Source organism: Mustela putorius, unplaced genomic scaffold (genome assembly GCF_011764305.1).
Source record: "Mustela putorius furo isolate JIRA1106 unplaced genomic scaffold, ASM1176430v1.1 tig00003858_pilon_pilon_pilon, whole genome shotgun sequence".
NCBI lineage: Eukaryota > Metazoa > Chordata > Mammalia > Carnivora > Mustelidae > Mustela > Mustela putorius.
In genome coordinates, this window is record NW_025422010.1 from 5,258,990 (window position 1) to 5,380,885 (window position 121,896).

General features: G+C 38.3%; 2 protein-coding genes across 5 annotated transcripts; one reads left to right on the top strand and one right to left on the bottom strand.

The window, feature by feature from the left end:
* Positions 1-54,789: 54,789 nt before the first annotated feature.
* RNMT (RNA guanine-7 methyltransferase) lies at positions 54,790-85,793 on the bottom strand. The gene is made up of 11 exons (XM_004742649.3): positions 85,710-85,793; positions 82,721-83,182; positions 81,224-81,359; positions 77,607-77,732; positions 74,220-74,335; positions 73,167-73,348; positions 72,499-72,663; positions 69,826-69,943; positions 61,778-61,879; positions 60,018-60,051; positions 54,790-56,573 (listed from the first exon to the last, which is right to left on the bottom strand). The coding sequence occupies exons 2-11, from the start codon at positions 83,138-83,140 to the stop codon at positions 56,536-56,538; spliced, it is 1,437 nt and encodes a 478-aa protein (XP_004742706.1). The 5' UTR covers positions 83,141-83,182; positions 85,710-85,793; the 3' UTR covers positions 54,790-56,535.
* A 68-nt stretch (positions 85,794-85,861) lies between these two features.
* FAM210A (family with sequence similarity 210 member A) lies at positions 85,862-121,523 on the top strand. 4 transcript variants are annotated; one of them, XM_013051370.2, is made up of 5 exons: positions 85,862-86,043; positions 88,246-88,415; positions 110,224-110,740; positions 115,609-115,720; positions 120,153-121,523. In XM_013051370.2, the coding sequence occupies exons 3-5, from the start codon at positions 110,265-110,267 to the stop codon at positions 120,384-120,386; spliced, it is 822 nt and encodes a 273-aa protein (XP_012906824.1). In that variant the 5' UTR covers positions 85,862-86,043; positions 88,246-88,415; positions 110,224-110,264; the 3' UTR covers positions 120,387-121,523. The 4 variants fall into 4 exon arrangements, with proteins under 4 accessions (XP_012906824.1, XP_004742709.1, XP_004742708.1 ...); XM_004742652.2 differs by lacking the exon at positions 88,246-88,415 and having other exon boundaries at positions 85,862-86,115; XM_004742651.3 differs by lacking the exon at positions 88,246-88,415.
* The last annotated feature ends 373 nt before the right edge of the window (positions 121,524-121,896 follow it).

Here is a 121,896-nt window from a genome sequence, read left to right on the forward strand (position 1 = left end):
TAAGGCAGCTTGAGCCTCAGTCACAGTTCCCTTGCCTTTATGCAGCCTGGCAGACCCGCCCCCCTGTTGCCACCTCTTCTGGACCAGAGTCTATGCCGTTGTCTTCCCAGCCTTGGGCTGAGCTACCACCTAGTGGTTAGAGACAGAGAGCATACCCATCCTGACAGCTCTGGCCATTGGGTCGTTGGAGCTCTAGTGACACTTGCATATAACAGTATTCTCCTGCTTGTAGAAAATTCTTCCCCAAAACTGCATTCAAATGTGTTTTCTAGCTGGTTGTTCTAGGCACTGCTTCTTTTCTCTTTCTATTATGCATTCATGAAAATGCTGTCAGATAGTGTGACAGCTCAGCTTCTCCCATCCCTGTTAAGTCCTTCTATCCAGAACAGTCAGTCACTGGTTCCTGGGAAACCAGAGCCTGGGAAGCACTCAACTGTGCCCCTGATACACACCCTCTTGTTGGCTCAAGACTGTCTGCCACTAGAGCAAACTGATTTTCCCCTGCCCGATACCCTGGCTTTTAGCAATAGTTTCTAGAATTCTGCTACCTAAAACACTGACCTCTGCTCCCAGAGGATCTGTATTACACAGCCCAAGAGATAGATGCACAAATGTCTGCCAGGACAAGCTCAGGGTCAAAATGCATGGGGCTGCTTTACTACTGGAGATGTGACTGGGGCTTCACACATGGTCAGACAACCTTTCCAACAAGTGTAAATATGTAAGACCACAAACTAGGTGATCCATGACACTGGTGTCCTGGAGCTATTTTGAGATCCACAGAATGGAATATTGTGAAGAGATTTCTTTTGCTGGGAATAGTGCTTGTGTATGCAAAGGGGATGATTGAGAAGACATAAGAATATTCAAATATTCTCTACTTTTTCCTCATATCTGAGATCAGAGAAGGCTCTGCAGAAGATTCTCATTTCCGAATAATGTGGCAAAACTAGAGATTTCTCTTAAAGATATCTGCACTACAATGTGGCTGTTGTTGATGCTGGCCATATGGTGTATATCTCTAAGCCCCGTGAGCAGATACTATTTTGAGTGCTGTACACAAATTACCTTCTTAGTATTTAAAGAAGCCATAGGAATTCAGTCCTATTAGCATTCCCATTTCACAATGCATTGAAAGGTTCCCAACACTGGAAAGAAGCACAGTTGGGCTTGAATCCTGGCAACCTGAGTCAAGAACCACTTACCACCTTTTTTCTTTCTGATGATAGTGATCCAACAGGTATGAGGTGATATCTCATTGTGGGTTTGATTTTCAGCAAACTCTTACTGTAAGTCATCACTGTGTTGAAGCCCCACATTAAATGTTTCCATAGGTCCAGCTAAGGGGACTTAGAGGCCCATCTTACCTAATGAAACACTGACAGAGCAAGGCACAATTACAGAAAGGTAATCACACCAACACTACCACATTCCTTCCTCAGGTAATGAAGGGAGAATATGGAGTTTGGGATTTGGTGTGGAGTTGGTTTTTTTTTTTTTTAATTTTTTAAAATTTCTTTTCAGTGTAACAGAATTTATTGTTTATGCACCACACCCAGTGCTCCATGCAATGCGTGCCCTCCATAATGCCTACCACATAGCTCCCCTGACCTCCTACTCCCTGCCCCTTCAAAACCCTCAGATTGTTTTTCAGAGTCCATAGTCTCTCATGGTTCACCTCCCCTTCCAATTTCCCTCAACTCCCTTCTCCTCTCCATCTCCCCATGTCCTCTATGTTATTTGTTATGCACCACAATTAAGTGAAACCATATGATAATTGATTCTCCCTGATGGACTTATTTCACTCAGCATAATCTCTTCCAGCCCCATCCATGTTGCTACAAAAGTTGGGTATTCATCCTTTCTGATGGAGGCATAATACTACATAGTGTATATGGACCACATCTTCCTTATCCATCCGTCCGTTGAAGGGCATCTTGGTTCTTTCCACAGTTTGTGACCATGGCCATTACTGCTATAAACATTGGGGTACATATGGCCCTTCTTTTCACTCTATCTGTATCTTTGGGGTAAATACCCAGTAGTGCAATTGCAGGGTCATAGGGAAGCTCTATTTTTAATTTCCTGAGGAATCTTCACACTGTTCTCCAAAGTGGCTGCACCAACTTGCATTCCCACCAACAGTGGAAGAGGGTTCCCCTTTCTCCACATCCTCTCCAACACACGTTGTTTCCTGTCTTGCTAATTTTAATTGGTGTAAGGTGGTGTAAGGTGGTATCTCAGTGTGGTTTTAATTTGACTTTCCCTGATGGCTATTGATGATGAACATTTTTTCATGTGTCTGATAGCCATTTGTAGGTCTTCATTGGAGAAGTATTTGTTCATGTCTTCTGCTCATTTTTTGACATGATTATCTGTTTTGTGTGTGTTGAGTTTAAAAATTTCTTTGTAGATCCTGGATATCAACTTTTGTCTGTACTGTCATTTGTGAATATCTTCTCCCATCCCGTGGGTTGTCTCTTTGTTCTTTTTTGTTTGTTTTTTTACTGTTTCCTTTGCTGTGGAAGCTTTTGTTTTTGATGAAGTCCCAAAAGTTCATCTTTGCTTTTGTTTCCTTTGCCTTTGGAGACATATCTTTAAAGAAGTTGCTGTGGTTGATATCAAAGAGGTTACTACCTATGTTCTCCTCTAGGATTCTGATGGATTCCTGTCTCATGTTGAGGTCTTTTAACCATTTTGAGTTTATCTTTGTGTACAGTGTAAGAGAATGGTCGAGTTTCATTCTTCTACACATAGCTGTCCAATTTGCCCAGCACCATTTATTGAAGAGACTGTCTTTCCCCCCTGTATATTTTTTCCTGCTTTGTCAAAGATTATTTGCCCATAGAGTTGATGGTCCATATCTGGGCTCTCTACTCTGTTTCACTGGTCTATGTGTCTGTTTTTATGCCAGTACCATGCTGTCTTGGTGATCACAGCTTTGTAGTAAAGCTTGAAATCAGGTAATGTGATGTCCCCAGTTTTGTTTTTATTTTTCAACATTTTATTAGCAATTCAGGGTCTCTTCTGATTCCATACAAATTTTAGGCTTATTTGCTCCAGCTCTTTGAAAAATACCATACATTATGTACATTATTGTACATTATGCTTGTAATCATGTCAAAATATTTATGCATTTGGACAAATACTAGGATGAAATAAACAAAAATTAAAATGGGCCAGGGTACTGGGCTCAGAGATTATTTGTTTTTTATTTTCCCAAGTTTTGAAGATATTATTTTCATCATGTCTGATCTGGAGTATGAGGTTTGACCTCAATCAGTGCAAAGTTCCAGTATTACCTCCTGAAGACTTGACAGTGCATACTAAATTCTTCATGACACATCCATATGGTAGAATGCTATACAGAAAGGTTTTTTTGATGTTTTGGAAAAATATATAACCTCAAGGAGAAATATTGATGGCATATGGTTAAATGCATGACCCACAATTTTATCTGGGTAAACACATGATTGATTGATAGATATGGTTGTTGGAGTATATACCAACACTGTTATCTCTGATGAGTTAACAATTCCAAATGAGTTTTATTTCCCCCATGGCTTTTTTTTCTCGAGTTTCTAGGTTTTCTATAATGAATGTATTTTATAGTTGTAATTATATACTATAAATGTTATTTTAAAAATAAAAACGCTGCTGGTCTGACTCCTATCTGACCAAAATTTGCCAGCTTTCACTTTGCTCACCCCAGAAAAACAAGACCTTTCTGACATGATTATTCCTCCTGGATTCTAGTGTTTAACCTCAACTCTGTCTCAGTACAAATGCATTGGACTCTGCTTCAGCTCTAGATCCTCCTTGATTTCTGCTGGCATCAACTCTGAGATTTTCCCCTTGGTTCTGATTTTTCCTAAATTGATTCTTGGGGAGACCCAGTCCACAGAGGACTGACTCAGGTGGCTTTTTACTGCCCTCTCCTGATCATATATGGCACTATCTAGGGTGCCCCATGAAAATCAATCTCAATACATAACCCAGGAATATTAGGCTCTGACAGTTAGGAAGAACAATTCTAAAATTCATATTTTGAGAACCTTCTATTCTACCTTTTTTCTAAAGATTTCATTCATTCATTCATTCATTCATTCTTAAACATACAGAGAGAGCACATGAATGGGGAGGGCAGAGAGGAAGGGAGAAGGAGAAAGAATCAGAAGAAGACTCCATGCTGAGTGCTGAGCTCCAACATGGGGCTCTATCCTGTGACTGGGAGATCATGACCTGAGCCATCCAAGAGTGGGCCTCATGATTTTGCTAATACAAGTCAACAATATAGCGTAGGAATCCACTGAAGGGCTTCTAAGAGAGATTTATAAAAAAGACAGTGTCCTTCCCTTGGGGGGTATCAAGTGTGAATGAAACTCTGGGCTTCAGCATGAAGGTGAGGCCTTCATTGTGTATGGCAGAACAGAGAGATGTAAACAACCTGGGAATTTGATTAGCCTCTGAAATCAACCAACCCTGAACCCATTCTACTTGCTGGACCATTTGTATAGGAGAACACTAATTCCTTGTTCTTAAGCTGCCCTGAACCAAGGTTCCTTTGGATTGAAGTGGAATTTATCATAAATGGAGTAATTTTTTGTCAAGTTGCTAATGCTCCTGTCTTCTTCAAGATGAGCATGATTTTGGGTCACCTAAGTGGCTCAGTCAGTTGAGCATCTGCCTTTGGCTTGGGCTATGATTCCAGGGTCCTGAGATCGAGCCCCTCATTGGGTTGCCTGCTTGGTGGGGAGTTTGCTTCTCTGTCTCCCTCTGCCTGCTGCTCTGCCCGCTTGTGCTTTCTATCACTCTGTCAAATAAGTAAATAAAATCTTTTCTTAAGAAAGGATGAGCATGATTTTATCATTGAGATAGTGCATGATTATGCTGTGAGTGAGCAAAGGCACTCTTTCACAAAAAGGCTGCCATTTGGAATCACAACAGGCCTGTGTAAAAGCTCCTGGGAAGAGTTGATACCCACTCTCTCAGTCAGCACCCACAGCACTTATAGGTTGTGAGTTTTGTTTATAGTGCCTGCTTACCTACAAAACTAGAAAAACAGCAACTTCTGTGATGCTGGCCATTAAGAATCCCAGAAAACTGCTCCCACTTCTAGAATCTTCTGGAGTCTCTGAAATACAAGACTACTCCAGAGGGAAAACTTTCTGAGTGCACTGTTCAGGATGGTTAACAGCACTCCTAGGACATGTTGACCCAGTACAGAGATTGTTAACCATTGCAGCTTCTAACAATGGGTTTCATTTTTTTATTAATTTTTAAAATTTATTTTTAGCGTAACAGTATTCATTGTTTTTGCACCGCACCCAGTACTCCATGCAATCCGTGCCCTCTCCAATACCCACCACCTGATTCCCCCAACCTCCCACCCCCCACCCCTTCAAAACCCTCAGATTGTTTTTTCAGAATCCATAGTTTGTTTCTCTTTCATTTCACTGAGGAACTTGGGGGAAGGAACTTCTCTGAGCTAGCACGTTGATAGCCCAATACTTTCAAACAAAAGCTGAAAAGATAGTGCAGGCTAATAAAAATATATACTGAATCATAATTTTGGAATATATTGAACAGAGTGCCATATCAAATTTCCCATCCCTTAATATGTCACTAAATCAGAGCTAATCTGTATGATGGCTTGGTGCAAATTAGAAAAAGGGGTCTCCTCTGGGCAGATAGTCATACTGACACATAGCTTGGTTATTGGATAATGGCTTTGTGTAAATCAGAAAAAGCCATCCCTTCTGGGAAGATAGCCCCTCATACCCACCAAGGCTGATAGTCAGCTTGAAAAACAGAATGACTTGAACACCGATCTAGTCTCTCAACTATAGCCTTTGTGCAGTGTAATGTTTGTTATAGATGCTCTCTGAGAAGCTTCTTCTTGTTACAAGAAATTGTCTCAAGTATGTCAAGTAGTACAAGGATTCAAATGCCAGGAATCCAGGAAAAGCCAAGCAATTGACCTTAGGTCCTCCTGGCTGGAAATTGGGTGGGATACCCGGATATAGTTCCTTTTGGGTTCCTTTTTTTTTGAAAATTTTTATTTATTTTTTTAAAAATTTCTTTTCACTGTTCCAGAATTCATTCTTTATGGACCACTTCCAGTGCTCCATGCAATACGTGCCCTCCATAATACCCACCACCAGACTCACCCAACCCCCCACCCCACTCCCCTCCAAAACCCTCAGTTTGTTTCTCAGAGTCCACAGTCTCTCAAGTCTCTCCAATTTCCCCCAAATCACTTCTCTCCATCTCCCCATGTCCTCTGTGTTATTCGTTATGCTCCACAAACAAGCAAAACCATATGATAATTGACTCCCTTTGCTTGACTTATTTTACTCAGCATAATCTCCTCCAGTCTCATCCATATTGATACAAAAGTTGGGTATTCATCCTTTCTGATGAATGCATAATAATCCATTGTGTATTTCCATTCATCTGTTGAAAGGCATCTTGGCTGTTTCCACAGTTTGGTGACTGTGGCCATTGCTGCTATGAACATTGGGGTAGAGTTGGCCCTTCCATTCACTATGTCTGTATCTTTGGGGTAAATACCTGTAGTGAGATTGCAGGGTCATAGGGTATTTTTAATTTTTAATTTCTTAAGGAATCTCCACACTGTTTTCCAAAGTGGCTGCACCAACTTGCATTCCCACCAACAGTGCAAGAGTGTTCCCCTTTCTCCACATCCCCTCCAGCACTTGTTGTTTATTTTCTTGTTAATTTTGGCCATTCTAACTGGTGTAAGGCGGTATCTCAATGTGGTTTTGATTTGAAACTCCCTGATGGCTAATGATGATGAACACTTCTTCATTTGTCTGTTAGCCATTTCTATGGCTTCTTTGGAGAAGTGTCTATTCATGTCTTCTGCCCATTTTTTGGCATGATTATCTGTTTTGTGTGTGTTGAGTTTGAGGAGTTCTTTATAGATCTTGGATATCAGCCCTTTGTCTGTAGTGTCATTTGTAAATATCCTCTCCCATTCTATGGGTTGCCTCTTTGTTTTGTTGACTGTTTCCTTTGCTGTGCAGAAGCTTTTGATCTTGATGAAGTCCCAAAAGTTCATTTTCACTTTTGTCTCCTTTGCCTTTGGAGACAAGTCTTGAAAGAAGTTGCTATGGCTGATGTCGAAGAGGTTACTGCCTATGTTCTTCTCAAAGATTTTGAAGATTTCTACCTCACATGAGGTCTTTTATCCACTTCGAGTTTATCTTTGTGTATGGTGTAAGAGAATGATATACCACAATTGTTTACCCATTCACCTACTGAAGAACATCTTGGCTGCTTCCAGATTTTGCCAACTGTTATAAACATTTGTATTTAATTGAGATAAGCACCAGGTGTTTTATGAAAGTATGGAAACACTATATTGTACACCTGAAACAAATATTACATTGTAATATTTGTTATAGATCTTAGATATCAGCCCTTTGTCTGTAGTGTCATTTGTAAATATCCTCTCCCATTCTATGGGTTATTTAAATTGAAATTTAAATAAAAACTTCAAAATAAAAAAATAAACATTTGTGTGAAGGTTTGTGTGTGTGTGTGTGTGGATATGTTTTCAGTTCTTTTGGGTAAATACCTAGGAGTGTTATTGCTGGATTATATTGTAACAATATGTTTAATTTTGTAAGAAACTGCCAAACTATTCTAAAGTGACTGTATTCTTTTGCATTCCCACCAGCAATAAATGAGAGTGCCTGTTGCTTCACATCCTCATCAGCATTTCTTGTTCTCAGTATTTCGGATTTTAGCCATTCTAATAGGCATCTTATAGTTGTTTGCATATGTTGTAACATGTGATTTTGAACATCTTTTTATATACTTACTTGCTATCTATATATCTTCTTAGATGAAATGTCTGTTCAGATATTTTGCCCATTGTGTAGTTGGGATGATTGCTTTATTGTTAAGTTTTAGGAGTTCTCTGCATATTTTTATGAAAGGGTCTTTGTATATTTCAGATACTTTAGATACTAGTCCTTTATCAGACACAAGTTTAGATAATATTTTCTACCAGTCTGTGGCTTGTCTTTTTATTCTTTAATAGTATCCTTTGCAGAGCAGAAAATTTTAATTTTAATGAAGTCCAACTTACGTATTTTTTATGGATCATTCTTTTTGTGTATATTTAAAAATGTACTGTCAGTGGTGCCTGAATGGCTCAGTGGGTTAAAGCCTCTGCCTTTGGCTCAGGTCATGATCCCAGGGTTCTGAGATCAGGCCCTGCATCAGGATCTCTGCTCAGCAGGGAGCCTGCCTCCCCCTCTCTCTCTTCTTGCCTCTCTGCCTACTTGGGATCTATCTGTCAAATAAATAAATAAAATCTTTTTAAAAGTGTATTGTCAAACCCTAGGTCATCTAAATCATCTCCAATATTATCTCCTACAAGTGGTATAAGTTTGCATTTTACACTTAGGCCAATGACATTTTCAGAGTTGATTTTTTTAAAAGGTTTGAATTCAATATTTTTTTTCTTGCATATGGATGTCCAGTTGTTTCTGCAGTATTCTTTGAAAATTTGAAAAGATGATCCTTTTTCCACTGACTTGCTTTTCCTCCATTGTCAAAGATCAGTTGAATATATTCTGTGTAGGTTTATTTCTGGGTCCTTTTTCTTCCTTGTTACACTGATCTATTTGTCTCTTAAAAGGATTAATTTTATGTGTCAATTTGACCAGGCTAAGGGATACCAAGATAGCTGGTATAACATTATATCCAGGTGTATCCATAAGGGTATTTCCAGAAGAGATTAACATTTGAATCCTAGACTTGAGTAAAGAAAATCCACCCTAACAAGTGTGGGTGGGCACCATCCAATCACTGAGGCCCTGAATAGAATGAAAAATGCAGAAGAAGGGTGAATTTGCTCTCTTCTATGAACTCGAACATCCATTTTCTCCTGCCCCTGAACATCAACACTCCTTGTTCTTGAACTTCAGATTCAAGTTAGGATTTACATCATTGGCTATGTAATTTCCACCATACTGTAAATTCTTTCTCAGAAAACTCCAGAGTTAGAGAAAATCAGACAAAACTAGATCCAATTTCAACTTCCAATTGTAAGAAGTCAAATTTTCCCCTTCTTGATAATCTAAATACTGGAGATACCACCCTGACATTTCTTCTTTAACCCTTTCTAGCCTCAAAGAAATCCAGTTTAGGATGTAGGGAGGGAAATTTTTTTTTCATGTAATATTTATTTATTTATTTATTTATTTATTTATTTATTTATTTATATTTTTTGTAAACATATATTTTTATCCCCAGGGGTACAGGTCTGTGAATCACCAGGTTTACACACTTCACAGCACTCACCAAAACACATACCCTCCCCAATGTCCATAATCCCACCCCGTTCTCCCAACCTCCCTCCCCCCAGTAACCCTCAGTTTGTTTTGTGAGATTAAGAGTCACTTATGGTTTGTCTCCCTCCCAATTCCATCTTGTTTCATTGATTCTTCTTCTACCCACTTAAGCCCCCATGTTGCATCACCACTTCCTCATATCAGGGAGATCATATGATAGTTGTCTTTCTCTGCTTGACTTATTTCGCTAAGCATGATACACTCTAGTTCCATCCATGTTGTCGCAAATGGCAAGATTTCATTTCTTCTGATGGCTGCATAGTATTCCATTGTGTATATATACCACATCTTCTTGATCCATTCATCTGTTGATGGACATCTAGGTTCTTTCCATAGTTTGGCTATTGTGGACATTGCTGATATAAACATTCGGGTGCATGTGCCCCTTTGGATCACTACGTTTGTATCTTTAGGGTAAATACCCAGTAGTGCTATTGCTGGGTCATAGGGCAGTTCTATTTTCAACATTTTGAGGAACATCCATGCTGTTTTCCAGAGTGGCTCCATTCCCACCAACAGTGTAGGAGGGTTCCCCTTTCTCCGCATCCTCGCCAGCATCTGTCATTTCCTGACTTGTTGATTTTAGCCATTCTGACTGGTGTGAGGTGATACGTCATTGTGGTTTTGATTTGTATTTCCCTGATGCCGAGTGATATGGAGCACTTTTTCATGTGTCTGTTGGCCATCTGGATGTCTTCTTTGCAGAAATGTCTGTTCATGTCCTCTGCCCATTTCTTGATTGGATTATTTGTTCTTTGGGTGTTGAGTTTCCTAAGTTCTTTATAGATTCTGGACACTAGTCCTTTATCTGATATGTCGTTTGCAAATATCTTCTCCCATTCTGTCAGTTGTCTTTTGATTTTATTAACTATTTCCTTTGCTGTGCAAAAGCTTTTGATCTTGATGAAATCCCAATAGTTCATTTTTGCCCTTGCTTCCCTTGCCTTTGGCGATGTTCCTAGGAAGATGTTCCTGCGGCTGAGGTCGAAGAGGTTGCTGCCTGTGTTCTCCTCAAGGATTTTGATGGATTCCTCTCGCACATTGAGGTCCTTCATCCATTTTGAGTCTATTTTCGTGTGTGGTGTAAGGAAATGGTCCAATTTCATTTTTGTGCAAGTGGCTGTCCTATTTTCCCAGCACCATTTATTGAAGAGGCAGTCTTTTTTCCATTGGACATTCTTTCCTGCTTTGTCGAAGATGAGTTGACCATAGAGTTGAGGGCCTATTTCTGGGCTCTCTATTCTGTTCCATTGATCTATGTGTCTGTTTTTGTGCCAGTACCATGCTGTCTTGATGATGACAGCTTTGTAAAAGAGCTTGAAGTCCGGAATTGTGATGCCACCAACTTTGGCTTTCTTTTTCAATATCCCTTTAGCTATTCGAGGTCTTATCTGGTTCCATATAAATTTTAGAATTATTTGTTCCATTTCTTTGAAAAAGATGGATGGTACTTTGATAGGAATTGCATTAAATGTGTAGATTGCTTTAGGTAGCATAGACATTTTCACAATATTTATTCTTCCAATCCAGGAGCATGGAACATTTTTCCATTTCTTTGTGTCTTCCTCAATTTCTTTCATGAGTACTTTATAGTTTTCTGAGTATAGATTCTGTGTCTCTTTGGTTAGGTTTATTCCTAGGTATCTTATGGTTTTGGATGCAATTGTAAATGGGATTGACTCCTTAATTTCCCTTTCTTCTGTCTTGCTGTTGGTGTAGAGAAATGAAACTGATTTCTGTGCATTGATTTAATATCCTGACACTTTACTGAATTCCTGTACAAGTTCTAGCAGTTTGGGAGTGGAGTCTTTTGGGTTTTCCACATATAGTGTCATATCATCTGCGAAGAGTGATAATTTGACTTCTTCTTTGCCGATTTGGATGCCTTTAGTTTCCTTTTGTCGTCTGATTGCTGAAGCTAGGACCTCTAGTACTATGTTGAATAGCAGTGGTGATAATGGACATCCCTGCCGTGTTCCTGACCTTAGCGGAAAAGCTTTCAGTTTTTCTCCATTGAGAATGATATTTGCGGTGGGTCTTTCATAGATGGCTTTGATGATATTGAGGTATGTGCCCTCTATCCCTACACTTTGAAGAGTTTTGATCAGGAAGGGATGCTGTACTTTGTCAAATGCTTTTTCAGCATCTATTGAGAGTATCATATGGTTCTTGTTCTTTCTTTTATTGATGTGTTGTATCACATTGACTGATTTGCGGATGTTGAACCAACCTTGCAGCCCTGGAATCAATCCCACTTGGTCGTGGTGAATAATCCTTTTAATGTACTGTTGAATCCTATTGGCTAGTATTTTGGTGAGAATTTTCGCATCTGTGTTCATCAAGGATATTGGTCTATAGCTCTCTTTTTTGGTGGGATCCTTGTCTGGTTTTGGGATCAAGGTGATGCTGGCCTCATAAAATGAGTTTGGAAGTTTTCCTTCCATTTCTATTTTTTGGAACAGTTTCAGGAAAATAGGAATTAGTTCTTCTTTAAATGTTTGGTAGAATTCCCCTGGGAAGCCGTCTGGCCCTGGGCTTTTGTTTGTTTGGAGATTTTTAATGACTGTTTCAATCTCCTTGCTGGTTATGGGTCTGTTCAGGCTTTCTATTTCTTCGTGGTTCAGTTGTGGTAGTGTATATGTTTCTAGGAATGCATCCATTTCTTCCATATTGTCAAATGTTGGCGTAGAGTTGTTCATAGTATGTTCTGATAATAGTTTGTATTTCTTTGGTGTTAGTTGTGATCTCTCCTCTTTCATTCATGATTTTATTTATTTGGGACCTTTCTCTTTTCTTTTTGATAAGTCGGGCCAGGGAGTTGTCAATTTTATTAATTCTTTCAAAGAATCAGCTCCTAGTGTCGATGATTTGCTCTATTGGTTTTTTTGTTTGTTTGTTTGTTTCTATTTCATTGATTTCTGCACTGATCTTTATGATTTCTCTTCTCCTGCTGGGCTTAGGGTTTCTTTCTTGTTCTTTCTCCAGCTCCTTTAGGTGTAGGGTTAGGTTGTGTACCTGAGACCTTTCTTGTTTCTTGAGAAAGGCTTGTACTGCTATATATTTTCCTCTCAGGACTGCCATTGTTGTGTTCCACAGATTTTGAACCGTTGTATTTTCATTATCATTTGTTTCCATGATTTTTTTCAATTCTTCTTTAATTTCCCGGTTGACCCATTCATTCTTTAGAAGGATGCTGTTTAGTCTCCATGTATTTGGGTTCTTTCCAAACTTCCTTTTGTGGTTGAGTTCTAGCTTTAGAGCAATGTAGTCTGAAAATATGCAGGGAATGATCCCAATCTTTTGATACCGGTTGAGTCCTGCTTTAGGACCGAGGATGTGATCTATTCTGGAGAATGTTCCATGTGCACTAGAGAAGAATGTGTATTCTGTTGCTTTGGGATGAAATTTCTGAATATATCTGTGATGTCCATCTGGTCCAGTGTGTCGTTTAAGGCCTTTATTTCCTTGCTGATCTTTTGCTTGGATGATCTGTCCATTTCAGTGATGGGAGTGTTAAAGTCCCCTACTATTATTGCATTATTGTTGATGTGTTTCTTTGATTTTGTTATTAATTGGTTTATATAGGTGGCTGCTCCCACGTTGGGGGCATAGATATTTAAAATTGTTAAATCTTCTTGTTGGGCAGACCCTTTGAGTATGATATAGTATCCTTCCTCATCTCTTATTATAGTCTTTGGCTTAAAATCTAATTGATCTGTTATAAGGATTGCCACTCCTGCTTTCTTCTGATGTCCATTAGCATGGTAAATTCTTTTCCACCCCCTCACTTTAAATCTGAAGGTGTCTTCGGGCTTAAAATGAGTTTCTTGGAGGCAACATATAGATGGTTTTTGTTTTTTTATCCATTCTGATACCCTGTGTCTTTTGACAGGGGCATTTAGCCCATTAACATTCAGGGTAACTATTGAGAGATATGAATTTAGTGCCATTGTATTGCGTGTAAGGTGACTGTTACTGTATATTGTCTCTGTTCCTTTCTGATCTACCACTTGTAGGCTCTCTCTTTGCTTAGAGGACCCCTTCAATATTTCCTGTAGAGCTGATTTGGTGTTTGCAAATTCTTTCAGTTTTTGTTTGTCCTGGAAGCTTTTAATCTCTCCTTCTATTTTCAATGATAGCCTAGCTGGATATAGTATTCTTGGCTGCATGTTTTTCTCGTTTAGTGCTCTGAAAATATCATGCCAGCTCTTTCTGGCCTGCCAGGTCTCTGTGGATAAGTCAGCTGCCAATCTAATATTTTTACCATTGTATGTTACAGACTTCTTTTCCCGGGCTGCTTTCAGGATTTTCTCTTTGTCACTAATACTTGTGAATTTTACTACTAGATGACGGGGTGTGGGCCTATTCTTATTGATTTTGAGGGGCGTTCTCTGAACCTCCTGAATTTTGATGCTCTTTCCCTTTGCCATATTGGGGAAATTCTCCCCAATAATTCTCTTCAGTATACCTTCTGCTCCCCTCTCTCTTTCTTCTTCTTCTGGAATCCCAATTATTCTAATGCTGTTTCGTCTTATGGTGTCACTTATCTCTCGAATTCTCCCCTCGTGGTCCAGTAGTTGTTTGTCCCTCTTTTGCTCACCTTCTTTATTCTCTGTCATTTGGTCTTCTATATCACTAATTCTTTCTTCTGCCTCATTTATCCTAGCAGTGAGAGCCTCCACTTTTGATTGCACCTCATTAATAGCTTTTTTGATTTCAACTTGGTTACATTTTAGTTCTTTTATTTCTCCAGAAAGGGCTTTTATATCTCCCAAGAGGGTTTCTCTAATATCTTCCAAGCCTTTTTCAAGCCCGGCTAGAACCTTGAGAATTGTCATTCTGAACTCTAGATCTGACATATTACCAATGTCTGTATTGATTAGGTCCCTAGCCTTCGGTACTGCCTCTTGTTCTTTTTTTTGTGGTGAATTTTTCCGTCTTGTCATTTTGCCCAGATAAGGGTATATGAAGGAGCAAGTAAAATACTAAAAGGGTGGCAACAACCCCAGGAAAATATGCTTTAACCAAATCAGAAGAGATCCCAAATTGTGAGGGGGGAGAAAGGGGATAAAAAGAGGTTCAAAAAGGAAGAAAGAAAAGAAAGAGAAAAAAGAAAAGAAAAGAATTTAAAAAAAAGAAAACGAATAAAGAAAAATATAAAAAAGAAAAATATATATATTAGATAAACTAGTTAAAAAACGTTAAAAAAGAAAAGGGTAAAAATTTTAAAAAAAATTTTACCCAAAGGCGAGAAAAAAGAGAAAAAGAAAAAGAAAAAAATTAAATTAACTGCAAGACTAAAAAAGAAGAAAAAAATCACAGGGTGAAAGCCATGAGTTCCGTGCTTTGCTTTCACCTCCTCTGGAATTCTGCTGCTCTCCTTGGTATTGAAACCGCACTCCTTGGTAGGTGAACTTGGTCTTGGCTGGATTTCTTGTTGATCTTCTGGGGGAGGGGCCTGGTGTAGTGATTCTCAAGTGTCTTTGCCCCAGGCAGAGTTGCACCGCCCTAACCAGGGGCCGGGCTGAGTAATCCGCTCAGGTTTGCTTTCAGGAGCTTTTGTTCCCTGAGCGCTTTCCGTAGAGTTCCGGAGGACGGGAATACAAATGGCGGTCTCTGGCCCGGAGGAGCCGAGAGCCCAGGGCCCCACTCCTCAGTGCGCCCTCAGAGAACAGCACCCAGTTACTCCCGTCTGCCTGACCTCTGCCTGCCGCGCTCCAAGCTCACCGAGCCTGTGGCAGGTTCAAGGTAACACTGAGCTGTGAGCTTACTGTCGGCTCTGTCTCTGTAGCCGGCTTTCCCGTTCCAATACCCGCAAGCTCTGCGACACTCAGCCACCCCCGATCCTTCTGTGACCCTGCAGGACCTGAGGCCACGCTGACCCCACATGGGCTTCACCCCGGTTTAGCCTCTGGAGCGATGTCCCTCATTGGAACAGATTTTTAAAAGTCCTGATTTTGTGCTCCGTTGCTCCGCTGCTTGCCGGGAGCCAGCCCCTCCCCCTGGGGTCTATCTTCCCGTTGCTTTGGATTCACGTCTCTGCCAGTCCTACCTTTCAGAAATTGGTTGTTTTTCTGTTTCCAGAATTGCTGTTCTTCTTCTCTTCGATCTGCCGATGGATTTGTAGGTGTTTGCAATCTTTAGATAAGCTATCTAGCTGATCTCCGGCTAGCTGAAGCAGTCTCGGCCTGCTACTTCTCCGCCATCTTGACTCCTCCCTCCTAGGGAGGGAAATTTAAAAAAAAAAAAAAGCATTATATATAAAGAAAAAATCCTAAGAAATATCATGTGGTGAGGGAAAGCCACAGGGAACATACCCGACTAAGAGGGAAAAGGAGTTGGAGATTTGGAGATTGAGAACATGCCAATCAAAAGATGCTGAGAATGTATCTTCTAAGGTTCTTTTTTTATGCATTAAATGTTTATTTTTTATTATGTTATGTTGGTCACCATTCAGTACATCATTAGTTTTTGATGTAATATGCCATGATTCATTGTTTGCATATAACATCCAGTGCTCTAGGCAAAATGTGCCCTCCTTAATACCCCTTAACCAATCCCTTCCTCTTAGGAGCTGCTAACTACATAAGCCAACTGTTAGACAAAATAGAGACATATTAATAATAATATGTTAATAGTAGGAGACTTAAACACTTCACTCTCAGCAATAAGCTCATTTAAGCAGAAAATCAACAGAAACAAGGGCTATGAATGACACACTGGACCAAATGGACCTCATAGATCTATACAGAACATTCCACCCTAAAACAATTGAATACTCACTCTTCTCGAGTGCACATGGAATTTTCTAACAAATAGACTACATACTGGGTCACAGATCAGGTCTCAACTAATACCAAGATAGAGATTATTCCCTGCGTATTCTCAGACCACAATGTTTTGAAACTGGAACTGAATCACAAGGAAAAATTTGGAATAAATTCAAATACTTGGAAACTAAAGATCATTCTGCTTAAAAATGTTTGGGTCAACCAGTAAACCAAAGAACTTAAACAATTCATGGAAACCAATAAGAATGAAAACACATCTGTTCAAAACCTATAGGTTGATGCAAAAGCTGTCCTAAAGGGGAAATACATAGCTATCCAAGTCTCAAAAAACCAGAAAAATCCCGAATTCACCAATTAACTTCACACCTTAAAGAACTGGAGGAAAAACAACAAATGAAACCTGAGCCATGCACAAGAAGAGAAATAATTAAGATTAGAGCAGAGATCACTGAGTTAGAAACCAGAAACACAATAGAGCAGATCAACAAAACTAGAAGCTGGTTCCTTGAAAGAATTAATAAGATTGATAAACCATTTACCAGACTTACGCAACAGAAAAGAGAAAGGACCCTAATTAATAAAATTATGAATGAAAGGGGAGAGATCATGACTAATACCAAGGAAATAGAAACCATGATTAGAAATTATTATCAACAACTATATGCCAATAAATTAAACAACCTGGAAGAAATGAATAACTTCCCGGAAACCTATAAACTACCATGACTGAAACAGGAAGAAATTGACAATATGAATAGACCAATAACTATTAAAGAGATTGAAGTAGTGATCAAAAACCTCCCAACAAACAAGAGTCCAGGACCTGATGGATTCCCTGGGGATTTCTACCAAACATTCAAAGAAGAATAATACCTATTCTCCTGAAGCTGTTAAAAAAAAATAGAAACAGAAAGAAAACTTCCAGACTCATTCTATGAGGCCAACATTACTATGAGGCCAACATCCCCAAAACAGGCAAAGGCCCCATCATAAAGGAGAATGTCAGACCAATATCCCTGATGAATATGATGCCAAAATTTTCAACAAAATCCTAGCTAATAGGATACAACAGTACATTAAAAGGATTATTATACGACCAGGTGGGATTTATTCCTGTAATACAAGAGTGGTTCAACATTCACTAATCAATCAATGTGATAGAACACATTAATAAGAGGAGAGAGAAGAATCACATGGTCTTCTCAATTGACGCAGAAAAAGCATTTGACAAAATACAGCTTCCTTTCCTGATTAAAACTTTTCAGAGTATAGGGATAGATGGGGCATTCCTCAATTTCATAAAAACCATCTCTGAAAATCCCACCATAAATATAATTCTCAATGGAGAAAAGCTGAGAGCCTTTCCCTTAAGATCAGGAACATGACAAAGATGCCCACTCTCACCACTATTGTTCAACATAGTACTAGAAGTCCTAGTAACAGCAGACAACAAAAAGAAATGAAAGGTATTCAAATTGACAAAGAAGAAGTCAAATTCTCTCTCCTCACAGATGAAGTGATACTTTATATGAAAAACCCAAAAGACTCCACCCCTAAATTAATAAAACTCATACAGCAATTCAGTAATGTGGCAGGATACAAAATCAATGCACAGAAATCAGTTGCTTTCTTATATATGCTAACAATGAAAGTGTAGAAAGAGAAATTAGATCATCAATTCCATTTATGATAGCCCCAAAAACCATAAGATACCTTGGAATAAACCCAACAAAACAGGTGAAGGATCTATACTCTTCTAAGATTCTTATTACCTGGAAGACACAGGCTCTATCCTTCCTTCATCCCTGGATTTGTGCTCTGCTGCCCAGTGCTTTATTCCCATGGTGGAGAATGTAGAGAATAATAAAATTTAAATGAATGAAAAGAGAGGGAATGCCTGTCTGTGGACCAGACCTTCCCTCTCATTGAAGAGGACAGCCTCCTCATGACACAGGATGGCCAATGGAGTCTCTCTCCAGGGCTTTGAATCTGACTGGCTACTGCAAGAACCAGGGAGTCCTAAGGTCTGGCTTCCAACTATGCTGTACAGCCAGGAGAGGTCTGGGTGTCTCAAAGTGGCTAGACATGAAGCAGCACAGAAAGGATAAGCTTGACCCATGACGTCACAAGACTGCATTACAACACACGTTATGAGCAAGCCATGGAAAAAACAAAAGTCCTAGAAATATATTTATCATCCAAGGAACTTAGCATCTAAGCAGTATTTCCTACAGTGCAGGCCATGACCCATCTACATTAACTTTACCTGAGAAGCTTATTACAAATACAGATTCCAGAGGCTCCTTCAGGCCTCTGAATCAAAACTGTAGGGGACTGGGCCTAGGATTCTGTGGTTTTAATTGGCTCCTAGTCTTAGGCAAGTTAAAGTTTGAGAATAGCTGTGCATTGAGTATACTATATGCCAGGCACATCATGTAGATACATTTGTACATATAAAAGGAAAGTATTATCCTGATTTTATTATAGGCATAGAAACGGAGGTTCAATATAATTAATATGCTCAAGGTCATGCAGCTAAGAAGTGGTGACACTAGAATTTTACAAGTCTAACACCACCATTGCTTATGAAAAATAAATTTCTAATAAAGAAAAATTAAAAGGGGATGAATTAGAGCTCTAAAAGTACCTTGGCTTGGATTTCTATTTTCAGAAAGTAGAGATCAAGAGAAGGCTATTTTCAGAGAAAAGAAAAAAGGAGTGATATTTTTAAAGTGTTTCCTCATATTAAAACTTCTTTGAGAATTTTTTAGAGTATTGGTCTCATGGATGACATCTAATACAGACATCTAAGAGTTAAACAACGCAATGTTTGCCCTTTCTCCATGGGTGCCAGCGCCCCTGCTGAGTTTCAGGAGGGACACCAGGATGAGGAAACCCCATTTCATGCTCAGGGAATTTATAATCAAGTGAATCAGAAAGAGATAAGCCCAGAGTGGCGATTACATAACCCAGGATGTAATAAGGAAGAAGAAAAAAGAAGGAAGAAGGAGGAAGTAGAAAGGATGAAGAGGAAGAAGAAAGAAGGAGGAGAGCAAGGAGAATGAGGAGAAGAAAAAACAGGAGGAGGAGGAGAAGGAGAGGACAGGGAGAGGAAGGGGAAGAGAAAGAGGAAGGAAGAAGAAGCAAGAGGCAGAGGAGAAGAAGGAGAAGAAGCCGTAGTAGTAGTAGTAGTAGTAGTAGTAGTAGTAGTAGTAGTAGCAACAACCATAGGAATTGAGGGGGGGGGAAACCAGGCATGTGTCGAAGGTACTGGCAAAATCCCAGAAGAACTTGGAGTTCTGCCCAGATGGCTGAACTGGAGTGAGTGACAGACAGGAGGAACCACTTACAGGGAGAGACCATGTGGGTCTGCAGGGCAGGGGAGGTAAATCCAAGCCCAAGGAGGGATAAACACCCATGCCAGCAGAAGATGGGGCGAGGAGTGGCTGTTGTTAGAACTGAGGGAGAAAGCAGGGATTTAGGCAGCCTCTGTCTCCTCTTGTCACACCTTCTGTTAGCTCCTCTTTAGCAATCCTACCTGAAAGATGGATCTGTGAGGGGAAGTATTCACAGACTAACCAGCACAGCCTAGAAGGTGAAGACTGTGGGGTAACTTCTGCCACACAGGCCCCAACTTGCTCCCAGAGAGGAGGTTTGAAGACTGAGTAGGAATTAGATAAAGAAAATAGAAAAGTGAGTCTCTGAGCAAAGTAAACCATGTGAATGAAGGCAGAAAGACTAGATGATTCAGTTTAGAATCCTGCCACTGGTTAAAGGTGTCTATAACTACAAGAAGAAAGGCCCTGACTGGAGATACTTTGTACATAATGAGCTTGATCCTGAAAGTCATGGGGAGACAGAAAACAGGGAAATTACTTTATTCAGGACCAGGCCTAGGGTGGAGGCAAATGAGACACTCATACTGAAAATCTGAGATCCCAAACCTCAGTAATTGAAATAAGTTAATGTAATGCAATATTTTTAAAAAATCAAAATTAATGCAAAAGTACATGATAAATACAATATCAAAATCTGAATAAAGGCAGAATCAGAATTTGTGATTTTTCCTTTATAATATGCAGACTTAAAATAGCACAGTGACTGCAGCATAGAAGACAGATTGGTATCAGGAGCAAGGAAGTCAAGGAATGGGACTTTGACCACCCAGGTCTGTGCTGCCTCACTGAGTAGCTAGTGTGCCCCACATATGGCTATTTAATATTTGAATTCTTAAAATCATCTCATCTTAATTAACTTAAATTTTTTGTTTTTTAAATATTTTTTTAAAGATTTTATTTATTTATTTGACAGACAGACAGAGATCACAAGTAGGCAGAGAGGCAGGCAGAGAGAAGGGAGGAGACAGGCTCTCTGCTGAGCAGAGAGCCTGATGAGTGGCTCAATCTCAGGACCCTGGGATCATGACCTGAGCCGAAGGCAGAGACTTTAACCCACTGAGTCACCCAGGCACCCCATGTTTTTAAAAATTTTTTTAACTTAAATTTTTCAAATTGATACACAATGCAGCAGTTAGAAGACTGATATATTCTTGAAACAACTTAGGTATGTGAATCTTTTTCCAGCTGAATTTTATGAACTCTAAAGATCAAGTATTTTTTTGAAAATTTAGCATTTGAAAGTTGTTTGCAATAGTAAAACGCTTGCCAAATTTTGAAGACTTAATATAAATAAAAGAATTTGAGCTATTTCTTTAATAGTTTTTATATAATTTATATAATAATATATATAATATAATTTATTACATGAAAAGTGACTTCAATTTGTATATACTGGACTCAAGATTTCCAAAATTAAATTCACCCAACTCTTCAGGCTTTTTTAACATGGTTGCTAGAAAATGTTAAATGCTATATTGGCCTGCTTTCTGTTTCTACTGGCAGCACTGGGCTAAGTGGAAACCAGTGCAGTCTAGACTAAGATAATGGCAAAGGGATGACAGGTGTGCAGATGTAAGGAATATGGACGTGGAATCTGAGACCCTTGGCTGGCTCCCTAGAGGCAGAGCCTGAGATGGGGATCCTTACATAAGTGATTTATGGGGGAGTCTCAGAGTAACCTAAGCAGGAGTGAGGAAAGCAGGAGAAGGCAGAAGTGGAACACAAATGTGGTTTCAGGGTAAGTCTGGCTTCAGCTTGTTCTCAAGGTAGATGTGAAGTTAATTTGCATCTCACTCCAGAGGTGAGAGAGCTGGACTGCCATACCTTCTACCTCAATCAATATTGGCAGCAGGCCATGCAGGGGTGAGGAAATGTAATCCCGTAGGCACCTTACAGTTGACAGCTCCCTTCAGCCAAGAGTGGCCTTCCAGAAAAGAGTGGAAGTGTGGGTATCACCAGCAACCAAGCTGATAGGTGCACCAGCTCCATAGAGTGGACAAGGTAGCATCTCTTACAGTGGCTGTGAGGCTGAGGGGAAAGGAATAATACCCTGGTTTTCTGCCCTGGAAATTGGGAGATCGTGGGTCCATTCACCCAAAGGAGAACTATAGAAGCAATTGCAGGCTTACCATAAAAAGTGAGGAACTTGTTTTGTATGTGTTAAGTCTGAGGTGCTTGTGAGCCATTGCCATGGGGATGTCCAGAAGGCCACTGGACATAGAGCTCTGAGCAGAGAGATGGAAAGAGAATGAGTCATCATTAGGAAGTGACCCCTGAAGCCAAAGGTTTGGATGAGGTAACTTAGAATAGGTATCCAGAGGAAGAGCAGAACCTTGGGCCAACACCTTGGGAATGCTGACATTTACTGTGTGTGGAGGCAACAGGAGAGAGAAATGAGAAAATGGACCCACAGAAGCCAAGGGAAAAGGAGGTACCAAGGAGAAGGGAAGTCTCAACAGACCAGTGGCCCCCCAAAAATCAAGCAAGGTACAACCAAGAAGGCACTGGTTTTGACAGAGCAGTTTTTGTGTCATGCATGGTGAAAGCCAGACTGCTGTAGCTGAGAAGTGGATGGAGGTGTGGCAGACTCTGCAAGTAGTCAAATTCCACACCTGTGTTCTTCCTTTCTTCTTTATTATCAGAACTCCAGTTTTATCCATGTAGCACAGTTCTGTCCAACAACTTCTGTGATAAAGGAAAAGAAAGCAATTGAATAGGAGTAAGGAGGATATGTGTGACTAAGATGAATTGTTGCAGTGAGGGGACCACGAGAAGAGATTGTCTGTTGGAGTTCACTGTTTTGGGATGGAGGAGGCTTGAGGAATTAAGATTGGCAGCCTTACCTACTAAATCCTATCTGATGAACATAGGGGAAAAGAAGGGAAAATAAAATAAAACAGAGGAGATAAGATGGCAGAGTAATAGGGGGACCCTGAACTTGCCTCCTCCTTTGAACACAATTAGATCAACATTCAACTATTTTAAACAACGAGGAAGAGGACTGGAGGATTAAGGAAACAATCTGCATAGTTGGAGTGAGAGAACTTGGCAGACACAAGGTTAGGAGCCCTGAATTAGAGGACAGCAAAGCTGCACGGCCAGAAAGGGGAGGAAACTCATTTCAAAGAGCAAAGTCAGAAAGAGAAAGAAAGTGGGAAAGAGTGCATCTGGTTCCAGATGCACAATAAGCTGCAGGGAGGAGATACCCCTAGAGCTCTCAGAGAGAGATCACTCCCCTTTCCCAGAGCCATTTGGAAGACTGCATTTTGTCTCTCCAAAGATAAAAGGTCAACTGGAGAGCCATGGAGCTCAGCAGCAGTGTCAGAAGTGTGAGCAGAGGGTAGAAAACCTCTTAAATTTTCACTGTGAGTCACAATAGGTTTACCTTTGTGTGCTTGCCAAGCAGCCACTTTCCTGGGGCTGAACTGAGCAAGTTCCAGAGACGGAAGCAGATAGCAGATAACCTGGCTGCCGCTTTTTGAGAGGGATAGAAGTTGGACTCTCTGCCATGGATTTACTCAATATAGATTTAGATATAATGTCAGAACTAGAATTCAAAAGAACAAAAGATATTAGCTGGGCTTGCAAAAAGCATAAGACTGTAGAGAATCTCTAATTGTAGGAATAAAAGAACTAAAATCTAATCAGGCCAAAATTAACAATGCTATTACTGAGATTCAGTTTTTAAAAATGGAGGCTCTAACTGCTACAATAAATGAAGCAGAAAAGAGAGTCAGTGACATACAAGACAAAATGATGGAAAGTAATAAAGCTAAGAAAAAGAGAGAAAGATATTACTGGATCATGAGAGGAGACTTCAAGAAATCAGCAATTCCACAAAGCACAATAACATTTGAATAATAGGGGTCCCAGAAGAGGAGAAAAGAGAGAGGGGGCAGAAGTTTTATTTAAATGAGTTGTAGCTGAGAACTTCCCTAATCTGGGGAAGGAAATAGGCATTCAAGTCCAGGAGGCATAAAGAAGCTCCCTCAAAACCAGTAAAATTAGGTCAACAGCTGAACATATAATAGGGTTGTTTGCAAATTTCAGAGGTAAAGAGAAAATCCTGAAAGCAGTTCCAGACAAGAGATCCTTAACCTATAAGGATAGAAACATAAGGCTGGCGGCAAACGTCTCCACAGAGAGCTGGCAGGCCAGAAAGGACTGTAACAATATATTCAATACGCTAAATGAGAAAAACATGCATCCAAGACTACTTTATCCAACAAGGCTGTCATTCAGAATAGAAGGAGAGAATAGAGTTTCCAGGACAAACAGAAACTAAAGGAATTCACAAACACAAAACCAACCCTGCAAGAAATATAAAAGGGGATCCTTTGAACAAAAAGAAAACCCAAGGGGCTCCTGGGTGGCTCAGTGGGTTAAGCCTCTGCCTTCAGCTTGAGTCATGATCTCAGGGTCCTTGGATGGAGCCCTACATCAGGCACTGCTCAGCAGGGAGCCTGCTTCCCCCCGACCCCCGCCTGCCTCTCTGCCTGCTTGTGCTCTCTCTTTCTGTGTCAAATAAATAAGTAAAATCTTTAAAAAAAAAAAAAAGAGAGAGAGAGAGTGAGAGCCTAAAGGTAACAAAGACCAGAAAAGAACAGAGATAATCTACTGAAACAGTAGCTTTAAGGCAATGCATTGGCACTAAATTAATATCTTTCAACAATTACTCTGAATATAAATGGACTAAATGCTCCAATGAAAAGACACAGGGTATCAGATTGGATTTAAAAAAAAAAGGCCAATCAACTCATTTTAGACCCAAAGACACCTCTAGATTGGAACTGAGGGGGTGGAGAACAATTTATCATGCTAAAGGACATCAAAAAAGCTGGAGTAGCAATCCTTATAGCAGGCAAACCAGATTTTTAAGCCAAAGACTGTAATAAGACACAAGAAAGAACATTTCATCATAATAAAAGTGTCTATTCATCAATAACATCTAACAATTGTAAATATTCATGTCCCTAACTTGTGAGCAGCCAATTATATAAACCAATTAATAACAAAATTAAAGAAACACACTGATAATAGTATAATAATAGCAGGGGATTTTAACACTCAATTCACAGCAGTGGACAGATCATCTAAGCAGAAGATCAACAAGGTAACAAACATTTTGTTTTTGTTTTTGTTTTTGTTTTAAGATTTTATTTATTTATTTGACAGAGAGAGATCACAAGCAGGCAGAGAGGCAGGCAGAGAGAGAGGAAGGGAAGCAGGCCCCCTGCTGAGCAGAGAGCCCCATGCGGGACTTGATCCCAGGACCCCGAGATCATGACCTGAGCCGAAGGCAGTGGCTTAACCCACTGAGCCGCCCAGGCGCCCCGGTAACAAACATTTTGAATGACACACTGGACCAGATGAAAGTCACAGATATATTCAGAGCATTCCATCTTAAAGCAACAGAATGCACATTCTTCTCAAGTGCACATGGAACATTGTCCAGAATATAACACATACTGGATCACAAATGAGGTCTCAGCCAGTACCAAAAGATTAAGATTATTCCCTGCATATTTTCAGACCATGATGCTTTAAAACTTGAACTCAATAACAAGAGAAACTTGGAAGGAACACAAATACATGGAGGTTAAAGAGTATCCTGCTAAAGAATGAACAGGTCAACCAGGAAATCGAAGACAAATTAAAAAAAAATACATGGAAACAAATGAAAATTAAAAACAATAGTTCAAGACCTTTGGGATTCAGCAAAGGCAGTCCTAAGAAGGAAACATATAGCAATATGAGAATGTCTCAAGAAAAAAGGAAAGTCTCAAATAGACAACCTAAACTTGCAACTTAAGGAGCTGAAGAAAGAAGAGCAAACAAAGCCTAACTCCAGCAGAAGAAGAGAAATAATAAAGATTAGAACAGAAATCAATGATATAGCAATTAAAAACCTGGAGAACAGATCAACCAGACTAGGAGCTGGTTCTTTGAAAGAATTAATAAGATTGATAAATCCCTGGCCAGACTTATCAAAAAGAAAGGAGAAAGGACCTAAATAAATAAAATCATGATGAAAGATGAGAGACCACAAACACTGAAGAAATACAAACAAGTCTAAGAGAATATTATGAGCAACTATATGCCAACAAAAATTAGACAATCTGTAAGAAATGGATGTGTTCTTAGAAACTAATAAACTTAACCAAAACTAAAAGAAGGAGAAATAGAAAACCTGAAACAGACCCACAACTAGCAAGAAAGTTAAAGCAGTCATCAAAAATTTCCCAACAAACAAGAGTCCAGGGCCAGAAGGCTGCCCACTGGAATTCCACCAACACTTAAAGAATTAATACCTATTCTTCTGAAGCTGTTTCAAAAAGTAGAAATGGAAGGAAAACGTCCAAACTTGTTCTATGAGGCCTACATTACCAGGATCCCAAAAGGAGACAAAAACCCCATCAAAAAGAATTCAGACCAATATCTCTGATGAACATGGATGTCAAAATACTCACCAAGATATTAGCCAAAAGAATCCAACAATATATGAAAAGGATTATTCACCATGACCACATGAGATTTATTCCTGGGCTGCAAGGGTGGTTCAAGTTTTGCAACCCAATCAATGTGATACATCACATTAATAAAAGAAAGGACAAGGACCATATGATCGTCTCAATTGATTCAGAAAAGCATTTGACAAAATACAGCATCCTTTCTTAATTAAAACTCTCCACAGGGTAGGGATATAGGGAAAACACCTCAAAATCATCAAAGCCATCTATGAAAAGCCCACAGCGAATATCATTCTCACTGGGGAAAAATTGAGAGCTTTCCCTTAAGGTCAGAAACACCACAGTGATACCCATTATCACCACTGAGCATACATAAACATTCATGTACCTGAAAAAACACCCATGTAATGAAGGGCCCCTCCACAACTGCCAGGGATTGCTCACAACAATTTAACTAATTGTGTTGTAATATCAGAGAATTTAATGACTAAAAATAATTCAACTGCTTCCAAAACTCTTAGTGGATCTGTATATCTAAAAATTAGAAAATCCTCAAAGTAAATGCCATAAAGGAAAACATTCTTTTTTATTTGCTAGGGGTATGAAAAATTAAATCAATGGACTTATTCCAATACATTTGAGTGGATAGATCAAGGATAGGGCCTGGAAATATGCATTTTTCATATAACTTAAAGTGATTTTTTTTGGAGAGCGTTTTTTTAAAAAGATTTTATTTATTATTTGACATACAGAGAGAGAAGTCACAAGTAGGCAGAGAGGCAGGCAGAGAGAGAGGGGGAAGCATTGCTCAGCAGAGAGCCCAATGTGGGACTTGATCCCAGGACCCTGAAATCATGCCTGAGCTGAAGGCAGAGGCTTTAACCCACTGAGCCACCCATGCGACCTGGAGAGCATTTTTTAAAATTTTATTTTAGTTTACTTTTTTTTCAGTGTTCCAAGATTCATTGTTTATGCACCACACTTGGTGCTCCATGCAATACGTTACCTCCTTAATACCCACCACCAGTCTCACCCAGCTTCTCACCCCTCTCCCCTCCAAAACTCTCAGTTTGTTTCTCAGAGTCCATAGTATCTCATGGTTCATCTCCCACTCTGATTTCCCCCAATTCACTTTTCCTTTCCTTCTCCTAATGTCCTCCATGTTATTCCTTATGCTCCACAAGTAAGTGAAACCATATGCTAATTGACTCTCTCTGCTTGACTTATTTCACTCAGCATAATCTTCTCCAGTCCTGTCCATGTTGATACAAAAGTTGGGCATTCATCCTTTCTGACAGAAGCATAATATTCCATTGTATATATGGGCCATATCTTCTTTAACCATTTGTCTGTCAAAGGGCATCTTTGCTCTTTCCACAGTTTGGCGACTGTGGCCATTGCTGCTATGAACATTGGGGTACATATGGTCCTTCTTTTCACTACATCTGTATCTTTGGGGTAAATACCCAGTAGTACAATTGCAGGGTCATAGGGTAGCTTTATTTTTTTCATCTTATTTTATTTAATTTTTTTTTCAGTATTCCAAGATTCACTGTTCATGCACCATACCCAGTGCTCCATGCGATATGTGCCCTCCTTAATACCCACTGCCAGGCTCACCTAACCCCCCATCCCCCTTCCCTCCAAAATCTGTTTGTTTGTCAGCATCCACAGTCTCTCATGGTTCATCTCCCCCTCTGATTTCCCCCACCTCACTTCTCCTCTCCATCTCCCAATGTCCTCCGTGTTATTCCTTATGCTCCACAAGTAAGTGAAACCATATGATAATTGACTCTCTGCTTATTTCACTCAATACAATCTCTTCCAGTCCTGTCCATGTTGATGCAAAAGTGGGATATTCATTGGAGAGCATTTATTGATGAGAATTAGAGAACTCCTATTCTGAAAAGTATTCATAAGCAGAGGTTGTAAATTGCCCATGTATATTGTATTGCACAAGGTGCTCACATATACTATTCCAATTGCCACAAGAGCAAGATTGAAGAACCCTTAAATTTAGGAAGGCACCATTGCCTGTTGGGGTGCTTGCTGCTTCATGGATACTGCATTGTGCTGGGTTTATTGTCAGATGTTGCCACAAATTCCTAACCTTAAAATTGAGGAACTCCAAAAGCTGAGTCCTCCTCTAGCTGCCACACAGACTGGAGTGTCAGGTCTCTGGGACTGAGTATTCAGGAGCATTCAACACGTTTCCACTTTTTTCTATGTTGCTATAGCATTCAGTATCCAGTACAGAGTACCAGCTGTGTATAGGTATCGGCAACATCCATTTCTGGAATAGGTTTGTCCAAAGGGATGAAGAGTAACTATCCTCCTAGTGTCATGGGACAAGTCTGATCCACTGACAGGGCACTGACAAACAATCAGGCACCAGAGTCATTCAGATAATGTCCTAGTGTCCAGGACATTATGCTGACATTATAACTAGGGGCATTCAATAAATCACTGTCCTCTTTCCCTCTGAGTTTGCTGAGCCATAATTAGCCATAATTAGGCCTGTTTGCAGAATAATGGGAAAGTGCTCCAACGGAATGCTCATTGCTGTGTCTTGGGCATCTGTGGGGTTAGCATGAGGCCTCCTCACAGCACTCTACAAATGTTGTTTGTTCTGGTCACAAACTTCTCTGCTGTTGTCTGTTTGCTGCAATGGAGATTCCTTCCCTGATCCAGTGGGATACAAGAGGTCTTGCCCCTGAAGACCAGTGGCTCAATGTTTAATGACAAAGGGGATAAGAAAAGAGTATCAAGATCCCGCTCCCTAAATAACAAAACAACACACACACACACACACACACACACACACTCACACACGTGGCCCAATTAATAAAAGATTGCCAAACTCTTAGTCAGTATTAATGGGCTCTTTTGAGAGCTGCTACTTATCAACAGCAAGAGGTTTCATGCTCAAAACAAAATATTTGAGTGATAAAGCTGACACCATTGTTGCTGTCTTGAATATGAAGCCCAGGTTGAGAGGAACACCCTTAAAAGAGAGGTTGCTCATGGGGGCTTAAGTGGGTAGAAGAAGAATCAATGAAACAAGATGGAATTGGGAGGGAGACAAACCATAAGTGACTCTTAATATCACAAAACAAACTGAGGGTTGCTGGGGGGAGGGGGTTTGGGAGAAGGGGGTGGGATTATGGACACTGGGGAGGGTATGTGCTTTGGTGAGTGCTGTGAAGTGTGTAAACCTGCTGATTCACAGACCTGTACCCCTGGGGATAAAAATATATGTTCATAAAAAATAAAAAATTAAAAAAAAAAGAGAGAGAGAGAGAGAGAGAGGTTGCTGCTCACAGCAGAGGTCACTTACCCCCATCAGGAGCTCATCTTGTAAACATTTAAGGGAAGAAAAGGAGATGAAATGCTTGGGGACAGACAGGGGGCAGAAAAAAAAGAAAAGAGGAAAAGAAGGAAAATTTTACCACCTAGAATAAACCTCTGTAAGAGATTTGATTAAGAGGAAAGAGAAGGGGTGGAGGGACTGAAATGATTATTCTGAGACAGAGGCCCCTCTCACCCAGGCATAGCCTGCAGCCCCCTTTTTTTCCTATCAGACAGAGACAAAAACTAAAAATCAAAGCTTCAGGTGGCTATTGGCCTAAAACACACACATCAAAATCCTAAATGTGGGAAGGGGACAGGAGAGAAGGTAATTAAAGAAATTATATGTAAATATAACATAATAAAACAATTGAAACAAAGGTACATAATTTGACTCAATTGGAAACCAAAATTTGTATATTCAAATAATTTACATAAAAGATTATAAGACCACTAATTGGCTTTTGGGTCTCTACAACATAGGTTCTAAATTAACTTTAGCATTTGCTACAATGTACCAATTGACAGAACCTTATAAACTCCATCAGTCCTGGGGTTGAGATTATAATTATACCTATGAATCCCATGAAATTTAAAATTTGTATCACATATATTCTTAGGAATGTAGCTAACTATAAAATAGAGGGCGAAAAAGGTATATCTCACAGCATTGCCTAAGTTTTCCATATTTATAGTATGGATTTCTCCCCTGACAAAGATAAAATAGTTAATATGACCCAAAGTAAAGATCCCTAATCATTAAAAGGGGGAGGTGATCATCTCCACTGTTATGTGACAGCCCAATTGTGGCTGTTGTTAAACCTGGAAAAAAAAATAAATGGTGCCTCATGGTGAAGGACTATGACCTGAGTGCTGTGGTTCCCATACCCAATAGCCAATGTTATTAAAATTACTAACCCTATCATATCAACAACCTATAAATATTTTGCTTTTACAGATTTGGCTAATATATTGTATTCATTGCCTGTTTCAAAAGCCTCTCAGTTGTAGTTTGCCTTCACCTCTGAAGGAATACAGCTATATACCTTAGCTGTGCTATCTGGGGTCACCTTAGTAGCTTCGCCACTCCATACAACCTTTGCAGACAAGGTCTTCACTGCATATGCTATTCTCCAGGAGCACAGGTATGACATTACATTGAGGACATCCTCCCCCAAGAAGATACATTTATTATGGACAAATAAGTCTAACATTTATCATCTTTTGGGGTTCTGATGACAATACTTCATCATTTACAAATTTTAGTTCCAAGTTAAAATCAACAGACAATCCCACCAGTGCCCTCAAAACCCCTTACTCTTGAAGCTCTGGCAAGCTCTTCTCCAGGCTCCTGGAGTCTCAAGTCCACTTATAATGGCCAAAATTGCACAAGGGCATTTAATGCAAGAAACTTCCCCTCTTGACCTCATGTTTAAAACCGCAAATGTCTACATACCGGAATCTTCCAAGAATAGAGGCTCTTATAGACCTTGAGTCTGTGACCATCCATTCTCAGCTACCCAATATGCTTTGGTTCTTGGAAACAGCACTCCTTAAGACAAGATGGAGCCAAACCTGGTCCCTCTGGTATAGTCCACATGCAGGAGGTGGTAGCCTCCCATTAGTCCCTTAGTCCTTAGACCCTTGCTAGCAGGATCACTCATTTCCCAGAATCCTTGGCTACCTATAGCATCCTTTGGGCTTAAGTGAGTAAACAGCAATGGGAGTTCATGGACTATATAAGTGACAGTGATAACCACCACACATGATAGAGCCCAGGGGAATGTGCTGCTTTCCCTCATCCAGGATGTCTCTAATAAAGACAAGACTCTAAAACAACATACTGGGCCAAACTTTGGGCAGTCATCTTAGTACCAGATGCCCCAATCAACAAGTGGCCCCATCTTCACATTTATTATAAACTACTGGGCCATTGCCTAAATGTTGTCCCCTTCAGGGTAAAGAAACTTGGGAATCTCTTGCCTCACAAATACACAAATATAAATTAAAATTGTCCATGTCTTTACACATACTAAGGCCACAATACTAAGCTTTTCCAGGAGACTCATTCCGTTCAGAGTTACAGATTTACTAATAGTAATCAAGACATGCATTTTACTTCTCAAAAATAATACTGGGCTCTTAGAAAAGACACTCAATGAACTTTCATGTCCCTAATAGGCCCCAGATCACCAGTTAAATTGGGAGACATATTGGTCTTCTGGAACAACTCCTCTGTAAGTCGTCTCCAAAACAAACCCTAAATAACACTCTATCTTGCCCTAGGCCTTAATCTGTCTTAAATTTAGGCCCCTTCACCAACTCACATCTCATACCAACTTTAAAAACTTTCTCGTTGCCCTATTCTATACTTAAAGAGGTATATGTCTTGACTTCATGTATATTAAAACTCAATATATATTAATAGTGTTTACTCTTATATTTATAAAATTTCAATCTTGCTCCCATCCCATAAGAAAGCTCATAATACAATATGGCTGGAGGTAGTGGGCTCCAGTCAAAGGTAACTGACTCAACAGCATTTTCATGGATCCAAGCCCCTTTTGTCTTCTGTTTTTATCCTTAAGCTTTTCCCCTCATGGTTGCAAGGTGGGTATTATATAAGCTTATTCCAAAACTATTTCCAGAGACAGGGAAGAAGAGGAGTTTCTTCTCATAAAACTTTTTATCAGAAAGCAAACCTTGATGAAATCCCAGTAGTTCATTTTTTCCCTTGCTTCCCTTGCGGTGCAGCCACTCTGGAAAACAGCATGGAGGTTCCTCAAAATGTTGAAAATAGAACTGCCCTATGACCCAGCAATTGCACTATTGGGTATTTACCCTAAAGATACAAATGTAGTGATCCAAAGGGACACATGCACCCGAATGTTTATAGCAGCAATGTCCACAATAGCCAAACTATGGAAAGAACCTAGATGTCCATCAACAGATGAATGGATCAAGAAGATGTGGTATATATACACAATGGAATACTATGCAGCCATCAAAAGAAATGAAATCTTGCCATTTGCAACAACATGGATGGAACTAGAGCGTATCATGCTTAGCGAAATAAGTCAAGCAGAGAAAGACAACTATCATATGATCTCCCTGATATGAGGAAGTGGTGATGCAACATGGAGGCTTAAGTGGGTAGAAGAAGAATAAATGAAACAAGATGGGATTGGGAGGGAGACAAACCATAAGTGACTCTTAATCTCACAAAACAAACTGAGGGTTGCCGGGGGGAGGGGGTTTGGGAGAAGGGGGTGGGATTATGGACATTGGGGAGGGTATGTGATTTGGTGAGTGCTGTGAAGTGTGTAAACCTGGTGATTCACAGACCTGTACCCCTGGGGATAAAAATATATGTTTATAAAAAATAAAAAATAAAAAAAAAAAAAAAAAAAGCAAACCTTTCTCAAAAACCACTAAATATTGAAGAGGCTACTGCCTAGGTTCCCCTCTAGGATTCTGATGGATTCCTGTCTCATGTTGAGGTTTTTTTGTTTTTTTTTTTTATTTTTTTTTTTTGTTTGTTTTTGGATATCCAATAGGCCTCTTAATCTTAAATGTCTAAAGCAAGTCTTAATTTCCAAAGACATTCTTCCATACCTGTTCTTTCCCCAGTATTCCCCCCCCTTTTTTTTTCATTTTTTAAAATTTTCAGCATAACAGTATTCCTTGTTTTTGCACCACACCCAGTGCTCCATGCAATCCCTGCCCTCTCTAATACCCACCACCTGGTTACCCCAATCATACTAAATTTAAAAAAAAACACTAAATAGACCTTCTTATATTTCATCAACCAGGATTGAGTCACATATCTGTGATAGACAATAACTAATGTCACCTGCCCCCAGAGATGTGCACATCCTCTTCCCCAGAACCTGTAGGTATGAGACTACTTGTGGCAAGACATTTGTCAGATGTGATTAAAGATCTGGATGTGGGAAGATTATCCAGATTATCCAGTGGGCTCAATATAGTCACAGAAGTCCTTAAAGTTGAAAGCAGGAGGGTCCTAGCTCTTCCCACACTGGAAGTGAAACCACAGTCCACCTTTTTTTTTTTTTTTTTCAGTCTTTGAACAACTATGGTTCAAGGGACATCTCAAATAATGTGTGAAGTTAGTAACTTCCCTTCAGTTCATAGGAGTTCCTGAGAGCTGTGGAAATAAATGAATGCCACCATCACAAGAAATAGAAGCTATCTGCCCAGAGCTTGTTGGAGCAAGTGAGTTGGAGAAAGTGAATCTGCACCATCACAGGCCTCTGGCAGACAATCAGGAGCAAAGATGGTGAAGCTGGCAGTCACTTACCAAGTCGTGGTTGTTCTGGGCCAGGGCTGCCGAGGTCCTGTCTTGCAGGGCTGGCTACTGCAGAAGGTGTGGGTCAGAGTTCTATTGTCATCTATGGTCTGGCCATTGTCTTTTGTACATTCAGCCTCTCAGGGTTAACTTCTCACTGATGCCTCTCACCCCAGCTACATGTTGTCACAGAATTTTGTATCCATTCAGCTCACAGGGACCCCCAGATCCTGGAGAAAGGACTAGCTATGAGTTGGCCTAGGGGCTGGGCAGTCAGAGTCAGGAGGAAGGGAGACAGATTGGAATAGCACTTTGGAGGGTTGTAGTCAGACACTAGAGAAACTGGAAGAATTAAAAATTGGATACAGATGAACAATTTGGGAAAGGTGACATAATCCAGCCTAATCTGCAGGTAGGGACCAAAAATGGTTTTTCCAAAGTGTGTGTGTGTGTGTGTGTGTATGGGAGGATCTTCACCAAACAAGACAGTGTGCATATCCATCAGTTACTACCATATACAGAGTTACAATAAACAGAGTTAGGATCTAATAACCTGGAAGAGTGTGCTATAGACAATGCATGATTTTCCACTAAAACAGAAGATTTTTCTCTATGCCTCTTTGAAAGGGATAGTCCAAGAGTATATTTTGTTGTTGTTGGAAGGAAGATGGGTAAATGGAGTGTAGGATGGTGAGGAAGATGCAGGGAAAAGTTGCCACTGGAAGGAAAAATTTACATATTTGCATTATTTACTGGGCACCCACAGTGAGAGAACTCTGGAGCACTCTGAATTATGCCCTGTGCCAGAGAATTGGAAGGAATTTCCAGCTAATGAACTTCAGCCACTAGAATCCCAGAGAGGAGGGGTTTCCGTCCTTTATTAATGCTTCTGTTCATTTTAAGTGTAGGGATTCACTTAAGTGTAAGGAAATTAAAAGCTTCAGACAACTGCTAATAGGGACCATTTGCTGCATTAATAACACAAATTAAATGTTATAGGAAACATCTCCTGTCAGCATGCAAGGTTAGCCCTGAATAATTTTAAAAACTGCAACAATCTGTGGTAAAAATAAAAATCATTGTTAAAAGTCCTTAAATGCCCTTTTATTTTCTTCAGTCTCACAAGCAGGAACAGCAACTTTAGCTTTCGTGAGGATTGGTTGTTTTCATAGAGCGGTTGGAGTAATGGTGAAGTGGAGAGGAGTGGGAGTGCTTTCTATTCTAGCAAGTTTGCAAAGATCTCTGAAAAAAATTACTTTTTTGATCATCTTCTAGGTTTGAGTTCAGAACAATACACAAACTTAACCATTCTAATCTCTGTGGTTAAAAATTTATATTTCTAGGTGTCTGAAAATTATACCTTTATATATATATTTTTTACATTTTCTAGTATAAATTATAAACTTCCTATTAACAAAAACCAAGTGTTTCACTTCTAGAGTAACCTGATCACACAATCAATTGCTCCAATGGTCCAGGCTCTTGTAAATATTTTAGGTTTTAAGGACCAAATGGTCTCTATTGTATATTCCTTTAAAAATTTTTTTATTTCTTTTCAGTGTAACAGTATTCATTGTTTTTGCACCACACCAAGTGCTCCATGCAATCCGTGCCCTCCCTAATACCCACCCCCTTGTTCCCCCAACCTCCAACCCCCTGCCCCTTCAAGACCCTCAGGTTGTTTTTCAGAGTCCATAGTCTCTCATGGTTCACCTCCCCTTCCAATTTCTGTCAACTCCCTTCTCCTCTCCATCTCCCCATGTCCTCCATGTTATTTGTTATGCTCCACAAATAAGTGAAACCTTTAAAAATTTTTAACAGTAGTTTGTAGATCCCTATCTTGCCACTCTTGCCCCTTAGCAGTTACTCACAGTTTCCATCTCCCAGCCCCAAGCAATTAGTAATCTACTTCCTGCCACCATAGCAGGGGTCTGCTATCATGGACCAGATCTAGACTGTGGCCTGTTTTTGTAAATGATTTCATAGAAACACTATTTTGTAGAGTTTCATGCCTGTTCATTTAGTACAGTCTGCAGCTACTTTCTCCCAACAGCTGCAGAGCTTAGTTAAAAACAGGCTATATGGAAAAAAAAAAAAAGCCTAAAATATTTACTCAATTGCCCTTTACAGAAAATGTTTGCTGACTACTGTCAGGCATTTGTCTTTTCTGGCCATATCATGTTCATGGAATAACACAAAATGTCCTCTTCTGCATCTAAACCTCTTTCATTCAGCATCCTGTTTTTGAGGTTCATCCATGTTTTATCATGTATAAGAAGTTCATTCCTTTTTATTGATGAATATTCCATGGTAAGGATACCACATTTAGTTTATCCATTCACCAGCTGATAAACATGTGGATTGTTTCCACACTCCAGCTGCAAGAATAATGTTGTGAATATTGACATACAAGTCTTTTGTGTAAACATGTTTTCATTTCTCTTGGGTAGACACATAGGAGTAGAATTTCTGGGTCATATGGTAAATTGATGTGTAATATTTTAAAAATGTTAAACTGGAGTTCCTCAATCAGTTAAGTGTCTGACTCTTGATTTCAGCTCAGGTCATGGTCTTGGGGTCCTAGGATCAAGTTTCACATTGGTGCTGGGTGTGGAGATTGCTTAGGATCCTCTCTCTCCCTCTGTCCTTCCTCACCAACCTGCGGACCCCTGCCTCTCTCCAAGTCAAGCTGCTTTCCAAAATGGCTATGCTGTCGTACATACTTACCAGCAACGTATGAGGGTTCTCTTTTCACCACATCTTCCCCAACACTTGTTATTGTTTGTTCAGTTTGGTGATGCCATTCTGTTGGATGAAGAGTGGTTTTAATTGGGATTTCTGATGAATGATGACCATTTTTTTTAGCCATTTGTATGTCTTCTTTCATAAACATCTGTTCAAATATTTTGCCCATTTGTAAACTGGATTGTTTGCTTTACTGAGTTTTAAGAGTTCTTTGCATATTCCAGGTCATTGGTCACAAATATGATTTGCAAACATTTTCCCCATTCTGTAGGCTATGAATTTCCTAATGGTATCTCTTAATGAACAAAGTTTTTAATTTTGACAAAGTCCAATTTATCAATCATTATTTTAATGGATGTTTCTGGTATTATACCTAAAAAAATCTTTGCCTAACCCAGGGTCACGAGGACTTTTTCCTATGTTTTTTTCTAAAAGTAGTTTCACTTCTTAAATTAGGTCTTTAATCCATTTTCAGTTAATTTTTGCATATGGTGTAAGGTAAGGGTTAAAATTGTCCTATCGCTATTTGTCAGAAAGGCTATCCTTTCCTTATATGCTTTCTCTCTTGAAAATCAATGGACTTATATATGAGTTTATTTTTGTATTCTACATTATCTTCCACTGATATGTATGTCTATCTTTATGCTAATGCCACACTGTCTTGATTACTGTACATTTATAGTAAATTTTGAATCAAGAAATGTATATTCTCTCACTTTGTTCTTTTAAAAATAAGATGCTGGAGGAGGAGGAGGTAAGATGGTGTAAGGGTAGGGGACCTTTTTTCATCCAGTCCCTTGAATTTAGCAAGATAATTATCAAATTATTCTGAACATCCATGAATTCAACCTGAGATGTAAGAAAAGAATATCTGGAACTCTACAAGTAGAAAAGTGGCCACTTTTTGCAAGGTAGGAGGTGTGGGGAAGTGAACCTAAGGGGAGATGTCAAAAAATAAATAAAGGGAGGAGGAAGCCTCCATAAGCTGGCTACTAGAAAGTGATACATCTCCAGAACACAAAATTAGAATCCTTAAAAATCTGCTTCAATGAGAATTATCCCTACCTGAAAGACACTCAGGGGATGAAATGGGACACTGTGGTCTCAGGATCCCTGGGAGTCAGAGAATTAATGTGAGGGCCTGAGTCAATAGAGTTCCCAAGCAGGGGAGCAGGGTTAACTGGTCATATTCAGCATGCCAGGAGGGGTGTCTCAACTAAGTTCACCAGAAACCAGGAGCTGGGCTGAAGGGGTGCCTGCTCCCTGCCTGAGAATGCTGAAGAGGACTGGAATGCCAGAACCCTCCACCATCTCCAGAAGGGATGGATTGGGTGCACACACAACTGGGCAACAGCTCTCAGGATGGTAGCCCTGGAAAAGACTGTGAAGGGTGACCCTCTGTCGACCTCTGGGAGGGGCAGAGTGAGTAGCATAGGATCCAGCAACTACTCTCAGTGCACTGCAGGAGTCTGTAGAGATAGTCCCAAAATCGTAAAGAAAACAAAACATATAACCAAAAATAAAATTGAATAGAGTGAACAGAAGCCAAAATGAAGAATATATCTATAAAATGTAAATGTAAAAAATGAAAGTTAAAAACAAGGCAGACTATCTACAGAAATAGGGACTTCACAGGCAATGCAATGGCACTAAATTCATACCTTTCTTTAGTTACTCTGGATGTAAATGGGTTAAATGTGCCGATCAAAACACACATGGTATTGGATTGGATAAACAAGTAAGACCCATCTATATGCTGTCTAAAACAGACTCATTTTAGACCTAAAGACACAACCAGACTGAAAGTGAGGGCATGGGGAACTATTTATCATGCTACTGGACCTCAAAAGAAAGCTGGGGTAGCATTCTTCATATCACACGAATTAGATTTTAAACCAAAGACTACTAAGAGTTGAAGAGGGACACTATATCATACTAAAAGGATCTACCCAACAAGAAGACATAACAATTGTAAATATTTATGCTCCTCACTTGGGAGAAGCCAACTATATAAGCCAATTAATAACCAAATTAAAGAAACACATAGATAATAATACATTAATAGTAGGGAAATTTAACATCCCACCCACAGCAGAGATATCATCTAAGCAGATCAACAAAGAAACAAGGACTTTGAATGACACACAGATATACACAGAGCATTCTATCCTAAAGCAAAGGATACACATTCTTCTCAGGACGTCTGGGTGGCTCAGTCAGTTAAGCATCTGCCTTTAGCTCAGGTCATGATCTCAGGGTCGTGGGATTGAGTAGCACATTGGGATCCTTGCTCAGTGAGGAGCCTGCTTTTACCTCTGCCTGCTGCTCCCCCTGCTTATGCTCACTCACTCTCTCCCACTCTTGCTTGTTCTCTCTGACAAAAATAAATAAATAAAATCTTTGGGGGGGGGGAGAATATATGTTCTTCTCAAATGCATATGGAACTTTCTCCAGAATATATCATATACTGGGTCACAAATCAAGTCTCAACCAACAACAAAAGATTGAGATTATTCCCTTCACATTTTCAGACCACAATGCTTTGAAACTGGAACTGAATCACAAGAGGAAATTTTAGGAAGGAAAACAAACAGTTGGAGGTTAAAGAGCATCCTACTAAAGAATGAATGGGTCAACCAGGAAATTAAAGGATCATTTAAAAAATTCAGGGAAATTAGTGAGAATGAAAACAGAACGGCTCAGCAATGAGCCTGCTTCCTCCTCTCTCTCTCTCTCTGCCTGCCTCACTGCCTACTTGTGATCTCTCTCTCTGTCAAATAAATAAATAAATAAAATCTAAAAAAAAAATCACAATATACCTAGAAATAATTGGAACCAAAGAGGTAAAGGATCTGTACTTGAAAAACTAGAGAACACTTATTAAAGAAATTGAGGAAGACACAAAGAGATGGAAAAACATTCTATGTTCACGGATTGGAAGAATAAACATTGTTAAAATGTCTATGCTACTCAAAGAAATCTACACATTCAACTTAATCCCTATCAAAATACCATTGACATTTTTTATAGACCTGGAACAAACAATCCTAAAATTTTTATGGTACCACAAAAGACCCTGAATAGCTAGAGGAAAGTTAACAAAGAAAACCAAAGCTAGGGGCATCATGACACCTAACTTCAAGCTATATTACAAAGCTGTGATCATCAAGACAGCATGGTACTGGCACAAAAACAGAAACATAGATCAATGGAACAGAATAGAGAACACAGAAATGGAATGTCTACTCTGTGGTCAGCCACTCTTCGACAAAGCAGGACAGAATATTCAAAAGAAAAAAGATAGTCTCTTCAACAAATGATGCTGGGAAAATTGGAAAGCCACATGCAGAAGAATGAAACTGGACCATTCTCTTACACCATACAAGATAAAATAAAAATGGATGAAAGACCTCAATGTGAAACAGGAATCCATCCAAATCCTAGAAGAGAACATAGGCAGTAACCTCTTTGACATCAGCCACACCAACTTCTTTCAGGACATGCCTCTAAAGGCAAAGAAACAAAAGCAAAAATTAACTACTATGACACCATCAAGATAAAAAGCTTCTGCACAGCAAATGGAACAGTCAACAAAACCAAAAGGCAAGCTATGGAATGGGAGAAGATATTTGCAAATGACATCAGATAAAGGCCTAGTATCCAAGATCTATAAAGAACTTATTAAACTCCACATCCAAAAAATAAAGAATCCAGTCAAGAAATGGGAAGAAGACATGGACACTTCTCCAAAGAAGACATTCAAACAACCAACAGATACATGAAAAAAAAATGCCCATCATCATTCATAATCAGGGAAATACAAATCAAAACCACAATGATATACCATCTCACATCTGTCACGATGGCTAAAATTAACAAAAAAATAGCAGGTGTTGGCAAGGATGCAAAGGGGAACCCTCTTACACTGTATCTATTTGGTGGGCATGCAAGCTGGTACAGCCACCCTGGAAAACAGTATGGAGTTTCCTCAAAAAGTTAAAAATTGAACTAACCTATGATCCAGCAATTGCATTACTGGGTATTTACTTTAAAGATATAAATGTAGTGATCTGAAGGGGCACTTGCACCCCAACATTTATGGCAGCAATGTCCACAATAGCCAAACTGTGCAAAGAGTGATGTCCTTTGGTAGATGAATGGATAAAGAAGATGTGGTATCTATTACTCAAATCAGAAAGGATGAATACCTACCATTTACATCCACTTGGATGGAACTGGATTGTATTATGCTAGGTGAAATAAGTCAATCATAAGTGGAACATAAGAAAAATTGATGCTGTGAAAAATTGGAACCTGGGTCTTTTTCATTAATATGTAATTTAGCATTAGTTTGTCAATTTCTGAAAGAAAAAAACAAACCCACTTACTGAATTTTGTAGGGATTGCATTGAATCTTTAGATCATTTTGGGTAAGTTGTGATCTTAACAATATTGAGTCTCAATCCATGAACTTGAAATGCCTCTTCACTTAGGTCTTTAATTTTCCTCAGCAATAGTTTGTTGTTTTGAGTTACAAACTTTACAGTTTTGTGTTAAATTTATTCCTGAGTATTTTATTATTGTAAACTGAATCTTTTTAAACCTGTTAGTTGTTCATAGCTGGTACATAGAAATACAACTGCTTTTTGTATATTGATCTTGTACCTAATAACTGCTGAACTCAAAACTTTTTCATGTGTGTGAATATTGTAGGATTTTCTATTTATAGTTGTCTGAAAATAAAAGAGAGTCACTCATTCTTTTCCAATGTGGGTGTATTTTACTTCTTTTTCTTGCATGATTATACTGGTTAGAACCTCCAGTATAACATTAAAGAGAAGTGGTGAGAGTGAATATCCTTGTCTTATTCTTGATTTTTATCTATCTTCATTATCACGTTAGCTGTGGATTTTTATGCCTTTCATCAGGTTGAAGAGGTTTGTTCTAAGTTTTATTATGAGGGATGTCAGATTTTTGCAAAATGCTTTATCTAAGAAGGGCATGTATCGATGGAGTACTGGGTATGGTGCATAAACAATGAATCTTGGAACACTGAAAAATAAAATAAAAAATACTTTATCTACTGAAGGGATCATGTGCTTTGTCTTTATTCTATTAATATAGCATATTACATTAATTGATTTTCAGATGTTAAACAAACTTTGCATTACTGGAATTATAACCTACTTAATCATGGTGTGTAATTCTTTTTATACACTTCTGGATTCTACTGGCTATTTTGCTGGGGATTTTTGGATCTCTATTCATGAGATATCTGTCTTTAGTTTTCTTGTGATGACTTTTACTGGCTTTGGTATTAGGGCCTCATGGGAGGAGATAGGAAGTACTCCTTCCTCTATTTTCTAGAAGAATTTGTGAAGGATTGGTATTGTTTTTTCCTTAAATATTTTTCATAGAACCCACAAGTGAAGGCTTTTGGGCCTACATTTTTCTTTGTGGATAAATTTTTAAGTACTTAATATTTTTGCTATTCATATTCCTGATTTTTTAAGTCAGTTTTAGTATTTTTGTCTTAGTAGGTATTAATTGGTCCTAGAGTTCATATTACTCCCTTATAATCCCCTTAAATTTTTTTTAAAAATTTGATAGTTCCTTTCATTCTTCATTTTGGTAACTTGTCTTTATTTTTTTCAGAGTCTAGCTGACAGTTTGTCAGTTTGTTGATCTTTACAAAAAAACCATTTTTTATTTTGCTCTTTTTTCTTTATGGTTTCTGGGTTTTTTTCCCCCCTCATTGATTTTCACTCTTATTTCTTTATGTCTTGCTTTGGGTTTAATTTGCTTCTTCTTCCCACCTCTATGTCCATCTAGTTACTTAAGTGGAATCTATTGGCTTGAGGTCCTTTTTTTTTTTTCTTTCCCAATATAGGTTTTTTATTTTTTATTTTTTATAAACATATATTTTTATCCCCAGGGGTACAGGTCTGTGAATCACCAGGTTTACACACTTCACAGCACTCACCAAATCACATACCCTCCCCAATGTCCATAATCCCACCCCCTTCTCCCAAACCCCCTCCCCCCGGCAACCCTCAGTTTGTTTTGTGAGATTAAGAGTCACTTATGGTTTGTCTCCCTCCCAATCCCATCTTGTTTCATTTATTCTTCTTCTACCCACTTAAGCCTCCATGTTGCATCACCACTTCCTCATATCAGGGAGATCATATGATAGTTGTCTTTCTCTGCTTGACTTATTTCGCTAAGCATGATACGCTCTAGTTCCATCCATGTTGTTGCAAATGGCAAGATTTCATTTCTTTTGATGGCTGCATAGTATTCCATTGTGTATATATACCACATCTTCTTGATCCATTCATCTGTTGATGGACATCTAGGTTCTTTCCATAGTTTGGCTATTGTGGACATTGCTGCTATAAACATTCGGGTGCATGTGTCCCTTTGGATCACTACATTTGTATATTTAGGGTAAATACCCAATAGTGCAATTGCTGGGTCATAGGGCAGTTCTATTTTCAACATTTTGAGGAACCTCCATGCTGTTTTCCAGAGTGGCTGCACCAGCTTGCATTCCCACCAACAGTGTAGGAGGGTTCCCCTTTCTCCGCATCCTTGCCAGCATCTGTCATTTCCTGACTTGTTGATTTTAGCCATTCTGACTGGTGTGAGGTGATATCTCATTGTGGTTTTGATTTGTATTTCCCTGATGCCGAGTGATATGGAGCACTTTTTCATGTGTCTGTTCGCCATCTGGATGTCTTCTTTGCAGAAATGTCTGTTCATGTCTTCTGCCCATTTCTTGATTGGATTATTTGTTCTTTGGGTGTTGAGTTTGCTAAGTTCTTTATAGATTCTGGACACTAGTCCTTTATCTGATATGTCGTTTGCAAATATCTTCTCCCATTCTGTCAGTTGTCTTTTGATTTTGTTAACTGTTTCCTTTGCTGTGCAAAAGCTTTTGATCTTGATGAAATCCCAGTAGTTCATTTTTTCCCTTGCTTCCCTTGCCTTTTTGCGTTGTTCCTAGGAAGATGTTGCTGCGGCAGAGGTCGAAGAGGTTGCTGCCCGTGTTCTCCTCAAGGATTTTGATGGATTCCTTTCGTACATTGAGGTCCTTCATCCATTTTGAGTCTATTTTTGTGTGTGGTGTAAGGAAATGGTCCAATTTCATTTTTCTGCATGTGGCTGTCCAATTTTCCCAGCACCATTTATTGAAAAGGCTGTCTTTTTTCCATTGGACATTCTTTCCTGCTTTGTCGAAGATTAGTTGACCATAGATTTGAGGGTCTATTTCTGGGCTCTCTATTCTGTTCCATTGATCTATGTGTCTGTTTTTGTGCCAGTACCATGCTGTCTTGATGATGACAGCTTTGTAATAGAGCTTGAAGTCCGGAATTGTGATGCCACCAACGTTGGCTTTCTTTTTCAATATCCCTTTGGCTATTCGAGGTCTTTTCTGGTTCCATATAAATTTTAGAATTATTTGTTCCATTTCTTTGAAAAAGATGGATGGTACTTTGATAGGAATTGCATTAAATGTGTAGATTGCTTTAGGTAGCATAGACATTTTCACAATATTTATTCTTCCAATCCAGGAGCATGGAACATTTTTCCATTTCTTTGTGTCTTCCTCAATTTCTTTCATGAGTACTTTATAGTTTTTCTGAGTATAGATTCCCGTGTCTCTTTGGTTAGGTTTATTCCTAGGTATCTTATGGTTTTGGATGCAATTGTAAATGGGATTGACTCCTTAAATTTCTCTTTCTTCTGTCTTGCTGTTGGTGTAGAGAAATGCAACTGATTTCTGTGCATTGATTTTATATCCTGACACTTTACTGAATTCCTGTATAAGTTCTAGCAGTTTTGGAGTGGAGTCTTTTGGGTTTTCCACATATAGTATCATATCATCTGCGAAGAGTGATAATTTGACTTCTTCTTTGCCGATTTGGATGCCTTTAATTTCCTTTTGTTGTCTGATTGCTGAGGCTAGGACCTCTAGTACGATGTTGAATAGCAGTGGTGATAATGGACATCCCTGCCGTGTTCCTGACCTTAGCGGAAAAGCTTTCAGTTTTTCTCCATTGAGAATGATATTTGCGGTGGGTTTTTCATAGATGGCTTTGATGATATTGAGGTATGTGCCCTCTATCCCTACACTTTGAAGAGTTTTGATCAGGAAGGGATGTTGTACTTTGTCAAATGCTTTTTCAGCATCTATTGAGAGTATCATATGGTTCTTGTTCTTTCTTTTATTGATGTGTTGTATCACATTGACTGATTTGCGGATGTTGAACCAACCTTGCAGCCCTGGAATAAATCCCACTTGGTCGTGGTGAATAATCTTTTTAATGTACTGTTGAATCCTATTGGCTAGTATTTTGTTGAGTATTTTCGCATCTGTGTTCATCAAGGATATCGGTCTATAGCTCTCTTTTTTGGTGGGATCCTTGTCTGGTTTTGGGATCAAGGTGATGCTGGCCTCATAAAATGAGTTTGGAAGTTTTCCTTCCATTTCTATTTTTTGGAACAGTTTCAGGAGAATAGGAATTAGTTCTTCTTTAAATGTTTGGTAGAATTCCCCCGGGAAGCCGTCTGGCCCTGGGCTTTTGTTTGTTTGGAGATTTTTAATGACTGTTTCAATCTCCTTACTGGTTATGGGTCTGTTCAGGCTTTCTATTTCTTCCTGGTTCAGTTGTGGTAGTTTATATGTTTCTAGGAATGCATCCATTTCTTCCAGATTGTCAAATTTATTGGCGTAGAGTTGCTCATAGTATGTTCTTATAATAGTTTGTATTTCTTTGGTGTTAGTTGTGATCTCTCCTCTTTCATTCATGATTTTATTTATTTGGGTCCTTTCTCTTTTCTTTTTGATAAGTCGGGCAGGGGGTTATCAATTTTATTAATTCTTTCAAAGAACCAGCTCCTAGTTTCGTTGATTTGTTCTATTGTTTTTTTTTGTTTTCTATTTCATTGATTTCTGCTCTGATCTTTATGATTTCTCTTCTCCTGCTGGGCTTAGGGTTTCTTTCTTGTTCTTTCTCCAGCTCCTTTAGGTGTAGGGTTAGGTTGTGTACCTGAGACCTTTCTTGTTTCTTGAGAAAGGCTTGTACCGCTATATATTTTCCTCTCAGGACTGCCTTTGTTGTGTCCCACAGATTTTGAACCGTTGTATTTTCATTATCATTTGTTTCCATGATTTTTTTTCAATTCTTCTTTAATTTTTCCCGGTTGACCCATTCATTCTTTAGAAGGATACTGTTTAGTCTCCATGTATTTGGGTTCTTTCCAAACTTCCTTTTGTGGTTGAGTTCTAGCTTTAGAGCATTGTGGTCTGAAAATATGCAGGGAATGATCCCAATCTTTTGATACCGGTTGAGTCCTGATTTAGGACCGAGGATGTGATCTATTCTGGAGAATGTTCCATGTGCACTCGAGAAGAATGTGTATTCTGTTGCTTTGGGATGAAATATTCTGAATATATCTGTGATGTCCATCTGGTCCAGTGTGTCATTTAAGGCCTTTATATCCTTGCTGATCTTTTGCTTGGATGACCTGTCCATATCAGTGAGGGGAGTGTTAAAGTCCCCTACTATTATTGTATTATTGTTGATGTGTTTCTTTGACTTTGTTATTAATTGGTTTATATAGTTGGCTGCTCCCACATTGGGGGCATAGATATTTAAAATTGTTAAATCTTCTTGTTGGACAGACCCTTTGAGTATGATATAGTGTCCTTCCTCATCTCTTATTATAGTCTTTGGCTTAAAATCTAATTGTTCTGATATAAGGATTGCCACTCCTGCTTTCTTCTGATGTCCATTAGCATGGTAAATTCTTTTCCACCCCCTCACTTTAAATCTGGAGGTGTCTTCGGGCTTAAAATGTGTTTCTTGGAGGAAACATATAGATGGTTTTTGTTTTTTTATCCATTCTGATACCCTGTGTCTTTTGACAGGGGCATTTAGCCCATTCACATTCAGGGTAACTATTGAGAGATATGAATTTAGTGCCATTGTATTGCCTGTAAGGTGACTGTTACTGTATATGGTCTCTGTTCCTTTCTGATCTACCACTTGTAGGCTCTCTCTTTGCTTAGAGGACCCCTTTCAATATTTCCTGTAGAGCTGGTTTGGTATTTGCAAATTCTTTCAGTTCTTGTTTGTCCTGGAAGCTTTTAATCTCTCCTTCTATTTTCAATGATAGCCTAGCTGGATATAGTATTCTTGGCTGCATGTTTTTCTCGTTTAGTGCTCTGAAAATATCATGCCAGCTCTTTCTGGCCTGCCAGGTCTCTGTGGATAAGTCAGCTGCCAATCTAATATTTTTACCATTGTATGTTACAGACTTCTTTTCCCGGGCTGCTTTCAGGATTTTCTCTTTGTCATTGAGACTTGTAAATTTTACTATTAGGTGAGGGGGTGTGGGCCTATTCTTATTGATTTTGAGGGGCATTCTCTGAACCTCCTGAATTTTGATGCTCGTTCCCTTTGCCATATTGGGGAAATTCTCCCCAATAATTCTCTCCAGTATACCTTCTGCTCCCCTCTCACTTTCTTCTTCTTCTGGAATCCCAATTATTCTAATGTTGTTTCGTCTTATGGTGTCACTTATCTCTCGAATTCTCCCCTCGTGGTCCAGTAGCTGTTTGTCCCTCTTTTGCTCAGCTTCTTTATTCTCTGTCATTTGGTCTTCTATATCACTAATTCTTTCTTCTGCCTCATTTATCCTAGCAGTTAGAGCCTCCATTTTTGATTGCACCTCATTAATAGCTTTTTTGATTTCACCTTGGTTAGATTTTAGTTCTTTTATTTCTCCAGAAAGGGCTTTTATATCTCCCAAGAGGGTTTCTCTAATATCTTCCATGCCTTTTTCGAGCCTGGCTAGAACCTTGAGAATTGTCATTCTGAACTCTAGATCTGACATATTACCAATGTCTGTATTGATTAGGTCCCTAGCCTTTGGTACTGCCTCTTGTTCTTTTTTTTGTGTTGAATTTTTACGTCTTGTCATTTTGTCCAGATAAGAGTAAATGAAGGGGCAAGTAAAATACTAAAAGGGTGGCAACAACCCCAGGAAAATATGCTTTAACCAAATTAGAAGAGATCCAAAATCTTGAGTGGGGAGAAAGGGGATAAAAAGAGGTTCAAAAAGGAAGAAAGAAAAAAAAAAAAAAAAAAGAAAAGAAAAGAATATTTTTAAAAAAAGAAAACACCTAAGAAAAATGTAAAAAAATATATATATATATTAGATAAACTAGTAAAAAATCGTTAAAGAAGAAAAAGGTAACAGTTAAAAAAAAAATTTTACCCGAAGGCGAGAAAAAAAAAAAATGAAAAAGAAAAAATTAAATTAACTGCAAGACTAAAAAAAATCACAGGAAAAAAGCCATGAGTTCCGTGTTTGGCTTTCTCCTCCTCTGGAATTCTGCTGCTCTCCTTGGTATTGAAACCGCACTCCTTGGTAGGTGAACTTGGTCTCGGCTGGATTTCTTGTTGATCTTCTGGGGGAGGGGCCTGTTGTAGTGATTCTCAAGTGTCTTTGCCCCAGGCGGAATTACACCGCCCTTACCCGGGGCCGGGGTGAGTAATCCGCTTGGGTTTGCTTTCAGGAGCTTTTGTTCCCTGAGCGCTTTCCGTAGAGTTCCAGAGGATGGGAATACAAATGGCGGCCTCCTGGTCTCCGGCCCGGAGGAGCCGAGAGCCCAGGGCCCCACTCCTCAGTGCGCGCTCAGAGAACCGTGCCCAGTTACTCCCGTATGCCTGACCTCCGGCCCTGCTCCGAGCTCACCGAGCCTGCGACAGGTTCAAGGTAACACCGAGCTGTGGGCTTACTGTTGGCTCTGTCTCTGTAGCCGGCTTTCCCGTTCCAATACCCGCAAGCTCTGCGACACTCAGACACCCCCGATCCTTCTGTGACCCTGCGGGACCTGAGGCCACGCTGACCCCGCGTGGGCTTCGCCCCGGTTTAGCCTCTGGAGCGATGTCCCTCAGCGGAACAGACTTTTAAAAGTCCTGATTTTGTGCGCGGTTGCTCCGCCGCTTGCCGGGAGCCGGCCCCTCCCCCCGGGGTCTATCTTCCCGTCGCTTTGGATTCACTTCTCCGCCGGTCCTACCTTTCAGAAAGTGGTTGTTTTTCTGTTTCCAGAATTGCTGTTCTTCTTCTCTTCGATCTGCCGATGGATTTTCAGGTGTTTGCAATCTTTAGATAAGCTATCTAGCTGATCTCCGGCTAGCTGAAGCAGTCTCAGCTTGCTACTTCTCCGCCATCTTGACTCCTCCCCCCAATATAGGTTTTTATAGCTATACATTTCCCTCTAAGTACTGCTTTAGCTTCAACCCATACATCCTGATATGTTATTTTCATTTAGCTCAAAATATTTTCCGATTTTCCTTGCCATTTCTTTTTTGAGCTATGGGCTATTTAGAAAGTCTTTTGGTTTAATTTCCAAATATTTGGGGATTTCCCAAATTTCCTTCTGCTGTTTACTTCTATTGTAATTCTGCTGTGGACAGAAAAATGTTTTGAATGATTTTAATCCTTTTAATTTTCTTGACATTTGTTCTATGGTTTACTCTCGAGAATATTTCATTTGTGCCTAAAAAGAATGTATATTTTGTTGTTGTTGTGTGAAGTGTTTTCTAGATAACATTTGGTTCATTTGATTAATAGGGCTCTTCAAATCTTATCTTTATCAGAATTCTCATCTAAAGACATAAAATAACCACACTCTGGCTTCCCACTGACTTTTTTTTTTTAATATTTTATTTATTTGACAGAGATCACAAGTAGGCAGAGGCAGGCAGAGAGAGAGGAGGAATCAGGCTCCCTGCTGAGCAGAGAGCCCAATGCAGGACTTGATCCCAGGACACTGGGATCATGACCTGAGCCAAAGGCAGAGGCTTTAACCCACTGAGCCACCCAGGAAACCTTCCCACTGACTTTAGAACAATATCCAGGTTTCTTCTCACTCCTGCCTATCCCTATGTATTCATCATGTATAATTCTTCACTTTGTTCAGCATAATTAGCATAATTAGCAAGTTAAAACTACCTTTGTCTCCTGTTACTGATATCAAGATCCATCACAAAGGTAGTTAAGAAAATGTGGTATTCATGTATGGATAAATAAGGTGACCTGTGGAACAGAACAGAATTGAGAAACAAACTCACACATGTATGATCACCTTAAATGTAACAAAAGTGAAAAATTGTGATTTAGGACGAAAAGATGATTTTCCTCAATAAATGGTGCTGGGAGAGCTGGAAATCCATAAAGGGGAAATGTCTCCTTTAATTATTTTTTTTTCAGTGGCCCAAAATTCATTGTTTATGCATCACACCCAGTGCTCCATGCAATACATGCCCCCCTTAATATCCACCACCAGGCTCACCCAAACCCCCACTCCCCTTCCCTCTAAAACCCTCAGTTTGTTTCTCAGAGTCCACAGTCTCTTGTGGTTTGTCCAATTTCCTCCAATTTCCAAGTTCCTCCAATTTCCCCAAACTCACTTCTGTCCATCTCCCTATGTCCTCCATATTATTCCTTATGCTCCACAAATAAGTGAAACCATATGATATTTGAGTCTCTCTGCTTGACTTATTTCACTCAGCATAATCTCTTCCAGTCCCGTTCATGTCGATACAAAAGTTGGGTATTCATCCTTTCTGGTGGAGGCATAATACTCCATAGTATATATGGACCACATCTTCCTTATCCATTCGTCCATTGAAGGGTATCTTGGTTCTTTCCAAAGTTTGGCGACTGTGGCCATTGCTGCTATGAACACTGGGGTACAGGTGGTCCTTCTTTTCACTACATCTGTATCTTTGGGGTAAATACCCAATAGTGCAATTTCAGGGTCATAGAGAACTCTATTTTTAATTTCTTAAGGAATCTCCACACTGTTTTCCAAAGTGGCTGCACCAACTTGCATTCCCACCAACAGTGTAAGAGGGTTCCCCTTTCTCCACATCCTCTCCAACACATTGTTTACTGTCTTGTTAATTTTGGCCATTCTAACTGGTGTAAGGTGGTATCTCAATGTGGTTTTGATTTGAATCTTCCTGATTGCCAATGATGATGAACATTTTTTCATGTTAGCCATTTGTATGGCTTCTTTGGAAAAGTGTCTGTTCATGTCTTCTGCCCATTTTTTGACATGATTGTCTGTTTTGTGTGTGTTTAGTTTGAGGAGTTTTTTATAGATCTTGGATATCAGCCCTTTGTCTGTACTGTCATTTGCAAATATCTTCTCCCATTCCATGAAACTTCTACTTTAAACTCTACCTTACACTATTAACAAAAACAAAACAAAACAAAACAAAAAATCAGTATGATTTTGGATTAAAAAGTGAACAGTGAAACAAAAAAAATTTTAGAAGAAAACATACAATATCTTTATGATCTTGGAATAGACAAACTTCTTAAGCAAAACATGCCAACTATGAAAGAGAACACTGATATACTATATTAAAATTAAGAGCTTCCTTTCACATATATATATACATATATACATACACATACACATTATGTGTATGTACATACACAACTATACACATATATACATACACATATATAGATGTATAGATATATATATACACTTCAATACATATCTATATATGTATAGATACATCTATATATATTTTCAATACATTCTCACAATACATTCAACAGATGACTTGCATCCAGAAATGATATATTTTTAAAAATCGCAAGTCAATAAAAAACATACTCCATTCAACAGAAAAATGGGCAAGAATCTGAACAGACATGTAACAAGAGGATAGTCAAAATGCAATAATCATATGTAATGTGCTTGATCTCATTAATTATAGTAAAATGAAAACTAAAGCCACAATGAGAAACCGCTACATGCCAGCCAGAATAAAATGAAAAAGAGAAGACACTACTGAGTGTAGGGCAATTGGAACTTTGGAAAACTGGCAGTATCTAGTAAAGCTGAATTATGTACATACTGTGGCCCTGCAATTCCACTGTTAGGTAGAAATGAGTACCTATGTGCACCAAATTCATGTACTAAATATATTTTTTTAAGATTTTATTTATTTGACAGACAGAGATCACAATTAGGCAGAGAGGCAGGCAGAGAGAGAGAAGGGAGCAGGCTCTCCGCTGAGCAAAGAGCCCGATGCAGGGCTCGATCCCAGGACCCTGGGATCACGACCCGAGCCGAAGGCAGAGGCTTTAACCACTGAGCCACCCAGGCGCCCCCCATGTACTAAATATTTGAGGCAGTACTATTAATAATAGTTCTGAAACTGGGAATGAACCAAACGCCCATGTGATAAATATATGGTTTATTTATGCAGCGGAATACTATATAGCCACGAGAAAGAACCACATACAAATACATGCAACAAAAACCTTACAAACATAATGTACAGGAAAAAGACAGATACGAGAGAATACGTACTATTTGATTCCATTTATATTATGTCCCAAAACAGACAAAAGTAATCTATGTTCTTAGAAGTCAGACAGTGGTTACCATTGGGGAGGTAGTAACTGGTAGGGAACATGAGGGGCCTTCTGGGGTGGTGGTAATAGTTTGTTGATTGAAGTGATGACTGTATTTGCACTCTATTTGTTAAAAACCAAAGACCTGAGCATGTTATACTTCAGAGTTAATACAAAATGATTAGCTTCTGCCTGGGTAATCCACTCAGACTAAAGAAATGATTGCTTCTCTCTTGGCCTCTTCATTTGGCTGTACTCACACTTGTGCTCCCACCTCTTGCTACTTCCCAATGGTGAGGGTGGGAAAAGAACCATTCCCCACCTCCTAAGATGCAGACTAAACTAGATTTGCTACAAGACTGGTTGCTAAAGGAGCAGGTCTACCACAATGTGCAGTCCAATTCTATCTTTGCCCTCCTGCCTATTGATGACTCACTTTTTAACCCTTGGCTCCTGAGTATACTCAAATGCCCTCCTGCTCTCTCTGCCCCAAGGCCTCTTACACAGGATATATGTTCCTTTCAGGGGACACTTACATAAGTATCAAAGGTTGTTCTGTATTTTTTTTTAATTAAGATTTTATTTGAGACAGAACATTCATGTACACAAGTGGTGTTGGGGGTGGGATGCAGAGGAGAAGCAGGCTCCCCTCTGAGCAGAGAGCCCAACATGGGGCTTGATGCCAGGACTCCATGACCATCACTTGAGCTGAAGGCAGATATTTAATTCAGTGAGCCACCCAGGTGCCCCAAAATAAGTATCAAAAGTTTGAACCTAAAGGTGGGAGCACCAACCAGTTAACATTTCAAGTTGTGGGTAGTGAATGGGTGAGAAGTCGTCTGGATATAATACTCGAGGTGTGTAACATGGCATTGGAATGCAGGCTTGACTTGTCTTGGTCAACTCTGTACTCTCTCTGTGCCTCAGTTCCATTATTAAAACAGAGCTTAGTTCATATACTTCTAAGGATCAAAATGAATTAACACATATGAAAGATTTAGAAAAGTAATTGACCTAAGCAGCTTAATAAATGTTGTCAACCTGGCTTTATCCAAGGTATGCTGTCCCCAAGGAAGCATGGCTCAGGATGAATCTAGGAAGCAGAGGGCTTTGGGCTAACCCAAGTCTCCCCAAACTGAGAAGAGTACCTTTGAGTGTCCCACACTTGCTTAGTATTGCAGTGAGGAGCAGGAGCCCATGCTTCAGGATTACATGGGAGCAGAAAAGAAATTGAGAAGGTGAAGAAGAGCTGGCTGTCCCCCAGCCTAGTCACATGTATCACTAAATAAATAAGTGTAGGAGCCACTGCAATGACTGCCTTCAAGGAATCAGGAATGCTCCATCAGAGGGTGAGAAATGAAGAAACTTCTCAGTTATGTAGTATTTGACATAACAGCATATAGGAAGGTGGTAACATCATGTACCTATGCTTCCTCTTTGACCAAAGGCCCAGTAAATACCACAGACATTTTGGTAGAATTATTATTATAGGACCCTGGTCCCTGGATCTGGCCTTAAAGACCCAGACTTGGCAATTAACTGGCTCACAATACATACAAAGCCTGGTAGACAACAAAAAGTCAGTTTATCAATAATGAAAAATAATATTTAGTAGCTAGAGTATTTGCACTGCCAGAGCTACACAAGAAACCACATCTTCACTAGGATGCTTGAAGACTTAGCAAAATAACATATCAAGCTAAGACAGGCTGAAGAACACATCCCCCCACAAGAGCTAATGTGACAGGAGATCTGGACCTCTGATACCTGACAATGCTTTCTCTACCTTTCCACTGTTGACTAACATTGCACGCTGGCTCAAACCCCATCAATTTGCACACCTCTGATGCCCTAATAATGCTACTAACATGAGTTTAGGCAGCAATCACATTTCCTTAATTTGGGGGTTTGGGACAGGGTAGGCTTGGAAACTCTGTACTGGTCATCTACCTTTTAGAGTCGTTACACACCTTAGTTAATAGAAGTCAAGATCTCTAATTGATGTCTCCTCTCCTTCAAAGCAAATTTCTTTGGGGAGTCACCCTGAACCAGAGGCTCGGTGGACACTGGAAGAGCAGTCATTACCCGCAGACAGCTGCAGCATGCAGGTTAGGACACCTCCCCTTTGGATGCAGCTGGAAATAGTCAGTTTGTCTCCCTGAACATGATATCTACATGGCGCCTCTCCTTTAGTGTACTCTAGGCCCAAAGAATTCAACGTGAGCATTCTTTGTTTATACCACAATCCAGCCATGTTCCCAGACCAATCCTCCCAATCTGCAGGCTGTGTCCTCCCCATAAAAGGCTGGTTTGATCTTCATTTCACTTTCATCCGCAGAGGACAAATTGGAGTGCCTGTAATCACTTTCATCAACTTCACATCATGGACCCGATATAGTGAAGAGCCATGCCCCCTCCCTAATAATTATAAATCTTGAAAGGAAAATTCCCAAACATTTAGACAGTGGAGTGTGGTGGTGGGAGGGTGTCCTCCCAGCTTTTACCTTGGTGATGGGCAGAATCCACCTTTTCTGAAAAGTTCTTCTTGAGTCACTGCCCAGACCTTTAGCTGTAGCAGGAGGGCATCAGGGAGCAGAGTGAGGAAGAGAGGCGGCCAAGTGAACAAGAAAGCTCATGCAAAGGGCAATGCCATAACTCTGCATCCTCTGGGGTGGCTCATGTGCTTCCTGTACACCCAACAGCTTGCTTCGCTCCAAGCGAAGACACTGGCTCGTTCCACCTGGGTTTCCTTTACTCCTTTCTACCCGTTCAGTGAAGGTCCCGGGGGACTCCACCATCCTTTTCTGCTTTGTATTACCACCAATCACTCCATCCTTCAGGGGATCCTTCTCTCCCACAAGTCATCCATGCGGTGGAAAGGGCAAGAGTCTAAAAATGTTTTATTACTTGCTTAAAATTAGCCAAGACCATTAAATGAAAATGATGATAGGAAATAATAAAGAAGCCATATCCTCTATCAAACTATTAAAATACTTTCTGGAACTTCCCCCAGAATTAAAATAAACCTGGGTGTGTATGTAACACTAAGAGCTCACCATCCCCACCTCCCAGCACCATTACCAAACCTTTGTTAGCTAACAGCAGCCACCATAGTCAGAAATACTATTATTTATTTCCTCAAACGACTTATAGCAAACCACCACTAAGGCTAAAAGACTTAACTTTTATAAACTGGTAACAGTATGGAGATTGACAAACACACAAGAAACAGATATTAGGTAACCTGTGTTCTCTTGCTAAAAGGTCTGTTATTCTGACACTGTGAATAATCAACATACATAAACAAATTAAGAAACCTCAAGTTTTAAACAAGTACTCTGGATAATTACAGAAAGTAATGTCTTTTAAATCCATGCATTAAATAACTGATTTTTAGAAGAATATGCAATAGTTGCTCTGTTTTGTTCTTTGTTTCACTACACCTAAATACTGGAAAGTTTTTTTAAACAGTAAAATGTAAAGTAAGGACAAGGGTTCACTTAGGTGTCAGTTTTGGAAGAGAAGTCAAGCAAGAAGCCAGAGCTGGAAAGAATCAACAGTTCTGAAATGGCAAATTCAAGTTCTGAGCGGTGATGGGATGCTGGAGCCTACTGCACAAAGTATGATGTTGTAATGCAAGAGCAGGTACCGCTTCTCTTGGGGCTGAAGGGGAGGAACACAGCACATAGTGCTGGTAAGCTGTATCTAACGTCAGGGAGAATTCATCTGAAGTCTGCTTTTCAGCTTCCTTTCACCTTCCTTGAACCCTCCTATTGCAGTTCCATACATCTCTCTGAGGAAAATGTGCAACAGGTTCACACGGGACAGGTTTTCATTAAGTCGTGGAAAAACAACTACGGCATTTTCATTCAATGAAGAAAGGGAAATCTGTCTAATTACATTCTTGATAACTAGAAACATTAATTGCTATGGAAGGAAATTCTTAAGATAAAGCCCCTAAAATCTGAAACAATTTTATGCTGGTATATAAAACATTCTAACCAGTTCCAGAATTAGATCATATTAGCAAATAAAGTAGTTAGTATTTATAATGAAATGTAGTAACTGGCTAAAATTCTAGGTAAAAAACTTTCGTGGCCATCTAAAATTTTGTTTTAAACATACAACTTTAGCGATATATATTGAGCACATTCAATTAATTGTACAGAACACAATCCATTTAATCTTGAAAAACACTAGATAACAGAACTACAGAAACGAGCACAAACCCCCATAAACCAGTATGCTCCCTCAGCAATTCTACAAGGGCAATGAATTTAATACTGTAAACGAACATTGAACAAATCAGAGCACTGTGGAAAGAGTTCAGCAAATCTAACAAGTCATACTATAATTTTTATGCGCTAGGAGAGTAGTGAGGCAAATGGAATTCTTAGAACATTACTTAAAAATAGATTTTTAAAGACAAAGGTCCCAACTCATTCTTATATACACACACAAAAGTTCATCTGTCACAGACAGCAAATGTTGAATTTACACATTGGAGTTTCCGGCAGCATCCTGCACATTTAGAGTAATTGCGACAAACAAAGAGAAAGTTGTCAGGGATGGAGCATTCAAATCTGCACAGGACGGGACACAGCTGTCCTGGGACTACTGCGTATGTGCTCACCGCTGCTTCTCAAATGCAAAAACCAGGTAAATACCTAAAAAGAAAATAATACAAATTAGAGTTTGATTTCTCATATCTGTGGGCTAAACAGAACAATTTCAGTCCTGTTTGGAATTTGGTGAAAATTCTCAAGTTTCTGAGAGAAAAAATCCCAATATTTCTAAGAGTCCTCAATTATTCTGAGTCATACTTAAGCATGACGGGGTCATAGCTATTTACCTGAAAACAAATATCCATGTATTACAATACTCAGTGACAATATAGATCTTGAGAAAGCCAATTCAACGGTTCTAAAAATCTCTAAAAACAGCTTGAGATAAGAAAAATTAAAAGTATAAAGGCAAAGAAAATTAAAACTAAAAAATCTTACAACTTAATTCTTTTTATCTGGAGCAACAGGTAGAATAACCGCACTACCATGATTATTTCTGGCATTGGTTGCCTAGATTTTCTATTTGGGGGTAAAAATTAATAAGAATTATAAGGAACATACGTAATTAGCAAGTTAAAATTCATCCAATTATCCAACTGTTCTACTGTAAGGACTGATAAGGAAAGTGAGCTAAAAGCTACATGATAATTGATGCTTAGAGGTATTTATCTGGCCCTAACAGTGATATTCCAGTCCCAAGAATTCTCTCCCTTAAATATAATTTCCTGCTTTGGCATGTGTTCACTCAAAGAGATCTAAGTGCATCTATAATTCCTCATTCTGGATCACACTGAAGTTCAAACCTATTACATCTTCTAATAAGATATTAATAAATTTTATGGTAAGCAAACACCTGAAAAAATGACAAATCCTCAGAACATCACAAGGATGTTTAGCATGTACACTAGGACATTCAGTCAGTAAGTCAAGATAGTAGGCCATGTACCTTGGTGCCCTCCCTTTCTGAGTTAACTTCTGAACAGGGTGCAGATGAATGACTGCAGATCATGTAAAAACCTCCCAATCCTCTAGCTTTCTCCTCAACCTGTCCAGGAGTAAGATACCAGTCTTTCCAAAATGCTATTTTAGTAATGCTATTTTGTTTCTTATCTACGAGCTCCCAATTTTTTTTTTAGGAGAAATGAAACATTGCTGGCAATACAGTAGACAGATGAACAGAGAACAGGCAGGGTGATATCAACATGGTAGATTCTTCTGGAAGACAAGAAGGCAAAGCAGTCCAAGACATTCACAAGCATGTCACAAGACTCAGGAGCAGACAGCATTATTTAACGTGGCCCTCAATCCAAGCAATCCCTCTGCAGTCCAACCTTGCCAAAAGCACCCCAAACACTAGTACCTACTGCAAACAACCCAGCAGCCCTCACCTACCTTAAATCTAGGGTCATTTAAAAACCACTCAGATGCAATGTTTGAATTCAGATCAGCAATAAATAAATTCTTTCCTTTCTAACTCAAACATTCTGAAAGTCTCACTCATATAAAATGCCTTCCATGTAGGCCTATCAATTGGGATTTAAAGAAATAAACACTGAACCACTTCTAAAAGCAAATCAGCAGGAACCTTGGTGGTTCAGTTGGTTAAGCAACTGTGTTCGGCTCAGGTCATGATCCTGGAGTCCCCGGATTGAGTCCTACATTGGGCTCCCTGCGTCACTGGCAGAGAGTCTGCTTCTCCCTCTGACCCTCCCCCAACTCATGCTTTCTCTCTCTCTCTTTCTTTCTCAAATTCATAAATAAAATCTTTAAAAAAAAAAAAAGCCAATCGGCAACAATTCTTCATGTTCCTCTCCCATTTAAAAAATCTTCTAGAGGAGCAGCAGGTTCTGGTAATAGGAGCTTGAACTTAACAATTAGACCAGCAGGAGTTTGAAGTATAGCTTCTTGAACTTATTAGGCTATGACACCAGAAAAGATGCAGTCCACAGAGCCCTCCAGTTTAGAAGAGTGTAATTCATCAAAGAACACACTGATCTGGACAAACTGGATCCTGGCTGCAATGTGACCACTGTTCCTTGCCTACTGCTTTTCACTTCTCTAAGCCACCTCCATCCTTGGTCTGGGGGGCATCTAATTTATCCAGCTGCATGCTATCACTAAACTCCACACTAAGGTACAGAAATGCATTTTTCTAAACTACAGCTAGTACCACCAGCACTACTTGTGACCAAAGCTGTTTTCCTTACATCATACTTTGGGAGTGGCAGGCTATCTAAGATAACTGTGCCATCTCTACTCTAGAAGTGAAGATGGAAATGAAGAATGAAATGTACAGGTTTACGCATACATTTCCCAGTCTGTTGGTCCTCTAATCCAATTTCCACTAAGGGTAGCAATATTCTGAGACAGACAGGCTCAACATACTGGCTCTATTTGTGTTCTTTCCTTCTCCTCTCTCTTCAATTCAGGAAGTCCTAGCACAATCCTTTCACACATGAGGCCATGGTTACAAGTATGAATCACCTGGGTAAGCTCTGAGACCTCAGACAAGTTATCGAAGTGCTTTCTTTAATCTGTGAAGATACTACAAAAAGTAGCCTACCCCTAAATTTGTGAGGATTAAATGAGTTGAAACATATGAAAACTCTCCAGTCATGCTTGAGCACGTGTTACTCAATTCTATCAGCTATTTCTATTTTCCAGATTTTACTGCTTTTCCTTACTCTCGCCTTCATCTCTTTTCCCCATTATAGAAACTTCAGCACTTCAGTTTGCCTAGTACTGCCTTTATCTGTGTCTGTTTCTTCCATTAGACAGTATACATCTGGAAAGTAGAGATTACAACTCTATTGTATTTTATTCCCCCAAAGCCCTTTCAAAGAAGTTTATGTAATACTCAACCTTGATCAAACAGATTGTCTCTGATTTACCACTTATGCCTTCAACAGAGTTAACAAATACTTAAATGAACAAAAAAACTACTTTTTATGTCCTCATGGCAGTCATATAAAGGTATTAACATCATCTTAACACTGAGGGTCTGGGCTTTCACTTCCTCAACATCCACGGACTTCACAGATTTGCCAGGCCTCTGACTTCTCTTCCAAAGACAGGCACCTCACTTTAGCATGTCTCCATACCAGGCCCTTCCCAATCACACATCCCTTTAAAATATCCTGCTCATTGCTGCTTCACTAAATGTTCTAGTACCTATTAATTATGCCTTTGTTGTCAATGTCAGAGTGGCTAGACAAAATACGTCGTAGTGTTCTATAAGCCAGAATTTCCAACAGAAATCTGAGGTAAAGATAGCAAATACAGATGGTTATGTAGTAATGAGTAAGCAATGAAAATGTTTAAGAATGCTCATGAAAGTTTATATTAAGGAACATCCTGCATATATTTTCTCTTGGCACTAAACAGCTGTGCAAGAAAGGGGGAGTTAAAATACATAGGGATTCTATGTAAACATAAACACACACACCCTAATATGTGTTAGAAAAATTCCCAAGTTTTCAAATTTTAACGATCACTCTGAAACAATCTTTGAAAATGTCAGTTAATCTATGTTGATGATATACTCACTTGTGGCTTCCCACTCTGACTTACTTAAGGTTCCCTGAAATTAAAAAAAGAACATTTTTAGATTGAATATATCTATTTTTCAATACTGGACAGAAGTGCCCAAACACCCCCACTTCACTATAAATATAAGTTGACCCTTGAACAACACAGGTTTGAATTATGCAGCTATAGTTATATGTGTATTTTTTTCAACAAATAAAATAATCTAAATGTGTTTCTTTTTCCTTTTTTCTTTTTCTTTTTTTTTTTTAAAGATTTTATTTGACAGACAGAGATCACAAGCAGGCAGAGAGGCAGGCAGAGAGAGAGGGAAGCAGGCTCCCCGCTGAGCAGAGAGCCCAATGCAGGGCTCGATCCCAGGGCCCTAGGATCGTGACCCGAGCCAAAGGCAGAGGCTTAACCCACTGAGCCACCCAGATGCCCCTCCTTTTGATTTTCTTAATAACATTTCTCTAGCTTACATTTTTGTGAGAATACAGCATGTAATACATATACAAAATATGTATTAATTAACTGATCATGATATTGGAAGGCTTCTGGTCAACAGTTAGCTATTAGTTATTATTAAAGTCTGGAGTCAAAAGTTATAGGTTTACTTTTGACTACATGGGGAATCACCCCCACACTGCCCAAGCGCCAACTATACACATAATTTAATGTTACTATTATTGTGAACTAAATATGTAAAAGAAATCAATGAGATTTTAATGTTATCCTCTAAATTTTGTCCTTTTGCCTAATTCTCTAAACCACTGATTCTCAACCAAAGGGTGAATTTGTGTAAAGAGGGTACTTGTGCATGTGTGTAACTGAAAAAGCATCTACTTATATTTTTAATTTGGAAAATGAAAAAATAAAAAAACCTATCTTGAAACATCTAGTAGCATAGGAGGAGGGAATAAGATTTTTCATTCTTTTACAAAGGAATCACAAAATACGTATCATTCAAAGGAAATAAATTATGTTTAAAATAGTTACCAAAATACTAAAAAACAAGTTTATATAGTCATATATATGCTGCTTTGCACATACACTAACAAGACAGAGTAACTGATACAATTCTGAAGAAGTGATGAATATAAACGATAGTCTAAGATGTCCCTGGATATGTGTTATGCAAATATCTGTAATTTCTATTGATAGCAAAGTCACAGCTATATCTAATACCATTTTGGTACTACTGCATTCTTAATTAAAGAAAGCGTGAACTTCCATGCAGAAGTCAGTGAAAATGGAGATGTAGTTTTTCTCCATGTAAGTTCATGAGCCCATGAATTTTATCTATGGAACATAATGAGTCAGCAGTGCCTAGGTTAAGACATAATGACATAGACTGGGTGCCTGGGTGGCTCAGTGGGTTAAGCCGCTGCCTTTGGCTCAGATCCTGATCTCAGGGTCCTGGGATCGAGTCTCGTATCCTGCTCTCTGCTCAGCAGGGAGTCTGCTTCCCTCTCTCTCTCTCTGCCTGCCTCTCTGTCTACTTGTGATCTCTGTCAAATAGACAAATAAAATCTTTAAAAAAAAAAAAAAAGACATAATGACATAGAAAGAAACTCTCCAATCAACTTGTAACTTTCTCCCCAGCCTTATCACTCCATTCTCAGTACTGACATAATTCCTTTTCTATTCTGTTTCTAAAAAGGGGAAATATACTGACATGTATCTGATTTGTAAACCAATGAAATAATTTCGTAAGTTTCCATAAAACATGAGCTTTTGGTTTTCATTTTCTAGAAAACACGCTACACGTGAAAACTTACCAAAGGTAACCTTACTTGACTGTTCTTCATGTACTCTGCTGCATGTTCATAGTCATCTATCTTCTCAGAGGCAAGTTTGGAATTCTCATTTGCTGGATATGGCTAGGGAAGCAAGTGAAATTCCTAGTTAGGAAATTAAATGAAACTTATAATTCAGAAGTAAAAACAGGAAGTCACAGAAAAAAATAATTAAGAAAATAATCCTTAAGTATTATTTCAGCAATACAGACCACACATACTTTTGAAATACAGAAAAAAAAATGGGAGAAGGGGATCCTCTCCTAACAAAGCAGCTGTTATCAACAGTCAACTTTGATGATAATCATAGAATATTTATAGTTAGACAAAACTGTACCATTTATTTAATCACCTCCAAGGACCACTGCAGCAAACACTTGCATCTCCCTGACTCCCAGGGAAAGATATTTTCTGTTCTGACACAAAGCTGAAGGAAGTTATTATCAAAAGAGCTAAATATTAATTTAAACATTATGGTGATGTACCAGCCATCAGAAACATGAACAGAAATTATAAATAATACAAATGAAAAACTCAAAGTCCTGGGGGAAGATGGTGGTGGAGTTAAGAGGCCCAGAGGCTCACACCTCATACTATGAATTCAACAAAGTAACTATCAAGTCATCCTAAATACCCCAGAAATCAGTCTGAAGACTGGTAAAACAAACTCTACAACTGAAGGTAGAGAAAAGACTACACTGAAGAAGGTAGAAAATGCAGAGAGACAGTTTGGGAAAAGCAGATGGTGGCCACTCTGGTGGGGAGGGAGTTGCAGTCACTGAGAAGGATGAGAAACAGACCAATACACAGGGAAACATACGGGGAAAACAAATACTCATAGTACTTGGCTTGGAAAGCAAGAGGGCCTGAACTTCCCGAGTTCTTGCAACCAGCAAGGCTTAAAGACTGGTCGGTGTGTTTGGCTCTGGGAGAGCTCAGAGGAAGACACTGGGGCTGCTGTTGAAGAAAAAGCACAGAAACAGCCTGCAGACATATAACATGGAAAGAGCAATCTGAAGAGTGCCTGGGGAAGACACACAGTGGGAAGGTTAACTGCTCATCTCAGAACATGCCCCAGAGAGACAATGATCAGAGACTCCTCCAAGAATAAAGGAACTGGCTGGCATCATTTCGCTTCATGGTCCCTCAGCATAAACATCAGCCACCTGCAGGAACCAGTGCTTGTGAACATTCACTATCTAAACTGCTTAAGACCATCCGACCCTGCCTACACTCTGGTGGAATGGCCCTTCCCAAGAACCCTTGCCTCAGTCCCACTGTGGTGGGCCCCCTCCACAGAAAACGGGCCCAAACCCGTACCCACATATCTGCCTACCTAGGTGTTTTGCAGGGCCTCAGTTCCAGCAGCAGAGCAAGAAGTCCTATCTCACAAGCAGACCAGAGCATATCTTGATAAAACACACATTCAAGCCAGGGAACAAATACTGCTCACAACAGGCAAAGACAGCCTCTGCAGATGACTAGCCTAAAGGACAGAGAAATCAGGACACAACAGCATAGCACACAAAACACAAACTGAAGACACTCCTGCACACACCAGGCCCTGGGGACCAAGGGGCACTACACAGCAGAGAACTAGAGAACCTCTCTTCCTAAAGCCATTATCCTCAGAACTAGGTGTAGCTAACTTTCCAAACACAGAGAGACACAGACAAAATAAGAAGAGAAATTTGTCCCAAATAAAATAATAGGACAAGGCCGTGTTTGGAGATCTAAGTGAAAAAGATACAAGCACATGCCTGATGGAGAATTTAAAGTAATGATCATAAGAATACTCACTTGACTTGAGAAAAGAATAGAGGACATCAGTGAGACCATTAACACATATAAGGAATAACAGAGAGATAAAGGGATTAAGAAACAAAATGAGAAACATGCTTAATGGAATGAACAGCAGGCTGAAAGAAGCAGAGGAACAAGTTAATGACCCAGAAACATAGCAGTGGAAAATAATCAAGCTGAACAAAAGAGAAAAAATAAATAGAACAAAAATAAACTTAGGGAACTCAGGGACCCCCATCAAACATAGTAATATTCATTCATAGTAACATTTATAGGTGTCCTAGAAGGAGAGAGGGGCAGATAATTTATTTGAAGAAATTAACAGCTGAAAAGTTCCCTACTCTGGGGAAGGAAGCAAATATGCAGATCCAGAAGCACAGAGAACCCCCATTAAAATCAAGAAAAGCAGATCCACACCAAGGCATGCTATAATTATATTTGCAAAATACACTAATGAAGGAAAAATATTAAAAGCAGCAAGATAAACGGAGTCATTAACTTAGAGGGGAAAACCCATAAGGTTAGCAGGAGATTTTTCCATAGAAACTCGATGCCAAAAGGGAGTGGAATGACATACTGAAAATACTGAATGGGAAAAATCAGTAGCCAAGAATACTCTATTCAGCAAAGCTACCACTAAGAACAGTAGGACAGATTAAGAGTTTCCCAGACAAACAAAACTAAAGGAGTCTGTGACCACTAAACCAGCCCTATAAGAAATATTAAAGGGGATTCTTCAGGTGGAAAAGAAAGACCAAAAATAACAGTATGAAAGTAGGAAATACAGAAGCAGTAAATATGAATGTTTCTGTAAAAATTCAGTCAAGGAACTCTCCAAAATAAAAGGATATAAGACTGGACACCATATACCTAAAACCAGGGAAAAGTAAAGAATGGGTTCAAACTTAACTATCAAATTAATATAGACTGCTATATGCAGAAGATGCTATATACACATGTAATGGTAACCACACGTCAAAACCACTAATATGCAAGGAATAAAAAGAAAGAAATCCAAATATATTACTAAAGAAAACCTGCAAACTATGAAAGAAAGAGAAGAAAGGATCAGGGAAAATCTCCAGAAACAACTACAAAACAAATAATAAAATGGCAACAAATACATATCCATCAATAATTACTTTGAATGGAAATGGACTAAACATACCGATCAAAAGACATGGGGTAAGAGAATGGATAAAAAACAAGATCCATCTATATGCTGCATACAAGAGATTCATTTTAGTCCTAAGAACACCTACAGATTTAAAGTGAGGGGATGGAAGGGTGCCTGGGTGGCACAGTCTATTGAGTGTCTGACTCTTGGTTTTGGCTCAGGTCAAGATCTTGGGTACTGGGATTAAGCCCCATATCAGGCTCTACATTCAGCAAGAAGTCTGCTTGGCATTCTGTCTCCCTCTCCTTCTGCCCCTCGCTACTTCCCATTCTCTCTCTCTCTCTCTCACACACACAGTAAAATAAATAGATCTTTAAAAAAAAAAAAAGAAAGTGAGGGGATGGAGAAACGTGTATCATACCAGTGGATGTCAAAAGATAGTAGTAGCAGTACTTATATTGCAAAAAATAAATTTTTTTTAAATTAACATACAATGTATTTTTTGTTTTAGGGGTACAGGTCTGTGATTCATCAGTCCAACACAATTCACAGTGCTCACCACAGCACATACCCTCCCCAATGTGCAATATATTTCAAAACAAAGACTATAAGAGACCAAAAGGGGCAGTAGATAATAATAAAGGGGATAATCCCCAAAGAATTATGACAATTGTAAATGTTTACGCCCCCAACATGGAAGCACCCAAATACATAAAACAATTAATAACAAACATAAAGGAACTCACTGATAAAAATACAATAATAGTAGGTAACTTTAACTGCCCACTTATATCAATGCACAGATCATATAAACAGAAAATCGACAAGGAAACAATGGCTTTGAATAACACAGCCGACCAGTTGGAGTTAACAGGTATATTCAGAACATTCTATTCTAAAACAGCAGAATACACATTCTTTTCAAGTATACATGGAACATTCTCCAGAACAGACTGCACATTAAGCCACAGAATAAGCCTCAAGAAATTTAAAAAAGATCAAAGTCATACCATGCATCTTTTCTGACCAGAATGCTATGAAACTAGAAGTCAAAAAAAATGTGTAAAGACCACAAATGAAGGGAAGTTAAATAACATGCTACTAAACAATGAACAGGTCAACCAGGAAATAAAAGAAAAAAAAAAGTAAATGAAAACAAACAACAGTCCAAAACCTTTGGGATGCAGCAAAAGCGGTTCTAAGAGGGATGCTTATAGCAATACAGGCCTACCTCAGGAAGTAAGAAAACTCTCAAATAAACAACCTAACCTTACACCTAAGGTATCTAGATAAAGAACAACAAACAAAACCTAAAATCAGCAGGAGGATGGAAATAATAAAGATCAGAACAGAAATAAATGACGCAGAAACTAAAAAAATAGCTAAACAAAAAGCAATGAACCTAGAAGCTGGTTCTTTGGAAAAAAATCAGTAAAACTGATAAACCTCCAGCCAGACTCATCAAGAAGAAAAAGGACCCAAATAAACAGAATTACAAATGAGGAAGGCAAAGTAACAACAAACACCACAGAAATATAATTATAAGAGAACATTATGAAAAATTATATGCCAAAAATTGGACAGCTAAGAAGAAATGGACCAATTCCTAGAAATCTATAAACTACCAAAACTGAAAAAGGAAGAAATAGAAAATTTGAACCTGCAAAGAAATTGAATCAGTCATCAAAAAACTCCCAACAAACAAAAGTCCAGGACCGATGGCTTCCATGCAAATTCTATTAAACATTTAAAAAAGAGTTAATATCTATACTTCTCAGACTATTCTAAAAAACAGAAAAGGAAAACTTCCAAATTCATTCTATGAGGCCAGCATTGCCCTGATACAAAAACCAGATAGACACCACACACACAGAAAGAACTACAGGCCAATACCTCTGATGAATATAGACACAAAAATCCTCAACAAAATACTAGCAAACTGGGTTCAGTAATACATTTTTAAAAAAATCATTCACCAGGCTCAGTGGGATTTACTCCTGGGGTAAATGAATCAGTTGTGATACATTACATCAATAAGTGAAATGATAAGAACCATGATCATTTCAATAGATGCAGAAAACACATCTGACGAAGTACAACATCCACTCATGCTAAAAACCCTCAACAAAGTAGGTTTAGAGGGAACCTACTTCAACAGAATAAAGGTCATATATGAAAACCCAAAGCTAACATCATCCTTAATGGGGAAAAACCGAAAGCCTTTTCCCTAAGAGGTCAGGAACAAGACAAGTATGGTCACTCTGACCATTTTTATTCACCATAGTACTACAAATCCTAGCCATAGCAATCGGATAACAAAAAGAAATAAAAGGGATCCAAATCACTAAGGAAGAACTAAAACAAGAAATGGACTTTTAATTACAGAAAACAAATGGATGGTTACCGGAGGAAAGATAGATGGGCCGGATGGGTGAAACAATGGGCAGGGATTAAGGAGTACACTTGTCCTGATGAGCACTTGGTGATTAAAATGAAAACTTAAGGGGCGTCTGGGTGGCTCAGTGGGTTAAGCCGCTGCCTTCGGCTCAGATCATGATCTCAGGGTCCTGGGATCGAGCCTGGCATCAGGCTCTCTGCTCAGCAGAAGCCTGCTTCCTCCTTTCTCTCTGCCTGCCTCTCTGCCTGCTTGTGATCTCTCTCTGTCAAATAAATAAATAAAATCTTAAAAAAAAAAACAAAAAACTTAAAGAAACAAAATACAGATAAAAACTTGAGTCAAGAGAGAACACTAGGAGTTCAAGAAGGTAACGAAAATAACCCAGTCTCCAAATTATGGGCAGTCTCCATATTTCTCACACACACACACACACACACACACACACACACACACACTGATTTGTTGTTAAGGTTAAGTTGGTCAAATGTTTATTCAAATTATCTCAATTATTATTTATTTTTTTAAAATATTTTATTTATTTATTTGACAGAGAGAGATAGCAAGAGAGGGAACACAAGCAGGCGGAGTGGGAGAGGGAGAGGCAGGCTTCCCGCTGAGTGAGAACTTGATGCAGGACTCAATCCCAGGACCCTGAAATTATGACCTGAGCCGAAGGCAGGTGCTTAATGACTGAGCCACCCAGGCGCCTGGCTCAAGCATTGTTTTTAAACCATTTCAAGTAGCATCCCCTTATACTATGAAATGAACTGCTCTGTAATACATGTACATCAGAACAGAATGAACTATATAGAATACTTAATATTTTTAACAACCATTTATTCTACAAAGCTTACATATTCTTTTTAATTACTTTGTCTTTTTGCAGCAAATCCGCTGGCAAGGACTCAGTTTACACCCAGATCTCCCTGATCAGTTTTGAAGAAAATGATCCGGAAATGTCTACTTTACTATCTTCTCTTTCCTCTTTCTTTATATGCATCCTACAATAAGCTCAGATACTAAATTCGGCTGTTTGCTGTTTAAGTACATGTTTTAGTACATGCAAAGCACCAGGAAAGACGACACCCTACAGGCGTGTGTGTGTGTGTGTTGATTTGTATACACACACTTTTTCTAGTTTTCTATTCTCCCTCAAAATAAAAACAAGCTTCTCCTGCTAACATAAAGTAAATACAAATATTCTTAATTCTAAAATATAGGAAATACAACTAATGATGAATGTAACATTTTAGTGGTTTAATGTTTTCAAAAAATAATTTAGGATTTAAAATGGACGCTTCCTCAGGGCGCCTGGGTGGCTCAGCGCGTTGAGCCTCTGCCTTCATCTCGGGTCCTGATCCCGGGGTCCTGGGATTGAGCCCTTGTATCGGGCTCTCTGCTTGGTGGGGAGCCTGCTTCCTCCTCTTTCTCTGCCTGCCTCTCTGCCTGCCTGTGATCTCTGTCTGTCAAATAAATAAATAAAATCTTTAAAAATAAAATCACCTATATAAACTAAAGAAAGTATGAAGGTTAATAGCTTTGTAACCTTGAACAAGTCACATATCCTCTCTGGGCCTCAGACTGCCCATTTTAAAATATGGATGGTCACTGTTTTGCCTACTTTGTGGGGTAATTAGCAAAATAATGAGTATGCTTAAAGTACTCTAAAAAAATTCTAAGTTGAATGAACTCTCTGAAGAAGTTCAATGATCAGTTGATTAATATGATCCTGTTGATCAAGAATAAAAATGTTGGGGCGCCTGGGTGGCTCAGTGGGTGAAACCTCTGCCTTCGACTCAGGTCATGATCTCAGGGTCCTGGAATTGAGCCCCACATCGGGCTCTCTGCTCAGTGGGGAGCCTGCTTCCCCCTCTCTCTCTGCCTGCCTCTCTGCCTACTTGTGATCTCTCTGTCAAATAAATAAAAATTTAAAAAAATCTAAAAATAAAATAAAAATGTTCACTCACCATTTTAGACTAATTAAATACTGAAAAAGGACGTAAGGAAAACTAGTCCATGGCTATCCACTATATTTAAAACCTGAATAGAAACTGTCATTGCTACAATTAGGGAAAGCACGAAGGAGTCCAGAAGCAGGTCCCAGCAACAATATAGTCTAAAAGACCAGAATTTTGCTAGATAGTCAGCAAAGAACAAAATTAGGCATGGTATGATCTCAACATAGACGCTGGCCAGGAAGATTTTTAAATGAGTAATGTTAACGAAAGGGCAATCCTGTGAAGAAGTAGTGCAATAATGCACCCCTGGGGACATTTGGTAATGTCTGGGGTCATTTTTGAATGTCACAACTGGGGGCAGGGGTGCTACTAAAATCTAGTCAACAGATGCTAGAGATGTTGTTGAATGTCCTAGTGTGAATAGAATAGTGCCCAACAACAAAGAAATTAAAGTCTAAAATGCCAATAGCCTTAAGGTTAAGAAATCCTATTTAAAAGCAATACTATCCAGAAAATAGAATTTGATGGAAACACTGCTCACTCACTCTTTCATTCATTCAAGTATTTCCTGAGTACCCACCAAGGAAAGTTTCTGTAATGAGCTCTGTCCTAGATGCTGAAGAGTCTATAGTGATACAAAATAATCTGCGATTTATATAAATATTGAGCATCTATATAGCCTTGAAAGGAATCCCAGAAACAGTTAAACAAGTTTACCGAGACCTGGAATGTTTAAACTTTTCTAAACACCTACCTCTAGGGCCTGCATTCGTTTTAACAGCATTTTATTTTCGTTGTTCTTAATCTTTTCTTCATAGAACTCCAGAAATGTTTTTTTGTAGACTAGTTTCATGTTGTACTTCTTTGCCATTCTGTCCAAAACAGATTACTTAATGAAAATGTTTCCAAAATATTTATAATTCCTCTATAGTTTACTTTCACATAACAGTGACAATGTCTGGGGATCATCAAAAAACTATTATAAATTCACAACAGGAGAATACAAAATGAACGAAGAGTAACATGCCAATAATTACATCTATAAGATAACATGCATCCTAAATCTCAGTGGGTCACAGGAAACTCTATTACTGTAACAAATAGGTCAGGAAATAAAATGAAAGCTATGAGATGGGGATGAACATCTATAAGGAACACTTTTCTATTAATTCCATTTTATTTAACTTGATCCCTCACAGTGGCATTAAGGACAGCTACCATTCCTTCTTAAAAGAGCCTCTTTCATCTCTTTGATTCTCTGACAAGATACAGTATTAATTTTTAAACCACATCTTGGGCTGCTTCTGCACAGTTTGTTCTACAAATTTCTTTTACCTAACTTCTAATGTTCTCAAGTTTGGCCCAGAGCATTACTCATTTTCCCTTTCCTGACTTCACACAGCATGCCAACAGTCATCTGTAGCTCAGCTCTCTCTTGTCATCTCATTTATTCCACTGCTTCCTAGAAATCTCCACCAGGATGCGTCACAGGTATTCTCCAACTTCCAAATCAAGGCTGAACCCCACTAGACTGTTCTGCCAATCTTTGCTACTTTAGTAAATCTATCTCATGATTCATGCCAGAAACCTCAGAGTTCTCCATGCCACCATCCTCTTTCCAATGTTGCACACATCACTACATCCTCTGTTTACCTATAAAATATTCTTCAAGAAGTTCTTAACACTTCATTGGCCACCATCTTGCTTTAACTATCACCACCACTAAGCTATACTACATTGCTTGTTTCCCTGCTTTCATTCTTATTCTCCCTCAATGAATTTTCCAACTACAGCCAGACTGAGCTTTCAAAAAAATACATACATGTCACTTCCCTCATCTACGCCCTGCAGTGGCTTTCTAGCCCACTTAATAGAACACAATTCAAAAGCCTTTTGCATGGCCTCTAATGCACTCATCTATAAGAAATGGTTCCTTGGGGTACCTGGCTGGCTCAGTCCATACAACTACACAGTATGTGACTCTTGATCTCAGGGTCATGAGTTCAAGATCCACACTGGGCACAGACCTTATTTAAAAAAAATAATAATAACAATGCTGTCTCATCTTGCGCCACTTGGGCCCCGATTCCTTACAACCCACACAATGGTTTGCCTTCAGCTCATTCACATATATTGTTCCTATACCTGGGACATTCTCCCTTCTAGTCTTCAACTGGCAAACTTCTTTTCATCCTTTAGATGTTGACTTAAACATCACTTCTTCACAGGTGGATTCCTTAAATAAGTCAATTACATGAGATCTCCCTGTTATACTGTTTTTTTCCTACTGCATTTGTCAAAGTTTATAGTATCTGTATTTGTTGACAACATAAGGAGTCTGGAGGATTATCTCAGGTAGAAGGTAGAGGAGGAGATGAAGGGAAAATAACTCTTAAATAGTCAACAAGAAGGCTTATGAGATGCAAGGACAATGAAAAAGAATATGTGTGAGAGCCACTGGGATATGTATGTAAGAGGCATATGTAAGACAGTGCTCCCCATAATTTGAATTAACCCTTCTTGGAAAGACAATGTAAGTTAAGAGTCTCTTTTATTCTAGGCAGTTCACTTTCTACCATAAGTCTCCAAAATAAGCCTTCAGAAATAAAATCAAGTTGTACACCTTAGAAATAGCAAAATTACAAAGAACTAAGACTCAATTTGTCCAATTTGAATAGGTTTGCCATACAAAAGCTAACTATGTTTTTGTTCAGTTTAATAAAACTGCAAAAGAATATCTCAGAATCCTATGCATTTTTCAGATCCTGTCTCACTGAATGTGTAACTGTTAAATAGTCTTTAAAAAATTTATATTATAGTGATGATTTGTGACTATACATGAGTATCACCATTAAGCAAATTAAGTACAAAAATTGCTAGGGCTTCCTAGCATTTAAAAAAATCTTTCATTTTAAAGGCACCTGAGTGGCTAGAGGACACCTAGAACCAGGTGCATGAGTGGAATACATTCTTGAATCAGGATCTTATTATCAACACTGCCTATGTGACGTACGAAAGTTCAAAGCTATAGTGAAATGTAAAACAACTTTCAATACCTATCCTCATCAAAGGAGGAGTTTTGCTTTATGAAGACTCATTTATATTACAAAGTTACTAACAGTTTAAAAAAATACATTTCACTATTTTCAATGCCAGGTATTTTCTGCCACAAGATGAAGGCAACAACAAAGTCTCCCTTTCTTATCTACAGGATAAAGTAATTCCATGGTTAAAAGAAAACTAAATAAGCAAGGTATAAGAAGCTACGGCATAAACCTGAGCTTGAGGTTAGTTTCTCTTTTTTCTTTTTACAAGGCTATACTTTTTCTTTGGTTTCCATTTAAAATAAGGAATGAACAAAAATACTAATTTTGTTTCTTTCTCTTAAGGCAAAAAGAGAAAAGTAACAGATTAATGACATTCTTACTCATTTAGCAATGGAAAATAGACCAAGAATTCAGGGACATCCACAACACCTTCCAAGTTGAAGTCATATTTGCAGCCAAATAAAGGATAATCTCCTTTCTTCTGAAACTTCACAGTATATATCTCATTCCCAAATGATTCTGTTTCTGAAGCTTCAAGGCGTCTTCTATTAAAGGTTATCCCCAAACCAAAATAAAAAGATTAAAGCTTTATTAGCTCAGACTTATTCTGATAAGATTATGCATGTGAAAAAACTACAAGATGCAATTTTAAAAAGATACCTGATCAGCTTTTTAACTGGATCTGAACTACTTTTAAGAAGCAATACATTAACAGATCATTCACATGCTCACTAATAAAATTAGGCTGGAAACAGGCTTCACTTCATTATCGTGACTACTAGTTACGTCTTTGAGTAGCACTACAGCCTCTGGCTGGGTATAGCATAGGTCTCCAATTTACCCATAAAGATGTTTTAAAGATTCATCTGTAAATCTACGTTTTAACCTTAAATGTTGAGTATCTACTCAAATACATTATCAAAGTATTCAGCCCTTATAAGATCAACATGGCATGTTTTATGAACTCTATTTCTGATAAACATTTGCTACTTTACAATAAGCCTAATTCTGAGTATCTTATAAACAACAATATATCAAAAGCACTTACATTAGTTCAAAGCTATTGGGAGTAGTACCAATAAAATAACCTCCAGGGCTCAGTCTCTCACAAGCATTTCTGAGCATCATGTCAGCCTGCTCATAGGATTCAAATGAATAATGACAGACAAACTGACAACTGCAGATGTCAAAGCACATTTCTGGGTCACGAAATTTGTTAATCAAAAGTTCCTGAAACAAAATTAAAAATTAAAATGGGTCAGGATTTTGATGTTAACTACAATATAAAAACTTTTTTGCCAATTAATTTCTAGAATTAGGGTCCTTAAAATAAAGTAGATATGTCCTCCCAACTACCTATTCTTTCTCTCATTATGTATAATGAGGTCCACAATGAAATGATCTTTTCCTTCTGGTTCAACAGAATTTGATTCCCATTTTCAAGGTAATTTAAAAACTAAGGATGAAATCATGTTTCAAAATCTATCAACCAAATATGACATTTAAAAGAGTTGATGCTTTTATTTGGCTTTACTTCAAGGCTAAAGTAAAATATCAAACAATAACTGTGATTTAAAAAAACCAAACACTCACAAAGCTGGCCTTTGGGATACTTTTTAAAAGTGCCAGTGTTTTTAAAGGTTTCCAACATTCTAGCAGTATACTACCATTTTTCCTTCTCACTTTCATAACGCCTCTGTAATTATTAAACTTTATAGTTAAGAAATTCAGAAACAAGTGGAAAGTGCAAAACATCAGATTCTGATATATTGGGAAACTACCCTAATAAATCACAAGGTAAACAAAATGTAAGTTCAGTTCTATTTTAAAATACTGGAAAATAAATCTTGTCTGAATAGAAAAGCAACAAATGATTTCTAAACTTCAGATTACTAGAAGTAAAAATCCCCCAGAAGTACTCAGTGGGTCATCTAAGGAAATTTATCATTAATAGAATTTCTAACTGAAACTGAAAATACATGTCCTGAGACTTATAGTGTTTCAAAGTACATTCTAAAAGAACTAACTGCTTTTTAAACACATCACTCAGCCAAACTAAAAATATTAAACATAAATTGACAAACTGAAAAACATTCCGTACCTTTGAACAATCAGCAGTTACAAATTCTGCACTGAAAATATATTCGTTATCACGACAACGATTTTTCATGTCCTCATACCGCTGCTGACACTGTTTGACAGAAACATCAGCAATATCTGGAAGTAGGACAGGCGTTAGTAACTGGCAACAAAGGCCCACAGAGATAAGATGTAAATGCTAAGATGGTTCAAATCTAGACATTTAGCAAGAAATCTATCCTTAGTAAGAGCAAAAAAGGTCTATTTCCTTTAAAACAAAAAGTATCTCTTCCAATGTAAGTGCCTTATTATTTTTCAAAAAGATAAAAAGCCCTCTCAATAGATAGTGATAAAAGAAAAGTTCTACCATGATTTTTAAATGCTTATTCCAAGTTAAATGCAGAAAGTTTAGACTCCAATTTGAATTATAAAATGTAAACTATAGGCCCAACTTTGAAAATATCAAGGCCCAGCTTTGAAAATATCAAGTTTATTTTTTCTTAATAAAAAGTTACTTGCTTTTTCCTGTGGTGGGATTTGCAATGATGTTGCAAAAGCACTGGAAAGTAAAGCTGGCACCTTATCATGAATACAAGCTAGTAGTGTACCAAATGATACAGGTAATACTTGATATCTTCTTCACTATTATAAACTAGCATGGAGGAAAAACCAATTTCATTTTAAAATGTTCTTGATAAAGCAGTAACAGTTGATTTTATTAAGTCTTGGCTCTTTTTTAATATTCTGTGTAATGAAATGGAAAGTAACAGAACATCTGTGCTCCCTAGTGAAGTCTGAACAGGACTGGTGTGACTGTGTTGTGAGCTATACTGGCCACTTTTTTTTCTTTATATAATTTTTTATTTTTTATTAACATATAATGTATTATTAGCCCCAGGGGTACAGGTCTGTGAATCGCCAGGTTTACACACTTCACAGCACTTACCATAGCACATACCTTCCCCAATGTCCATAACCCACCACCCTCTCCCTCCCCTCCTCCCCCCGGAAACCCTCAGTTTGTTCTGTGAGACTAAGAGTCTCTTATGGTTTGTCTCCCTCCCGATCCCATCTTGTTTCATATATTCTTTTCCTAGTCCCCAAATCCTGCGCGTGGCATCTCAACTTCCTCATATCAGGGAGATCATATAATTGTCTTTCTCTGTCTGACTTATTTCGCTAAGCATAATACCCTCTAGTTCCATCCATTTTGTCGCTAATGGCAAGATTTCATTTCTTTTGATGGCTGCATAGTAGTCCATTGTGTATGTGTGTATATATATATACATATATATATATATATATACCACATCTTCTTTATCCATTCATCTGTTCATGGACATCTAGGTTCTTTCCATAGCTTGGCTATTGTGGACATTGTTGCTATAAACATTCGGGTGCACATGCCCCTTTGGATCACTACGTTTCTATCTTTAGGGTAAATACCCAGTAGTGCAATTGCTGGGTCATAGGGTAGCTCTATTTTCAAATTTTTGAGGAACCTCCATGCTGTTTTCCAGAGTGGTTGCACCAGCTTGCATTCCTACCAACAGTGTATGAGGGTTCCGCTTTCTCTGCATCCTCGCCAGCATCTGTCATTTCCTGACTTGTTAATTTTAGCCATTCTGACTGGTGTGAGGTGGTATCTCATTGTTTTGTTTTGTTTTTTTCACAGTCAAGTGTTTTCACTTGAAAGCAACACTGACAGACAAACTGGTTATTTAGACTTTATAATCTGGCAGACATTTTCTTGAAAATGAATCAAGTGAGATTTCAAGTGAGAATTACAACTTGAAACACTTGCTTCTACCACCATGGGCTGGGTGTCTTCCCAATACTCAAAACTTTTCTGATTGGCGTTAATATTAAAAAAATGTGATTTCTTGATGTCAACATTTAGAAGATCTGCATAACTTTAGTGAACATTATTTTCCAAATATCACAAAATCTTGCAGGGCAGAAAATCCATTCAAAGCACAAGACAGACCAATGGATTTAAGTATAATAGAATACAAAAATTTCACTGACACAGATTCAGATGCTACATTGTAACTATCTTTAAGGAACTACTACCTGTGAAGTTTGGATACAGTATGAAATATGAATATGCTCAATTATCTGAAAGGACTGTTAAAGTAGCCCTTCATCTTACAACTTTTCAAATAACACATCTCAACACAGTGAATGCAGAAACAGGTATGAAAACCCAGTTGTCTCCTATTATTCCAGACTCTAAAAGTATTTGGAAAAATATTTTAAGTGCCAGTCTTCTTGCTAAACTTTATGTTTTAATGAATAAAAATACTATTTTAATTCTCAATTTTAATTTCTATAATCAACAGCTATAGCCACATATACAGTACCTTTCTGTGGTTCTCAATCTTTTTTTTTTTTTTAAAGATTTTATTTATTTATTTGATAGAGAGAGAGAGAGAGAGAGAGATCACGAGCAGGCAGAGGCAGGCAGAGAGCAAGGGGGAAGGAGGCTTCCCGCTGACCAGGGAGCCTGATACGAGGCTCGATCCCAGAACCCTGAGATCATGACCTGGGCCAAAGGCAGAGGCTTAACCATGTGAGCCACTCAGGAGCCCCTGTGGTCCCCAATCTTAAAAATAAGGGTATACAGTGTTTATAAAACCAAAAAAGTTAAGTGCTAATTTAGGTAACTTCACAGGTGGTATGTACTTCACCTCATTGGAAGAATATAACATCTGCTTGTCCCACTTTAGTATTAGGCTGATTAGTGGGTTCAGGTGCTTGATTCATTCAGTTACTAAATTCCATCAACCTCTCTCACCTAATAGCTTTAGCAACTTTTTATGATTGTTGCTTAGATCTATCATTTCATCAAAGATGGAAAATAGTGACTTTCATCAGTGCTACTGCACTTATTCATTCTGAGTTTTTAATAGAGTGGAATTTCCCTTTTCAACCATTTGGTCATCTTGAAATACAGTTCACATCGGGTAAGGAAGATACCCCAACCATTAATTTAGGAATTGCAGAATGATGAATAAGTTTCCTAGCTTACTCCAAGGGTGAACAACAGGTTTTTTTCTTTTATTTGATGTGTTTCAATCCACTGAAATCACTATTCTTTTTGATGATGAAACTGTCCTATCTTTGCCCAGTGGAAGTTTCAAGTTTGTGCTTTACACATGACTACATGACTCCACCTTTGATTACTTCCCTCCTTTTAGGGAGGACAAGTTATCCTGGGCTCATTAACTATACTATGTAACACCATCAGTAAAATCTCAAAACTCATTTGAAAAAACACCCATCTCAAACACAGCCACAGATATCTTCTTCTAAGATATTTTAGTGTCATGTGATACTGAGATTCTGTTTATTTTCCAATTACCTGATGGATCACAAATTATTCTTTCCCATGTCATTATTATCTTACCTGTACAAACTAGCTTGTTAATTCTTCCCTTTTTCCACTTGAGCAAATCTCCACCTTTACCACATCCCAGGTCCAAAACAGTGATATCACGTTTTTTTTTCTGTCGTACCTTTTCTAAAAATTCCCCTAAAAGAGAAAAATGTCATAATAATCATTTCTCCATTTTTACTACAGCATGAACTGTTTGTTACACCTAATACCTACTAACACCTGCCTGACATTATTATAAACTATTACATGTTCTTTTATGTAGTTAATTCGTAACTTCTGGTGAACATTTCATTTATATCAGAATATATGTCTGATATTTTAGAAAGTTCATATAGGTTTGTGAAGATTATTTTTAGAATTTGACTAAACACTGAATAGCAGACATTTTAAATTCTAATTAATACAAGGAAGTTCAACACTTGTTCATATGAAAAAAAATTACTCACTTTTTGTAGTATTCTCTTTCTAAAAACTAAACATTTAGCTTATAATATACCTAACTAATTCAAAATAATTATGGAATAATAAGAGTGCCTGACTTTTATAAAAGATGTCAGGCTTACCACCAAAACCAATACAAGAACTAGTCCAAAAACTATACATACCTCTCAATTTTACTGTGATGAAAATTCTTAAAGCACTCCAAAAAAATGAAATCTTTCATCCCAATCTACCAAATCACCTTGATAACCAATGAATAGTATTAGTAGGACCCCATACATCAATAGTCAAATGGTTCAAATATCAGTTAAAGGCATGTTAGTATTCTTAGACAACTGAAGTATTCAGCAATTCTAAAACCTGATATAATACAAATTTGTAGATCTACTCTTCCTCTATTACTCTGTGTTTAACATTTCCTATTTCATGTGTGTACCATTTTGACTGCTAAAATATTCACAGGGAGCCTGGGTGGCTCAGTCAGTTAAGCATCTAACTTTGGCTCAGGTCATGATCTTGGGGTCCTGGGATCAAGCCCTGGGTCAAGTTCCCTGCTTAGCGGAAAGGCTGTTTCTCCCTCTCCCTCTGCCTCCCACCACCTGCTTTCTCTCTCTTAAAATAAATAAACAAAATCTAAAATATATATATATATATATATATATATATATATATTCTATATGAATATTTCTGGCTTTCACTGTCCATAGGACCTTAAAATAATTTCAATAGAAGCACAAATGTTCTATATTTAACGTTCTGCTATCAATCTTAAAAAAAAAAAGCATAACAGAGTACCCAGGTAGCTCAGTTGGTTAACTGGTCAACTCTTGATTTTGGCTCAGGTCATAATCTAGGGTCTTGGAATTGAGCCGCATATCAGTCTCCAAGCTCAGTAGGGGATCTGGTTGAGGATTCTCTCTCTCTCTCCCTCCCTCTGCCCTTCCCCCAATCCATACGAGCACACACACATGCACTCTCTAAAATAAATAAATCTTTTTTAAAAAATAGCATTAACAAATACGGAATAAGTAAAAAACGACTGTAACATCTCTTTATTTCCATACAGTAAGACTAGTAAGAGAGAAAATCATTATGAAACATTACTCAGAGATACCTTTATCACATTCAAGAGTTACTAAGCTGTACAAACAAGAAAGAAAAAAATGAATGACCAAGAATGGGCATTGAGAAGAGAAAGGTTAAAAGCCAGAGAAAGAAGTAGCATAGACCACACTGATTACACCAGGACCAGAAAGACAGGTGCAGATAGCAATGCACCCATGAAGGGAGTTGCTTGAACAGCTGAAGGAGGAAAGAATAGTATAAATACATGGAGAGAAAAATTTTTGCTAAGTTTGACTTAAGACTTTTAAAAAATGACCTGTTTCCCTGATTATAAAAATAATACAACTAATGATGTGAAAAATATGGCTGAACTTAAAATATTTATTCAATGAATAAACATATAAATAAATGACACATCAGAAAAAAATACCCTAGAAGCTATCTATATTACTGAGGATGATGAGGAAAAGAGGAAAAGAAAAAATGAAAAGAAATTAGGACTAGAGTCCATAGATTACCTTAGAAGTATAGATTAAAAATGCCACAATACTAACCTTAAAAATAAAAGGGGAGGGGTTGACGAGCCAACATTCAATTACCCTAGCTGAAAACTAGTAGAGACAAATAAATCATATTTCTGTAATAAAACACGAATATTAAAAACAAAGTGAGACAGAAAATATTAGTATGTGTTCAAAATAATGACCCTAGTTCCCATTCCTAATACTATTCAGAATGAATAATGTATCTTTAATTATTGGGGAGCCTGGATGTTTCAGTCAATTAAGCATCTAACTTGATTTGGGCTCAAGCCATGGTCTCAGGGTTGTGGGATCGAGCCCTGGTGTCAGGCTCTGAACTCAGCGGGGAGTCTGCTTGAGATTCTCTCTCTCCCCCTCTTCCTCTACTCCTCCTGTTTGTGCTCTTTTTCTCACTCTCGCTCTAAAATAAAATAAGTAAGTCTAAAAAAAAAAAAAAGGTAAATTATTGGGGCGCCTGGCTGGCTTAGTCTGTAGATCATGTGACTCTTCATTTTGGGGTTTTAATTTCAAGCCTTATGTTGGGTGCAAAGATTATTTTTAAAATCTTTAAATAAATAAGTAAAATAAGAATTAGTAAATTATCATCAAAACTAGTAGGAAGTGCCCATAATTAGCACCTTATTCTTTCCAGTGTAACCATGAAAGCATTTTCACTTTATCTGAGGCTGGCTTTTTAAAAAAAAAAACCAAACAACCCAAAAACCTTACTTAAAAAACTTCAAAACCCACTGGCTTTTAAAAATCTTCTAAACTTGGGACGCCTGGGTGACTCAATTGTTAAGCACTTGCCTTCAGCTCAAGGCCCTACATTGGGCTCCATGCTCAGTGGGGAGCCTGCTTCTCTCTCTGACTGCCACTCGCCCAGCTTGTGCTCTTTCTCTCTCTCTGACAAATAAATAAAATCTAAAAAAAAAATCTCTAAACTCACATAAGGAATCTGACTAGATATACAAAGCAATAAATATATTCTGAATCAGATTTTTACCAAAGATTTCCATTTTAATTCTAAAGATGAGTTGCCATAAATAAAATGCAGGCTCCAAAAAGTTGAACGTCTTCATCAAGTCTCAAAGTAAACTTTATTTTTCCCTAGACACTTCACAAGAAAAACAAGTACAATGAAAAATTTCCACATGACCTTTTGACTCATTAAAGGTCTAGAGATGAAAAATCATGACCCTGCCCATTATCTTGACTTACTAGAAGCTGAATACTTAATCCAACATTATATCACTGTTCTAAAACTATTAAGAGTAAAATAGAATAATTACTTAATAGCACTAGATAATCTTACGTATAAAAGGAGCATACTGCCTTTTGAAAGCCCAATTAACTTATGAACTTAATATCAATTAAACTCATATATCTTATGTAGTCCAAAAGTAAATATGAAAAGAATTATCTTGAAGGTCTAGTTTTAATTGTTGCTCCAGTTTTATGAAGTCAAGACTTGGTAATTAATAAACAGGAAGGAAAGACTTAACAATTTAGCATATGAGTAATCATTTGGGAAAAAAAATGAAACATAAGCAGAAATAAAAAACTCCAAGCTATAAATCAAAAATCAATCAATCATACCAATGAGGACGCTTTTCATCCAATTATTAAAGTTTCTTAGGTAAAAAATACGACTTTGGCTACGCTTCTCCAAACCAACTTCCTGTAGTTCATTATAGTGGGCAGCCACAGCCGAACTGTGTCCCTCTTCTAACTTCTGAAAATAAAAGAATGAAACAAAATTAAGAATCAGAACATGGCAAAAATAAGCTAAAAGAGCATCTGACCTATATAAGGATAAAATACAAATGAAATTGGTAAACTTGAATAAGCAATGGGATGGATGACAAAAATCCCACTAATTATAATCACACATAAGATTTGTTCTCTCCTGTTCCCTATTTTTAAAAACATCTCTTGGTTTAAGATTTTCATCTTGATCTTTCATCTGTATCATTTTGGTCTCAATGTCTAAATAAAACCAGTACTCTTCCAGAGTTCTGATTTATTCAATTCAATAAATGTCAGTCAGTGGATTGGGTTCCTACAAGAGAATAAAATAGGAACAAGTTATATTTTTTATATTATTATGTAAAATTGATGTAAGCATTAAATGAGATAACACACACAAAGGAATTAGAACTCATTAAGCTATGTTCAGGGTCAATATTTTGTTTTTTGTTTTTTTTTTTCTTTTAATGTATTCCAACAGTTTCCATTTGGGCTACCTACCTAAGACATCAAGCATTCTGTAAAAATGCCACAGTTTATAAAGGGCTTCAAATTCCCACACTTCTCTGTTCAACCAAAGTGCTTCATCTTTTACCTGTCTGATGTATCAGGGTTAATATTTTTACTTGGAATAAAGGGTCTTGCTGCTGGTAAAGTTTGAAAACTGTGTATAATACAAGCTCTTCTCTGTTACAAGGATTCACACCGTACCAATGGCAAAAGCCTGGCCTAACACTTTACTCTCCAGGACTGATGCCAGAACTTTTACTCATTCACTAAAGTACTCCTTCCATCCAAACTCATCTTCTGCCTCAGATTCCTGTGTAATATAATATTCCCAGATGAAAATAACTTGCTGTCCCTTGTTCTACACTACCCATCCAAAATATCAGGCTTAGGTAACTACCCCAGTGAGAAGCTGGAAACAATATAGTTAAAGGAATCACATTAAAGGGGGTGTAATGTTGAAATTTATCTTTTAAATCACAATCTCTATTTCTGACACAGGAAAGTGATGAACACATAATAAAAAAGTAAAAAAAGTGTATCATTTGGAACTTAACACTTGTCTTTTTTAAAACACTGAGAAAAAGCAAATTATAAAAACTAGCTTTCAGGTTTCTAGTGAAATAAGTTCTTAAATAACAAAAATTATCTCAATTAGCATTAAGTTTCACCTAAATAAAAGCAACTGAATTACAGGAGTTAAAAGCCTACTCTATCTTAAGACATTATCTATTAGTAATAGAACATTCTTAAGGTTTAAGATTAAATAAAAAATATTCACAACAGTTCCACTTTTCAATGACACATCCCATTATGAATAAAAAAATACATTCAACATACTTTTTGCTTTTCAGGAACATCCTCAAGTTCTATTTTTCTCTTTTTCTGTGTGCTATCTCCAGTAGAAGGTTCATCTTTTGGAAAATCATCTGTTTCCATTCTTCTTTTCCTTGAAATGCCTTCATCATCACCAGAACCTTTTTCCTCTGGGACAATTTCAGCATCAAGTTTCCTTTTCTTGGTTGGAGTATCTTCCCCACAACTAGAACTTTCCTTTATAAGATCATCTTCAAATTCCATTTTTCTCTTTTTTGGTGAGTCTACTTGTCCACAGATAGAAGCCTTTTCAGAAAGGCCAGTCTCAGGAGTGGTTGTGTTTTCATTAATACTGAATGAAGATTCTGTTTCCAAATCGACTGATGCTTTTGCCTCTTCAAGAGAGATCTTTCCACACTCCTCTGCTTTTGCAGAATTTTCCATTTTTGCTTACTTAAACAGACAGTAAAACTTCATGAACTAACACTGGAATGGCAAAAATGTGGTATTACTGGTAAACACGAGTACTGAAACTTTAAATCAATTTTAACCAGAAGCCAGCCATTTCATTTCAGTAACCAACTAGGGTTTTTTAAAAAATCTCATTACAGTGAGAATACTGAAAACATTAACTGATATATGTTACAGATGAATCTCTGAATATATGGAAGTACTAATTATAATGCCTAAACATACACACAATCTTACCCATAAAAGTCATTACTGGCATTGAAACTGACTGATAAGTTGGGGGGAGGGCATTACACAAGCACTAGTTCCATTTCTATTCTGATCCTCAATTTATAGCCTTGGTTCCCAAATTGTGAGCTGGACACTATAACAAACTTGTACAGGCACAGCAGGACACTTTAAAATTTTAAGGGAAACCCTGGTATCTGACATATGGAAGATACCACAAATACAGCTTCAAATAGAGCACAGTGTCAACTGAATAGACCACACTACATTCCTTTCAATGCTATCAGAACTTGTGAAGCTGAGATTTTGGTGGCACCACAGGAAATCAATGTGAAACGGGAAATGAAGTTGGCAAGGTCAAATCTTATTTCAAAGCTTGAGAAACTGTGCAGTACCCAATAGGTGTACACATCCCGTTAGTAAGCACTGATGGTTAACAAAAAATTAAACACCAACATTTTTTCCTTTCAACGTGTGTATTATTTCTTAAGTAGTTATTAAGACATAAATACTAAATTCTTTGGATTAAACTACTTAATAAGCAGAACTGGTGGGTATTTCTTTTGACCTAGTGATACTAAAAAAATAAAAATTCAGAGACTAAGGCACCAAGAACAGGAAAAGTCTGGGAACCTGCAGTTAACTTCTGAAATCCTTATTTCATAATGGGTGCCAGAATTAGAAAGTGAAGACAGCAGAAATAGCTTTCGACAAGAAGTTTCAAAACCCAGTCTGCAACTTAATGACTATTAAGTCTCCTTCAAATGTTCATAGGCTTATGAGTAAAATGGAAGGGAGAGAGAAATAAGTAAACTATGGAACAGGAACTTATTCGGTCATTTGACAATTCTACTATACTTCAACTACAGAGGATCTCAATAAGGCACTATGTGGTTAGTCTTCAAGAATCTTACAATCTATATACCATTTTAAAAATGTTAGGCTGTGGGGCGCCTGGGGGGCTCAAGTCAGGGTCCCAGGATCCTGGAATCTAGCCCAGCATCGGGCTCTGTGCACAACCGGGAGCCTGCTTCCTCCCTCTCTCTCTCTCTGCCTGCCTCTCCACCTACCTGAGATCTCTCTGTCAAGTAAATAAACAAATCTTTTTAAAAAAATAAAATGAAATAAAACATTAGGCTGTATTATTCCAACCAAATGGAGAAGGGAGATTAAAAGTCCAAAAACTGGTAAGATTCAACAAAATTCAAAACCGGAAAGTTAAAAAAAGGTGGGCGAAAAGTCTTTTGAGTGAAGGAATAGAACAAGAAATGAAGTTGCTTAAGAGAATGGGTAAAAACAAGTCTTTATAAACCAGGAAGGGTTTCAAGGGATATTAGTTTTCACTACCCAAGGTGTAGGTAACAAAATACCAAGACGTGCCAAACTAGGAAGATTACACACACACACACACACACACACACACACACACCCAGAAACATAATTTTCAGTATAACCACTTAAAATGATTATGTAGTAATACTGGCCACCAAATTATCAAATGTCTAGGTCAGAATAAACCACACAGAATTTTAAAGGACCGCAGAAATGGGTAAGAAGGTTAAAAACGGAATCAAAGTGCAATAATGAATAAACTCTCAACTAAATTGAGCTGCCCCTCAGAATCCTCAAGGAAGGAGCTCAGGGTAATGATTAAACTGACAACGAGATGGAAATGCATTAAATACCCAAACAGGCATTTCGACCTGACTTTACAGTCACACCTCTGAGGCAGGTCACGTCTCCATCATTTCAGTTTCTCAGAGAACGACCGAGCCCTCAGGACCCCGAGGCTTAACCTCAAGCAGGATAACCCTTACACTCTGACCCGTTAGCTAGACGGGGGTCCACTCGGGAGACCTAAGAGGACGCAACAGAGGCGAGAAGGGAAATCTTCAGCCAAAATCACCCTCTTCCGTCACTGGCGCGGCCTAGCTCTTACTAAACCTCCAGCTCACATTTCCGATCCGCAGCTCAAGACAACACAGACGCTACTTGGGATCCAACAATCTCTCCCCCAGCCTGCCTTCTCAGCACCGCCGAGGTGCGGCCCGAGACAGCTCTTAGTGCTGCACCCGCTCTCGGGTGTAAGGCTCGGTCGGTCTGAATGAGCGGCAGAGCACGCCGACTCCCACAAGTACTGCCCACTTAGCTTCGGGTTGAGTGCACAAAAAAAGCTCCAGCGAACGGTACTGAAGGAACAGGACTAGCGCGAAGCGAGCCCATGTCAGGAGTTGGGAGCGCCCCTTCCATCGCGAGGGCGACGGAGGGACTAAAGACAAAGAAGAATGGCCAGAGTTCCAGACACCACACTTACCCACACAGCCATCTACAATTCTGTTTGCGGAAGCGGCGGTCGGCGCCACGCGTGTGTTGTTACGCCACTTCCGGGGAGTGGACGGTCACGTGACGCCGCTCTCCGCTGCGAGTGGAGGGTCTCTCGACCTTCGCGCCGGAACTACGAGTCCCGTCGTGCCGCGCGCGGGGGCCTGCTGAGGGACGCGCGGAGCCGCACGGACAGTAGCAAGCACGTTGTTAGTGGGCGCGGCTGGAGGGCCCAGGAGGGTGCGGGCGGTAGGGGCGGGGAGCGAACGTTCGCCTGAGCCCCTGGAGTTCCGGCACCCTGACCCACGCTCGATCAGGTCACTCTGGTGAGTGCCATTAGAAGAGCTGTCTTTCGGCCTGTGCGGCGAGAAACGGCGGTGGCCTCAATCTCCTAAGAGGTAGCCAGGGCCCAAGACCTCTAAGGAACTGCGCAGGGTGGGGGGGACCAGAGGGCACCTTCAACCCCGGTGCACGTTGGGGAGAAGAACTAGGGCACGAACCTGACACGTGCCCCGCGCCCCGCGCTCCTTAGGCTACGCTGGTAATTCCGTCCGCGGGGCGGGGGTTCTCCACACTGGCCCGCCCACCACCCCTGGCGGCCGAAAGAGGTCACCCCCGCCCTTCTCTGGCAGGCCGGTGGCTCGGCAAATCCTGTTTGGGGGACTGTTTTTCAGCTTTCTGCTTTGTAACTTTTCACTCTCTGCTATTACCTACGTCAGAAGATGGCTGAGGGGGGGGACCTGGGAGCCCCCGCCCTTGCAGTTGTTTTAAAAATGAGCAATATCTTACTACTTAGGGACTGGCGGGTCTTTACTGCCATATTTGGGAAATCTCTGCCATACCTCCCTTCAAGAAGGACATTCGCTTCTGTCAGATCTGGAGAGAGGGGCAGCCCATCCCTGTTCTTGAGAAACCCTACGGTATTGTTATTCTGTGTTGGCTGGACTTTCTCGTACAGGATGGTTGGGGGAGAAAATGCGCGTTGTCCATCCCCTGAGATTTCTGCTAGAGAGTCCAAGGCACTTGCTGTACTGAAACTCGGAAGCTCCATAGTTCAGGTCTTTCATCCCGAGATAAGTAGGGTCAAAACTGTTATCTGTAAACTAAGGTCATTGATGCGTGTAAATTTTAACGTTGTGCCTCAACGCCTCTCCACGTTAATGGCGTAAAAACAGCGTGATTAGATTTACAATTTTAAAAAGGGGGCATGATTAAGATTACAGTTCACCTTGAATTCTTTACCAGAACTGATCCCATTTAAAGCCGTTTGGCAAACGTGTTTTACTGGCCTACCTACTTGTCAGGGGATAGTTATATTAATGAAACTTCGCTTTAGGAATGGCGACGTTTGCAGTCTGTGGTTTACCATCTAGTCATTTCCAAGTTGTGGGCATTAACCTTTCTGAGGTTGTTGACCCTTTATAAACTTTGGACCAAGAATGAGGCCTATTTTTAACAATGAGGATGAGCCATCAATTTCAGATGACTGTGCCTGTACTTTTTATTATATGCAATGAGCTGTGTTGAGAATTAATTTCAGTTCATGTATATGGACCACTGCAAAGGTATATGTCCTAGAGATTGTATGTATCCATATCCATCCACTAGAACTAAGCGATGACATAGCACGTATTTGGTGGTTCTGATGCTGAAGTATTGAGATAATTGCTGTTGTAATTTTGGGGAAAGAAATGAATCTAATTTTTGACTTCTTAAGAAAATTTTTGATTAGATTTAAAGCCTCTTAACTGTGTGTTTATATAAACTCCATCATGAATTAATGTCATGCATGGGATATAGAGAGATCACATCTTGGGATTTTTATCAAACTTAACCGAAAGTCATGCAGTTTGAGTTGAGATAGAAGAACTCTTGAATGTAGTAGTAATGGAAGGAGTGAATGGGCCAGATAAAATTGTTTTTAGATTACTGTTGATGTTATTTTCCCCCATTATTACTTGACGAATATCTAGTTTTCTGAATATTGAATTAAAATAATAGCTAATATTTTGGTACCTTCTGTGTGCCAGACTGTGCTTTACATATTTGAACTCATTTAATTCTTATGTAATCCAGTAGGGTAGTTGCTATGATGATGATGATCATCATGGTCATGGTGATGATCATGATGATTTTATAGATGAGGGTTAAGTAACTTGGCCAAAGTCAAGTAGCAGCTGAGAAGTAGTGAACTAGAATTTGGACCCAGGCAGGCTGGCTCCAGAGAACAGAATCTATGCTAATAAAGAAATAGTGCCCGCTGGAAGGCCAGCCTCAGAACTGGAAGTTGGCTCTGTAACATAATACATTTTCAGAAAATTAACTGATACTTCCTAATGCTTGGTATTATGTTCAGAGAGAAAATAACTCGATTAAGATGTTGTCTTGCTATAGTATGAGTTCCAACAAGGCAAAGAATCACCATTTTGTTCAATGAGTGCCTTGAATAGTGTCTTGCATACTTGGGTGCTTACTGAATGAATGAACTGCCAAGAAAAGCTTTAAAAATTCTTTTTTTTTTTTTTAAGGAAATAAAAGGATTTATCTCAGTCAGTCCATTTATAAGATTTCTTTATGCACTGTTTTGATTATTTGGCTCATTATTCACCCAGCATGCTTTGGATGCTCCTGGTTTGGATTATACTTTTGTCAGTGTGAGAAAATGGAGTAGTAACTTTGCAAGTTTTCTAAAGTAAAGGTAAGCAACAGATTCAGTAGATACCATTCCTCTTTTTAAGTCCTTAGTTTCCAAAGTGCTAGCACTCAGAAGTGTAATTTTAAAGTATGATTTCTGTTGTGCAGTTGAAGGTCACATTTTTGAAACATAAAAGGAGATACAATCTTAGAGCTTCCTAAGCCTAATGGTTTTGTTGGAGGTAGAAGAGAGGTGGTTTGTGGAAGGTTTGTTTCTCCAGTCTTGGAAGAAGGATGTTCTTCCAGTCCACTCACCAAAGTCGTCCTACTGGAATTTTACTGCCTTTTTGGAGCACATAAGATATTCTTGTTCAAAAAGTTTTTGGTATGGCTGAAAGTGAGGTTTAGTTGAGAAATCTAACTTTATTATGTGTGTTGCTTAGTTTTATATGTCAACTTGACTAGGCTATACTACTGTAGCTATTTAATCAAACACTAATCTAGGTGTTGTGATGGTATTACAAGATGTGGTTAACATCTGCTTTAAGTAAAGGAGATTACCCTCAATAATGTGGGTGGGTCTCATCCAATCAATTGAAGGCCTGACTTTTTTTTTTTTAAGATTTTATTCATTTATTTGACAGACAGAGATCACAAGTAGGCAGGGAGGCAGACAGAGAGAGAGGAGGAAGCGGGCTTCCGATTCGGGGCTCGATCCCAGGACCCTGGGACCATGACGTGAGCGAAGGCAGAGGCTTTAATCCACTGAGCCACCCCGGTGCCAGAAGGCCTGACTTTTAAACTGAAGTGTCTCAAGAAGAAAAAATACTTCCTCAAGCCTATCGCATTGATTTCTGCCAGTTTTTAACCTACAAGTCTGCCCTATACATTTCAGAGTTGCTTGGCCCGCATGGTTTTGTGAGCCAATTCCTTAAAACCTGTGCCTATTTAGATAAGTAATCTAATAATAGATTCCTAATACATAGAAATAAATATCCATTTACCTAAATATAGATAAACCTAAAAACAGATAGATAGTGATTTATGTATATATTATTTCCTATTGGTTTTATATCTCTGGAGAAACTTATCTGATTCAGAATTTGGTGCTGAAAAGTAATTCTAGAGGAACAGATTCTTAAAGATGAGTTTTCTGAATTGGCTATAGTATTCTTGGAATTGGTTCCCTAATTGGATTTAAAGGCACTAATTAATGACTATTTCCAGTGATGAAAAGGGCACTGATAGCCCATGATATGCAAAAGGCAGAACATTATCATCTGTATACAAGTATTTATAAAAGATACCTTTCTTGATGGGATGATCACATAGTTGATGACTTAAAACATTTTTGTCAAATTACCAAGTATAATGGGACTGACTGGTTGCTAACTGCTAGCTGCTAACTGTGTTGGAGAAAGCGGAAAGAAAAGGATGAGCTCAGGTCTTCTGATTCCCAGCTTAAGCTCTGCGTAAATAACCGAACAGTTTTTATGTCTGGCCTAAAGAAACTCATCTTTTGTAGATGCAGAGCTGAGATTGCTAAAAACCAAACCCAGAACCCCATCCTGCAAAATGGTTGAATTACAGTGCAAAATGAATTCCCCAGTATCTGCTGTTAGAAAGAGGACATTGATTGAGAAGGAATGCAGTCCTCAAATTCAGAATGGGGTACTGAACCCCTAAGTTTTAATCCCTTGTCTTTGCCAGCAAAAGCAGCAAAGCCAGCAAAAGCAGCCCTTCTACTCCTCTTTGAGAATTTAATCCTGCTTTGTGTGAAGTACCTGTAATGGCCTTTCCAAAGTTACTTGCCTTTCAAGACATAGCCCATTCTCCCTAAGAACTACCCCTACTATACTTCTTTGCTGCTAGACTCACGTCCTAGCAGGTCCTCAAAGGAAAGCTACAAAATGTGTCCCATGAAGAGGAGTGCTGCACTCTAAAAACCACATGATTTTTTTTTTTTAATCTGTAGAAATCTGGGGAAATTTTGTGGTGTTGGATATTAAAGGTGGAATAATGGTAGAAGGAACATAAAGTTGGACCAGGTCAAATTTACTGATGTAGGAACCACTAAGCAAAGTTTCCAGATTCACTATTACAGCTTGAGGGATCGGGAAAGGCTTCTGACAGTTTGGTTAGTTGGCTGAAGCTTGGACCAAAAGGTGACCCGTGCTTCCCGAAGTTAAAGTAAAGTACCAGACCTGTCTTGGTATACTATAGAGGAAGGGATCCAGAGGCCTAGGGAGATTGGACTGGTGGAGTGGATTTAGCATGTAAGACCAGCTCACCCACTGTGGGAGAATGTAGAGGAGATACCTTTCACCATGACAGTGAGAAGTCAGTTTATGAGGGGAGCCTCATAAATGAGCATCCATTAAGGTCTTTGTGATTGCTCTTCTCTGGGTCAGAAATTACAGCAGAAACTGATGCCACTGAACTACGAATTCTTAAATACAGTGAGGATAATGGGAAATTGGGCAGGTATTACAGAAGACCAATTTTCTTAATGTCATATCTTACATGCTGAAGGTAGAAGCCAGAGAGGGCTGTTGAAGTACAGTAAGGAGAATGGCAGTAGTGAAATACAAGGAAAATGTAGTTGAGCAGAGTCTTGGAAAAGACAGGAAGAGGTTAGATCTAGAACACAGGTGGAGGATTGAGCTTTTCTGAGGAAAGAGTTTAGGGATTCTGAAATAGGTGTGGTGCGGGTAACTTTAGAAGTGGGAAGGCTGAAGTTGAGAAAATTCACCCCTAATAACTTTGGCTCTTTTTTTTTTTTTTTTTTTTTTTTTTACTTTGGCTCATTTTTAAAGGGAAGAGGGGGATAGGTTTATCTGTCTTGTGGGACCACTAAGTAGTAAACACAAATAAGTAAGTAAATTATATAGGATGTTAGAAGAGAACTGCTGTGAAAAAAACAAAAACAAAAACAAATAGAGCAACATAAGGAAGATTAGGATGTTGGGAAGGAAGGATTGAAAGTAGTTTTGTGATTTTAAATAGTATAGTCAAGGGGTACCTCATGGAATGGATGCCATTTAAAAGAAGACTCATAGGAAGTGAAAGAATTAGCCATGCAGACATCTGGAGAAAGACTCTTCCAAGCAGAGGGAACAGCTAGTGCAGTATTCTTAGAGTGGCCTTTTTAACACGTTGGAAGAGCTGCAAAGGTGAGCCAGTGTTGCTGGAGCAGAGTGAGAAAAAGAAAGAGTAGATGATGCATTCAGAGAAGAAAAGGGAGGATGTTTGAAGTATTGTAGATGTTTGTAATTACGGAGTTAAGCTTTTACTCTAAGAGAAATTGGAGAGTTTTAAATAGGAGAGATGCGATTTTATGTATCTTTTTTATTTTATCATGGGCTGAAAATAAAGAATAAGAGGTTTAAAGTGGTTAGGGAAGGTGTGGAATGGTCATTGGAAGGTTAGGGAGAGGAAGCTGATTGGATTAGGAACCACTGTGGGTTGTCACATAACATTCACAGCCTTTCTGAAATAAGATGAGGTACCCCAGTGTATCCTGGGTGCTAATTTACTCAATTGTGTGATTTTTTTTTAAAAGATTTTATTTATTTATTTGTCAGAGAGAGAGACAGCAAGCACAGGCAGACAGAGGGGCAGGCAGAGTCAGAGGGAGAAGCAGGCTCCCCGCAGAGCAAGGATCCCGATGTGGGACTCATCCCAGGACGCTGGGATCATGACCTGAGCCGAAGGCAGCCGCTTAACCAACTGAGCCACCCAGGCGTCCCGTCAATTGTGTGATTTTTGTTAGTGCTCAGCTGCTAGATGAAGTTGTAGGAAAAACAGTTGGACTAGCTCAAGATTAGATTTTGTGGGCCGGTATTTACAGATGGACAAAGTAGTAATCCAAGTAATGCATGGAGAATCGAGGCTGGTTAAAGACTTCGGAATGAAACCAGAGGAGCTGTTAGATTTGAAAGAAAAAGGAAGGTAGGGTGTAGTACAGCCCTGGAACTAGAGTCCAGAGAGTAACAGTGAAGGCTGTAAGTAGAAGAGGCTGCAGAGAGTAGTTTCAGGATTTCAATTGTGGAGAAGTATTAGATGACTTCAGGGTGGAATCCATTGCTAGGAAGCTGGGATTTTGCATCCCCCTGAGTGGAATAATGATAAAAATTTAGATGAAGGAAGAATATGAACTTGGTTTGGCCAGGTCAGCAGATGAGAAGGTAAAGAAGGAAAACTAGAACCAATTATTGTTATAGTATACTAAATGGTAGATACTTAACATATTTTTTTCTCATTTCATCATCATAAATACTATAGTATAAAAGTTTAATTAACCCCACTTTAAGGATGAAGAGAAATCTACATAAAATAATGCCAGAAAGGGCTGGAACTCAGATCTTTCTGACTGCAAAGCCTGCATTTTTCCTACTACGATGTAATAACACCTGCCAGAGCCAGAAAAGAAGGGGTTGGAGGTGGGACCGTGTTGATTCTGGACCAATGTTACCATTTGAGATCACTATGGCTTGCCTTAGGAAATTTAGATCCTCTGGAAGCACAAAAAGACATAAACATTTTGTGTAAATGAATATATATATGTAGTAATTTTGGAAAAATCATTGATTTTCTCTACAGATGATACATTTGACATTTAAGACTGCCCTGGAAATCAGTGAATTATTAATGAGATTCCTTGGGAATTCACTAGGGGGCATAACTTAACCTTTCCTGAAGATTAAGAATTTAACAATGGCTCCATCATTGCCACAGCTCGTATATGTTGCTCAGTTCTTATATTAGAAAGCTCAAAAGCAGAATAAGTTGAAAAAGGTTGAAGGAGGTGTATTATATAATAGAAATTAAATTGAAGGTTATCAAGTTTGTTAAGAAGTAGGAAAATAACAGCCCAGAAAGACTACAAACTTGCATGCATTTACTTTTTCTAAACATCAGTTAGGGTGTGATTAAGGCAGATTGAAATGCATAAATTAGAATATTAATCTGTTAGAAGAGGAAAATTTGAATTTCCCCCATTTGATGGTAACTAAGGGAGTTTTTATAACTCCCTTATAGAGGAGTTAGAATTAGAATTCTATAGAATTAGAGGCAATTCTTTTCTTCACTTATTCCTTTTATTATGGTCCAACCTAATGAGTTCTACAATTCATCCCTTCCTTTTACCCGTGATTTAAGTTAAAACTATACTAAATATCAGTTGTTTTGGCAAGACCAGAGTGTACTTAAAAAAAAAAAAAGTTAATGGATTTTATTTTTTAGAGAAGTTGAGGTTTATAGAAACATGGAACAGAGATAGTACAGAGAATTCCCATATTATGCACCTCTACCTCCAGTTTCCCCTGCTTTTTTCCTTTGTTAGAGTTGAAGTACTGGTATTGATACATTATTAACTAGTGTACATAGTTTACATTAGGGTTCTCTTTTTGTGTTACACAGTTCAGTGGATTTTGAAAGATGTATAATGTATAATATAATGTATAGTGACATTTACCCACCTATAGGATCATATAGAATGCTTTGCTGCCCTAAAAATGCTCCATGCTCCACTTAATCATCTCTTCCTTCCTGGACCCTGCAGCCTCTAGAAACCAGTGCTCTTTTTACTCTCTATATAGTTTTCGTCATTTGCAGAATGTCATATAGCTGGAATCGTGCAGTATATAGCCCTTTCAGGCTGCCTTCTTTCACTTAGCAACATGTTTCCCTCCATGTTTTTTCATGGTTTCAGAGATAATTTCTTTTTATCACTAAATAGTATTCCTTTGTATAGTGGTTCCTCAGTGTGCTTATTCCATCTGTTCAAAGATTTCTTGATTGTTTCCAGTTTGGGGCAATTACAGATAAAGCTGCTATAAATGTTTTTATGCAGGTTTTTGTGTAGACTTTTCAACTTACTTGGGTAAGTCCCTAGGAGCATTATTGCTAGAGCATACGTTAAGCCTATGTTTAGCTTTCTTTGGAACTGCCAAACTGTCTTTCATGTTGCCTGTTACCATTTTGCATTCCTGCTAAGAATGAATGAGAGTTCCTGTTCCACATCCCCACCAGCATTTTGTGTTTGTTACTGTTTTGGATACTAGTTATTCTAACAGGTGTGTAGTGGTATCTCATTATTGTTTTAATTTGCAACTCCCTAGTGACAAATGATGTTGAGCATCTTTTTTTTTTTTAATTGAGAGTCAATTGACATGTAATATTATTAGTTTCAAGCATACAACATAATAATTCAACATCCATCACCACATATGTCTTTCTCCCCAGCCTCTGGCAACCATCAATCTGTTCTCTCTACCTGTGAGTTCAGTTTTCTTTTCTTTTCTTTTCTTTTTTTTTTTTTTTAAGATTCCACATATAAGTGAGATCATGTAGTATTTATCTTTCTGTCTCAGACATTTCATTTAGCATAATGCCATTAAGGTCCATCCATGCTGTTGCAGATGGCAAAGTTTTACTCTTTTTATGGCTGAATAATCCTTTGTGTTTGTGTACCATTTTTTTTTTAATCCATCGTCCATTGGTGGTTATTTCTGTGTCTTGGCTATTGTAAATAATGCTGCAGTGAATATGGAGGTGCATATACCTTTTTGAGTTAGTGCCCCCCCCCACCCCGGATAGATACCCAGAAGTAGAATTGCTGGATCATACGGTAGTTCTGTTTTATGAGGACATAACTGTTTCCCATTGTGGCTACACCAGTTTACATCCCCACCAACAATGCACAGCACTTTCCTCCACATTCTCACCAACACTTGTTTCTTTTTCTTTCTTTAATAATAGCTATTTTCACAGGTGTGAGGTGATTGAACATCTTTTCAGATGTTTATTTGCTATCTGTGTATCTTCTTTAGTGAGATGTCTGTTCATATCTTTAGCCCATTTTGTAATTGTTGAGTTTAAAGAATTCTTTTTGAATTTTAGATGAAATCTTTGATACATGCTTTGCAAATATTTTCTCCCCATTTGTGGCTTGTCTTTTTATTCTCTTAACAGTGTCTTTGATTAGAGGTTTTTAATTTTAATGAAGTCCAACTTACCTTTTTTATTTATTTTTTAATGGATCTTGCTTTTGGTGGTGTATCTAGCAAGTCATTGCCAAACCCAGAGTCACTTAAACTTTATTCTATGTTTTCTTCTAGAAATGGTATAGTTTTGCATTTTACATTTAGGCCTGTGATGCGTTTTGACTTAAATTTTGTGAAAGGGTTAAGGTCTGTGTCTGTGTTCACTTTTTTTTTGCACGTGGACATCTGGTTGCAGGATCATTTGTTGGGAAAAACTATCCTTTCTCCATTGAATTGCTTTTTCACCTTTGTCAAAGGTCAGTTGACTATATATATGTGCATCTCTTTCTGGACTGTCTTGTTGGTCTGTTTTCTTTGCTTTCTCCAATACTGCACTGTCTTGGTTATTGTACCTTTATAATAAGTCACTGCTCTATAATAAGAGTGTATCTGTGATTCTTTTTGTGAGGGGTTGGGGGGGTCTTACTGCACGAGCTAGGAATTGCAGTACACATTGAATGTAAGAGTGGCGAGAAAGGACATCCTTGCCTTGTTCCTGGTCTAAGGAGGAAAGTCCCTGGTCTCTCTCCTCTTAAGTATCACATTAGCCATGGATTTGTTGTAGATGTTCCTCATCAGATAGAGAAAGTTCCCCTGTACTCTTAGTTTGCTTAGAGTTTAAAAAGTCATGAACAGGTGCTCGATTTTGTTAAATGGTTTTGCTAGATCAGTCCCTATGATCATATGATTTTTCTTAAGCTTGTTGATATGCTATGTTACATTGATTGATTTTCAACTGTTCAATCATTCTTGAGTATCTGGACTAATTCCACTTGGTTTGGTGTATAATTGTTTTTGAACATTGATGGATTGGATTTGCTAATATTTTGTTGAATATTTTTATGGAAGAGAGTGTGGAGAATTGACATTATTTCTGCCATAAATATTTGATAGAATTCACTAGTAAAAACACCTGAGGCTGGTGATTTTTTTGAGAGCTTAATCCTTATTCAATTTCTTTAAAAAGATACAGGACTATTCAGGTCATCTTTTTCTTCTTATATGATTTTTGGTTTGTTTATATTTTTTAAGGACTGGCTCCATTACCTAAGTTACCATATTGTTGGGCATAAAGTTGTTTACAGTATTCCTTATCACTTTTTAAATGTCTGTGGGTCAGTAGTCAAGACTTCTATGTTTCATTTCTGATATTAGTAATTTGTGTTTTCTCCCTTGGGAAACTTAGAGAGGTATTTTCCAGAGAACCATATTTTGGTTTTATTATATTTTCTATTGTATTTCTTTTCATTTTCATTGATTGTTGCTATGATGTTGATAATGATGGTGAGACCTGCTTGCTTTAGGTTTATATTTTGCTTCTCTTTCTAGTTTCCTTAAGTGAAAGTTTATCTTGCTGAGTTTATATTTGTCTTTTCTAGTGTGTTCATTCGGTGCTATAAATTTTTCTGTAAACCTGCTTTACTCTGTCCCACAAATTTCAATAAGTTGCATTTCCATTTTTAATTCAACATGTTTTAAAACTTAAAAATTTTTAGACTTTTTGACCTATGGATTATTTAGAAGTATGTTGTTTAATTTCCAGGGGTTTTCCAGCTGTCTTTATGTTAGTGATTTCTAGTTTAATTCCATTATGGTCTGAGAACATACTTTACATGATTTTTATTCTTTTAAATACATTAAGGTGTATTTTATGGCCCAAAATGTGGTCTATTTTGTGAACACTTCATGTAATAAGCTTAAGTAGAATGTATATTCTGCTGCTGTTGAATGGAGTATTCTATAAATGTCAATTAGATCGAGTTGATTAATAGTTTAGTTCAACTATATCCTTAGTGATTTTCTGGCTGCTGGATCTATCAAGTACTGACAGAGGGGTGTTTAGGTTTCCAATTATATTAATGGAAGTGTCTGTTTCTACTTTAAGTTCTGTCATTTTATGCCCTGTACTTCAGACTCCTTTTGCTAGATATATACATGTTTAGGATTGTTATGTTTTCCTTATGTTATCATTGCATTATTATTTTTTATGAAATGCCTCTCTTTTTCATTGATAAACAAGAGATTTCAAAAGTCTGCTTTGTCTGAAATTAATTTAGCTACTCCCATCTTTTTTTTTTTTTAAAATCAGTATTAATGTGGTGTGTTTTCTCCATCCCTTGACTTGTAACATAATCTGAGTCTTTATATTTAAGGGGGCATTTCTTAGAAAAAATGTAGTTGGCTTTTTTTTTTTTTTAATTCTCTGACAACTTGTCTTTTTATTGACTTAATAATGTACCATGTTTGCAAATGTTTATTCACTGCCATTTGTGCTTTATTTCTTTGTCCTTTTTTCTGCCTTCTGTGGCTTTAACTGAGAATTTTGTATGAGTCTATTTTATCTCCTCTTTTGGGGTATCAATTGCAAAAAAACCCCAAAAAACAGTTTATTTGGAGAGATAGAGTGTGCACAAGTATGGTGGGAAGGGGGCAGAGGGAGAGAAAGTCTTAAGGACCCTGAGGTCCTTAACCAAGAGTTGGACACGCAACTGACTGAACTACTTAGGCGTCCCTCCATTGCACTTTTAAAATAATGTTTAATGGTTTCCCTAAATTTTGTAGTACACTTTGATCTAAATCACCTTCAAATGGTTCTAAAATGCTTCATTTGTGTTGGAAGTACCTTACCATGGAGCATTACTTTAGAGTATTCTCAATTCCTTGTAGCAGTGCTGTTTCTTATTTCACTTATTTTATGCTATTAATCACTTAATGTGTTGTTACTAGTATTACTTCAAACAGTTGATTCTAGATCATTTAATAATGACAAAGATCTTATTTTACCTTTTTGATCCTCCTCTGTCAATCTTTGAGCTTTTTAAACTTTAAATTCTATTAACCAACATATAGTACATTATTAGTTTCAGATGTAGGGTTCAGTGATTCATCAATTGCGTATAACACCCAGTTCTCATCATATTGTGCCCTCCTTAACACCCATCATCCACTTGCGCGATCCCTTCCACCTCCCTTCCACAGCCCCCAGTTTGTTTCCCAGAATCCATTGTCTCTCATGGTTTGTCTCCCTCTGCTTTCTTCCCATTCAGTTTTCCCTCCTTTCCCCTTTGGCCCTCTGCACTATTCCTTATGTTCCACATATGAGTGAGAGCATATGATAATTGTATTTCTGTGCTTCACTTATTTCATTGCATAATCCCCTCCAGTGTCATCCCTGTCAATGTAAATGATGGGTATCCATCCTTTCTGATGGCTTAGTAATATTCAGTGTATATATGAGCCTCATCTACTTTATTCATTCATCTGTTGAAGATCATCTCAGCTCTATCCACACACACACAGCTTAGCTATTGTGGACTTTGCTGTTATGAATAATGGTGTGCAGGTGCCCCTTCGGGTTACTACATTTGTATCTTTGGGGTAAATACGTAGGAGCCCAATTGCTTGGTGATAGGGTAGCTCTATTTTTAGCTTCTTGAGGAACCTCCATTCTGTTTTCCAGAGTGGCTGTACCAGCTTGCATTCCCACCAACAGTGTAAGAGGGTTTCCCTTTCTCAACATCTTCACCAACATTTGTTGCTTCCTGTCTTGTTAATTTTAGTCTTTCTGGCTGGTATGAAGTGGTATCTCATTGTGGTTTTGATTTGTATTTCCCTGATGGCAAGTGATGTGGAGCATTTTTTCATGTGTCTGTTGGTCATTTATATGTCTTCTTTGGAGAAGCATCTGTTCGTATCTTCTACCCATTTATTGACTGTATTATTTGCTTTTTTGGGTGTTGAGTTTGATAAGTTCTTCATATGTCTTGGATACCAGCCCTCTATCTGATATATCATTTCCAAACATCTCCCATTCTACAGGTTGTTTTTGGTTTTGTTGACTGTTTCCTTATCTGTGCCAAGCGTTTTATCTTGATGACCATAACAGTAGTTCATTTTTGCTTTTGTTTCCCTTGCCTTTAGAGCTCTGTCTTGCAAGAAGATACTGCAGCCAACATCGAACAGTTTGCTACCTGTGTTCTCTAGGGTTTTGATGGATTCCTGTCTTACATTTAGGCCTTTTACCCATTTTGAGTTTATCTTTGTGTATGGTGTAAGGAATGGTCCAGTTTCATACATTTGCATATGGCTGTCCAGTTTTCCCAAAACCATTTGTTGAGGAGACTGTCTTTTTTCCATTGGATACTCCTCCCTGCTTTGTCAAAAATTAGTTGATCATAGACTTGAGGGTCCATTTCTCGCTTCTCTGTTCTGTTCCATTGATCTCTGTGTCTGTTTTTGTACCAGTACCATGCTGTCTTGATGATCACAGCTTTGTAACATAACCTGAAGTCAGGAATTGTAATGCCCCAGCTTTTTCTTTTTCAACATTCCTCTGGCTAATTGGGGTCTTCTTTGGTTCCATTAAAATTTTAGGGTTGTTCCCAGGTCTGTGAAAAATGTCAGTGGTATTTTGATAGGAATTTCATTGAATGTGTAGGTTGCCCTGAGTCACATAGACGTTTTAACAGTATTTGTTCTTCCAATCCATGAGCATGAAATATTTTTCCATCCCTTTGTGGCATCTTCACTTTCTTTTCATAGATGTTCTATAGTTTTTAGACTACAGATCCTTTACCGTTTTGGTTAGGTTTATTCCTAGGTATCTTGTGGTTTTCAGTGTAATTGTAAATAGGATCAATTCCTTAATTTCTCTTTCTTTAGTCACATTGTTACATTGTATGTGCATTGATTTTGTATCCTGCCACGTTGCTGAATTGGTATATGAGTTCTAGCAAGTTTGGAGTAGAATATTCAGGGTTTTCCACATAAAGTATCATGTTATCTGTGAACAGTGAGAGTTTGACTTCTTTGCCAATTTGAATACCTTTTATTTCCTTTCATTGTTTGATTGCTGAGGCTAGGACTTCTAGTACTATGTTGAACAACAGTGGTGAGAGTGGGCATCCCTGTCATGTTCCTGACCTTAGGGAAAAAGCTCTCAGTTTTTCCCCATTGAGAATGATATTTGGCGTGGACTTTTTCTAGATGGTTTTGATGATATTGAGGTGTGTTCCCTCTTTCCGTACGCTGCGGAGAGTTTTAATCAAGAAAGGAGGCTGTATTTTGTCAGATGCTTTTTCTGCATCAATTGAGAGGATCATATGGTTCTTGCCCTTTCTTTTATTATAATGTATCACATTGATTTATTTGTGAATGTTGAACCACCCTTGCAATGTAGGAAGAAATCTCACTTGGTCTTGCTGAATAACCCTTTTAATATACTGTTGGATCCTGTTGGCTAGTATCTTCGTGAGAAATTTGCCAGCCATGTTCCTCAGGATATTGGTCTGTGATTCTCCTTTCTGATGGGGTCTTTGTCTGGTTTCAAATCAAGGTAATGCTGACCTCATAAAATGAGTTTGGAAGTTTTGTTTCCATTTCTGTTTTTTGAAACAGCTTCAGAAGACTATGTAATAGTTTTTCTTTAAATGTTTGGTAGAATTCCCCTGGGAAGCCATCTGTCCCTAGAACCCTTTGTTGGGAGGTTTTTGATTACTGCTTCAATTTCCTTGCTGGTTATGGTTCTGTTCAGGATTTCTATGTCTTCTTCTTTCAGTTTTGGTAGTTTATGAGGTTCCATAATTTTATTAATTTGGGTCCTTTGTCTTGTCTTTTTGATAAGTCTGTCTAGGTGTTTATCGATCTTATTAATTCTTTCAAAGAAGCAGATTTTAAGTTCATTGATCTGTTCTTCTGTTCTTTTAGTTTCTATTTTTTTGAGTTCTGCTCTCGTTGTTACTATTTCTCTTCTTATGCTTGGTATACCCTTTGTTTGCTCTTCTTTCTCCAGCTCCTTTAGTTGTAAGTTGAGCTTGTATATGTTGGACTTACTGAATTTTTTGAGAAAGGCTTGTATTGCTGTGTACTTACCTCTTAGGACTGCCTTTCCTGTATCCCAGAGGTTTTGAACAGTTATGTTTTCATTTTCATTTGTTTCCATGATTTTTAAAAATTCTCTAATTTCCCAGATGACCCATTCATTGTTTAGGATGCTCTCTAACCTCCAAGTGTTTGAGTTCCAAATTTCCTCTTGTGACTGAGTTCGAGTTTTAAAGCATTGTGTTCTGAAAATATGCAGAGAATAGTACCAATCTTTTGATACTGGTTGAAATCTGATTTGTGACCCAGTATGTGATGTATTCCAGAGAATGTTTGGTGTGCACTTGAGAAGAATGTATATTCTGTTGTTTTAGCATGGAATGTTCTATACAGAACTACAAAGTCCATCTGGTTCAATGTGTCATTCAAAGCTCTTGTTTCTTTGTTGATTCTCTGCTTAGATGATCTGTCCATTGCTGTGATTGGGGTGTTAAAGTCCCTTTCTATTATTCTATTATCACTGTGCTTCTTTAATTTGGATATTAATTGGCTTATATAATTGGCTGCTCCAGGGTGCCTGGGTATCTCAGTCATTAAGTGTCTGCCTTTGGCTCAGGTCATGATCCCGGGGTCCTGGGATTGAGCCCCGCATCAGGCTCCCTGCTCAGCTGGAAACCTGTTTCTCCCTCTCCCACTCCCCTTGCTTGCGTTCCCTCTCTTGGTGTATCTCTATCAAATAAATAAATAAAATCTTTAAAAAACAATAATTATTGGCTGCTCTGAAGTTAGGAGTATAAATATTTATAATTGTTTTTTGTTGTTGTTGGGTAAACCCTTTAAATGTGACATAGTGTTTCTCTTCATCCCTTACTACAGTTTTTGGTTTAAAATCTAATTTGTCTGACAGGAGGATCGCTACCCCAGCTTTCTTTTGAGGTCCATTAGCATAGGTCCACTCCTCTCACTTTCAAGAAGGTATCTTTAGGTCTAAAATATGTCTCTGATAGACAGCATATGGGTAGGTCTTGCTTTTTTATTTAATCTGATAACCTGTGTCTTTTGATTGGAGCATTTAGCCCATTTACATTGAGAGTAACGACTGAAAAGTATGAATTTAGGGCCATTGTATTACCTGAAAAGCCCCTGTTTCTGTAGACTGTTTCTGTTTCTATCTGGTCTCTTACTTTGGGGCTCTGTCTTTGCTTACAAAGGATCCCCTTTAGTATTTCTTGCAGGGGTGGTTTAGTGGTCACAAATTTTTTTAGTTCTTGTCTGTCTTGGAAGCTCTTTATCTCTCCTTCCATTCTGAACAACAGCCTTGGTGGCTAAAGGCTTGGCTGCATGTTTTTCTCATTTAGTACCCTGGATATATCATGCCAGCCCTTTCTGGCCTGCCAGGTTTCTTTGGTTAGGTCTGATGTTAATCTGATATTCTTCTCTCTGTAGGTTAAGAGTCTCTTGTCTAAAGCTGCTTTCAGGTTGTGAGCGTCACATGTTGGGGTGTAGATCTGTTTTTATTATTTTTGGGAGTGGTCCTCTCTACCTCTTGAACATGAATGCTTGTTTCCGTCCACAGATTAGGGAAGTTTTCAGCTGTGATTTGCTCAAATAAACCTTCTGGTCATTTCTCTCTGTCTTCACCTTTAGGCACCCCCAAAATTCTGACATTGGTATGTTTCTTGCCATCAGTGCTTTCTTGAAGCCTGTCTTCATGAGCTATTAGTCATTTTTCTCTCTTTTTCTCAATTTCCTTCCTTTCCATCAACTTATCTTCTAGATTACTTACTCTTTCTTCTGCCTCATTTATCCTGCCTGTTAGAACATCCAGTTTAGACTGCATCTCAGTTACAGCATTTTTAATTTTGGCCTGATTAGATCTCATTTCTGCACTAAGAGATTCTGTAGTGTCTTTTATGCTTTTTTTTTTTTTTTTTTTTTTTTTTTTTAGGTCCAGCTATTAACTTTATAATTGTTATCCTGAATTCCAGCTCTGGCATCTTACTTATGTCCATATCAATTAGGTCTGTGGCAGAGAACCATTATCTCTGGTTCGTTCTTTCGTTGTGAATTCCTCCTTCTAGTCATTTTGCCCAGAGAAGAATGGATGAGCAAATGAGCAGAGTCAAAAGTATTCACCACAACCCAATCAAAAAACACGCTAGAGAAATCCAAAGAGATCAGAAACCAAAACAGAAAAGCAAACAAAAACAAAACAAAAAAGGAAGGTGGAATATCATCTCACAGGATGGACAGAACAGGGTGATCCACTTGTTCCTGAGTAAATTTTGGCCTGTGTGTTAGAAGACACTAAATCCCAAAATTGCAAAGGAGGAAAAACTTACATATATATATGAAAAACTTACATATATATTTAAGTAGAAAAGTGAAAAAAGACCAAAATTGAAGCATGTATCTATAATTGTAGGTGTAAAAAAATAAAAGTTAAAAAGTAACTTAAAAACAAAGGGTTGATAAGATAGGAAACTAGTTGAAAGGGGAGAAAAGAATTTCTCTGTTCTCCTACTGGCCTTCCTGTTATGTGTATCTTAAACCTTTTGAAGTTGTCGCACATGGTATTTTTGTATGTGTTTGTCAGGGGAGAAGGCTTTTGTGTTTTGTTTTTTTTTCCCCACTTTGCATTTCAGTTTAGGAAATTGCTTTTGGCTCCCTTCAAGCTCACCTATTCTTTCCTTGGCTCTGTGGATCATGAATCCATTAAATTTAAAAAAGAAATCAACAGATTTGATTTCTGTTACAGTGTTTTTGTTTTGTGGAATTTCCTTTTGATTCTTAGAATTTCTAAGAAATTCTATGTTGTTACCTTACATTCTATGTTGTTTACCTTTTGCATTCAAACTCCTAACAAATTAGTTTTTTTTAAATTGACAGGGTTAATTTTTAAGTCCTCAAAACTTCTCAAGCTGAAGATGCTACATTGATTTTAGAAGTAATTTTTATGGATAAATTGAGTCTTGTAAAAACTGACAAATTGTTGACATTCACGGAACTGAATTAGATTGGCCACTAGATGCCAGGTTTTGCACTAGTCCCTATAACTGCTGGGAATTAAGACAAACTTCTTGTTCTCCAGGAACATAGAGTCCACAAAGAAAAACAAGATTCCAATATCTATGTTTTCAGTGGAGTTTCTTCTTTAGCTTGCAGGACTCAGGGACATCAGAAGGAATTAGTGCCTGTGATGTAACTTGCAGGAAAACGGCAGTTGAAGTAAGACCATTATTTACAGAGAATTTGTCCACTTTGTGATTTTGTTTTCACAGTTAGGACATGTGTGGCACAGTGGCCCATGGACTGGCAGAGGTGAGGACAAACCAGAAGACTTTATTCCTCTCATTCCTGCTGTAACCTGAGCAACTTTGCTTTTATTTACTTATTTATTTTTATTGAACTTCCAAATAAGGTTTTGTTTGACAAGAGTTGTTTGGATTCATACCGTAGAGACTCAGTCTTGCTTTTGGAATTGGTTGTTTAAACTCTCTAACTTTTGGGGGCACCTGGGTGGCTTAGCTCGGGTCATGATCCCAGGGTCCTGGGATCGAGCCCTGCATTGGGCTCTCAGCTCATCGGGGAGCCTGCTTCCTCCCCTCTCTCTCTCTCTCTCTCTGCCGCTTCCCTGCCAACTTGTGATCTCTGTCTGTCAAATAAATAAATAAAATCTTTAAAAAAAAAAAACTCTCTAACTTTTTAGTTAGTGCATTTTTATTTTTATAGAAGAATAGCATATAAATTAGTTATTCCTCAGCTATTGTATTTCTAGTGCTGCTTCAATGTCTTAGGCTTCCAGGGCGTCCAGGTTATGAGGAACAGAAATGTGTTCATGTAATCTTGAGGAGTATGGGTTTGGTTAGGAATTTCATGAACTCATTCATTTGCCTTATAGAACTGGAAATTTAGGATATATCTTTTGTAGGATTCCAACAGCATTCTAACATTTGTGCTTTTTCACTGACTTTTTTTCCAGTGCATTCTTTCCTCTCTGCCATTCCTTTAACTTGGTTTCTCTTCTTTTGGTTCCCATTGCTTCCTTGTATCTTTACTTTTTCTTTCCTTTTCTTTTTTTTTTTTAATTGAGTATAGTTTTTTAATTGAGTATTCGTTTCTGGTGTACAGGGTAGTGGTTTGACAAGTTTATGCATTATGCTAGGCTCAACACAAGTGTAGCTATCATCCATCACCATACAAAGTACTACAATATCATTGACTGTATTCCTTATGCTGTGCCTCTTAATCCTGTGACATACTCATTCCACAACTGGAAGCCTTACACCTTTACTCTTGACCACTATGTCTTCACCTTCTCTTTGCCTCAGAATTGCTGTGGAGAAGCTCCTAACTTTCACACATGTGTGTTAACTCCTTCTTCATGCCTGGTCTTGGGGTGGATATTATTGGATTGATTGAGTAAAGTTTCATGTAGTTTTCCAAGTTTTCGGTCAAAACCATCCTAGACAAGTATTTATCCTCTGTAATCTCCTTTCAGCTCAGACACTGATCTTTAGGTTGTTTCACTGTGAATGAGGGCAACAGACTACTTTGTTTACTTACAACCTTAGAATAATAATAACTTGGAACATTTTCTGAGCACTTGCTATATACTCCTCATTTTCTAATTTTACATGTATGTAGTTTAATCTCATAACAATCTTGTGAAGTAGGTGATATTATTAAACCCCGTTTTACAAATTGGAAACCAAGGCACAGGGTGCTAATTAACATGTCCAAATGGTGCATAGTTTATTTTTAGGATGTGAACTTGGCAGTCTGACCTTGGATTCCAGGCTCTCAGTTTTTAAATTCTACTGCCTGCTCATGAAAATTATTCATGACAGAATCAGGCTTTACTTTAGAATTTATTCATAATGCCCCTAACCATACAGGGTAGAGTTTGTATACTGAGAATTAGGCACCATTAATCATATGCCAGCCACTTGCCCTGTTAAAGACCTTTATGACATAATGCTAAAGTGGAAAAGGATAGCCACAACAAGCAATGTAATCTTGTCACTTCACTTGAGTCTAGTAATGCATTTTCATTTATTTCATTTATTTCCATAACTGCCTCATCTACACATATGAAAATTTCAAACTGCTGAGGCAGGAAAATAACAGGCAACTTTTGGTATAAGCTACGTCTCACGATTTAAAAGTGTATTACTGAAATTACTGTATTTCACTGGAAGAAATTGAGGTTTAAGTCGTTCATCACTCCAGATCTCCATTTATATCAGAAATAGACGCCTGTTCATTCATACCTTCTTCAGGTCTACTCATCCTGCCTACGTATTACAAATTCAGTCTAAGTAGAGTTCATGAGGAATGACACCTCCACCATTGACCAATAACCAAAAACTTTTATCTTTAATTGAGAATATGAGCAGACTGATAAAATCCAGAAATGGAAGCTGCCAATGAGCTGAAGCCATTATACACAATGCTAGCTGTGAGGCCTAGGTTTTATTTTTCCTGAAGCCTGTTCATTCCAGAGTATGTATGATACTAATCAGTCTGTACTTACCATTTACTTTTACTTGAATTCATCTGAGGGTTTGTTCCCTGAAATCTAATGAGTCTTACTTTGTATGTCAACAGTATTATGATTGATTACCTTTGGAAGTCTTGGGTTGTACTGTCAAACATTGTGGTCATTGCCAATATGTTGTCATTAAAATTAGTTTTAATTTTTATTTTTAATTTAAAAGTTAACTTTAAGTTACAAGTTAATTTCTTGGACCTTATGTTTCCGTAGGGCACTTTTATCATGTGTCTTATATATCTTAGTCTACTGAAAATTGGCACAGTTTCTTGCTTCCAGAAATGGCCATATAGTGACTAGGTTTGAATCCCAGCTTCTCCACTCACCTATTAAGTGTATTTCCTCTTTGAGTTTCAGTGTTCTCAACTGCAAAATGGTGACAGTAGTCCCTCCTTCATAAGATTTATAACACCTACTACATAATAGGGGCTCAAAAACATCTTACAATGATGATGGTGGATAACAGCATTGCCACCACATTGCCTCTGGCACTGAAGCCATTTGCTGGGCCTAGAGAAATGACCCCTAAATTCATATTGAGAGGTGTGACCTTGCTGTACAGGATTCTGATTCATTAGGTCTGGATGGAGACCAGGAATCCGGTTTTTCAAACAACCTTTGCTTTCCCTCAATATCTCCAACCTGCCATGATTCTGATGCATAGCCAGTTTTGGAAACCACTAGCCCAGAGATTGGTTTCTAAGGAAACCAAGATAAATATCAGCTCAAGAGGTAATATAGGGGTGACTCTTGTGAACTGTTACATGAAGTGAAAGAAGCCAGTCACAAGAGACAACATACTGTGATTCCATTTAAAAGAAATATCCAGAATAGATAGATATAGAGACAGAGAATAGTTGAGTGGTTGCCTGGGGCTGGGAGAGGGAGGGAATGATGAGTGATTGCTCATGGAAATGGGATTTCTTTCTGGTGATGAAAATGGTCTAAGACTGTGGGGATAGTTTTACAGCTGTGAATATACTATAAGTCATTGAATTCTACAGCTTAATTGAGGGAAATGTATGTTTTCAAATAAATATTTCAATAAGGATTTTTTTTCAGTAGTCAATTAGAAGTGAGACAGGATACTTTTTTTTTTTTTTTTTAATGGGATGGGGTAGTTGGGGAAACCAGGGGAAAGGGCTCAAACTGGATGCTTGGAAAGAGGCTTTTTTTTTTTTTTTAATTTTTTTCCCTTTAATTTATTCATAAACACAAACATACAATAATCTAATTATCTGAAAGCCTTCTGGGAACTTCATCTCCTGGAAAACTGCCTTGTAAAGGAAATAGGTTTAAAAGAAAAAAAGACTTTTGAGTTCAGAAAACACCTGCATTAAAGCCATGGACAGGAATAATTCAAAGATAATGGTGCTGGAGAAAATCCTCAAAATAAATGCAACTAAAATAGTGACCAGAGATTCATGGTAAAATACTTAAAAGGTATTTTTTGTAAAAACTGAAGCCAAGGGGGGCGCCTGGGTGGCTCAGTGGGTTAAACCTCTGCCTTTGGCTCAGGTCATGATCTCAGGGTCCTGGGATCGAGCCCCGCATCGGGCTCTCTGCTCAGCAGGGAGCCTGCTTCCCTACCCTCTCTCTCTGCCTGCCTCTCTACCTGCTTGTGATCTCCATCTGTCAAATAAATAAATAAAATCTTTAAAAAAAAAAAAATGAAGCCAAGGGGCACCTGGGTTGCTCAGTGGGTTAGACCTCTGCCTTCGGCTCAGGTCATGATCCCAGGGTCCTGGGATTGAGCCCCGCATCGGGCTTTCTGCTGGGCAGGGAGCCTGCTTTCCCCTTTTCTCTGCCTGCCTCTCTGCCTACTTGTGATCTCTGTCTGTCAAATAAATAAATAAAATCTTAAAAAAAAAAAATGAAGCCAAATGTTATATTGGACAAATTTTAGGTTATAATCCCAGTGCAGCTAATTCTTAGAATAAATAACCAATTGATGTTTCTTCCCCCTTGGAATAGACATAGCATAGATTTGTAGGAAATAAACAGCATAGGCATGGATTGTAACAAAGGACCATGACCTTTACTTAATGTTTGACTTTCACAACAAATTAGTCAGTTTTGTAAAAGTAATTAAGTACTTAATCACTTTCTCTGTGGCCTTTCTTAGTTGTTTAATATTTAAGTCATTATTTAAATCATCTGTTATCATTCCTGCGGTTTTTCTTTTTGGTTGTTAACTGGTCTGATTCTTCAAATTGTTTCTTGTCATTGACTTTGCTTTTCATTGCAGCAATCTCCAGTATCACCTTTAAAGGTTTCTTGGGAGCCTATTATTGCAAGATGTGCAGTTTCTTTTCATAATTTATTTGCATTGTGTTGTTGGATTATCTGTGAGAGCCTGATAAGAGCTAATGTTAACTATTATTTAGGGAAGAGTGAGTCAGAGGATTAATTTTATATAGGGACAATTCATTAATGGATATTTTTATATAATGACAGACAACTTTGTACCCCCAAATAACAAATATTCATTAAAATGGAGTACCCATATTTATTGGATTGCTGAATTATTGGGATGCTAACTCATATGCTGTTGACTAGTGTACAGTTTAAAAAACGAAAACATCTATTCACAATGTAGGAGAAGCAGTAAGGTAGCTGATGGGAGAGGGGTGGAGATTGTGGTCAGGTAGAACTGCCTGGTATTAAGGGAAGGGAACTGATTTCCTGTATAGTAATGCATACCATAATTCTGTTTTAATAGTGAGGAAACCTGCACCTAGAGAAGCTAAGAAATTTGCTCAAAATAATATCTCAGTTGGGTCCGTCTTATTCCAAAGTTTGATTCTTTTAAAATAATATTATACTGTCTTGACAAAAAGTTTAGCTATCTGAAAAAGTGTGTCTCCTCACCAGCCAAAAATATATGTGATTTACAATTTTGCATAATATAGTTGAAAGGCATTATAGAAAAAAAGGTACTTCTATCAACTACTTGTCAGAACTTAACAGTTTTAATAAGTTAGTTGATGCTTGTTAGTTTACAAAGCACGTCTACATCAGAAATTTCATGTTTTCTGTAACAACCCTGTGAAGTAATCCTTATTTTACTAGTAAACTTGGGCTTGAAGTTTAAAGTCAGTTATATGAGGGGCCAAGTTTTTCTGCTTCTAGATCTTACTGTTTTTCCATTATGCTACACGGCTTTCTTGTAGAATAACAGAAGCCCTACAAACATCCCTTTTGTAGCAATAAAATACCCTCAAAATATTACCCTTAGTGATATCTGTTGGACTCGTTTACTATATCATATTTAAATATATTGTAGTGACATTTTAAAATTGTGGTATGTTCAAACTATACACCTTAACATTAATTTCTATAGATTTGATGGCAATGTCTGTCCTTTACTTCCTAATAGTTAATGATTTATTTTTAAGAGGATTGATTTAAAATGGAAATTGGTATAATCTAATTTTTTTTTTTTAATCTAGTCTTTGTAGAAGCTGAAATCCATCAATCACTGTTCTTCAAAATGCAATGGAATGTACCAAGGTCTGTATTCCGACTGGCACATAGGACATGCATGGAACCACATAAAGCCAGTCTTTTTGGACACTGTCAAAGCATAAAGGGACCATTACATTTGTATAAAGCTGAATCCAGAGTAGTTTTGGTACAGGACCCTCAAAAACAATGGCTGCATTTATCTGCTGTCCCGTGTGTTGCAAAGGAAAGGAAGCCATTCATTGCTCATCCACCCCAGCTGGGGGTCCTTCGCCATAAACAGTGGGAGCAAGATATTTTATCCAAGAGGGTTATGTCATCCAGTGCCACATCCCCTGGAACTCCTTCGGAAAAAAAGGAAGAACCTGATCCTTTGCAAGACAAATCTATTAGTCTTTATCAACGATTTAAGAAAACATTTAGACAATATGGAAAAGTTTTGATTCCAGTGCATCTAATAACTTCTGGTGTTTGGTTTGGAACATTTTATTATGCAGCCATAAAGTAAGTTTTTGCTTGGGTTGAGCACCTTTCCCTGCTTTATCAGAATGTTAATCTTCTTAATTGTAGTAATGAAAGCCTTAAATAGTTTTTTAAATGCTTTAATGTCTTTCACTGTTGAGTGTGACTGCTTTTCATAGCTGTTTTTGACATTTTCATAGCTAAATTTGCTTGTCGTTCATAGCAGGCATTATGTGAAAATTTTAATCTGTACCATTTCATTTAATCCTCATAACTCTATGAAGTAGGTAGCGTGATTATTCCCATTATATTGATGAGATTAAGGAAGAATAAGTCAAAACAACTTAGCTTTTTCCCAGATGTTTTGGAGTCTTATTTCAAAGCCCCTGCTGTTCATCACTATGCTCATCTGTCAACATTTAGCATGGCACAGAAATAAGAGATTTCGGAAATTTGGCAGCACAATTGAGTTCTATACTTATGTATTTCTTAAAGGGTTCACGAATGTAAAAAGATATCTATTACTTTGCCCTATGTATGATTTTAGTGGGAAATTGGTAACATGTTTTTTGCCAAAGCCTGCCTAATACCTGTTACAGATACAAAAACAAACTAATTGCAGGCTCATGTTTTAGTGTTACCCACGGCTGATAATATGTCAAGGTAAGGTCTTTTGTTCTGATCAGAAGTTAATTTGTTGGACACTTAAAAAATTGAGTATAGATCTCATGTTAGGTGTTCTTATCACAACTAAAATTAAACTTCCAAAAAATAATACCTTCAGGCTAGGCCCGATTTGGTGGGCCTAGCCTGAAGGTATTATAAAACACAGAATATCTAAATGCACCTTTTTTTGTTAAATACTCCTCCTTTCATTTAAGGTAAGTTTATTATTTACAATGTTTTAGGAGCAGGGTACACATTGAAACAGATCCCAGTGATTTCCAGTTTGTTTCTGCCACTAGCAATTAAGGCGTTCCGAAGTCTGCCTATTCCTTTGAATGTGTCCTGTGGGCTTTTCTTGTGTTAGCCTGGGCATGACAGAGCTGAGTGAGCTCACCATCCTGAGCGCAGTGAAATGGCACAGTGAACCCCACTTTGAGTTTTAGTAGACTCAATCCTTATGGGGCTAGAATGATTTTATTCTTTCCAGAAGTCCATCGATTTTCAGTGTTTGGTTATATTTAATGGCTTGATAGATTAATAAGATATTTTAGTTTTGTATGTAAGGCTCACTCCTTGGGAAAAAGTTATTTTTTTACTAAATTAAAAGATAATGAAATGGAGACTTATTCTTGGAAAACATGGGGATTAGAAGTGTTTCTTTACAAAAGTTCTGAAAGGATTTTTTAGCTTGTGTAGTTGATGCTGCTCTGATTCTCTTCACATCTGTTTCTCCATTTTCTTCCTCAGTTATACCTTTCTTTGTTACGTATCCTTATCCTTTAAGAATTGTGTCTTTCTCTTTATAAATAACTTGGCATTTGGGGACTATCATTTATAATGGCCTGAAAGAGCCTCTCTGTACATTTCCCCCACAGTATACCCATTACATACCATTTGTTTGCATCTGTTTATCAGCATGTGTATCTGTACTTGGTAAGTGTGGGAGAGGGAGAGAAGATCCAGCAGTCACAGAAAATGCAACAAAAAAACTTAAGTGTTTAGACTGCTGAAAAAAAAAAAAGAATTGTCCCTTTCTTTACAGAAGATCCTTGTATACGTACACTTTATGGATTATCTTTTTCATTAATGACATTTTTCTGCGCATTTTTCTTCTAATATTTATAGAAGTCTTCACAACTGACCTTAGTGAGGCGCCTGGGTGGCTCAGTCAGTTAAGCGGCTGCCTTTGGCCCAGGTCATGATCACAGGGTCCTGGGTTTGAGCTCCGCATTGGGCTCAATGCTCCTTTTGCCCCTTCTCTCTGACACAACCTTGTAGAGATCTTAAATCTGACCAGAAGTTCTCTGTTTGATAACTGTAGCTTTGTGATGATGGTTTTGTTCCTGTAGTTAGATGCCTTGTGTTTTAGGCCTCAAGTTACAGATCCATTCTGAGGCAAAATGCTGCCTGATTTTTACAGCATTGTATTCTTACTGTGAATGTACTTTTTTCCTTGTGTATTTCTGCATCAGTTGAAACGTCATAGAGCTGGCATTTGTAAAGCACAGATTTCTCTGAGGCCATGGAAGCTTCAGAGTAAAAAGTGACAAGTGGATATTACTGTTGAAATCAGGCCCTCACTAGTGTTTCATATTTAGCAATTCCAAAGGAAATGGAAGTTATTATTACTTTAAAATAGTCAAATCATCAAATCAGTATTTTAGAAATAAATAGAACTGGGGTACTTGGGGTGGCTCAGTTGATTAAGTGTCTGACTCTTGATTTCAGCTCAGGTCATGATCTTGGACTTGTGAGATCGAGCCCCACGTGCAGCTCTGTGCTCAGTTGGGAATCTGCTTGAGATTCTTTCCTCCTGCCCCTGCCCTCCGGCACATGCTCATGTGCTCTCTCCCCCTCTTTCTAAAATACAAAAATCACTAAAATAAAGAACTAGAACCAGTTGTTTGCTCCTTTATTTTGTAAAATATACTTGTGCAAGGTGTCTGAGGTAATTATTTGATCTTTATGATAGTTCTTTTTTTCTAAATCACTCAGTTTTATCTAATTTTTGGCCACATGTTTGTCTTTTGTTTCCCCTTCATGATTGCTTTTAAATTACATACTGGGCTAGGTGAGTGATAAAATAATTTTATAATTGTATTCGTTGTAGAAGATATAATTAGCATATTGTGGTAAGATATTAATGGTGCATAGTGACTTAATTAGACCCATAGAATAGCTAAGTCCTAGTAATACTAAGTTTTGCTTTAATGGGATTCTGTTGTTATCTAAGAGACTTGAAAAGGAACTGATGGTGGAGAAAGAAGAAACCAGGTTGGACTTACAGTCAGTTTTGTAATTTTTAACTTTTTAAAGAACCTTCAGTTACCTGCTTTCCTTTCGTGGATGGCCCGTAATTTTCCTTAATGATGATCAGCCATATGTTCTTGAGAGTAGTCCCTGATTCCAGAGTATTATAGTGAAATCATAGAGGGAAAATGTCCTCAATTAACAGAATTTTTTTAATATTAAAAACAAATTGGGGACGCCTGGGTGGCTCAGTTGGTTGGACGGCTGCCTTTAGCTCAGGTCATGATCCCGGAGTCCCGCGATCGAGTCCCGCATCGGCTCCCAGCTCCATAGGGAGTCTGCTTCTCCCTCTGACCTTCTCCTCGCTCATGCTCTCTCTCACTGTCTCTCACTCTCAAATAAATAAATAAAATCTTTAAAAAAAAACAAAACAAAACAAATTGATTTGCTAGCTATTATGTTATACAGAATACAGCTATCTATAATAGTAATGGATCTAGGCAATTCCCTTTCTTAATTACAAAGAGAAGGAGCACCTATACAATGACATGCCCTGTAGACCCTCTTCTAACCGTGAGTCACACATATACCAGCTATGGGACAGACTGACATCCTGTGGCTTCTGTTGTGATACACTGAGACAGAATTAACTGTACAGTTTTCCTGTTTAAAAATGTTTACCTGAACCTGATCAGGAGGGAAAAACAGACAAATCCAAATAGAGGGGTATTCTCCCTTGCTAACTGGTCTGGAAACTTCAAAAATCTCAGTGTCAAAGATGTCATGCCCTCCTTCTCAAAAAAGTTCTGAGGATCATTTCTAGAGGAAAGGAGACAGGAAAGAAATGACAGAATAGTGACAAGGGACATACTGGAATGAACAATTCAGGAAATTTTAATATTAAATAATATATTATGTATTAAGTATATACTCTTGTGTATGTTAAATTTCCTGAATCTGGGGGCACCTGGGTGGTGTGGTCAGTTAAGCATCTGACTCTTGGTTTCAGCTCAGGTTGTGATCTCAGGCTCATGCTAAGAACTTCTATGCCCCTCTCCCCCACTCCCCCCTTTTTAAAAATTTAATAAATCTTTTTAAAAATTCCCAAATATGATAGTTATCTTTATGTAGGAAAAGCACAGAACAAGAACCTTGTTCTGAGTGAGGGGTGAAGGGTTAGTGTCTATAAGACAACACATAGTGATAAAGGCAGAGAGTGTGAGAGAGCACATGCCAGTATAGCTAAATGTTGTTCATCATGGAAACTAAAAATAAATTAGGGCTTAACAGTTCATATTAGAGACTTTTCTTTTCCTTCTCTCCCTCCATCCAAAAATTTGTTGCAGTTTATGGTAATTGCTTCTTCACCTGCCTGCTAAGCCTGCTAATAGAATAGAGACATCCACTTAGAATAATTAAAGTTTTCATCAAACCCATAGAATCATTTATTCTTTGTATAATAACACAATAAGTACTGTTATAATGTTGCTTTTACAGCAATATATTTTGACATGTAATTTTAGAGGTGAAAAGCTTAGGTCTTGAAGTTTGAATTGGAGTATTCTGAAGAAGTAGTGTTTGGTTGGGAGAAATGAAGACCAAGTAAATCTTTCTGGTCATTCCTTCTCTTTTGTCATTTAAAGCTATTAATTTTACTCTGCTAGACCCTTCTATTTTTATAAATATGGTAATTAGGGACATATGTCCATGTACAGAAGCAAAGCAGAAGCTGCAAACAGTAAGATACAGTGTAACACTGATGTTTCTGTACATTTTCTTCTAGAGTTAAATCACAGTTCTTGACAATGCGTAAGTGACCTTTAAACAAAATTTGTTTTGGTGTTTTCAGAAAACTTTTTGAAAATATTTATTTCTTAAAGTTTGTATGTATACATACATAATTGTGTGTGTGTGTGTGTGTGTGTGTGTGTGTGTTACTTTGTTTCTTAGAGGAGTGATGTATAAATATATAAATCATTTTGTTTCTTTCTTAGAGGAGTGAATGTCGTTCCTTTTCTAGAATTTATTGGGTTACCTGACAGCATAGTAAACATTCTGAAAAATTCCCAGAGTGGAAATGCACTAACGGCATATGCCTTGTTTAAGGTAAGTACTGGTATAAATGAGTTGCTCTTCACACTTAACCAATAACAGGCTCAGCTCCTCATAAAACTCCATGTTAGTTCCCAGTAGTAATTTTTTGTAACCTAAAATACCACATAAAGTACCATAGTCTAATGGCTAAAGTTTATATTTTTTAAATTTAATTTAATTTTTTGGTGTGTGTTCCAAAAGTCATTGTTTATGCACCACACCCAGTTTATATTTTTTTAAGTTTAAATTTTAAGAATAACTAAAATGATGGTTTAGAAAGAAGTGACTTGAAAATAGGTAGATCATTCCTAACCTGCTGTGATGACACAAATGTGAGACTTCTGAATTTCCGGAAGTTATCTTTTTGACATTTCTCCCCCTTACGGTATCTTAATTTTCCTTAATTCAGAGATCCATGACTTGCTGGTTATATTTAGTATTTATTTTACTGTTTATACTAGTTCATCTACTTGGTAAGTCAAATAGTAAAGCTTAGTTCAAATTGTTTTATGGGATAAACCATAGACTCAGTAGCTGTTATATAGGTTTCATTTTAGAAGTTTGTCCACTATAGCTGTTCTCTGGAGTTGAGGCACCAACATCTTTATAAGCAGTTTCTACATCTATGGGTCTTTCTTTTAGAAGAGAAGACTCACTAGAAATTGTGGATTTTAGCTATATTAATCTAATTTTTCTCAGTTGACAAATAATTGTGAAGTTCTATATATCTTCATCCTAAGAAAGAAAACGTTTGGAAACTAGATTTTATTTTATTTTACTTTTGTTGTAATAAAAATACTTAGAAGTATGGTTTTATAGTAGTACAGGTAACATTTTATTGTCATCCTCATTAAAATCCTCAGAAATCTTGGGAGATTTCCATTTTTATTTTGATTCTAACTAGAGGACTAAAGCCTATGTGCTGAATTTTCAACATTAAAACTTAATAAACTTACCAATGATCAAGTTTCTAGTTATAGTGGGTGTAATTTACCTTAATAAGTCAAAGTATCATGCTGATTTAAGCCATTTCCTTAATTATAATCACTCCTTATCCTATGCTCCCATAACATGTATGTAGCTCTTACAGTTCGTGTCATGGTCTGGGGTTAGTTTTGCAGGGCTTTTTTTTTTTTTTTTTTTTTTTTGTCATTTGGTTTCTTTAGTGGATTTTAAGTGTTTAGGAATTCATAGTGATGTTCTGTTTCTCTGTGTTGTCACTGTGCCTGATACTGTGCTTTGTAGGTGCATCAGTGCTCAGTGCATGTTTCTTACGTGGGAATTGAAACAATGAAACTGTACACGTAGGTAGGTTAGTGTCAGCAGTGTTCCTTTCCACTCACTGTTCCTCTGTGAGGTGGGAAATAGGCAGGGGATTCTCCTGGGTATTTTCTGTCACCCATGGTTTCTCAGATGGAGCAACGAACACTTGAGATTTATTGCTTCTGTAAGGCAAAGCTTCAAAAAGAGGTGTGGCGAAGGGGGGAAAAACCACCTGGAGTGTGACCTTGTGACACTGACTAGCACACAGTCCTCAGCCCCCTAGCACTGTCCTGGAAGTGTATCTTTGTTTGAATTGACAAAAAATTTGTTGAACTCTTATTCTGTGCCAAGTGCCATTCTAGATACTGGGAATACTGTAATTAAATAAAATGGTACAAAATACATGCCCTCATGGAACTTACAGCATAGTAGTGGGAGGCAGTTAGATAAAGAAGGTAAAGTTAAAACACACACACCTGGGTGGCTCAGTGGGTTAAAGCCTCTGCCTTCAGCTCAGGTCATGATCTCAGGGTCCTGGGATCGAGCCCCACATTGGGCTCTCTGCTCAGCAGGGAGTTTGCTTCTCCCTCTCCCTCTGCCTGCTTCTCTGCCTACTTGTGATCTCTGTCAAATAAATAAATAAAATCTTAAAAAGGGGTGGAGGGCACCTGGGTGTCTCAGTTGGTTAAGCAACTGCCTTCGGCTCAGGTCATGATCCAGGAGTACCAGGATCAAGTCCCGCATCAGGCTCCCAGCTCCACGGGGAGTCTGGGAGTCTGCTTCTCCTCTTTCATGCTCTCATTGTCTGTCTCTCAAATAAATAAATAAAATCTTTAAAACACACACACACACGCACACACACACACACACACACACACACACCCCCCCCCCCCCGCATGGAGTTTAGGTGATGTTAAGTGCTTAGAAGGAAGAACAAACCAGCAAGTGTTGGAGCATTTTTTTTTCTTATTTTTTTTTTTCCCCCCAGAGGGCTTCCAGGAAGGAGGGAGTTAATCAGGCAGTTGTATGCAAGAAGAGCATTCAAAGTCAAGGAGGGGAAATGGGAGTATAGTGTCCTAAGGCTGCAGGGTACCTGGAGTATTGGAGGGAGCAGGGAGGATGGCGATGTGGCTGGGATGAGTGAATGTCACGAGGTAATAGAGCAGCCAGATGAGGGTGGCCTTACGGGCCATTATGAACACTCTGGCTTTTACTCAGAAGAGATGGAAAGTCACTGGGCAGTTTTGAATATCTGACTTGTGTTTTAACAAAATCATTTCGGCTGCTATGTTGAGAACAGTCCATATATATAGCTGAGGGGTTATTGCAATGGTATGGGTAAGAGCTGGTAGTGGGAGGACGCAGGTGGTAGCAGGAGAGCCCGTAAGATGTAGGTGGCTTCTGGATGTGTTTTGAAGATGGAGCTGATGGACTTTTTTAATGGATTGAATATAAATTATGCAAGAGAAAGGAGTTGAAGCTATTGTGTATGTTTTTGGCCTGAGCAATTTAATAATAGAGTTGCGGGGCACCTGGGTAGCTCAGTCATTGGGCTTCCAACTCTTGGTTTCAGCTCAGGTCATGATCTCGGATCATGGGATCAAGCCCCACGTTAGGCTCTGTGCTTGTGCGGTGGGGAGTGTCCTGATGGCTCAGTCCATTAAGTGTCTCTCTCCTGATTTCCGTTTAGGTCATGATCTCAGGTTCATGAAATCATGCCCTATGTGGAGCTCCCTGTTCAACAGGGAGTCTGCTTGGGATTCTCCCTCTCCCTCTGTCCCCTCCGCCCCATGCTCTGATAAGTAAATGAAAGAATAGAGTTGCCATTTCCTGAGATGCAGACAGCTTTGAGAGGAGCAGGATTGGGGTGGGACCATTGAACATCATGAGATCAGTTTTGAACAGATGACATTTTGAGCTCCTATTAGACATGCAAGTGTAAATAAATTGGATGTTGTATATACTGGAATTTAGGGAAAAGGCTCAGTCTGGAAATCTAAGAATCATTAATGTACAGGTGGCACTACAGACTTGAAATTGGATAAGACCACCAAGGGAAAGAGGTAGATGGAGGAGTAGAGGGGCTCAGTACTGCCCCAGAGTGTTCAGAGGTAGGCAACAGGAAGAAGAATGGGGAGGAAGGACTGTAAAGGGGCAGCCTCTGAAGTGGAAGGAAACCAGGGCAGCGGGGGCATGACTGCCAGGCAGGACATGCTCCAAGAAGTAGAGGGGGAAGCTGTCTCCATAGTTCTGATGGCTCTGAGGCCTCTTCAGTGACTGATGAGAGGTGGGCGTGAAGGCTTAGAGTAAATTAAGAGAAAATGAAGAGGGAAGGTGGAGATGGAGAGCATAGGCGGCTCTTTCAAAGAGTTTTGGTACTGAATTTTAACACAGAAGCTATCAGAATGTGATACAGTTGCGGTCCGCATTTGTGTTGCTCTTGGACCAGTTCATCTAGTATTCACCTGTGGTCCTTAAATCTCTGGTCAAAGTTAAACCTGTACATGCCTGCACGGATTGATTGATTGATTGATTGATTTACTTACTCACTCACTCTTACTTACTTACTTATTCACTCACTCACTCACTCACTCACTCACTTACTTTTGCCTCATGGAAGTTCCCAGTTGGAATTCCAGACCCAGGGTGGGTTGTAATGAGAAGATAGCATAAGGCCTGGAAAAGTCAAAGGGATTTGGAAGTGAAACTAAACTAAATTCAGTAAAGAAGAAACATTTGGCCCATGTTTGCCTCTCACCATTTGAAGTAGTTTGGTTCTGGTTGAGTTCTACATGTGCAGTTATCCACAGGTTAGCAGGGTTCATAAGGACGAGAAACATATGTGTGTTTGTTGTTGGCCCCGAGCCATCTTTCTCATTTCCCACGGTGCCTGTCTCTAAGGTTCACTAGAACGTGGTTCCAGGCTTCAGTGCTTCTACTGGGAATATCCTGTAATCCTTGGCTCAGTGTCCAAGTGACAGGTGTTTGTAAAATGCGTTTACAGAAGAAGATCCCTTGCTAGGAAGAAAAACCATATAGGCTGTAACTATATTAGCCTGGTGAAGCAGTAAAGTAATTTATACTGTTTGGTTATTACTAAAAATTTAAATTTCAAATTGTTTTTGCTAAGACGCTAGGCATGATCAGCTGTTGATCCACCTGTGTTTGCTTTTCTCCTCAGATTGCAACACCTGCCCGATATACTGTGACTTTGGGTGGAACCTCGTTCACTGTGAAGTATTTGCGTAGTCGGGGCTACATGTCGACACCGCCTCCTGTCAAGGAATATCTGCAAGACAGGATGGAAGAGACCAAGGAGCTTCTCACAGAGAAAATGGAAGAAACAAAGGATAGACTCACTGAAAAATTACAGGAAACCAAAGGAAAAGTTTCTTTTAAGAAAAAAATGGAATAGGGTGCCTTATATAACAGGTGATAGACAATTTCTGCACTTTAACCCTTTGGAAACTATGGACAAAGATACATACATGCTCCTGATTAGTTTTTTTGTTTTTTGGTGTTTTTTTTTTTTTGATTAGTTGCCTAAATGCACCAGTTCTCTGAGGGTTAAAGACCTACGATACCTTTTTAAAGTTGAATATTACTAGAAAAATTAGTGTTTTTTGAAAAGAAAAATGGAACCGAGTATAAGAATTTAACACCAGTAGCAGCATTAAGCAGTGGTTTGTGTCTTCGTAAGTCAGAGCTCTTTTTTCAGGGTCTTCAGAATCATACTTGCTTTGTGTTTTGTTGCAGCACATGGAGCAGTTGACTCCTTGAATAACTGATGTGGCCCTAGGCAGGGTGTTAACACTGGGTTTTCATCTTTATGTTATTCATTGAGCTTTTAACTATTCATTTCTTAATGTGGAGACCAATATTATCATCACATCTGCCAGTGAATAAGAGGATATTTAGTGTTTCTGTAAAAACTGTATATAACAGTTATCTCTACCAGTTAAAATACACATTTTATATGAAGGAAGTTAAATAAAGATTGAGTCGTATATCTGTAAATAAGATGTATTGGTTACATGTAAGTGAAAAATTGACCCTTTAAAAAATGATTTTTACCCAAAGCTTGTCAAAATCAGTTTTTTTAAAAAGCAAATACATGTATCTATGGTACTTTTTCCACCTAAAACATAAACCTCTACTTTGAATCATTTGTGTTCTCTCCAACTCTTTTTCAGAGGAAATATGAGAACAATATTATACCTTAAGTTCACTGTTGAAATCTAATATCCTTAAGCCATGACTCAGGTTTGCGGTTCTCGAGCAGATGCAGGTGTGGGAGGTTGGAAGGTGCTGTCAGGTTGTTCCAGAGCCGACTCACTCCTGCCATGTGGCAGGCCTTTGTCTCCACAGGCCAACACTCTCAGTGTCTGTTTCAGAGTTAATGTTGATTTCATTGTGCAGTAAATTCTTAAATTGTAGCTGTTTTTTCCTTATCCTGAAGTATCTTTTTCCCTTATATTGAAATATGCCTGAGCATTTTACTTGAATTTTTTTATTAGCAAAACTGTCATTAAATTATCTGCTTGGAATGAAATTCAGCCATTGTCAGATGTGAGTTGCCGTGATTGTATGTTTGAGAATGTATGTGTCTGTTTCTTTTGCTTTAACCACTTTTACTTCAGTTCTAATTCTCGAGTTGATATTCAGAAGACAGGATGGCCTCTTTCTAGACCTATCATTGTTTTGAGCGATGTGATAAGGCAAGAGAATGTCCAAGGGACTTCAGAAGCATTCTGGTAGGGAATCACTGCTGCTGGGCAGGATTTTTGTACTAAATATTTAGTTTGGCCAAATTTAGAGAATAATTTAAAAGAAAAAAATGTTTGCATTTGATACATCTAATCATTATGTTAGAACACTTCACAAGTTAATGCTTTTTTCGGGGGAGGGGCAGGGCAGAGCCACCA

What these genes read in the sequence shown, in the direction of transcription:
- RNMT (XM_004742649.3), bottom strand. Translation starts at nt 83,140, where the DNA reads ATGGAAAATTCTGCAAAAGCAGAGGAGTGTGGAAAGATCTCTCTTGAA. An exon ending in GATGAAAAGCGTCCTCATTG is followed by an intron (nt 77,733 to 81,223) that starts GTATGATTGATT and finishes TTTCTCTTTTAG; the next exon opens with GGGAATTTTTAGAAAAGGTA. An exon ending in GTCAAGTAAGGTTACCTTTG is followed by an intron (nt 60,052 to 61,777) that starts GTAAGTTTTCAC and finishes TTTTAATTTCAG; the next exon opens with GGAACCTTAAGTAAGTCAGA.
- FAM210A (XM_004742652.2), top strand. Translation starts at nt 110,265, where the DNA reads ATGCAATGGAATGTACCAAGGTCTGTATTCCGACTGGCACATAGGACA. An exon ending in TTTTATTATGCAGCCATAAA is followed by an intron (nt 110,741 to 115,608) that starts GTAAGTTTTTGC and finishes TTTCTTTCTTAG; the next exon opens with AGGAGTGAATGTCGTTCCTT. An exon ending in CGGCATATGCCTTGTTTAAG is followed by an intron (nt 115,721 to 120,152) that starts GTAAGTACTGGT and finishes TTTTCTCCTCAG; the next exon opens with ATTGCAACACCTGCCCGATA.